General features: G+C 38.5%; 2 protein-coding genes across 5 annotated transcripts; both read left to right on the top strand.

The window, feature by feature from the left end:
• The first annotated feature begins 13,250 nt into the window (after nt 1-13,250).
• On the top strand, nt 13,251-17,063 carry LOC148863918 (putative inactive receptor kinase RLK902). Its single transcript, XM_088977209.1, has 2 exons — nt 13,251-14,795; nt 16,044-17,063. Exons 1-2 carry the CDS (start codon nt 13,439-13,441, stop codon nt 16,715-16,717), a joined length of 2,031 nt encoding a protein of 676 aa, XP_088833335.1. The 5' UTR covers nt 13,251-13,438; the 3' UTR covers nt 16,718-17,063.
• Nucleotides 17,064-26,868: 9,805 nt separating this feature from the next.
• On the top strand, nt 26,869-133,779 carry LOC148863917 (putative serine/threonine protein kinase IREH1). 4 transcript variants are annotated; one of them, XM_088977800.1, is made up of 18 exons: nt 26,869-28,053; nt 40,583-40,653; nt 40,782-40,964; nt 41,077-42,459; nt 55,285-55,457; nt 55,702-55,948; nt 56,227-56,319; nt 56,405-56,545; nt 56,649-56,741; nt 70,142-70,352; nt 70,479-70,564; nt 116,613-116,701; nt 130,191-130,242; nt 130,324-130,380; nt 130,489-130,662; nt 130,802-130,879; nt 133,018-133,209; nt 133,468-133,779. In XM_088977800.1, exons 1-17 carry the CDS (start codon nt 27,285-27,287, stop codon nt 133,099-133,101), a joined length of 3,984 nt encoding a protein of 1,327 aa, XP_088833926.1. In that variant the 5' UTR covers nt 26,869-27,284; the 3' UTR covers nt 133,102-133,209; nt 133,468-133,779. The 4 variants fall into 4 exon arrangements, with proteins under 4 accessions (XP_088833926.1, XP_088833927.1, XP_088833929.1 ...); XM_088977801.1 differs by having other exon boundaries at nt 133,304-133,779; XM_088977803.1 differs by having other exon boundaries at nt 26,875-28,053; nt 70,479-70,600.
• The last annotated feature ends 10,400 nt before the right edge of the window (nt 133,780-144,179 follow it).

The following is a 144,179-nucleotide window of genomic DNA, read 5'->3' as shown; positions in this document are numbered from 1 at the left end:
TTAGGCTGTCATAGAGGTTTCTGCCAAATGAGCTGTTGTGGCAAGGGTAATGTCTCATTAGGCATCTCTGAGTCTGACACGGCCCAGTTCCAAAATCCACCAAAATGCCCCACGACAGATGCATGCCCATGTGATGAGAATAGAGGATAGACTCCGGAGCCCGGAGGGACGTTGTATTGTTTGAAATTGCTACAGTATTCCTTCAGATGGTTAAAATGTAAGAACCACCCCTTCTGCAGACAAAGCTAGTACGCACATTCCAATTTTTTATTAACACGGCAGTGCTCCAGTGAAAGACAAAATATAACTTGTTTATATATAAAAATCAATACACGTTTGGTGATTTTGTCTTTTTACAACATGTCCCGTCTCTGTGTATGTGTGTGCGCTTCTATGTTCTACAACATATACTTGTTGAGAATTGAGATTTGCTGTGTACACAGTTGTTGCATTTAGTGGTGGGCTAACTAAATAACCAATCAGGAACAAACACGTGATGTTTCATATACATTGGCTCCACATGAGTATGAGTCCCAATTTTACAAAACACTGGCGTTCCGCTCGTGATTGGTTACATAACCCGATTTGCGACAGATCGCATATGGATTTTGACAAGTAATTAGGTCAGGGTACGCCCTCTGAGATGTAGGGCTGAAAACGGTAATTCGATTGTCTAAATTTGAATTCGATCCCATGGAGAGTGATCTGAATATTATTCTCTATGATTGGATTGAACATGGATCCAATCCTATTATATTATATATAATGCTCGTAAATAATATTTAAAATGTGTGTTTTATCTATTAGTTAAGTTGATTCGAATGTCGTGTTTTATTGAACTTTTATAGGTTCAAGTTTCATATCAATTTTTTTTAATTAATTTTATTCATAAAATATAATATCAGTTATTTTTAGTTCATTTTATTGATACTTGATAATATTTTGATCATTTTTAGTTTAACTTATTTATAGTATTCAATATTTAATAGCAATTCGAATATAACATAAATCCAATAGATAAAGTTTTTCTTCTTTTTTCTCCTTTTTTTCTTTTTTCTTTTTTATTCTATGTCATTTTTGAAACAATCAATACTTTCCCAATAATCTAAATAATCTCTTCTCCTAAACTACCTCCCCCACTTTCTCCAAAATTATCACCAATTCCTATATGTCTTCTAAATTATCTCTAATTCCTATTTATCTCCAAAATTATCTCTAATTTAGTAGAGAATTTCTCTCCTAAATTATCTCTAATTCTTATTTATCCTCTCCCCTACTTTTTTATCTATATCTATCTAAAGAAAGATTGGATTAAAAAATTTAGAAATCATTTAAATATTCTAACAAAGTTATATAATAACTTTAAAATATTTATTAAAAACACAAAAAATAATTTTATACGAAATTATGTACTAACAATTTAAATTATGTTTTTCCGGATTATCAATTTAAATGTTTTTCAAATATTTAATAATATGTAAAAGCTTTAAATAAATAAATTTAAAATAACTACAAATTTTAAATATTTTATAGATTATTTAAATATTTAAATAACTAAATATTTATCATAACTAGTTTTTAAATAGTTAAAATAATGAAATTATGTAATAAATTAAAAGAACTTTCTTCAAAGTTGAAAAATAATTATAGCAGAATATTGAAATTAATAAAATTTTAATATATTACGAAATTAATAATGAATTTATGTAATAAGAGTATAAATTATGATTTTATGGATAATTAAATTCAATAAATAATTAATATTTTACATATTATTTAAGTATTTAAATAACAAAATATTTAACATATCTAGATTTTATATAGTTAAAATAAATAAATTATGTAGTAAATTACAGAAATTCTGAAAAGTAGAAAAATAATAATAACATGATATTGAAATTAATAATAATTTAATATTTTTGCATAATATTATAAATAAAAATTTTCACTTATATCAAGTAATAATTCGAGAAAATAACTTTAAAAAAAAAGTTAATATTTATTAATAATAATTCTAAACTCTTAATCTATATTTATTATATAATTATATATACTAAAATGAATATTTATTGCATTTTAGTAATTATTTATTATTTTTTGTGATAAATGTATTTTCAATGATTATGTATAAATTTATTTTGTTTTTTTATTTAATACAAACTTTCAATAATTATTGGAGATTAAACTACTATTATTGAAATTCTTAAATTAATTTATTGTATTTTTGTTATAACTTATTGATTAATATTTATTAGAGATTATAGTATTTATTGACTAAGTTAATATATTTTTAGTACATATTTTATTTTTTATTTATTGTGACTATTATATTTTTTATTATCAATATATTTTCAATAATAGTACATTTTTGCTATAAATTTTCAATAATTATTTGAGATTAAACTATTGTTATTTATCAGAGATGAGACTATTAATTTAGTTGAAATTATGAGTGTTCATGAGTTGGTTCGGTTCGGTCATAAGTTATTTGGCCAACCAAATTGACCTGGTTAGGTTGGAGAGTTGGTCAGCTAAAATTGGCTGACCTTTTATGAAAACCGACCCGCTCAAGTTGTATCGGTTTGGCTTGATTTTTTGGTTTGGTCAATCAATTCAAAAGATTTAAACTTAAAATTTTGATTTAATTTTAAAAATTATAGTGCAATTATTAAAATAATATATTTAAAATTTAGATTTATGATGTAAAACATTTTAGACTAAGAAATATGAGAAATTTCTCACTTTTCTATATTAAAAATATAAAATATTAATATATATCCATGGTTAGGTCATTCGATTTTGGTCGGTTTATAAATGGCCAAAGTGAAATTGATCCAATTTGGTGCAGCCGGGGTTCTTTTTTCTTTCCTTGTGGGGGGACCAAGGCTCCCCAAAATCCCCATGTGGGCGCCTCACAAATACTGATACATAGATACTCTTGATTTTTTATTTTTTATTTTCTTTAACTTTATGATGTTTAAACCTATTGAAAGACATAAATGATATCTCGGTATTTGGCATTTCGATGACCCTAAAACCCATATATAGTAAGGTGCCTTATGAATTATGATATACTTTGGACCTTCATTTATTTGAGATCGGCTTCAGTCAGTGCAAGGCCCATTTGAACAGCTTTTTCAGCCTTTCATTAGGAATATCTCTATACCTATGCACCTTTCATGGAGAGATATTCCACTATATTTATTTGATCCATGTTGCATTTATTTTATTCCATTTGGCTCTCTCAAACAGCATGAAACTGGGCATGAGAAGCAGATGCACACAGAAATTCTACTTCCAATTAATCAATTTTGGGTAGTGAGGAGAATCAGGAGAGAATGAAATATGAAATAGCTTTGGGATATTGAAGCTAAAAGAGAAGCAAGTGAAGATTGATTACCTGTAGTGATGAGACTCTGTACCTTTGTCTCATAACGCCACCATTAATGGTGACTTTATGGTTATTCTGTGTGGTCTAAGTGCAAGCACGTGAATGACCTTTTTAGCTATTGTCTTGGTGGCATTCTTGAGCACTTGAGCACTTACACCAGGATGACTTTTGAGAATTCATGTGATATTGATGAGGTGGTCCAGGTTGAACGGTTCTACGACTGTCTAGGCCAGTGGTTATCAAATCAAGTTAATGTGACACCATTTAAATTAGGGCAGCAAGATGGTTTGAATTAAACATGATTAACCCAGACGGTTGGATCTTTCGGCCTGGAAACCATTCAGGCAGCCAGTTCTGTTTCATCCTTGGTTTGTATCTGGGCTAAAAATTATTGATTTGGTCAATGATCTATTAATTTGGGTGATCAAATTATTGGCCTGTTCATTTAATTCAGACAACGGTTTTAGTTATTTTTATTTTTATTATTTTTAAATTGGAATGGGTCATCCATTTGACTGGACAGTCGAACCATTAACCCAAAAACCAAAAATCAGTGGCCAAAGTGATTCTGGTTCCGGGTCAATTTTTGAAACATTGGAATTATGTTGAGCTCGCCCATTGAAAATTTATCAAATTACCGCCCCAAGTTTGCACCCCTAATTCAAAGTAATAGCTAGTTGTTAGATTCTAAGAGTTGATGCCAATTGGTGCACCACAAACCCCATTATTCTCATTTATCAATGAACTCTAGCTCGTCATCATATGCTGAGCAAATGGCCCACTAGCTCATTCATACAGCTAATCCATCACTTGGATTGGATGTGACGAGAATCCAAGTGATCAGTGGAATGGGTACCAAAAATAAAGTGAGTGGAACGGGTGAAGGACTAGAGTTGAAGCATGTGACAAAAAGCTGAAAGTTTGGAGAGAATTTAAGCTTTGGCAATGAGAGACTGAATTAATTGTCCATTCAGATATGGCAATCTGGCTTCCTTTATTAGGTGGGACTGGGTGAGTGGATGTGTTAGAGCCTAGAGGTTGGCTGAATGGGCACCTTAAGGGAGTCATGCAGGATCAACTACTCATGATGGGGGAGCTCTTCCATCCCTAATTCCCTATCATTTCATATGTTTGAACCAACTCAGTCTCCCAAGAAAAGGAGTGCTGTGAACAGCCAAGGGATAGAGGCATTGTCTTATTTTGGATGTTGATGTATCATGTGGACCATAAGATCAGTAGATATCTGTCCATTTATGCCCACATAGAGATTTATTAGTGAATCACTTTGATCTCTTTTCATAGTCATTTCTCTCATGTCTCATCATAGCCATATAAAGGGATAATGTGGGTAATCCAGACCTTCCATTAGACTGGGCCATCAGGAATGCCCTTGCCTTGAGCTTTCCTATTCAGGCCAGATCATGTTTTGGCTCTTCCCACATTGCACAAACATTTGAAGTTTCTCCAGCCACTTGGTGGAGGACCCTCAAGCTGAATGCTACCATAGCAGCAGCAGTGACATGACCATCACCTGGAGCCCTTCTTGTTTGTTTTGTCAACTAGTTGCTTGAAGCTTGAAATGACATCCATCCATCTCTCTTAACTAAGGCTATGCTTGATTTGATGGAAAACAATAGAGAAATAGAAATTTGAGTGAACAAAGTTTGTTTAGGAACTTTCCCTCTACTTTCAACTTATCAAACCAAACACAACCTAAGTGGCTTAGGACTAGCAAGTCCTCCCATACAATACAATGGTTCCCAAGCCAAGAGACCTAAAGTTATGTTTGGTTTGATAGAAGATATGAGAGAAAACAAAAGTCGAGTAAAAGTTATTAAAGAATTTTGTGAAATTTCTTAAAAAATTCATTCAATTTTCCGTTTCTATCTTATTTTCTATCAAACCAAGTATATAAAATTTTTTAGACTTTGGGGAACTTTACTGCCTAATAAAGATTTAACCATATACATTTTAAAGATGAGATGGAAAGCTTTCATTTTCCCGTTTATCTATTTCTAGGGCTGCAAATCAGGTTGTCTGGTTTGAAAATTTTTAACTACATTGGTTTAGGATTAGGGTTTGTGACAGATTCCCAACCCAACATTGACCAAAGTTTCACCCTTATCCATTTCCTTTTGTTTGTGAGCAAGGTTCAAAGTATTGACATGTATTGGCCGACACGTATCGTTTCGGGACCCTTCTGATACCCCTATAGTGGGTGTATCGGGGGTCTGACTAGTTTAGGGGATGGAGGAGTCCTAAATCGGGCCCCCTGAACCGATAAAAAAAAAACTTAAGAAAATAGTATCAATTTGCCTGATATGCCCATATCGATATTTTGAACCTTGCTTGTGGCAGCTATTTTTGTTTTGAGAAACAAAATCATGCATATCACTCTAAAAATCTACTGGCAAAATAATTGGATCAAGATGAAAAAAATGAGATTATTTAGCCATTAAGATTCCAAATGCAATATATATATATATATATGAAGTTGAACATAGGAACTTGCGGAATTTAAGAATTCAAGTCTGAAATTTTGAGCCATTCCAAATAAATCCGGTATCAGGATTTACTCTTTATAGAGCATTTGGCACACCAACTTCATAGCATATATTAGCCATACATTAGAAACATTTTCGGTATTTATATGTTATTATGCATGAGAGATATTTTCAATAGACTGTAGATGTGACTGTGAAGTCAGTGTGAGAAGCGCTTTATTAGAAGCAAATCCCAATACGCAAGGAGTGTGGATCTGAATCTGCTATGAGAAAGTGGAGATCGAATTTACTCCTCTCACACCTGGCGCATCACAGGTGCCTCACACGGAAATGTTTTCAATGCATAATAGATGTGCTTGTGAGGCGTCCATTTGTGAGGAAAAGATCCCAGCTCGAGAAAGTGTTGTATGCCAATGCTGAGTTGCCTATCATCATTGGACAATTGTCCCGTTGGCATACACATCAGGCCCAATGTCCCACAAGTCCAAATATCTAGCTGTTCAACATTGATGGAAACACAATATTGTTCACCACAGGTCCCTAAGAAGCGGGTGTCTTAGATTCTTGTCTTGTCACTTGTGAACATAGCCAAACGGGCTTACCCCATTTATTTGAAACATTAAAATATTCTATTTTCCAACATTTTCTAAGTATATTCCAATAGTTCATATTTCACATCAGGCTTATATTTTGTATGTATTTGCATAGTATATCCATTTATACTCTTTTCAAACTCAGCCTAAATTATTGAATTGCTTTTCATATATGTCTTTGTACTTTAGCCCTAGATTTTGATGTTATTGATGCATTTATATTTATGTGTTTTCTTAATAATTCCCTATACTTATTATTTTCACATATTTAGAGCGTATTTTAAAATTGTCTTTTTAATATTCTTTACTATACCAATATTTTGAAACTCGATTTGGCAAGAACACAACGAATTAATTTTAGGAAATTTTGTTTTCATTTTATATTGAAGAGTTCATTTAAACTATGAATTATTGATAGTCCCATTTTACAGACATCGCTTGTGTGGGTGAAGTAGAAGATGAATATGTTATCAGCTTGGAACTGCACTCAGTACTTGATCTGGTCTTCAGTACTGGGTGATGAATGTGCAGCATCCAAGGAAAGGAGACACATTGCTTGACATCTAAACCAATTACCACCATACAAACTTAAGCTGTAATAGAATCAAGATACGAATGAAACAGGGACTCATTTGGCCTACAAAGATTCTTAGTTTTTTTTTTTTTTCTTAGGTTCTGCCTCGTGGGTCCAGTCGCAATTTAAAGCTGAATTTAGAAAGGCTCTCTCTTCCGAAGCCCTAATATATTAAAAAAATAAATATGCATTCAATTCCTTAACATTGAAGGATTCCAAATAAATATTTGAAGGAGTCATCAGAACTTCCGGTGAATTTTGGTCCTGTTTCTTACCTGGAAGTCGGCTTTAAATTCAAATATAGCCCTATAGCAGGGAGAAGTTATTCTAGTTTCGGTGAGTGTAGCAATTAAGGGCCATATGGAAATTTTGTTAAAATTAGATTCTTGATGAATATTTGTTGAATGGATCACCGAGTATTTAGGGGTGCATTTGAGCCAAGCCTAGTCGAATATTTGGCTATTTGAGTTCGTTTCGTAGGAATAGTGTCAAGTTTGGGTTTGAGTTCAAGATTGATTTGAATTAGAGATTTGAGCTAGAATTTGGCTCGGTTTCGATTATAAGTCAATTTTTTTTTGAAAAATAAAAATGATTTTTTTAATATTTTAGACAAAAATTAAGAATTATAAAAATTATTTACTATGATACATAAAAAATAAAAAATATATATTATATTAACAAAAATATTATTATATATAATAAAATTATTTATTATATGTATGTATGTATGTATATAATAAAAATTATTTATTTACTACTAGGCTTGTGAATCTCAGTAGGCTCGAGCTCGGCTTGATTAGCAATTGAGCCTATATATCGGCTCAAATTCAACTCAAAACTCAGTCTAAACCGAGCTGAGCCAAGCTCGAATAGCTCATGAAAGGCTCAACTCATGGCCATCCCTACCAACTAGGGCTTTTGAGACCTCTTCAATCTGAACCCAGCTATCACCCAACTAAATAAAATAGGTTTGAGTACCTGACCCTCCAATACCTCTATATTTATATGAGAGGTTATTCACAAATGTTTTGATGATACTATATCTACGTGTTGGGTTTCTTAGGGCCCATTTATTTTTATTTTATTTTATTTTTGGATTTTGAGAGGGGGGAAAGTTGGTTAATGGAATTTTGGTTCATATTGATCAAGATATCTATATTCTTTTTTCAGATTTATATGGGGATCATGGAAAATTTATTTTTCCTCCCATCTCTTTTAATAATAGCTTTTTATGGCCTAAAAAATAAAAGAATATAGGTAAATATATATTTACCTGAGTAATACTCGAATAAATGCATTTATCTAAATAAATAACTTTCCAAAAAAATGAAGTCATCTCATCCAACATTCAAAATTTTTTGAAAAGGTGGCATAGCCTTGTTATCCACCATGAGAAAGTGTGGATAAGACGACAGGAATTTTGAAATTTAGGAACTGATTTTACATGCATGAAATGGTTTATGGAAATCATGAAAACAATCATTATCTAGATTAGCTGAAGTTGATAGTTGTTTTTATGGATTGTAGGATACTCGTTTTTACTTTACAACAGCTATAAAGTGGATGTGGCCCACAATCACTTTAATCTCTTATATACATTTATTGCTGTCATAGAATAAAATGATTGGTCTCGCAGCCCGCCCGTAATACAAGTATAAAGTTTAGCTAATCTGTGAACTCAATGGTGCTATGAGTTTTTCATCTCCCAAGCCATCTTTGAAGAGCCATTGATATATTCCTAAGAGATAGATACCTTATTCCCTCAAGATTGAATAAAAGAAGAGAATCCTCTGTATTAGACCAACCACTAGCTATACATTCCTCACGATGAATGGAGCTCTAGATTCAACTAACTCAAAGGATTCTTCATCCAGTGACTCAAGACAAACATAACAGTAGATAAACCACCTGACCTGCTAATCACAAGGGAACAAAGCTTTCATGGTCAATAATAAGGTCATCGACTCTGGTTCTTAAAACCAAAACCAATATCTAGACAAGTGTTTGATCAGAAGTAAGGACATTGGCGTGCTTTTTATTTGATTTAGATAATCTACAGATTGCAATCAACAAATCCCTTAAATTTCACTTACATTGAGAGAGACCCATACTTGATGTCCAAAAGAAGAGTAAGAGTATGATGCAACCACTACAAAAATAGAGTATTCAAGTGGCAATATTACATCACCTGGATAACTCTTCACAGTTGAGCTTGTCTTACATCGCTGGTCTCAAGCCCAGATAAAGGAGGGCTACGTTAGGTTAGCAACCAATCCTGCATCATTTGGATACTAGTTTAGAAAATACAGACAAAGTTGTGTTTTAAACATTGGATTAGAATATGAGATGATTCTTGCCTTCACATCCAAACCATCATCTGATCCATTGGGTTAGGATCCCAAGTCTACACCTTTCACCAGATAGGGGACCCACTCAGTAGGCCACTGGCCACAGATGTCAAATGGGTATGTATTGAAGGAACTCACTCATGAGTAGGAAAAAAAAAAAAAGAAAAACAAAAAGAAATGAGACCCATTCTTTACCCTTTTTTGTTCTCATGTGAACAACCGACAACAAAGAGCAAACCCAAAATCAAGAACAAAGCCTTCCAACCCAAAATCAACTCTCTCTCACACTCAAACGGCCATTTTGGTGAGTCTTTTTCTAAGGGTGGTTGGCCGCGCTAGACTAAAATGAATCATTTCCTCTTTCTCTTCTACCTCTTTCAAAGAAATAAATAGTTCCCCTTTTTCTTACCTAAAACGCTTAAATATATTAGGTACCACATTTGAGCTGCATATGCATACACATTGGTTTAGTTATACTAAGTAAGAACCTCTATTGGATTGGTGGGACCTCTTTTTGATCTCTTCCTAGATCCTAGTTCCTACGGTCAAACGCCACATGTTCATTATTTTTGGAGAGAAAAGTCTACCTATTGGATTATTGTTATTAATCGATCTCAAGCATGTGTTTTCCCCCTTTTGTATTATCTGTAGAAAGACCCTCTTTTGGGGGCCCAACTAACTATTTACGTCGCTAGTCCAGTAGTCCTAAGCCCATAGATCTAGGTTTTTTTTTGTTTCTTTTTCCTTCTAACTTCTCAGTCATTTATTTTCACATTTGACTACCTGAAGACTTGATGTTTTGGGCCTCAAAGTGTAAGCCCATTGAGGAGTGTCATAGTGGGTTCCACCCAATTATTCACCAAGTCGGCCATGGCCCACATTAAACTGTTATTCTGGCTCACGTTTACTTGTCGCCTTACCCGTATCTAGAAAGGGAACCGCGACCATCAGCCTAGGAAGTGAGGAACCGTCCAGTTTATATGGGCCCGAGTGGATTCTTTTGAATGGTAGAAGTAAAATGTGGCAGGGTTTAGGGGTGGATTCGAGCCGAGCCGATAGTATTAGGCTCAAACTCGGCTCGAGACTATTTTATAAGGTTTAAGCTTGGCTCAAGTCAAAAGCTTATAAGTTCATGTTCGGTTTGGTTCTGTTTGTCTTATATTTTATAAAAATATTTATTATATATTTTATAAAAATAAAATATATATATAATTATTTTATATTTAAAAATTAAAAGTTATAATAATTAATAATTATAATATTTATATTATATTATATATATATATATATATATATATTCGAGTCGGCTCACGAGCCAAGCTCTAATAGGTTCGAGTTTGACTCGTTTATTAATTGAACCATTGAATTGGGTTCAAGTTCGAGCTCGACTAGATATATATATATATATATATATATATTCGAATCGGCTCACGAGCCAAGCTCTAATAGGCTCGAGTTTGACTCATTTATTAATTGAACCATTGAATTGGGTTCAAGTTCGAGCTCGACTAGAACTAAGCCGAGACGAGCTTGAGTAGCTCGTAAAAAGCTTAGCTCATTGCCACCCCTAACAATATCTAAAGATATAGATAAGTCTCCACTTTGAAAGGTATCGAAAAAGTATGAACAGGTCCAATACATATTTCTGATTTTCACAACAGAGTTATATATATACAAAATATTAACAATCTACATTCTATGCACTAATGTCCATTCATGAATTAGCATTAGTTCTAATTAGCGCCTATTCAACAGTACTTTGAGCCAATAAATTTTAACACTGGAGCCAATTAATTCTGAACTGTCATTCTCCCTACTTAAATTTCCTCCTTGACTGGCCCACAGGCCTAAAAGTAAATAAATAACCTTTGTGGGCCCACCCACTTTTTTTCACTCCATAATTAGAAAGAACCGTCGAATACGTTATAGGGTTTTAGACCAGGCGGTTAGTGTAAAGGGATTTTAATGAATTGGGATCTATTCCTGACACAGTGCGCCTCATAGGCGGAACAGGATCTTATTCTTCACAAAAGGGCGCCTTACAACCACATCTACCGTGCATTAGTAATATCTCGCGTGAATAATAACTTTATAAATACGGAAGATATTCTCAATACATGATGGGATGTATCTATAAGGTCGGTGTGAAATGCCCAGTGTGAGGGCAGATCCTGTCTCGATTTTATTGTGGGCACAGCCAAAATTCGTGGGCCCTACGAAGCTGTGCATTACGCGTGGCTTTTAAACCTTTGGGATAATAGTATATAAGGAGAATTTTTGAACCCTAATATTAGTAAAATTAATATTTTTAAAAAATATTTAAAAAATAGACTAACTTTTAAAAAATAATATTAATAAAGAGTAGAGTCACAATTCATCTTCTTCCCCTTACAGTCCATTCATCAGCATCGCCCCTTGTCGCCGTTCGCTACCACCGACGCCTATCCCTACCCACCTCCACCTTCGGCAACATTTCGGAGGTGGGCGGCGGCGACGATGCTGGTGGTTATTTCTCTACCCAATGCCGCTACCTCTGCCCATCTCCACCTTCGCCTTCGACAATATTGTCGGAGGTGGGTGAAGACAAAGAAGGCGATGACGGGCACTAGTGGGCGGAGGTGGTGGCGTTGGGTAGAGAAATAACCACCAGTGTCGATGCTGTCGCCTCCGCCTACCTGTAGCAACGTTATCGAAAGCGAAGGCGGAGGTGACGACGAAAGGTGGCACCGGTGAATAGACTCCAAGAGGAAGAAGATGGAAAGTGATTTTCACTTTATTGATATTATTTTTCAAAAATTACCCTATTTTTTTTAATTTTTAAAAAATATTACTTTAACCGAGGCCCAAAAGTTGTGCTATTATCCCTAAATCTTTTACAAATAAAAAAAAAGGAAGAAATATATATACTTCCCGTCTTCCCACATTGGAGAGCTGTGGGCTCCATCGTTTCTGGTGCAAAATCAGAGTACTCGTCTAGAGTCTACAATGGCAAAAGTAAAATTTTGATTTTAATTTTAACAATTTGAAAAAAGAACACGAACATCCTTAAATTACCGAAAATACCCCTACACCAATGCGGATCCACGGGTTAATTTCGGTATCAGACCTGATTTCCATGACAGAGCTGAGCTTTTCAGATAATCCGAGACAACGAATCGACAAAGCTGCAAATCGACGATATTTTTCAGATACCCACCGGCCGTCCCACGCTAACGGCAGATTCCAAACGCCGTTACCGAAGCGCTGCACTCAAAACATTTAACATCTCTTCTTCACTGTTCATGAATACTGAAAGTAATTAACTGATTATTCATTCCGCGGGGCCCATAAGGAATAAAACCGTTGAACCGCCGCTACCTGCCGTTAGGCACAATCAAATTAATTACGTCCATTGGAACAGCCTTTTTCAGCCTTCGATTGAAAATATCTCCGTATTTATATGTTTTATTTCATGATATTCCCGATGCAAGGTTGCAAGAGCTATTGGCACCGTATAAGCACGGGTTTGCCTCGACCGAAGCCGATCTCAGTTTATCGGCCATTGACACGTAATATTTCCGGTTTTTACCACTAAATAATATGATCTCCTACATCAGAATTCAGATTAACCACCTTCAGATTTACATACTCTAGCGTTCGATTAGAATCTTCATAAAAGACAGTTTCGTCTTGTCACATAGTCAGGTAATTAAATAATTAATTAAAAATGGTAGCGAAAAAGAAGATAATTATTTTTTTTGGTAAACTAGGTAGATAATTAATTGAAAACAAACCTAGTAAGTTACCAATTAAAAACGTGATTAATTAGAAAAGTCCAGCTTGCATTCGAAATTGATTAACAAAATTAAAAATTAAATGATTCCTTCGGTTTTTTATTTTCATTTTTAGGCTGAGCGAAAAACAGGAAAGAAAAGTGAAGCAGAGAAGCAGACGATACAGCTAGGGTTTCTTCTGGGTTTTATACATCTCTCGTGACCCTGCTCTCTCTCTCTCTCTCTTTCTCTCTCTCTCACGACGATGTCGAAGTGATGAACAGTGGGTTTGGTTTTGCTAAACCGCTAATGGGGGTTCTTCAGTTAATTACTTTCTTGTTACTGGTTTTCTTTCCTCTCGGAAAATCAGATCTTGCAGCGGAACGGACGGCGCTCATCGCCCTCCGGTCGGCTGTCGGTGGGAGGTCGCTCTTGTGGAACACGACCGACCAAAGTCCTTGTCTGTGGCAAGGCATTACTTGCGAGAACAACCGAGTCACCGTCTTGCGTCTTCCTGGCAACGGACTCATCGGCCAAATCCCCGTAGGAATCTTCGGAAATCTGACGCAACTTCACACGCTTAGCCTTCGGCTTAATGCTCTCACCGGTCCATTGCCGTCCGATCTAGCCGCATGTACGGACCTCCGCAATTTATATTTGCAGGGGAACTTTTTCTCCGGCGAGATTCCGTCGTCCTTGTTCGGACTCAAGAAACTTGTCCGCTTGAACCTTGCTTTGAATAACTTCTCCGGTGGGATCTCTCCGTCCTTCAACAATCTCACCAGGTTGGCGACTCTGTATCTGCAGAGCAATAAGTTAACTGGTCCGATACCGGAGCTGAGCCTAACGATTCTCGCTCAGTTCAACGTCTCGTTCAATCAGTTGAATGGCCCGATTCCATCGAGTCTGCAGAAGTTTAAGGCCGACTCATTCCTTAGCACTTCGCTCTGCGGCTCGCCGCTTTCTCCTTGTCCTAACGAAGCGGTGCCGCCGACAAGCAGAGGTAGCAGCTCCAACAACAGTAACAGTGGTGGGAAGAAGTTGTCTGGAGGAGCTATTGCAGGAATCGCAATCGGGTCGGTGGTGGCTTTCCTCTTGATTCTTCTGATTTTGTTCCTTCTCTGCGGAAAGAAGAGTAGCAGAAAAACGAACGATATTGCAACGATGAAGCAGCTACCTTCAGAAGTTGAAATTCCGCGGGAGAAACATATCAGAGGGGGAGAAAATGCTAACTCGAATAGCTCGGAATATTCTGGGGCAGCAACAGCAGCTGTGTCTGCAGTTACAACATCGAAAACGGCAGCAGATAGTAAGAACAAGAAGCTCATCTTCTTTGGAAATGCCGCTAGGGTTTTCGATCTGGAGGATCTGTTGAGGGCTTCAGCTGAGGTTTTGGGGAAGGGAACGTTTGGAACGGCGTACAAGGCAATTTTGGAAGTTGGAACCACCGTGGCTGTTAAGAGATTGAAGGATGTGACGATTTCGGAAAGGGAATTCAGGGAGAAGATCGAAGCCGTCGGATCGATGAATCACGAAAACCTAGTCCCCCTTAGAGCTTACTATTACAGTAGGGATGAGAAGCTCCTTGTTTATGATTTCATGCCCAATGGAAGCTTATCTGCGCTTTTGCATGGTAATGCTTTCTTCTTTTGCGTGCCTTTTATTTTGCATTAAGATATTCTTTTTAGTGTTGCAAGATGTATAAATTTTCTACTTTTTCTTTTCTTCAGTGATTGTTTTGATGGTAAGATAAGTATGATTGTTGGGTTTTATTTTACTTGATTTTGTTTCTGCTTTTGCTTTGGATGTCTTGGTGATTGATATTTTGTTTCATTTCCATTATAACTGTTAATTTTTCTTCTTGAATTGTTTTAATGGAAATGGAACGACTCCATGCATCTATCTACATTGTGCTTTATCATGTTTTATTATCTGGAAGAAACTTATGGAATTCAGATTTCTCTTTTCTGATATGACTATTGTTTGTGTTGAAATCTCTCTCTCTCTCTCTCTCTCTCTCTCCCCCTCTCTCTCTTTTATCTGTGATTGCATTTGGTATGCCCGTTTCATGGGTCATGGGTGTTTTCTTTGGTTTTATTTAGTTTCCTTTTTGCTGTGTTCTTGCGTGGTGATTGGGATTTTGGGTCGATTTTTACTTGTAATTTAACTTTTTTGCTTGATTTGTTTCATGAGATTTTCACGTCTGTCTACATTGTCTCATGTTTGTAGAAGCTTATGGGTTTCCTTTGTCCCCCAATTATTTTGCACCCGCTGTGATTATAACGCTATATTTTCATTGTTTTTCTGATTTTACCATTTAGCTTCATTTCTAAGAATATTCATCTGATTTTATCATTTAGTTTCATTCCTGAGAACATTCAGCAAAATCATCTATTATTTGATTCTTTGAATACATTATCTTATTTCTGGAAGAAGCTTATGTGTTTCTTCCCCCCTCCCCCCCCCCCCCCCCCCCTATTGTGGGCGTCTTTGAATCTGACTGTTAAAACAGTCATCACTTCTCTCCTTCCAATTATTTGTTCTATTTGGTTCTCCACGGCACTATGACGGCCTTGTACATTGTAGAATTATAACTGCTCAAGTTTATTCTTCTTATTGGTTGTGCTGATTCATGCCATCTGCAATTTAGCTACATTTTTCTTCACTCATCAGAAACCTCCTTGGATCCATTTTTTATTAAGATTAACATTTTATGTCCTAGGCGAAAGCATCATAAGTTTCAGGACGCTGGGTCATGCATGTGAAATTTAAGACTAAAGCTGTAATGAGTACAAAGTAAAGCAGAAACAAAACCTTGTGCCTGACTAGCTTTTGCTTTTTTCCCCTTTTCTCCTTTCCCTCTTTTATCTTTTGACTACAGGAAACAGAGGAGCAGGTAGGACTCCATTGAACTGGGAGACCCGCTCTGGCATTGCCCTTGGAGCTGCTCGTGGTATTGAATATCTCCATTCACAGGGATCCACTGTCTCTCATGGAAACATCAAGTCATCCAACATCCTCCTCACCAAGTCATATGATGCCCGGGTCTCTGATTTTGGTCTTGCCCAGCTTGTTGGCCCCACTGCAACTCCTAATCGCGTTGCAGGTTACCGTGCACCAGAGGTGACAGATGCCCGTAAGGTCTCGCAGAAGGCTGATGTCTACAGCTTTGGAGTGCTGCTCTTGGAGCTCTTGACTGGCAAGCCTCCCACCCACGCCATCTTGAATGAAGAAGGAGTTGACTTGCCCAGGTGGGTGCAGTCAGTTGTCCGAGATGAATGGACATCAGAGGTGTTCGACCTTGAGCTCCTGAGATACCAGACGGTGGAAGAAGAGATGGTTCAGCTCCTTCAGCTTGCAATCGACTGTTGTGCACAATACCCCGACAAGCGCCCCTCAATGGCAGAGGTGACCAGGCGGATTGAAGATCTTCGACAATCCAGTCTAGGCCAATTTCAAGATTCCCAGGCTGATGTAGTTGATGAGGACGGATCATCGAGACGAACCAACTCAATTGACTCGGGCCCAGCACCATCTTCACTTGTGATGGATTGAAGATGAATTATAATCATTCATTTATGCCCATTTTTAGTATGTAATTTAGTGTTCTTTGGTTGTCTGTTTTATCAGGTTATATATGGGCTTCATCTTCTTTCGTTAAGAATCAATCAACTGTTCATTTTTTCCCTTTTTCTCCATTGTAGCTAGGCTTTTTCTTCATTAATTTTTACTTTTTAATCTTATATGCCTATATGGTCAAGCGTTTAAATGTTGTTTTCAGTTTTTCCATTTTTTTTTTTTTTGAAGTGTATTGGTTCTTGTTGCTTGGGAGGGGGAAGTTGGACGGTGGTGGCTGTAATTACTTTTGCTTTTCAAATCAACTTTTTTATTTGTTGGAACACATTCCATTTCCACTTTCCAGTTGCCTTTCTTTTTTCTTAATTTTAATTATATGCCAAGAGTTACGACAATTTCCAGTTGCTTGAAGTCTGGGAACCCTTTTTTTTCCGAAAGAGAAACCTTCCATTACTTCACAAATTTACAGGAGGAGCCATCACCATTTGGAGGGCACATACGCAGGTAGGGGCGTATAAGGTGAATCGATACTGTTTTATTTATTATTATTTTTTTTTCTGAAGCCGGTTCAGGGGGCTCGTTTAGGGCTCCACCCTCTGAACCAGTTAGACCCCGATACACCCACTATAAGGGGCGTATCCGAGGTGTCCCGGAGGGATACGTCTTGTATATTTAGCATTCAAGGGGCGAATAACGATATCCTGTGTTCTCTTTTTCTCATTACGGCGAGATTTGACTTTTGAGACTGGGACGTGATGCAATGTAGGAATAGGATTTTTGACTATGACCATTTATGAGGATTATTTATTTATTATTTTTTTAACAACTTTACGTTGATGTTTATTTCCCTACCTAAACTTTCAAAAGTTACATACACTTCCCCTCCCAAATTTTGAGATCCGCTTCAGTGCTCAATCACAAGGCTGTGTTCACGCCTTTAAGCCTTGGCTTTTTATTGAAAATGTTTCAGTACTTGTATGTATTTTTCCAGGGAGATGTGTGAACAGTGTAAGCATGAGTTCTGAAGTCAATTCCCAAATTTAACTTCCATTGGGATGGAAAATATACATCAACTGGTCTATTATAATTTTTTAAATGCTTAATTATCCTTTGCTCTTTTTGCAACTCATGAGTCATTTTCTTCGTCATTTGTCCACTAATGTAAGGGTACATGCAAGTGTGTAAATAAAGGGTAGCGACTTCTATAGCACTTGGCACACACTAATCCACACCAAAACGAATATAAGTCTGGATTTTATATAATAATAGTATAATGTAAATATTAACCATATATGATATATAATATGATATTAGAATTTAATTTTATGATCAATACCAAACCCAGACAAATATGCGCTTTATATAATATAGAAGATATTAGTAATGTTTATTTGTAAAATTGGAGGCTTCGAGCAATAAACGAGTAGGAAAAGTAAGGTATGCCAGAAATTTTCCATTCTATCCATTTCCCTCTTATTCCCGGTGATGTTCCTCAGTCAAGTATTTAATGGATCACCTTTGTTCGGCGGTGAAACCACCACTAATTAACAGTGCTTAGCTTGTGAAAGTTGGGGATGGGGGGTGTTCTTTGCAACTTTTGAAAGTTTAGGTAGTGAGGTGACACACCCCGGGGATTTTGGAGTTTGCCCTTTTTTTTTATATTGTATGATATGTTATATATAAGTTTTGATTATGACACCGAAAAACTTGTGACCAATATAATTAATTAGATGGTTATTTATCAAATTCACTGGGGGAGCCGGGGAGGAAACTAAGTGGCAATATAGATTTTTCCTTATATATAATATAATATAAATTACAAGAATTTAATGATGAGAAAAGTACTATCTTAAATATAGGACCTAATGAGTAGAACAGGAAAATATTTTTATTTCTAATTGGTTTTAAATTTTATATTCCATTTCCATCATTAATAAAAATATTTTTTATTTATCATACTTATTATTGTTTAATATGTATGTTAAAAATGTTCCTAATTTTTTTTATTTCTATTTTTTTTTTAATTTTATCTGTTTTTTGAATTTATTATTTAATTGTGGCAACATAGATTGACCCATTTGACCCAAAATGATTTAATTTCTTACCATCACCTAGATGAAAACACAATTTTTGTTAGATAGACTTTAAAAGTATAAGCTTTTATTTTATTAGAATTATTAATTTATATATTAAGTATGGATTTAATTAATAAAACTTAATGATGAGAAGAAAAAAAATGACTTAAATATATGATTCAATAAACACGATGCAAGTTAATAACTTAAATGTTGGATTTAATGAGAGAGAATGAAATTCATTGAATATCTTAAAATTACCTCTTTTAAACTCATTTAATACCAATAACTGATTACCCTATTTGCCCTCATTTTTTATCAATAAATTTAAATATAGAGGGGTAAATTTTGTCCTTGAGAAATTTTAGAAATATTCTTGAGGTCATTGGTGCTTTTTAAAGTAGTATAAGTATAATATAATATGTTATATGTATATAAATTATAACATAATATATATATTATTTAAATATATTAAATATGATATATTTATTGAAATAATCCAAAGCCTCTGGCCCATGATCACCACTAGGGGTGTCAATTGGACTGGATTTGGTCCAATCTGATCCAGTCCAATGTGAGCCTATTACAAATGGACCAAGTCCAATCCAATCCAATAACCATTTTGGATGGGTCCAATTCAATCTCTGGACCATCCAATCTGTTCAAATTTGTTTTAGTTTAGATTAATTCCAACTTAAACCTGATCCATGGCCACCTATATTCTTACCATTTTATTAATGGACCAGATATTGGCTCAATCCAACCCAATCCAACGTAAATTCATTACAGATGGACCAAGTCCAATCCAATCTAATAAATACTTTGGACCATTAAATCTGGATTGGTGCAATTCAATGTCTTATTGGTCCATCCAATCTATCCAAATTGATTTTGATTTGGATGGGTCCAATCCAAAACTGGTCCATTGACATCTCTAATCAGCTCTCATGTGCATTAGAGAAGAGAATATAGTGGAGACAAGTATTGACATTATATGGTAAAGGTTTGGCCATGGGGAATATCCGACAAAACAAAATTAAATACCTAGCAAAAAATTCTATTTTAAATCAACTTTGTAAAGTTAAACAAAGATACCCTATTTCTCTCATGATAACCCCAATTGCTGATCTATGGGGTCTAGTTTGGAATTGGTGTATATTTAGTTATGAGTCTGGGCCAGATCTATCTGTACATTGGGGTGCAAGTTAGGTGGGCTTAGATTGGGCTTTTGTCAAGATTTGAATTAATCCAGCCCGAAACTCGAGCCCAAATTAGAGTAAAATGTTAACTTGAGTGATTGAGTGGCCTAATACCAGTAGAAACCCGACCCAGTGGAGTTTACAGTTCAAATCCCTGCGAGACACAACTCACAGCCGTAGTGAAACAACTGTTTAAGTGAGTGGCCACTTTGGCAAAGTAGTGATGTTTTCAGAGGTGAAAGCTATGCAAGGGAGAATTGATGATGAATTGGCTCTGCCTGGTCTTGTGGTCCAAACTCCTGCTTGATAATTGGACTGTCAGATATATTGTGTTTGGTGTACTCCATTGATCCTCTGAGTGCTATTTCTGTTGGGTAGCAAAATTTTGAATTAGAAGGGTTTTAACTTTTATATGAGGCTACATTTTCCAATACACTTTTTTTAGGGTATTTAACATATTCTGGAGTTTCATGCATGGACTGTAGCTAATGTTGCCATCTTCTCTTATACCAGTGTTGCAGAGCTATACTTCCCAAGTCCCAACACCCCAGATTGCTGGGACCAACCTTGGGTAATGGCTCTATCGGGTAGTGCTTTGGATCCTTTCTAGTTATTATCTAATCTATCTATTATCTATATATTAAAGGCTTAAAGCGAAGTCCTAGAAATTCCTATAGACACGTTGCCAAATCGAGCCCAGTTCTGCTTCTCATACTGCTGTATATCACTTGCTATGTAATCAATACATTACGTGTGAGCAGCATAGTGTATGGTTTTATCTTGTTAGACAAATAGCTGTTTTTTTTCTTAGAAAACAAAACCAAACACCCCTCAAGTGTGGAACAAGAACTACAAACAAAGTCGTACACACCATGGCCATGGTACCAATCAAAAGTAGACATGGCATAGAGTATTTCATGCATATGGGCCCACACCTTATGCTTGCGAAAGTATGTAACACTGGTGTGTGCTCACTTATGAAGGTCCAAATACATAGACAAATCTTCAGTTTTGGTGGCAGAGGCTTGGGAAGATGGGAAAAGTGTTGTTGCCAAGTACATCCAATATCCAATGGTACAAATTGAATTGGATTCTGGAGTGTTTATGGACAGTGTTTTAATAAACAAGTAAAAGAAAGCCTTAGCTGACTATGGGCCCGTTTGGGACGGCTTCAGTTTCCATTGAGCTGCTTTCAGAGCTATTAAAACTAGCTTCTCACTGAAGGTTGATTTTATCGGCTGAATGAAATCATATTGAGGTTTTTGGGTTTTTTACCAAACATAGCTTCTAAACTTTCTGTGTGGGGCCTATTTTGCAAAGTTAGAAGTTGCTGCACCATAGCCCTCCCAAATGGGTAGGTGTGTCAATTGGACTGGATTTGGTCTAATCTGATCAGGTCCAATATGAGTCCATTACAAATGAACCAGGTCTAATTCAATCCGATTAATACTTTGCACCATTTTAGACCAGTCCATTCAATATTTGGACTGTCCAATCTGGTTAGATTGGTTTTGATTTAGATTGATTCCAGCCCAAACCTAGTCCATTGACACATGTATTCTTAATGGACCATATATTGGTTCAGTCCAACCCAATCCAATATAAGTCTATTACAGATTGATCAAGACCAATCCAATCCAATAAATACTTTGCACCATTAAGTCTGGACTGGTCCAATCTAGTGTCTTATTGCTCCGTCTAATCCATCCAAATTGATTTTGATTTGGTCAGGGCCCAACAAATAACTGATCCATTGACACCCGGCACTATGAGTTAAAGAGAAAAAAAAATACCTTTGCACTCTCATGAGAAGTGAACTTGATGGCTTACTAGTTAACCAATAGAGGGGTAAAGTTGAACTCATCTTTGTAATGATTTCAGTACTCATCTTTGTAATGATTTCAGTCTCTTTTCTTTGCTTATGGATAGTTTCATAGTTTGAGGATCTCTTTTATTGGAATGGGATGAGCTACAAAAAGCATGTACAATAGACTAGAAAATCCAATCAAGAGTAAGGGTGCAAGTTGTGGCTGGGTTAGGTAAAATTGAGGTAAATCCTTACCCAACCTGAGTTGTTTTACCCCTCAACCTTAAAATTTTGGGTTGGGTTCAGGTTGGGTTAGTCTCAGGTTGGCCCTACTTCTCGATTCCTTCTGTCAAATGCACTTATTTCCTAGACTTTGGGGATTCATGTTACTAACATAGTTATCATGTTTTAGATGAAAAAATATCTAAAAAATTGCCTTCAAACTTAAAGGTTTGATATTCAATGTCAGCATACATGCATACATGCAAACATGTATGAATAGATAAATACATATATGCATAAATACTTAAAGCAAAAAATTACAAATATATAGCCATATATATATATATATATATGGATGCATAGTTACATATATATAAACATTGAATAAACATATACATAAATGCTTATATACACAAATACATATTTATACAATATTTATATATACAAATATGAAGCTAAGTCAGGTTGGTAAAGATGTCAACCCTAACCCAATGCAAAGTTAAATCAGACTCATACTTTTCAATCCTAACCTTAACTCAAACTTCACCCAAATCAATCCTTATATTTTGGGCTGACATGCCTTTATTTGTTAGGTCTGGTTAGTGAATTTTATTTGAAGTCAGACGATTGAAAACCGTTTGCAGTCTTATGTAGCCGTGCACATGGTGGGTACTTTCAGTAGCTTTATGGCCGCCAGATCGAATTCACATCTGCACCTCACAAGGTGGCACCCCACAGTACATCCCGACCTTATATTGGGAATATATTCTGATGATGTCTTATCATCTCCCATACTTATTATTGGGAGATGTTCTCAATACAAGGTCGAATATGCTGTGGAGCATTGTGGGGTGCAGATGTGAACTTGTTCAGATTGAAAAACACACTCATTAGCTTATAATTCTATTCATCCTAAGGCTCAATTTGGAAAAAGTACAAATACGTAGAATGCAAAACCTTGTATTTTGTATATATTTGTACTTTTCATATTTATATTTATATTCCTTCCAAACTGAGTCTTAATTTCTAAAGCTCAATTTAGAAAAAATACAAATATAAATATATACAATACAAATACATAAAAAATAATATAAAATACAAGATTTTATATTCTACAAATTTGTATTTGTACTGAGCCTAACCTAAGAGAAAGTAATCAACAAATTATACAGGTAATCAGGTTAGGCTGATTGCATGCACAAGTAGACGTGTAATATCTATTTTGCTGGCCGCTTGTGTTGTAGCAGGCTGGGCCTGGGTGGGCTGTGTGCCTGCCTAGCCTATAATCCCTCAAAAGGAAAGTTTGACACGGCCCATGGAATGAGCTAAGTGGGACCCTTGCTGTGTTGGGCCGAGCTGTGGATGGCATTACTTTTTTAAGAAAATTTGAAAAAGTTAAAATAAATTAACAAGATAAATAAAAAATAAAAAATTAAAATTTTAATCCATATGAATTTTGGTATACTCAATTGTTTTTATATATATGAAATAATAAAATAAAGTTGAAAATTTTACAACAAAACTGAAATGAAGTAATATAATAAAATTTATATATATGTATATATGTATTATTAAATATATAATTAATATATTAATATATGCGGGTTGTACCTACGGATGGCAATTTCCACCCGTCCCAATGGGGCGGTTTTTTCTTTGATTGAAAAATGTGATTTGGGTCAGGGATGGATTTTGGGATTTTACAACCCGTACAATATGTGCTTTAGCTAAAACCTGGCCCTACCCGACCAGTGTATTAAAATTATTAAAATGCCCCTAATATTTATACTGCTAAAATACCCAACCCTTCCTGACCCTATGCTATGTTCATATATTTCTCTCCTTCTTTCTTTCCTTTGGAAATCATGTCAGTTATTGAAAATTTTGATGTTGTTATGTGGATGATTTAGAATGATATTGCTCATTGGAAATCATTTCAGCTATTGAAAATTTTGTGAATGATTTAGAATGATATTATTCATTGAAAATCATTTCAATTATTGAAATTTTTGATATTTGTTTATGTTAGTTTGGTTGTTTATTGATTTGCATATAACAAGAAACTATTAAATTTAATAACTTTATTGATTTTTGCAGATTTAAAAGCTGTTAAGTTTATTAGATGCGGGTTTTAAGCCCGACCCGCTAACCCAACCTGCCCCACCCTTAAATGTAGGGAGGATAGGGTCGGGAGGGTTTTGCATTTTCATGTGCGAGTAGGGTTTAGATTTTGAAAATCCAACCCGTTGTAGGTTTTGAGTAGGGTACGGGTTAGGAGGTTTAGGGAGGCAAGTAGGGTCTAGAAATTACAAAATCCTCCCTGAACCTACCTTGTTACCATCCCTAATTGTGCCAGACCACAATTCTAACTGTACTAGACTTGCATGCGAGCTGCATCATGTTGTCCTACAGGTCTTAAAACCCACGACATGGCACAGGAATTTGGATCGGGTTTGGCCCAGCCCACTTGCTATAGTGATAAGGCCCGAATCGTGCTCTGTTAAATCGGTCCACTTTACAGCTCTAGCCACAAGTAAAGGTGTCAATGGACTGATTTTGGATTGGACCCTGTCCAGTCCAAAATCAATTTGGACAAATTGGACGGACCAACAAGACATATTGGTTTGGACCAATCCGGTCCAAAATATTTATTAGATTGGATTGGACCTGGTTCATTCGTAACAAATTTATATTGAATTGGGTTGGATTAAGCCAATGTCTGGTCCATTGATATAAGATAAGAATATATGTATCAATGACCGGATTTGGATTGAAACCAATATAAATCAAAATAAATTTGAACAGATTGAACAGTCCAAACATTGAATTTGACCAATTCAAATTAATTCAAAACATTCATTGGATTGGATTGAACCTGATCCATTTATAATAAATTCACATTGAACTGGATCAGATTGGACCAAATACAGTCCAATTGACACCCCTACCCACAAGCATATGAAAGTTATACAACGTCGATTCAATGGACGTGTAGAACGGTAATTCTTGAATAATCAATATTAAGTTGGCATTAACAAACGCAATTTGCTCTTAAATAGTATAAAAATGGTGACGTGTCAAGTTGGTGAAACGTCACCCATGGTGAGATGCACTGTACATCGAAAAAAGACCGCGTTATGTGAAACGTGGGTTTACGGAATGCATGAACCCACCAACCAGAATGGCCACATCGTCGGGGTAAATAAATGATAACGTTAACGGAATTTTAGCCTTCAATGCAAAAGATAAGAAAATCAGAGTTCGCCCCTCACTGAATGAATAAGAAGGGGCCTGCGAATTAGGGATGCCCATGGTTCGGTTGATCGAATCAGGGCATTTTTTGTAAATTGAACCGATGGTATTGGTTTTTCCAATTCTTCAAATCAAAACCGAACCGGTACCACCAGTTAATTGGTCCGTCGGTTTCGATTTTTGACCGGTTCAATTTTTTGGTTTTTTATATTTATAATATATATTATATAAATATTTGTATAATATTATATAATAAATAATAAATGATATATAATATATTATATATATGTGAAAAATATAATATATAGTATATTTATAAATAGATCCTTATAAATATAATATAAGTATATATTTATATATATAATGAATATATATTTATATGTAATACATAGAAAATATGTGACATATATTAAAAATATATATACCGGTTGGTTTGGTTAACCGTCGGTTATTTTGTAGGTTAATTGAAAATCGAACATGTCCTTCAGTTTTTCAAAAATCCTGAATCAAAACCTAATTGATCGGTTTGCTTAACCGCATTTTGTGGTTTGATTTTCTTGGTTCGGTTTTTCGGTTTTTATGGACACTCCTACTGAGAATTAAGGCTGCAATTTAGGCCGGGTTGGCTCGAATAATCGGGTTGGGTTGGGTTGAGATTGATACTCGGATTAGGGTTAAGGTTGAAATTTGTAAACCTGACTTTATTTTGGGGTTGGGTTAGGGTTGACCCCTCGGACAACCCAACCAAACCCGAACACTACTATATAATACATATCATATATAAATATATGTTATATATAATGTATTATACATGATTTATTTAGATGCATGATAATTGTATAACCCCAATCACATACTATCATTTATTTATTTTAAGATAATCAATTCACTTAATTCTAATTGGAGATACTAAAACCTTAACAATATATTTTATGTTTTTTTGAATATTTTATTCTTTATTTTCTTTCTATTGCTTGCCACCCACCCATAGGTTGCTACCTATAAAAAAATCTATTATAAATCATAACTCACAATAAATTATAGTCATTTTGAACATTTTTTTTTTATTTTATACTTAGAGAATCAATAAAAATATCAATAAATAAATACTAATAAAACATAAGATTAATATGTGCAGTGAAAATTGAGTTAAGATTTTAGATTAAGAAATTCTACAAGATTTTTAAGGAATGGAAATGTTGTATTGGATTAGGGCTGAAGGTATTTAATTAGGGTTAGAGTTAGGTTTGGGCTAGGATTGGCCTCAATCTGGCATAACCAGGCTTGACTTGCAACCCTACTGAGAACGGACGCCGGACGCCGGATAATATTTCTTTCACTGCCGGTGGTTTCCGCATCAATGAATGCCGGTACGAAATGGGACGCCGGTTAATGCTGCTGTGCTAGGATCAGCGGAGGAGAATGAAAAAAACGGAAGGAGTGAGTTCGAAATGACAAGCGAACTCTGTTTTTTTTGTCTTTTTATATTAACGGCCAAAATTTCGTTAACGTTACCCTTTACTTGCCCCAACAACGTGGACGTTTCTGGTTAGCAGGTTTACGCATCTTATGAACACATGTGTTAAAAAATAACAGTTAATGCAACTTTTGCATGTTGTATGCTTCGCACTACAGACATGATAAAATTGAGAAAATCAGGAGTTGTATCAAGTCGTTGTTTTCAAGCATTGCACTGGTGCTACTGTCGCTGTAGACTGTACTCAGTCGTACACTCATACTACATTCTTCAGCATTTCAAGGTCCATTTATCTTTTATGTTCTCTGTCTGCTACGATGTTTACTGATTGATAAGTGAGAAATTTTAGGATTTTCAGACACCCTTCCACCTACTTTTTCTTCCCCGCTCCTACTTCATTCTTCTTCTTAACGATCTCCGAGATTAGGTTGATTTGTCTGAGTGCAAGTCAGTGGTCTTCCATGCCTCGTTCAGCAGTCCTAGCAGAGATATCTAAAACAAGACCCAAATAAAAATGGTGTTCAAGGTGAGATTTTTCTCCTCCAAGAAATCAGATACTTCAAGCCCGGATAGGTCGAACAGCCCCAAAACCCTAATTCCAAATTCACCCATTAGATCTGAGAAGAAGAAGGTCAAATCCACAAAGGATGAGCAGCAGTTCGGTGGTAGTGGCGGAAGCTTGGGTATTGCGTGTCGTCAGACTCAGGTCAAAGATGGCAGGGAGCAGCAGCAGCAGCAGCAGCAGCATCAGGAGCAACAGCAACAATTGCAGCAGCAGCAGCAGAAGAAGAAGAAGGAGATCAAGGGTAAAGAAGTTCAAACTCCATTGAACTCGACTACAGTGTTGGTTTCTGGTTTTCCGTCGAAACCGCGGAAAATACTTGAGGTGAAAGAAGGGGCTTCGGCGGTTTCACCAATTCTGGCAACATCGCTTGGGTTGAATCGGATAAAGACGAGATCAGGGCCATTACCTCAGGATAGCTTCTTTGGGTTTCGTGGAAACAAGGGGTCCACTCTTGGTGGTAGAAACTTGTCGAGGCTGGCTGCTGATGGCTGTTCTCCTTCGACTTCTTCAACGGCATCTGGGGGGAGTAACACAGGCAAAAAGGAGGTCCACAATTTTAGTAAAATGGTTCCTCAGAATAATGCTTCTCCTGATAGTTGGGTCGGTAGTGGCAGCAATTATGATAACATTTCGACTGAGGGTGCACAGTCAAGAGACCATAGTCCTAGTGTACCAGTTAGGTCCTGTCTACGGAATGGAGAATCATCGAGTGAAATGGGTATGGATCCGTTGCAGCTATTTATTGCTCTAATGTCGTTTGTTGTCAGAGTAAATATTTTGTCGTTTTTTTTTACTGTATTGGCGATGTACATTTCCTGCTTATGAAACAAAAACACAAGAAGCAATGAAGATTGTATCTGATCATAATGTTTGCTGTCAGGTGATTGCCATTGTTTTCTTTATTCATAAAATCTTATTCTTTGAGTCGAGGCACCCGCAATAACTTGATTTTGTCATTCAGGAAAGGAAATTCAACTGGATGGTGGGTTAACCATTTTCTCAATCAGAAAAAGTGAGATATATTGCTTTCGATGATAAACATAAAAATCTGGTATGGTTAATTTGCTAATGAACCTTTTGGTCTAGCAAGAATTTGAGTGGCAAAATTCATCAAAATATAATGGGACCTGCCCCACTTTCTCGGATGAGGTTTGATTGTGATCATTTACCCTTTTTTCTGTTGTTCCCTACTTCCAGTTCATGTAGTTCTTGTGATGGGAACATGATCTCTCTCATTGATCATCAGAAAAAGGAAGAGATACTCCCTCTGGAGAGATGTTCCTTACAGAGATTTGGGCACTGGATAGCTCAATCAGTGTTTCTCACAATGAGTTGATCTTATATGAACAGTTTCTTGAGCTTTCTTGTCGATTTCCATTTTCAAACACTTACTTTCTGGTTATTATTCTAGTTTGTTAAGATGCAGAGTTTCTGACAGGTAAAATTTGCTGTAGGACTAGTAACACTTGCCAATGCACAAGGTACTCGGATTCTGTCATGGTTTCTTGTTCTTGGTATCGATTGGGGCAAGCTGTTCAACCCTGAGATCAGAGCACATACTTTGTTTGAGTAGTCATCTCCTATTGCTATAAATTCAGCTGGTGATGATTGAATATCGCCTTGAAACCCAATGCATTTTTTTTTGATAAAAACCCAATACCTTTTAGAAATCTGTCTTTGAAGCGAAGTAATAAGCTTGGCTATCAGCTAATTCCTTTCCCAACCAGACCTGAGAAAAGAAATATGATTGTTCAAATACTCCTTTTCGTGGTATTATCTGTGCAAAGACAAAATTCTTGAAACAATAGCAGTCTAACTTAAATTTATAGATTGATAAGAGATTAAGAACAAGGTTGAACTTAATAGCACTGGAGACAGGAGGGAACCAAAGCTTCTTCATGCATAGAATTGCTGGGGGTATCCAACATTAATCCCTCACAATGATGTTACTAGATAAGCTTTTGAAAGAGTTTTCTGTGCTATACAAGTGAATATTAGATGGTTATTTTGGTCATGGTTTAAAATGTTTACACAATATATTTCCATTTCACTGGGTATTGACATGAATATTAGAGAAATATATGTCAACATATTCCCTAGTGTGTTAGAACCTTTCATGTTGTTCTCAACAAGTTTTGCTTTGTTAATTAATATCAATTTAAGATATTTTGGATAAATCTTTTATCAATATAAGGTTTTCAATTTATATGTACATAGATATTATCACTTAATTTGTTTCAACATGATTTTTGCTTTTCATATCTATTATATTTTGTATAGTTATCAAAACTTTTGTATTAAAGAAAATATAATCAACAAAAGGTACCTTATAATCATTTGTAAACTCTTAATTTTTTTTTTCTAATTTCTAAGTGGAGGAAGAGACCATTTTAAAATGGTGTGAAATTTTAAAGGCATCTTTTTTATCACTTTACAATGATGTAATTATTTACAAGATTATTTCATTCTATAATTAAAAAATATTAACAAATATTTTGTGAACAGAACAGAATGGTGAAACAGGATTTGTGTAGCCAAACCCATACAGTTCAGACAAGGCTTAGCTGGTGATGATTTATATTTACAACAAATCTTGTAAAGAGATTGGGCTGAATGGGTCCTAGTATCTTTTCTTGTAATATTTTTTCTATTTTCCTGTTAGCTAATAGGCCTCTCTTAATGGGCCAGTTATTTCTTTTTGTTTGATCTCTTTATGTTACTGCCTAGCTGGCCGTCCACTTAAGGGCATACTTGTAATTATTTTAACATTAATTTTTAGTAAAAAGGATTAGAGAAGGGAGGGAAGGATTATTCGAACCTTTCTTCTTCTTCTTCCTCTTGTCTCCATCTTCTTCTCTTGTATTGCTGCTCTTACTTTTCTTCCTCATTTTTCTCTCTAATTTTGAAGTTTACACCTATTGTCGAGGGTTGATTTACATCTTGGTATCAGAGCAGGTTTCTTTCTTCCTTCTTTTCTTCTTCCTCTTTTCCCATACACCCTTCGATTAAGAGAGTGTATGGAGAGATAGGTTCTCTATAGCTCAGAGGATCTCTGGCCTAGTTGGTATAGGGTTTGGAGAGTTTAAATTTGGCTGGATATTGCCAAGAAGTGATGCTGTTCTGTTGCTGCCCAAAACCCTAGCCGACTAGAGATTTTCGAAGGTACAGGTAAAAGTGAAATTTTGGGTGTGGCGCTCTGTGCTTGGGAGGTGTTTTCTGACTCCTAGAAGAGGGTAGTTCAGGTTTGGAAGAGATTGGGAAGCTCTGGTAGGAGTGACAGCATCTTCTCTCTTCCTCCCCAACAGTCGGACGCAGTAAAACCCTAGTTTTCAAGCATCTGGGTTCTGGTTTGACTTCAAGTAAGTTTATATAGATCAAATTTCTGGTTCTTTGATTTTCGTTTGATTAATGGAGCCATACGGAAGTGAGTTCAAGCAAGTGCCGGTTTCCGGCCTCGGCTCGGTAGATTTCGTTTTGACTGGTGTGACCACAATCAAGCTAGATGGGACAAATTATCTTGCTTGGGCACAATCTATAAGAATTTATGTTTGTAGTGGAGGAAAACTCAGGTATCTCATGGGTAGTAAAGTGAAACCCGAAGAGATAGACAGTGAATTTGAGAAATGGATGCAAGAGAACTATACAATCATTGGATGGTTGGTCAATTCTATGCAACCTCATATAAGTCAGCATTATCTCTGGATGTCCTCGGCCAGGGAGATATGGGACAGTGTTACTGAGACCTATTCACAGAAGTTGAATGTAGCCAGAGTTTACAAGTTGAAAAGTGACGTGAAGAACCTAAGATAGGGGGAGAAGAGTGTAGCAATCTACTATTCTATACTGAAATCCCTATAGCAAGAAATTGATGTTATGGAGACAGTTGTATGGGAGAGTAAAAATGATGTTGAAATGTATAGGATGTTGGTGGAGAGAAATAGGGTGTTTGAATTTCTTACTGGACTCAACCCTAAGTTTGGCATCATTAGGCAAAATATCCTGGCCAAAGATGAGGTTACTCTTTCCCAGGCATACGCTATGATAAGTAGTGAGGAGAGTAGGTGGCAGGTTCAGTTGCAGAGTCCACATACAAAATTTGCACATGCTGGAATAAAGCCAAAGGGTCCTACTGAGAAAAAGGAGCCGATATGTGATATTGCAAGAAACCGATGCATACAAAGGACACTTGCTAGAAGCTTCATCCTGAGTTTCTACCTGGAAAGTTTAAGAATAACAACAGTTCTAAGAAGGGCAATCAGATAGGAAAGCCTAAGACAACTAATGTTGCTACAGTACCTGGAGGAGAAAATAAGGAGAGTGAAGAAAAATCAACCATTGAGCAGTTGGTAGCAATAAAGGCGGATTTTGAAAAGTATGGGAGGCTGCTAAATCAGTTGGAGGCTACTGTTTCTTCATTTCACTCTTCCGGCAACACATCATCATCATCAGCATTTGCTCACTCAGGCATTTGTGCTTCTGCAAATCATGCTTCAGTTTCAGGTAATCATAAAATCCCTTGAATTATTGTTTCCGGTGCATCAGACCATATGACCAGCTTGCCTAATCTCTTCTACTCATACCACCTTCTCTCTAGTAAAGAAAAAATATCCCTTGCTGATGGGTTTCTTGCTCCTATTTCTGATAAAGGGGATATAAAGACCTCTGACACCCTTTATTTATCCTCTATCCATCATGTCCCTAAACTTAATAGAAATCTTTTATCCGTTAGCAGTTTAACTAAATCCATGAATTGTAGCATAACCTTTTTTCCCACTCATTGTGTTTTTCAGGACCTGCAATCTCAGAGGACGATTGGGAGTGGTCATAAGGCGAACATAATATACTTGCTGGACACACCGGATAGAGCTCTTGGACCACTTCATGGAGTTGCCTTAGAGTCAGTCTTGTCAGAGTCTATTGACAAAGTCATGTCACTTTCGGTTTGGTCATTTGTCTTTTTTTGCTTTGAGTAATTTGTTTCCAAATATGTTTAAGGGAGTGTCTTTATCGAGTCTTCATTGTGAGTCGTGTGAACTGACAAAGCATTGTAGACAATCTTATTCAGTAAGTAATAAAAGATCTATTTCTCCTTTTCATATTGTTTACTCGGACGTGTGGGGGCCGTATCATTTGCCAACTATGGGGGTTACAGGTACTTCATCATTTTTATTGATGACTATTCTCGTTACACTTGGATTTATGTCATGAAAAATCCAAGGATGAAGTACCAACTATTGTGCAAAAATTTCATGAACTCATCCTCACCTAGTTTAACACCCGGATCAAAATATTCCGTTCTGATAATGCTAATGAGTATTTTGAGAAAACCCTCTTCGCCTATATTGAAACTTTTGGGGTTATTCATCGAAGTTCTTGTTCCTACACTCCACAACATAATGGAGTGGCAGGAAGGAAGAACCGACATATGGTTGATGTTGCCAGATCCCTCCTGTTTGCATCCCATGTTCCTATAAAATTTTGGGGAGATGTTGTTTTTACTGTTACCTTTTTGATCAATTGTATGTCCTCCCAGGTTCTTAACTTCAAAACTCCCTTTAGCCTTCTCTTCCTAGATGAGAATCTTTTTTCTCTTCCTCTCCGTGTTTTTGGGTGCACTTGCTATGTGCATGTTTACAACCATCAAAAGCACAAATTTGAACCTAAGGCTCGTAAATGTGTTTTTCTGGGATATGCCTCAACACAGAAGAGATATTGTTGTTTTGATCAAGTTAGTGCACCCGCTTTGTATCTCGGGATGTCACATTTGCTGAGTCAACTCTTTTCTTTAGTATTTCTCTAGAGGGGGAGAAATCTGTAGAACCCTTTGCTATGTCTCCAGCTGTTCCTCTTTCCATTCCTCTTGAGTCCTCTCATGAGGTATCCACTTCTCCCACTGGACCTACCTCTAATATTCCTGTTCCTCCTGTTCTCCAAAGGTGGTACCAAAGGCATAGATTCAAACATGGGCAAGTTGTTTCTACTCCTACAGAAGAGCCCCTTGCTCCTCCCATCATTACTGAGGTAACAGGTCAGCCTTCCTTTGACCCATCTACATCTTCCCAGACCTTGACCTTCCTATTGCTCTTTGCAAGGGCAAGCGGAAGTGTACAGCCCATTGCATCTCCAAACACCTGTCTTATAGCCTTCTATCTCCTTCCTACTACTCTTTTTTTGCTTATGTTTTTTCCCATGTGATACCCAGGTCTATACTGGAAGCCTTATCTAAACCTGAATGGAGGGATGCTTTGCATAAGAACCATACCTGGGATATTGTTGATTTGCCTGAAGGGAAGGAACCAATGGGTTGTAAATGGGTGTTTATCATTAAATATCACTCTAATGGATCTATTGAGAGGTAAAGGCTAGGCTGGTTGCACTCAGATGTATGGTATTGACTATCTTGAGACATTTGCTCCTGTAGCTAAGATGACCTTAGTCCGGGTTTTGTTATCTCTAGCTGCTACTTTAGATTGACCCCTACACCAGTTTGATGTTAAAAATGCCTTCTTGAATGGAGACCTACATGAAGAGGTCTATATGTCTTTGCCTCTAGGGGTGCATGGGAAGGAAATGCAAGGCAAGGTGTGTAAACTGCAGAAATCTATTTATGGTCTCAAACAGTCTCCTCGGGTTTGGTTTGAGAGGTTCAAGGCTGCTATTGTCTCCTTTGGTTACACACAAACTCAATCTGATCATACTCTATTCTTGAAGAGAAATGGCTCTCTGGTGACCTTTTTGATAGTTTATGTTGATGATATTGTGGTTACAGGTAATGACACCTAAGAGGTCAATAAACTCAAAAGATTTCTTAAATCTGAATTTGAGATCAAGGATTTGGGAGATCATTAGTATTTTTTGGGCATTGAAGTTGCTAGATCTAAGGATGGTATCTTCATTTCTCAGCGTAAATATGTCCTTTACCTCCTTGCTGAGACTGGTAAACTTGGAGCTAAACCAATCTTCACTCCTATTGATCCTAATCATAAGCTTTTTGCTACAGATGGTGAACTTTTATCTGATAAGGGAGTGTTTCGGAGATTGCTTAGGAAGTTGTTATATCTTTGCATGACTCGGCTAGAGATTTCCTATGCAGCAAGTGTTATTAGTCAATCTATGCATTCTCCCAGAGATACTCATTTAGTTGCTGTAGAAAGGGTTCTGTGTTATTTGAAAGGTACTCCAGGGAAAGGTATTCTATTTGCCAAACATGGACACATGAAGCTGGAAGCTTTCACTAATGCTGATTGGGCAGGATGTATTGATGATTTGAGATCCACCTCGGGTTATTGTGCTCTGGTCGCTAGGAACATTGTTTCATGGAGGAATAAGAAACAGTCTGTAGTTGTTAGATCCTCAGCTGAAGTAGAATACAAGGCAATGGCACATGGTGTGTCAGAATTACTGTGGCTACGATCCCTTTTAGAAGAATTGAGGTCGACTATGAGAAGCCGATAATGCTCTACTATGACAACCAAGCAGCTATCAATATTGCACATAATCCTGTTCAACATGACAGAGCTAAGTACATTGAGGTTGATAGGCATTTTATAAGGGAAAGAGTTTCCTCAGGAGAAGTTTGTTTGCCATTCATCACATCAGAAGAACAATTGGTTGATATCTTGACCAAGGGAGTTCTGAGAGGGAAAATGACACACTATATAAGCAAGTTGGGCATGATTGGCATTTATGCTCAGCTTGAGGGGGAGTGTAAAGAGACTGGGCCGAATGGGTCTTAGTATATTCTCTTGTAATATTTTTTCTATTTTCCTGTTAGATAATGGGCCTACTATTTCTTTTTGTTTGATCTCTTTATGTTACTGCCTAGCTGGCCGTCCACTTAAGGGCATACTTGTAATTATTTTAACATTAAATTTTAGTAAAAAGGATTAGAGAAGGGAGGGAAGGATTATTCGAACCTTTATTCTTCTTCCTCCTCTTTTCTCCATCTTCTTCTCCTGTACTGCTGCTCTTACTTTTCTTCCTCATTTTTCTCTCTAATTTTGAAGTTTACACCTATTTTTGAGGACTGATTTACATCTAATCTATATAGCATTTCTGATGTTTCTGACTTATTTCTTATTTGTAATTGGTTGACATTTCCATCAAAACCAATATTTTAAACCTTGATCTTGACAATAGTGTGCTGTTACTGTTTCAACAAATCTGAGAATCTGGGGGGAGTGATATCTCATCTGCACAATGTCATTCTCTCACGATTATGTTACTAGAATAAGCCTTGAAAGAGTTACTAACCGACTGAGCATTTGATGGTTATCTTGGCAACAATGTGCTATTATAATTATAATTACTACTAATACTACCACCACTACTACTATTACTTTTTGAGCAAAAGGTAAAGTAGCATTATATTCATCATATAAAACATCATTTACAAAACATGCACATGAGTCACTATACAAATCCTTGAACTGGGAATCGCACGGACGCCCAAATCTTGCGGAATAAAGGGGCGAATTTCAAAAAAAAATTTCTCTCCCTTCAACTAGGAATCACATTCCTTATTTATAAAATCATATTTTCAAGGATCATTCTTGAACCATAAACTGAATCAGATCTGAACCAAAAGGAGTAGGAGAGGATTATACATGATATGGAGAAATAGTATCCCCCAACGAAGGTATTCACGCCCAAGGAAAGATCCAAAGACTGCTCCCACTGAAGATGGCGCAGTGCAAGATGGAGCAGAATCAGCAGTGTTCCTCTCCAAGAACTCTATCATTTGCAAGAAACAACAGGATGACACATGAGCACAGCTTCTTATTAATTCTTTTTCAAAGAACTGATGTCAAGATCGAATCTTGACTTCTCCCACAACTGGAGATCGAACTAGAAAACAGGGCGGCAAGAACAAGGAGGCGGCAAGAAAGAATTCTGCAGGGTTGCTTAATTCTTTCTTCTGTGATTTCAGCTCTGAAGAGGATCTGATTATCTGTCTTCTAAAGGTTGCCGCCCCTTCATTCTTTTGTTAACCTAAAAGATCAGAGCTGCTTATTCAAATCATATTTGGATCAGCCCTCTCTTTAGGTGATAAGGATAAACCCTTATCTTATCTGTAGATTAGGTTGGTTTTCTCATAATCTCATTAGGAGGTTTCTAGATCTGAATCACATTCAGATTTGGACTCTCTGAGTGGATAGGGTCTGTCTGCTAATCCATATCAGAATTCGCCCCATAATCAACTAATTAAATAGCTCAGTTCGAAATGGGCTTTAGGCCCATTAAGCTTATGTGCTCACTTAACCTTCCCAACTATTGCTCAGTTGGGCTTCCTTGTATGGCGTGGGACTCAAGCATTGATCTACACATCAGCCACATGGGTTCGGCCCAACCTTTGTTATAAGGCCTGGCCGAATATACTGTTATGGATAGTGCACCCCCTGAAACCCATCAAATGGGTTCTATGGTCCCAACACTTACCCTAAGTGGTCCCTGGGCCAAGCCACCTTGTAACACCCAGGGACTGTGGGCAGATGCAAGATTAGCCCATCAGGTATTATCCTCAATGGTCTTACACTTAACCTCTCAGCCCATAATGATCATACACTGCCCAACAAGAGAGGACCTCTCCCTCGGCTACAAGGAACAGTGTTGCACTCTCTGCTTATATGGATTCTGGGAATTAAAACCTTCTTGCAAACATTTTAGAAACTATACTATATATACTTTTATATCTCATATAAAATATATTTTGCAAAACAAATCTCAATGATTGAAATCGGCTGCTGGCAGTCTTGGTTTCCATCAGTGAGAGTGCATCCCCGATCATTACCTTTGTCCGACAAAGGGGCTGATCCTGTCACTACGATCACCCACTCAGATGAATTCTTAGACTGTCCCAACATACTTAGGTTTTGACCCCCGCTAAGGATCTCACTGATTGGTATATCAAAGACAGCCCAATCCGACACCTAGTGTAGTATCATAATCGAGTCTAGGGGTCGGGTGTAACTTTCCAGTTTTTCCCATCAATCTCCAAGGTCCAGGGCAATACTGGAAATCTGCCAGTTCATAGATTCAATTAATCCTACACTGTATGTGCCTAGGGTCTCACCCTGGTAGCTGAGACAGGCCACCCCAACCGACTTGGTGGCACCACAGTGTTAGCCTTATCAGGATAGGTCTCCCCAGATCGACTCACTGACTGTGAACATTCTAAACTAACATGAGTCTTAAGTGTCTAGTTTAAGGGTATTACACAGAAACATACCAAGGGAACATGAATTAAATATGCACTTTTATAAACTCATAAAGTACATCATTTTGATTGAAGCTAAGGGCATACAAAACTGTCTAACAATCTTGGCAACAATGTGCTATTATAATTATAATTATAATTACTACTACTACTACTACTACTACTACTACTACCATCACCACTACTACTATTACTTTTTGAGCAAAAGGTAAAGTAGCATTATATTCATCATATAAAACACCATTTACAAAACATGCACATGAGTCGCTATACAAATCCTTGAATTACTTTTCTCTGAAATACTCAGAAAAAGTTATCACAAGCAAACACCTGAAAGGTCACATCACAAACAAATACTTCCCTGTCATTTATCTTATTTCCCCCGAGTCTTTGCTTGGATTTGGGTGGGAAAAATTCATGTTGTAAATGTAAAGCAAAGCCACTACTTTCTGCTTCTGATTTTTGCATTTTGGCTCCTAAAACAGGATCAAGTGGAAGAGCAATGAACTTCTTGCCATGTTTTCTGTTGTTTTAGCAGATTTTTAATCAATGGGGTAGGGGGTGTAATTCTTCTAAAACCTCTTGATATTTCACATCTGTCCCATCTTTCCACTTCCCTGTTAAAAGATCCCAAGGACTATGATATCTAAACGTCAAAAGAGATCAATGATATCGTCTGGAATCATGGAATAGATCTTGAAGAGAGATGTAACAAATGACACTATATAATCAAAGCTCTAAGAGAACATACAACTGAAGTGGAGTACATACAACATACAACTCTCACTTAGCAGCTTAAAAGGAAAAAGAAGACACCTTAGTTTAACTGATAAAAAAAGAGCCTTTAGTTTGACCAAATCAGCCCCTGTATACTTTGGGAGGGGCTGAGCTTCAATACAAAACATCCCTACTTACATTATACCTGGCCAGAAAATTGGATAGCTTATTGGCCAATATCCTTTTTCTAGCAGAATAAGAATATAAGATGTTCCCTCTAGACTCCAAACCATCTTCCTTGATACAATTTAAATAGCACCATGGCCTATTACCGTATCTCCACCTTACCACTGCTTGTGAATCATTTACCCCTCCATTGTGCTTTACTCTAAAGAGGCCTTCAATCCCACGTTCCTCAAAAGAGTAAGCATTTCCTCTCTTGTGAAATCACCAACACTAGCTGGGGTGGAATATACCTGCAGTATCTCTCCCTCATGACTCTTGACAAGCCTCTTACGCCTGAGAGTCCTGGGCTTTCTGACAAACAGCCATCAAAGTTAAGTTTCATTGCTCTTTGAACTGGTGGGGACCAGACCTGTTCGTTGCTTCTTGAGATGAGGCAGCTACTGAAACCTCTATACTCATCTCTAGTGTTAATCTGATATGCCACCTTAATTGTAATATCATCCATTAGGGCCTTGGGGAGTTTCTTTTCTATTGAAACACCCTAGCATTCTTCTTGAGGGCTTGATTTCAAAAACTGAAGAATTTCACATTGGGAGGGAAGAGTTCTATGATATGGTCATCAGTGCATCAGGGAAAAAGCATAATGGGAGTAACTTTATCTTACAATTACCAATCTTTATTCCTAGGCCTGAAGGGATAGCAACTTCTTTGTGACACTTGAGGAGGGAAAGCACCTGGTGCATTTCTGAGCCTTTGAGACCCTTAAGGATACTTAAGCCCAAGACACCCTTTGTTTCATTTGTTTCTGAGATTAGCCAGTCTCCACTGCTACTCTTTGTTTGCATCAAGGCTATTTATTCGTACATCATAGATTTACGAGTATGATGAACTTCTTTATATTTCTTGTCATCTCTCATCATATGCAAATTCCTGTCCTGATATTGCCATTTATTGAATGAAAAGAAATTGCCATTTGGATCTACTTTACTTCTTCTTTATTTTTATTTTTATTTTATTGTCAGCTATTACTTATAATATGAACATATGATATGTACAATTAAGGTTCAAAGTATTGATATGGTACTGTATCGTATCTTTGAGTATCCGATACACCTGTTTACAGGTTCATGAACCCAACTTTTTTATTGATTAAATAATATAAAAATCTGTATAAAAATGAAATTTGGAAAGAACTAAAAAAAATAACACGTGTGGCCAAAAATTATCGATAGGAATGGCAATGAGGCGGGGATTAGATTCCCCGTTCCTGACCCCAACCTTGAATCCCGTCGGGGATAAATGTTGTCCTCCATCCCCGATCCCCGGTGGGGATGGGTTCCCCGTGGGGACCTGAATCCCTGAAAATTTTAGTTAATAGTATTTTTTGAAAAATAAATTTATTTAAAATAAATAAAAAAATAAAATATAAGTAATATTTAAAATATTTTTGATATATATAAATAATATCATATATATATATATATATATATATATATATATATGTGTGTGTGTGTGTGGGGGGGGGGGGGGCAGGGCAGGGACCTCACTCCCAATCCCAACCCTGATTGGGGATCCCTATTAATCCCCACCCCCGAGCCCATCAGGTTGGGGCATTTGAGCGTATCAATATGTGTACAATAAGATGTTTCAATAGCTACTGCTACAACCCCTTACACCTGTGCATCTAATTGTTCCTAACCTTTTTTCCCCCGAGGAGGGGGTCTAGATGTGTGTTGGGTTTTGTAGTTTTGGTTTCTTTTCTGGTCTTGGTTTGGTTTTGGTATGAGATATTGGCTGCATTTTTTGGTATATGGAAAGGGGCTGCTAGCTGCAACATCATGTTTTTGCTTCGACTTATTTTCTTCTTTCTTTAATTCTTTAACCCTTTTTTCATTTTTCTCTTTTCTCTGTCTTCTTTCTCCTTTCATCTTGAGTTAGGTTTTTATTATTGTTAAATAAGTTTTTTTGACCTTTTATGTGATGATTGTTACTGGTTTTGTTTTCTTTTCCTTCTTAAAAACTGTCTTTTTTTGTAACTGTACCTTATCATATCCATGCACATGAACTTCTTGACATACTTAAGTAATTTGATAAGGTCTCCACTTAATTCCTAAATACTCTCTTCCAGGGCGATATGATTCGTCATGGGAACAAAATGGTGCTTTAAGAAGTTCAGACATGTGTACTCCAGATGCACAGGTAGTCAAGGTTCCTTTTCTTGGTATTTCTATGAGTTTGCTAAACATTTTTGACTGGATTACTTTATTTTATTTAGATATTTTTTCTGAAATAACATGGTGATTGGTTGTTTGTTTTTTCTTTTGTAGACTTCAAATGATTGTGACATGCCAAAGGAGTCTGAATCTCCACGTTTTCAAGCACTACTTCGGGTTACAAGTGCTCCTAGGAAAAAGTTTCCTGGTGATATAAAAAGCTTCTCCCATGAATTGAACTCTAAAGGTGTACGGCCTTTTCCATTTTGGAAGCCCCGGGGCTTAAATAACTTGGAGGTAGTTTTATAACCTAGTTGCTGACGGGAAAGTATAATACCTTTTTCTCTTGTTAATTCATGGTGCTTTTGCTGTTCCTTTTTGTTTCTAACACTCTCATTGTTCCATACAGGAGGTTTTGGTTGTAATACGGGCAAAATTTGACAAAGCAAAGGAAGAAGTGGACTCTGATCTGGCTATTTTTGCAGGAGATCTTGTTGGAATTCTAGAAAAAAATGTAGAAACCCATCCCGAGTGGCAGGAAATCATTGAAGATTTGTTGGTTTTGGCACGGTGTTGTGCTGTAATGTCACCTGGTGAGTTTTGGCTTCGGTGTGAAGGCATAGTTCAGGATTTAGATGATCAACGCCAAGAACTTCCCATGGGCATGCTGAAGCAGTTGCACACTCGGATGCTTTTCATTCTTACCAGGTGTACACGATTGTTGCAGTTTCATAAGGAAAGTGGATTTGCAGAGGATGAACAACTTCTTGGTCTTCATCAATGTAGAATGATACATTCTGCTGATAAACGAGTTTCATCAGGCACAGGAAGGGATGGGAAGACTTTTAGTGCTGCAAGGGGCTCAAAGGCAGCATTTAATAGGAAATTTTATAGTCAAGAGCAACATGGCTTGGATTGGAAGAGAGAACATGCAATACAACCCATAACTTTGCTCTCACCCCCTGATGTAGAAACTAAAAAGAATATTCAATCACTTTCAAGCAGGGAATGTATAGCTTCTTCAAAGAAACTCCCTTCTCTTGTAGCAAAATATCAGAAGGATTCTGTCCCAATGAAGGATGGACAGTATGGCATCAAGATTGATTCCTTGAACATGTCAAGCAACAGGAAAGAAAATTATGATACAGATCTGGCTGCTATTAGGCCTTCTGAACTTCCTTCTAGCAAGGATTTTACTGCATATCCTTCTGTTCTTTCCAAGCACCAGAAAAAGGTTTCTTGGGGCTACTGGGGAGATCAACAGAATATTGCTGATGAAAGTTCTATAATTTGTCGCATTTGTGAGGAGGAGGTTCCAACATCTCATGTGGAAGACCATTCAAGAATCTGTGCTATTGCAGATAGATGTGACCAGAAAGGTTTAAGTGTTAATGAGCGTCTTATCAGGATTGCTGAAACTCTTGAGTCCTTTTCACAAAAGGATTTGCACAATGCACTTGGAAGCCCAGATGTTGCAAAAGTTTCAAACTCAAGTATCACTGAAGAATCTGATACTCCATCTCCAAAACTCAGTGATTGGCCCCGTAGGGGCTCTGGGGACATGCTTGATTGCTTCACAGAAGCTGATGATTCTTTTGTGATGGATAACCTAAAGGGTCTATCATTTATGTCATGTAAAACTCGTTTTGGTCTAAAATCTGATCAAGGATTGGCAACATCATCTGTGGGTAGCATGACTCCTCAATCTCCAATATTGATGCCAATAATTAGCCAGATAGACTTGCTATTAGCTGAAAAGGGTGCATACTCTGAACTTGAAGATCTTCCACAGGTATCTTGTCTATTTTCATTTAATTAGTCACCTTACCTTTTCTTTTGCAAGAGACTTGCTTAAGGAGCAAAATTTTATTGCACCAAGTGCAGCGTTACATTGACACATGACCTTTGTCTTTAGATGTCAAGTGGCTTCTCAGTTTCTGGCATATCATGAAGTCACGATACAAGAATGTGACCATAAAAATGTGACCATAAATAAATATCAATTTTCTAAGTAATTTAGAAATACAGTGACAATCAGACAAAATTAAAGAGAAGGTTGGAAATCAATGTGTTGGTAAAGAAACCAAAAAATTCACAAACAACAAAGAACAAATTAGTTGAAGAAAGACCTAAAACCACACAAATTCTTTAGATTCCCTAACCTACCTGTTGATGTCCTGGATTGGCTTTTAAGACTAAAATCTATCAATTTAATACCATAAAGTACCCTTACAATGATAGTACAAAGTGAAAAGGTAGAAGCAACCCTCTTTTCACCTAACCAAAGACCTGATCATATCTCAGTCATGCCTTGACCAAATTGATGAAACTTTAGTCAATGATACTACACCCTTGTGATTCAACTTGTAAGGTCCACTGGTCAAAGGTTTGTGTAGTCCAGCAAGGGGAAAAATAAAATAAAGAAAGAAAGAGAGAAGAAAAGAGAGAAGGAAAGAAGGAAGAGAAGAGGAGGAAGAAGGGAAGAAGTATTCTATTCCAAAAGTTGTAGCTGGCGGCACCTAAGTTGGATTTATACTTAGGGTGACAACTTATAACGAATAGAGAGGGGAAGTGACAGAAATACCCCTACGCTAGTAACATAACATATTACAACACTCCCCCTTCAAGTTGGAGCATATGTGTCAGTCAATCCCAACTTGTCAGTTGTCACACAACTCATTATGTTGCAGATTGTGAATACCCTTTGTAAGGACGTTTGCTAGTTGTTCCTTGGAATTGATGTAAGGAATACAAACTTCTCCCTTTTCAAGTTTTTCTCGTATGAAATGCTTGCCAACTTCAATATGCTTGGTCTTGTCATGAAGAGTTGGGTTGGCCACAATATTAATGGCCACCTTGTTGTCAAAGTAAAGGGACATTGGACCATTAACAGAGAAGCCCAATTCACCAATCAAAATTTTTACCCAAAGAATTTAAGCAACTCCATGAGCAATAGCCCTATACTCAGCCTCAACACTAGGTCTGACCACTAAACTTTGCTTTTTGCTCCTCTTAAGTGACTAAATTTCCACTAACAAAGGTACAATATCCACTAGTTGATTTCCTATCATCAACTGCACTGGCCCAATCTGCATCTGGATAAACTTCCACTTTCATATGACCATATTTCTTGAATAAAATGCTAGTTCCTGGCATAGTTGTCAAGGCGTTGCCTAGGCGACTAGGCACCTTGGCTGGGCACCTCGCCCAAACGCCTTGACAGTTAGCGGCTAGGCGCCCGCTTAGGTGACAAAAATGACAAGGCAGGCGCCTTTTATAATATCATTTATATTGTTGTATCTTATTAATGTATGTGTTAAAAGATTTTATTATATGCTATATATTAATTATACTTCGTTTTAATGTTTTACTATTGAACTTTAAAAGATCAAAGGGTTTTGAGGAGAGAAAAAAGAAAGAAAGAAAGAAAAAAAGAAAGAGGAAAGAAACAATAGAATTATAAAGAGGTTCTTTTTTTCTATTCTCTTTCTCTCTAATTAAATAAAACAAAAACTCCATCCTTGTTTTTCTATTTTACTTTCCATGTTGAATATTTATCATATAAAGTTAATAACCTTCTTTAGCTGCTAATGGATATGAAATTGCTCTGTTAAATACTTATTATAGTAGTATTGTTTTTGAAAATAATGAAATTAATATATGCAAAAGATTTTTATCTATTTAGATGTGATGATTTGCCACATTTTTAGAGGTAATTTAATGTTCTTCCTAAAGAGAATTGCTATTTTTTCAATTAATATACGTGCTGAATGCTATATAAAACTAAGGAACTATCCAAAAGTTAGTTTTTTATATTATAAAATTTTTATGGCCTGGGTGATTAGGCGACTAAGTGCCCCAGTGTTGCCCAGAATCGCCTAGATGCCTTGAAAACTATGGTCCTAGATACTTCTTCAGATATTTGAGAACCCTCTTTGCTGCCTCGAAATGGGAAGTTCTTGGAGTATGCATAAACTGATTGAGGACACCAACAACATAAACTATATGTCTATATCTACCTAAGTCATTAATAGATAGAGAAGTCTTCCTATCAACCTTTGAAACTTCTTGACATCTGTCATAGGTTCTCTAGTACAATCACCAAGTCTATGGTTTTCAGCAATACGAGAATTTGCAGGCTTTGCTCCTAATTTTCCTGTGTCTTGTAAGAGGTTTAGGATATACTTTCTTTGAGAAATGAAAATGCCCTTTTGAGAGTGAACAACCTCAATTCCAAAGAAATTATGTAGCTGTCCTAGATCCTTCACTTCAAACTACATAACTAGGGATTCTTTGGCCTTTTGAATCTTAGAGTCCCAAATCCTTGTAATTACTATGTCATTTACATACACAATCAACATCACAACGTTTTTTTTTTTTATTGGTTCCTTTTGACAAATAGAGTATGGTCAGACTGGCACTGTTTGAACCCAATTTGTTGAAGAGCCAAGTGAAATCTGCTGAACTAGGCCCTAGGGGATTGCTTCAAACCATATAGGTTTTTTTTTTTTTTTTTTTTTTTAGTTTGCAAGATTTCCCTTCACACCCTTGTGCTACAAACCCAAGAGGTTGAATCATATATACTTTTTCTAGGTCATCGTTCAAAAAAGCATTTTTAATATCTAGTTGGTGAAGTTCTCAGTCAAAGTTAATAGCCAAGGATAACATGATCCGAATAGTGTTCATTTTAGCAACTGGGGCAAATGTTTTTTCGTGTAGAGCACAAATTTTTTCCTTCATTGCATTTATCCATTTAGGTATAGATAAGGCTTCTATAACACTTTTGGTAATTGAAACACAATTAATGGTAGTCAGAAAAGCACGAAATGAGGGTGAGATGTTTTCATAGGACAAAAAATGGGCAATAGGGTGCTTAGTAGTACACGATCTAACACCCTTTTTATGAGCAATTGGGACATCAAGATCATTAGTAGAATCATCTATAACAATAGGTTTAGTAACATAGTCTATGAAAAAAAAAGGTTTAGTAACATCAAGGGGAACAAGGATACTTGGATCCGCCTCCATGGAGCTAGATGTACAATTTTTGGCTGCTTGCACCCTTTGAACTTAGCTGTCCCTTATGACGGCTCAAGAAAACACGGAATGGAGCATAGTTTTTAAGGCACCAAGGTGAGGCTAGGCGACAAGGGGGTGGCCTTGTTGCCTAGTCACCTAGGCGATGGATTTTTTAAAGTAAAAACATGTATCCTATGGTAGTTTCCTAGGTTTCATAATCATATTTCCCTAATAAATATCCATTATTTTCATAAGAAAAGTATAAACTTCATGTTAAAGTATAGAAAATCAACATATTCCAACATATTCATGAGATGAAAAAGAAAGAAAAGAAAATAAAAAAAAATATAGGGGCTGAACCCCTATTTCTGATTAGTATATAAACACACAAAATTAGTAAATAAAAATAAGAAAATGCGTTGATCGGAAAACATTTTATGTTCTTTCTTGCTTATTGGTTCAGGTTTTGAAGTCTTTGAGAGTTCAATACAGCATTTAGCAATGTTTGTGTTGATTAAACCCTAATAGATAAGAAAATAATAAAAAGAAATTAGTATATAAACACACAAAATGAAATTAGTATATAAACATTTTTAAAAAGAAATTTAAAAATGTTTATTTTATAATTATAACATAAAAAAATTAAGAATATAAAAGTTTTTTGTAACACGCTATAGAAAACTACTTGGCGATTAGGTGAGGCGAGCCTCCAAGGGCGCCATGTTGCCTAGGCGTCGCCTTGACAACTATGGAATGGAGAAGAGTTAGGAATAAAAAGGAGAGAAACTTGAGGAGCTTGCCTCTCCTCCACACTATTCTCCCCTTGAGGAGAGGCCTGTAAGAAAGGTTCAGACTCAAAAAAGAACACATCCATCGTTACAAAGTACTTAAATGTGACACGATTAAAGCATTTTTCGCCCTTCTAGGAGGATGGATGACCCAAAACAATACATGGAATAGACTTGGGGTCTAACTTACCCTGGATTGGAGACAAATCATTAACAAAGCATTTACAACCAAGCACACGTAAAGGAATAGAAAATAGAGGAGATTGAAGAAAGAGGAGCTGATGTGGGGCCTTGCATTGTAAGAGATGTGTTGACATACAATTGATAACATAAGCCTCAACCATCACAACATCAACTCGTAATCGTTTAGGAACATTCATGTGTAACATCATATTACAAGCAACTTCAAGAAGATGTCTGTTCTTCCTTTTGGCAACACCATTTTGTTGTAGTGTTCTGGCACAAGAGCTTTTATGAAGAGATTCGTGAGATGTAAAAAATTCAGCTAAGTTATTATGAAAGTATTCTTTTGCATTATCAGATTTGAAAATTTGAACTTCAACATGGCACTGAGTAAAAAACATGTGGCGAAAATCTTTCACAATTATGGGTTCCTTCTTCTCTAGAATGCATAGGATATATGAAAGTGTATTTGGAGTAATCATCGATGAAGTTGATAAAGTACTTGTATCCGCCCTCAATGGGTATTTTCACTGGGCCCCAAACATCAGAAAACACAATATGGAAAAGTAAAATGGATCTTTTATACTTGGAGGAAAATTTGTTCTACAATGCTTGCTTAATTGACATGTTTGACATTGCAATCCAATGACACATAAAGACTTAAATAGTTCAGGAAACGTAACTTTGAAAGACTCAAAAGACAAGCGACCAAGGGGATTATGCCATAACCACACTTGACTTTTAGTAGATTGACTCACTGACTGACTCATAAGACTCATAGGAGTTGATGTCGTAGGACTAGCCTTATTCTCCAAAATGTAGAGGCCATCAATCATATCTCCTTTACCAATCGTCCTCCTCGGGGCCAAACCCTGAAAAACACAAGAACACAAAAAAAGGTTACACAATAGTTTAGGGATTGGGCAATACTATTAATGGACAACATATTAATAGGAAGTTTGAGAACATGAAGAGCATGGGGCAAAACAAGTCCATCTGGAAGGGATACGGATCCTTGACCAACAATAGTGGAGAAGGACTCGTCAGCTAGTTTCACTTTGTTCCTACCGGAGAGGAGGGTGTAGGTATGAAATAAATTTGACTTACCAATCATATGATTTGATGTCCCTGAGTCAATGATCCAAGGGGAATCTGGAACAAAGGTAGACACATGAAATGCAAAAGCACTTTTACCTGTTGTAGAAGCAAAGGAGGTAGAGGGGGTAGGAGCCGACCTATCCTACTATACAGTTCCAGGTGATCTCTAAAGGAGTTAATGATGCCTTCCTTAGGGTCAGAACCAACATAATGCTCTTGGGAAGTACCCGTAGTCAAATTATTTGATTGAGAATCTTGTGTAACCAGATTTGCAGAGGTAAATTTCTCCTGAGTAGGCTTTTTTGATATATCTTGATTTTTTTTGCCCACTTGGGCTTCCCAACTAACTCCCAATAGGTCTTTTGGGTGTGTCTAGGCCTTTGGTAATGAAAGCACCACAATTTATCCTTGTCATCATTTATCCTTGATTATTCTTTTTTCATTCCAGTGTTGCCCATCTTGCAGCTAGGGCAATTGGCTGCTTCCCCTTAGAAACATTCATTAGATTTCTTCTACTCTCTTCAGATTGAACTAAGGCATATACCTCCTGTATTGAGGGAATTACACTGCTTCCTAATATCTGCATCTGAAGTGGTTCATAAACTGGATTCAGTCCCAACAAGAAAGCAACACTCTTTTTTTTTTTTTGATAAATAAAGCAACACTCATTGTTGGCAGACAAGTTTTTTGTAGGCTTTAGCATCCTCATCATTCTTCCATTTAATGGTCTGATAATGGTCCTGCTCCTTCCAAGCTTCCATACAGAGGTAAGGGCTGAATAATACGTAGATAGGCTACAGTCTCCTTGCTTACAAGTATATTTTGCTTGGAGCTGATAAATCTTAGCATAATGCCTCTGTTCTAAGTAGGTTGCCTTGGCTTGTTCCTAAATCTCACAAGCTGTATCAGCCCTTAATGAAGTTTTTCTTTACATGAAGCAACATGAAACCCAAAAGCCATGACATAATCATGCTGTTTTTTTGGTCCCATCTATCATGTTCAGCTGTTTCAGATTTTGTTTTTTTTTTTTTTTTTTGATAAGTAAAGAGTCATATTCCATTAATTCAAAGATTGGTTACATGAAAATCCCCTTAGAGAGGCGCGAGGTGCTGCTGCCTCTCCATACAAAAAACACAAAAACTACATAAAAAAGTGCATGACTCTTAAAAAAGACACAAATTACAGTTGCACCCAGAACAATGCTTCCCTGTTTGTCCCTTCTTTTGCCAAGACATTATCAAATGCATTAAATGATCCAGTTCACCACTGTCTTAGAGTCCCCTTCAACCAGAAGCTGCTCCACACCCATTTCTTTTGCAAGAATTATTGCTTGTATTGCAGCTAACAGCTCTGCCCGAATTGAGTTACCAACACCTAAAGGGCCAGAGTATAGTAAGACAGCCTCTCCAGCCTCATTCTTTAGATGTTGGTTCTTTAACTTTCCCATTTATGTAACCAACTTTCCCCTAGCCATGACATATAGTTTAATTCCTTTGGACCATTCCAGATAATTTAGTCCATCAAAGGGGGTTATAGTCATAGAAAAATTCATGCTGTCCGTCCCTCCATTAAGGTTTCCTTGAGAGGAAGTAATACCAGAGGTTGCTGAATCTTCCGTAGTCATTAGACCCAATGTTTCACTGCTGATTTCTCCAAGAAAAGACTGAGAAAAAGAAGTTCTGTACTTAGCACTGTTATTAGTACAAATAATGGTTTAATGACTTTAATCAACTACACAAACAGTGAACAACACACCAACAAGGAGGACAGCAGTACTTCCACTAACTGTGACTTAAAAGGCTTCAAAAAACAAGTTCAGCAGAACCGTAGGTCTGTAAACCCTAGCCGAATAGACATCAGCATATAGAAAGGAGACAGTCAGCCCCTACAACTCCAAACTGTGACATTCACAGCTATCACACACTTAGATATGAATGCAACAGTACATACCTGGAGTACAGTAGTGATTCCACAACCCACAGTCCATAAAAGATTGGTGCAGACCCTAAAGAATGCTGCTCATTGCATTTGGCTGTCCATGAAGGATAGACCTAAAAGCTAGGTCAGTTCAAAGGAGTTTTTTCTTCTTCTTCCAATAAAAAAAACAGCTTTAGATGATGAACATGACCTGAGAAGGTTAAGCCCAGATCAGTGCTCTGATACCATGTAGTCCAGCAAGGGGAAAAATAAAATAATGAAAGAGAGAAGAAAAGAGAGAAGGAAAGAAGAAGAGAAGAGGAGGAAGAAGGGAAGAAGTGTTCTATTCCAAAAGTTGTATCTGGCAGCATCTAAGTTGGTATATACTTAGGGTGACAGCTTATAACAAAATAGAGAGGGGAAATAACATAAATACCCCTACGCTAGTAACATAACATATTACAACTGTTTGACTTTGACCATTGACCAAAGTCTATGGTCTTGAAACCGCAAAAGAAGTTTCAAGCAAACATACTTCTACTCATCTGATTTGGCTTAGAAGCAGTGAGTGTCTAGTTGCATGTGAGTGCTAACTTGTGATAAAATTTGGCTTAGATCCACCAAATAACTTAGGTGACCAAAGTCATTTTGTCTTAGATCCACCAAATTTGGTTTAGAACATTCCAGCTACCTTGCTTAAAAAAGTACAGAAAGTGCCAAATTTAACAAAGGTGCATGCCTGGGCCTAGGCAAGGTGCAAGCCTTGAAATGCACCTTGTTTGTGTGCCTAGGAACGCTTGAGGCACTCCTTTTCGATCACTAGTTGAACCATTGCCTTTCTCACATGTATGGGAATAGGAGTAAGAGCAATAGAAGTTTGCTGATCAAAATAAAATAAAATAAAGGAAACATACATAGGAGACAATCTGCTATGTGAAAGGTGAGATGAGATATCATGGGTAGTAGAATTAGATACTAGCAATGGGAAGACCAAGATCTAAAGAAGGAGGAGCAATACCTTGTTCAGTTGGAGGAGCAGTAGTGTCTATTTCTGGATCAACAATCTTAGAGGTAATATGAAGAGGCCATGATGAGATGGGAGGCAAGCACTCCCTCCTTCTTTGGTGAAAAAGACTCAAGGTCACTCTCCCCCCCCCCCCCCCCCCCCCCCCCCCACTGGAAATAAAAAGGAATAGATTCAAAGAAAGTAATATCCATGGACACATGCCTCTTCCTAGAAGTTGGATCATAGCAGCAGTTCCTTTTTTGATTTTGTGCATATCTCAAGATGTATTTTACATTCTTATGATCAAATTTTGACTTGAGGGTACCAAGGATATGAACAAAGAATGTGCATATAAACACATGAAGATGTGCAGGAAAGAGATCATCATTGGAATATAACAAATCGAAGGGAGTCTTATACTTCAAAACTCAAGAAGGGGCACAATTAATTACAAATGCAGCCATACGGATTGCATCCCCACAGTACTGAATAGGAACATGAGAATTGAACATAATACCCCTTGAAACTTCCTAAATGTGCTGATTTTTCCTGTTTGCTACCCCATTTTTCTATGGAGTGTAAGCACAAAAACTTTGGTAAATAGTTCCATGGTTTAAGAGATAAGAAGCAACGTTCTTTTCAAAGTATGTTTTTTGATCGGAAATGGTAACTTTCATTAGACAGATTAAGAGAATACATTGTCGCCACCCAGTTAAGGGTGTTTACCCCAAGAAAAATGCTTTCTGATTACAGAACAGCCGAAGACAAGTTCTCCCTGAAAGTTCCTTGCTTTGTAAGGGTGTCAGCTAGTCCATTTGCTGACTTCCTTGTCCACTTGAACAAAGCCCAACCTCCCTTTCTAAGCAATTTATTTCCCTCATGAATTGTCGATGTACCCAAGCCCCCAAGTTATGTGACTGCAACCACCCAATTAATAGTTTAGAGTCCCCTTCTACCTCAATCTGGTGTAGGCCTCATTGTTTTGCCAGCCTTAAACCTTGTAGCAAGGCCATAATCTCTGCTCTCAAAGAGTCTCCATCACCTATCGGACCTGAATACAGTGCAACCAGTCTGCCCTCTCTGTCTCTGAAGGCTCCTCCCACCCCAGAGGGACCCGGGTTGCCTAAGGAGCTCCCATCGAAGTTCAACTTCACCAATTGATGTGCAGGAGGGATCCATTGCTCCTTTATCACAGACCTCGATGAAAAGAGTTTGCCACAGTGTACCATCCTCTAAACAAATCATCAATTGAATAACCAATGAATGACCTTGGTAGATATGCAATCAATGATTTGCTCCTTAAATCTTTTAGAACCCTGGAAGATCCTATTGTTTCTTTCTTCCCAGATTGGCCACAAAACAGCTGCTCTTATTCCTCTCCACATTGCTCTCCCCTTCTTCTTTGGAGGTCTAAAGAAGTTTGGATCAAGGAGACTTACTACATCTGAAGGAGGGGTCCACCTGCATCCAAAGAGAGAGGAAAACCAATTCCAAACAAAGGATGCGAAAGGATAGGATATAAATAAGTGTGTAATGGTCTCACCATAGGCCAAGTAGAGGCTACACACGTGGGGTGAAAGGCAGTAGTTTGGCCTTCTTTTTTGCAGCATATCTAGGTGTTGATTTTCTGGAGTACCACCCCCCAGCAAAAGGTCCTTATTTTTGGGGGTACAAGGTTACACCAAACCTCCTTTGTTGGAAAGGTTCCTGCCATGTTAGATGAATGGAGAAGAGCATTGTAGAAAGAAGCACTAGTGAAAAACCCAGAAGGAGAGTCTGACCAAATTCTACTATCCAAGCAAGACTGGTCAAGGAACAGAGTATTAAGAAGTGCAATCTGATCATCAACCATACCCATTTCAGACTCCCTCAACCCCCTCCTCACTCCCAAATCCCAAGAGTTACCATTCAGATAGACAGAGGAAATGGTTTTTTCTTTATTCCATGAAAGGGAGTAGATGGATGGGAATCTGTCTTTGAGGGAGACATCCCCAAACCAGACATCTTCCCAGAAATGAACTTTATTCCCTGCACAAGCATCAAGTCTGATAAACAGAAGAAAGGATGGAAAAATGCCATGGATAGCTTTCCAAGGAGATGACCGGGATGCCCTAGGGTCAAGACCAGCATCCCACCTGTTTTCTGCCACCTCGTGTATACTCACTATCGCTTTGTGCCACAAGTTGTCCTGTTCCAGAGGTAGTCTCCATAACCATATCCCCAACAAGGCTGTATTCCTTAGCGTTATGTTTCCTATACCCAACCCTCCACTCTCTCTACTTCTAGAGACCACCTCCCACTTCACCAAGTGGTCTTTCTTTGTATCCCTTGGTTCCCGTAAGAAATCCCTCATGAATATCTCCATTTTAAAGGCCACACTAGTGGGGATCTTGAAAATCGAAAGGAAGTAAATTGGTAGCAAAGTTGATTTTATTAGGGTAATTCTTCCTCCTAGAAAGATGTAATTTCTCTTCCATCCTGCTAACCTCTGTGAGAATCTTTCCAAGACTGGGTACCAGAAGCTTTCTGACTTTGGGTTCCCTCCTAGAGGTAGTCCTAGATAGTAACGGCCAATCACCAGGTTCACATCCCAACACTCTAGCAAGGACTCCTACCTCTTTTTTCGATTTATTTACCCCTACCATACAACTCTTTCCCCACTTAATTTGAGATTAGAGGCCTTTTCAAACTGATTTACCAACCTCTTCAAATTGATTAACTCCTCTTGTTTCCCCCCACAAAAAAACAATAATGTCGTCTGCAAACTGAAGATGATTAACCACCACTGCATCCCTCCTAATTCTCCAACCTCTGATCAAGTTAGTAGAATCATCCCTAGCAATTAGAACACTTAAGACATCAGCCACTAGGGTGAATAGGAAGAGGGAAAGGGGATGCCCTTGTCTAAGATCCCTCTTAGCCAGGAAAAAGTCCCTAGCTACCCCATTAACCAAAATGGAATAATGATAAGAGGAGATACATCCCTTTATCCATTTACACTACCTCGCCCCAAAGCCTCTATGCCTCAAAACTTCTAGAGAAACTCCTAGTCCACCAAATCATAGGCTTTCTCAAGATCAAGCTTACAGACCAGGCCTTTCTCCTTTTTCCAGCCCTTTTCAAAGTGTTCCTTAGCATTATCTAAGTGAAATACTTAGATTTATTTGGAAAACTGGGTACTTGTATGATGAAATTGTATAACTAACAAACGTACTTCATTATGAGAGTGCATAAGATACAACCAAGAATAATGAATGAAGTCATCAACAAAATGCAAGAAATATTGATAACCGCTCATGCAAGGAATTTGATATGGTCCCCACACATCAATATGCTCAATATCAAAAGGAAAACTGCTTCTTGTATTACTTGGAAAAAATGAGTTTCTACCTAATACCCTCCTCACCAAATACAGGTGCAAGGGACCCATTTTCTATAGACACCTTATTCCTACCTGAACACAACTGATAAGAATGAAATAAGGAGGAGATGCTAATCATATAATTAGATGCTCCAGAATTAGCAATCCAAAGGTATTAGAATTATTTGTAACGGAAGCTAAATTGGTAGTGCTACCTAAATGAGCAGCTGCACTAGGAGGAGTGGCTGAAGAAGAAGAGGCAAGATCACCACTGGCCATGCTTCTCTCAATCTGAGTCAAATACCTGCTATCATCTCTCTATCTCTGCCTCAACAGCATTCAATGTCTCCATAGTTGGTGGTCTTAGCAAGACCACCACTCCTCCAATGCCTGAAATTCCAAGATTGCCTAGACTACAGCAATCAAAATTTAATTTTAAGAGATTTCTTGGCGTGGTGGAGAACTGGAGATCATTCCATTCTTGGGAGATTTCTTCCTGAAGATGAAGTGCTCAGTATATGCCAATCCCTTATGATATATTCATCTGTGATGTCTTTGACTAAGGGCAAGTCTATGTTTCTCTTTCTTCCCTTTCTTCTATTGTATTTTATATTTCCAACAATCTTTAATAAAATTTTTATGTGTTACCAATTGCCAATCAAACAAAAATAATTTCTACAATGGGAAGTAAAAAAACTATTATGGGACAGAGAAAAACTTCAAAGATCAATGTAATGATTGTGGAACAAAGCATGTTAAAAAATCTAAGGATTAAGTGGGGTTCTTTTCTTTCTTTAGTTGTCTATAAAGATCAATGCAATGGAGCTCTTCTCATTTTTGGATTCCCTGATAAAGTAATACAGCAGAACTTTGCTGTGAGAAGTCTGATCTCTTCTCTTTTCTTTGGATATGATTTCTAGCCTTCTTCTATTGCATATTTCCATTGGTTTTCTTCATATCTTTTCTCTAGTTTGCTGTAGGTTGGTGTAGGGTAAAAATGAAAACTGAACTGCCTCATTGCACTATATAAGAAATGACTAATATGTTTTGAGTATGGTTCTTGTTATGTAAAACTGCAAAGTTGGTGAAGAAACAGTAAGCATGCAAGGTTGGTTATGCAAAATGTAATCCAAAATAATACCTAGAAGTTGTGCAACCCGAAATTGTCTGAATGTTGTATTGGTATGCACGTGATTGAATTTCATTATAAATGGTCTTAGAGTTACTGAAAATTGTATGATGCAGATGAATGAACTTGCGGATATTGCTCGGTGTGTGGCAAATACACCCATAGATGATGATCAATCCACACAGTATCTGATCTCCTGTCTTGAAGACTTAAAAATTGTAGTTGAACATAGAAAGTTGGATGCGCTTACGGTGGAAACATTTGGAACACGGATAGAGAAACTGCTTAGGTAAGGCTTTAGCTGCATAACTTGCTTGAGATTTAGGTGGATAAAACTTGCCGTGATAAAACTATTTTTGAATTTTTATTTGCATGCACATTAATTTAATACCAGGGTAGTAGAATATTTTCTGCTGTTTTTGGTTGAGACTTGTTTCAGAAGATCTTTTTTTAGCATTTTATATTATTATGGCATTTGGCTTTCTCTTACTGCAAAGCCTTTTTTTCTTCTAATGGCACTTGCAATGCTTTAGGGAGAAATACTTGCAGCTTTGTGAGTTAGTTGATGATGAGAAGATTGATATAACAAGTACAACCATAGATGAAGATTCCCCTTTAGAAGATGATGCTATTCACAGCTTGAGAACGAGTCCTATTCACTCTACCAAGGACCGTACCTCTATAGATGACTTTGAAATAATAAAACCAATAAGCCGTGGGGCATTTGGCCGAGTTTTCTTGGCAAAGAAGAGAACAACTGGTGATCTTTTTGCTATAAAGGTATCTATAAAGAATTTGGAATTTTTGTAGTTGGGTATTCTTTTTGCTGATTTTGCTTTCTTAAAAATTAATATTTTCTTGTTGACTTCATTCATTTATTCTTTTTATTAGTAACAATTTCTTATTCAATTATTGTATGTGATTATTTTGTTGCATTCTCTTCTTTACCCTTTGTAATGGTCTTCTTACATGTTGGATGTGCACTGTCATTTATTAACAGTATGGAGATTTTAAATATTGATCAGTATGTACATTTATAACATTTCCACTTCCTACAGGTTCTTAAAAAGGCAGATATGATCCGTAAGAATGCTGTTGAGAGTATTTTGGCAGAGCGTGACATCTTAATTTCGGTTCGCAATCCTTTTGTGGTGAGCAGGTCTAGCAAGCAAAGCTTTGTTCTTATTGTAATATCTAATTATCCTCATTCTAACTGGAGCTTGTTTCTTTTTTTAGGTTCGTTTTTTCTATTCTTTTACATGTCGTGAGAATCTATATCTTGTGATGGAGTACTTGAATGGGGGAGATCTGTATTCATTATTGAGAAATTTAGGATGCTTGGATGAAGATGTTGCTCGGATATATATAGCTGAAGTTGTAAGTTGAAATTCACCCTTTCAGGATCTATTTGTCTTTTGCTTTTTGTTGCAGTTTATATTCCAGTGCTGCTTTTTAGCTTTTGAAAGTAATTATTTTGCAGGTGCTTGCTTTGGAATATTTACATTCATTACGTGTGGTTCATCGTGATTTGAAGCCTGATAATCTGTTGATTGCACATGATGGTCATATCAAGGTTAATTTGCTTCCCCATCCCATGCCTTTTGTTTCTTTCCTAATGAGGGTGGTCGGTAGAGCATCCTATTAACTTCCTATAACTGGCTAATGGCCTTAATACCTTGTCCAGATGATAGCAAGGTCTTGGGTCTTCTATATATGAAAAGGTATTTTTTTATTGGTAACCTCATTTTTTATTGACATGGATAAAAGTGTCGAGTTGGGCCGATTTCTAGTTATTGGGCCCAGTTGTTTTGTTCTTATTTTAAGTTGTTAAGTTAGGAAGTTGCTGAGCTTTAGGCCCATTAGCTTATGTTTTTTAAGTTGTGACTGTTCAGCTACTTTAGTAGCTGTCCTACTAAGGGCATTCTTGTAACCTTTCATTCTTTTAAGTTTAGTATAAAATATAATGAGAGGTTGGCGGCCAGAACTAATTCAGTTCTGGTTAACATCCTATTCTTTCTTTCCTCTCTTTTCTTCTCTATTGCTGAAGCTCTTCATTTTCTTCTCTTCACAAGGAATTCATCCTGATTTACAAACAGTGATTTCTACTTGGTATTAGAGCAAGGCCGAAGGTTCCTTGAGATGTTTTCTCATGCAACCCTAGATCGACTGACTGCCTGTTGATTTAAGAGGCTGATCAAAGATCTTAGGTAAGCCCAGTTTTTGGATTTTTTGGTGAATTTGTTTTGCCCTGTAGCTGGTTTAGGGTTTCTCTTCAAAATCAGGAAAAACTGGAGAAAGGGGGAGAGTCCTGTTTCTATTGGACTCTTCAATTTTGACACCTAGGAAGTGGCACTTTAATTTTTTAGGGTTCCTTCTGTAGGGGCGGTTCAAGTCCTGCCTGATTTGGAGGTTTCTGGAGAGAGCGGCTGCCTCTTCTCTCTCTTCTCCCGTCCCGCAGAAAAGGAGTCTTTTATGGGAGGACCATCTAGGGCACCAGAAAGGTGTCGTTGGTTCCAAAAGTGTTTTATTTGATCTTTTTGCATATTACAATAATTTTCTCTACAACTTTTGAGAAGTATGGAAGGTCACGGAGTTGAAAACAAGCCTAGGAGTGAAATTGGACCAACGGGAGGAGGTGCTGGAGACCTTTTCGGGGCTGGGACCATTACTATAGTTAAGTTGAATGGTTCGAATTACTTAGAATGGTCACAATTTGCAAAGATGGCCATTGGTGCTCATGGGAAGTTAGGGTATATCACTGGTGAAGAAGTGAAACCCGAAACTAACAGCTCCCGGTGGGTACAAGAGAACTATATGGTGATGACTTGGCTATGTAATTCCATGCTGCCGCATATAACTAAAAACCTTTTATGGGAAAATACAACTAAGGAAATATGGGATGGGGTTGTAGAAACCTATTCATAGAGGGAGAATGTTGCTAGGACTTATCAATTGAGAAATCAGATAGACCTATTGCAGTTTACTTTTGAGCTCTTAAAACCCTGTGGTAGGAGATTGACCATTTAGAGACACTTACTTGGAAACCACTAAGGATGCAGCTACCTACCAAAAACACCTAGAGAAGTATAGGGTGTTTGAATTTCTTGTTGGCCTTAATTAATCCCGGGTATGATATTGCAAGACAACACATTCTTTCCAGGGACAGTGTTACCCTCTCCCGGGCATATGCCTTTGTGTCAGGGGAGGAGAGCAGGAGAAATGTGATGATGAAAAATTCTGGGTTTGATTAGTCAGCCATGGTTTGCACTGTGAGACCTAAACAAGGTAGACACCGGGGTGGCAGTGAAATCAAGATGGAAGACAAAAAAGATTTGATCTATGACTACTGTAAGAAGCTTAAACACACAAGAGATACTTGCTAGAAGCTTCATCCACATCTAGTGCCGAATAAACTCAAAAATAAGAAGGGAAATGCTCACATGGCAGTCACTGGTTACATTTCGGCCCCTCCTACTATAGCTGCTCTGGAGTTTGTTGCAACTGCTGTAGTAAGGGCCGAACTTGAGAGGTATCGGCAGTTTTTGAACCAGTGGAATATAGCCAGTTCTAGTTCAACAATAGGCGGACAACAAGGTACAGGTGGTTCTGGTGGAGTTCATTCTACTTCCTTTGCTCATGTAGGTAGTTCACATGCCACTGCAAATTATGTTTCTATTTTAGGTAAGGAGGGACCTTCTTGGGTTATAGATTCTGGAGCCTTAGAGCACATGACCCATACCTCCATCATTTTTTCCTCTTACCAGCTCTGTTCTGGTAGAGACAGGGTCTCCATAGTTGATGGATCTCATGTTTCCATTGCTGGGAAGGGGTCTGTCAAGATTAGATTCCATTTCCCTTTCCTCTGTCCTTCATGTTCCCAGATTGAGCACTAATTTGTTATCTGTTAGTAGTTTGATTAAGAACCTGAACTGTTCAGTAATTTTTCCTCTTGATCATTGTATCTTGCAGGATTTGGATTCAAAGAGCACGATTGGGAATGGTTGTGAAGTGAATGGAATCTACCTCCTGGATGTTCTTCCTCCTCATTAGAGTCATCATGCTAGCAGGGATAGTGAGTTAGGGTCTGTGGGTCAAATTATGCTTTGGCATAATCGTTTGGGTCATTTGCCTTTTTCTTCTTTGAGTCTTTTGTTTCCAAAGCTATTTGAGTCTGTTAGTTTGTCAAGCTCGGAGTGTGAAGGTTGTCAACTTGGAAAGCATTGCAGCCATTCCTTTAAAGCTAGTAATAAAATGTGTTCTTCTTTTGATGTTGTTCATTTTGGTGTGTGAGGACCTTATCATGCTCCTTCTATGGGTGGTTATTGATATTTTCTCTTACTTGTGGATGGTTTCTCTCGATATTATTGGGTTTACTTGAAGAGATCCCGAGATGAGGTACCATCCTTGGTAAAGCAATTTCATCAGCTGGTGCTAACACAGTTTGGAATACGAATAAAGGTGTTTAGATCAGAAAATACCATGAAATATTTTGAAAAACACCTTGCTTCATATCTATTAGAATATGGTGTTGTCCATCAGAGCAGTTGTTCCTACAGTCCATAGTTGAATGGTGTTGCAGAAAGGAAGAACAAACACATTGTTGAGATTGCAAGGAGCATGACGATCACATCTAAAGTTCCAATTTGGTTTTGGGGTGATGCAGTTCTCGCAGCAGTATATTTGATTTTACAGGGTGCCCTCTCGTATACTTGGATTCAACACCCCATTCAATATTCTTTTTCCTGAGGGGAAGATGTTTCATATTCCTCTCAGGGTGTTTGGGTGTGTTTGCTTTGCAGATATCCTTTGTCCTCACCGCTTGAAGTTTGACCTGAAGGCAAAGAAGTGTGTCTTCCTTGGATATGTAGAAAATCAGAAAGGGTACTGTTGCTATGATCCAATCTTTGGGAGTCGGTATGTTACTATGGATGTCACTTTTTTTGAGTCCACATACTTCTTCTCGAAGAATCCTTCTCAGTGGGAGTGTTTTGGGGAAGTGAGTGACCCTCTCCCAGCTCCAGTCCCTATGTCCACTCCTGTGCCTGATCCTCCTGTGTCACCTACCTTACCACCTCCCTTGTGTCCTGCTTCTCAGCGTTACTCACGATAGAGACTTCACAGGGAGGTTGATTCCATTGCAACAGAACTCACATCACTTCCTGTCGGTTCCTTGGGGACTCTAGATTCAGTTGACACGGATTCAGGTATTCCTCTTGATCCCTCTATTGTTTCAGTTCCCATTGATTCTATTAATCTCGTTACAGATAACTTGGACCTTCCTATTGCCCTCAGAAAAGGGAAGAGAAAGTGTACTGCTCATTGTATTTCATAGTACTTATCCTATAGTGGACTTTCTCTTTCCTATCGTGCTTTTCTTTCCTCTCTTGACTCTGTGTCTATGCCCAAGGGTGTCAGTGAGGCTCTCTCCAGACCTGAGTGGAAGGCAACTATGTAGGAAGAGATGAAAGCTTTAATTACGAATCAGACATGGGAAATTGTGGACCTACCAAAGGGCGAGGAGACTGTTGGATGCAGATGGGTTTACATAGTGAAATATAAGGCAGATGGAAGTATAGAAAGGTACAAGGCCAGACTTGTTGCAAAAGGGTACACACAGACCTATGGCATTGATTACTTAGAGCCATTTCCACCAGTTGCAAAGATGACCTCTGTTTGGATACTTCTTTTTCTTGCTGCCACATACTCTTGGCCCTTGTTTCAACTTGATGTGAAGAATGCTTTCCTAAATGGGGATCTGCAAGAGGAAGTGTATATAGATCTTCCTGCTGGCTTCTACAGTGATGCTGAAAAGGGAAAGATATGCAGGCTTAAGAAGTCACTTTATGGCTTGAAACAATCTCCCAGAGCATGGTTTGACAGGTTTAGGAAGGACTTGGTTGCTTTTGGCTACACTCAGACTCGATGCAATCATACCTTGTTTGTGAAGCGAAGGGGATCCTTGGGTGTCAGCCCTAATTGTTTATGTGGATGATATTGTTGTCACAGGGAATGACCTAAGTGAGATTGATTGTTTGAAGAAGAATCTACACAAAGAATTTGAAATTAAGGATCTTGGAGAACTTTAGATACTTCTTAGGCATTGAAGTTACAAGATCAAAACATGGAATTTTATCTCTCAGAGGAAGTATGTCTTGGATCTTCTTCAAGAAATAGGGAAGCTTGGAACAAAGGCAATCGGTACTCCCACGATTCTAGGAAACTAACTTATGTATGTTTCCTAAATTGATGGACCTAAAATTATGGAGAATCAATCAAAGAGTCAATCTTCTACTTTCCAACACTCCCCCTCAAGCTGATGAATATGCATCTTTCATTCCTAGCTTGGAGATAAGTCCTTGGAATGCTACACTACAAAGCCCTTTTGTCAGCATATCTGCCAGTTGACCATTCGTTGAGACGTATGGAGTGCAAATTAATCCGTTATCCAGCTTTTCCTTTATGAAATGCCTATCTATCTCAATGTGCCTTGTCCTGTCATGTTGGATGGGATTGTGAGCAATGCTAATAGCTGATTTGTTGTTGCAGAATAATCTCATTGGACCTTCCCATCTGATCTTTAGGTCTTCCAAAATTATCTTGAGCCATAGTAATTCACATACTCCCTGAGCCATTGCCCTGAATTCTGCCTCCGCACTTGATCTAGCTACCACATTCTGCTTCTTACTCCTCCATATCACAAGATTTCCTCCAAGGAATGTACAATAACTTGTAGTGGACCGCCTATCCACGGGAGAGCCTGCATAATCTGCATTGGGGTATGCCTCTAGGGCTAATCCAGTATTTCTTTTAAACAAGATTCCTTTGCCAGGATTAGCCTTTAGATAATGTAGTATCCTATAGACCGCCTGTAGGTGAACCTCTTTCAGGTTGTGCATAAACTAGCGAACCACACTCACAACATATGCTATGTTTGGCCTTGTGTGGGCATGATATATAAGTTTTCCTACTAATCTTTGGTACATTTCCCTATTCACGGCTGGATCTTCATTTGCTTCTCCCAATTTGTGATTTGGCTCAATCGGTGTGGAGGATGGTTTGCATGCTAACTTTCCTGTCTCTCTTAAAAGATCTGTTACATATTTCTGTTGTGAGATAAAGATGCCTTCTTTGGAATGAGCTACTTCAATCCCTAGAAAATACTTCAATCTCCCAAGTTCTTTTATTTCGAATTCTCTGACCAGGCATCTTCTCAAGGCTTCCTTCTCCTTTTCATCATTTCCTGTCACAATTATGTCATCGACATATACCAGAAGACCCGTGACTCCCCCTGCATCCGAATGCTTTATAAAGAGTGTATGATCTTCCTGACTTTGTTTGTATCCGATGGCAATCATAACTTTAGTAAATCTTCCAAACCACACTCTAGGTGATTGCTTGAGACCATATAGTGCTTTTTTCAATCTGCAAACTTTATTTCCTTTTAGATTTCCTTTGAAGCCTGGAGGAATATCCATGTATATCTCCTCCTCTAAATTATTGTGAAGAAAAGCATTCTTTACATCAAATTGCTCCAAGTACCAGTCGAAGTTAGTTGCTAGTGACAACAAAATTCTTACCGTATTCATCTTAGCCACTGGAGCGAATGTCTCCTGATAGTCAACAACATAGGTTTGTGTATATTCCTTTGCCATGAGTCTTGCCTTGTATCTTTCTAGAGAGCCATCTGACTTGTACTTTACTGTGAAAACCCACTTGCAGCCCACGGGTTTCTTTCCTGGTGGTAGGTCAAAAATTTCCCATGTTTGATTCTTATCTAGAGCCTGCATCTCTTCTCTGATAGCATCTTTCCATTTCTCATTAGATAATGCCTCAGATAAAGTATTAGGAGTATGAATGGTGTTTAGACTAACTAGGTATGTGATGGTGAGAATTTTTTAAGGGACACAAATTTTGATAAGGGATATAAGGGATGTTTAGTGCATTCTCTTGTGCCTTTTCTAAGGGCAATAGGAAGATCTTGGTTATATGCTAATTCAAAAGAAATTTCTGGAACTGTATTTACCTCATTCTCAGAATTAGGAGTTGAATCTTGAACCTGCACAAGATTAGGATCTTGGTCTCTTCTTGTTGAATATACCTGCAATCTCATAGAGTCACAAAGTTCATCATTCTCTGTCATGGGTCTGGTATGAATGGGTGAAGAAGTTGGTTTGGTTTGAGGTGGCTCGATAGGTGCAGATACAGATTGAACTGGTATAGATGCTGAGTTTGGGTGTTGAGAAACTGTAGGTAGACCAAGCGGGAACAAATCTCTGTCCTTATCTTCAATGAATGACAAGGACTCCCCCTGAAGATAAGGTTGAGTGAAATATGGTGTTTTTTCTTCAAAAGTGACATCAATAGAGACAAAGAATTTTTTGGTAGGTGGGTGGTAACACTTATAACCCTTTTGGGTGGACGAATAACCCACAAAGATACACTTGACGGCTCTTGGATCTAACTTCCCTCTATTATGGCTATGGACATGGACAAAAGCAGTGCATCCAAAGATTCTTGGGGTGAGATTATTTGTTGTACGTAGATCGGGATAAAATTGAGAAAGTGTTCCATTGGTGTTTTAAATCCCAACACCCTCGAAGGTAATCGATTTATAATGTATGCGGCTGTAAGCACAACTTCCCCCCAATAGGTTTTTGGAACATGCTGGTGGAAAAGTAAGGCTCGGGTTGTAGCTAGTAGATGACCATTCTTCCTTTCTGCTACTCCGTTTTGTTATGGAGTATTAATGCAGGAGGATTCATGGATAATCCCTTCTTTTTGAAAATATGGGGATAAAGTTTGGTTGAAATAATCCCGTGCATTATCTGATCTAAATCTTTTGATTCTGACCCCAAACTGATTTTGAATCATGTTATGGAAATTTGGGAGTACACTACTTACATCTGATTTAGATTTAAGAAGAAAGATCCAAGAAACCCTAGTGCAATCATCAATAAAAGAGACGAATCATCGTGAGCCAGACACATTTGGAACTGTGGAGGGTCCCCATATATCACTATGGATAAAAAAGAATGCGACTGAACTTCTCTTGTTATTGATTGGGAAGGACACATGCTTGTGTTTTGCAAATTCACACACATCACAATGAAAATATTCAACACTCAATCCTTTAAACAAGGAGGGAAACATAGTTTTCAGAATTCCAAAAGATGGATGTCCTAGTCTAAAGTGATGAAGCCAAATGGTGTCTTTGTTGGATGATGAAAGGAATGATGGAGATAACTCATCCTAGACAATATTTGATTTGCATGATTCTTCAAGATAGTAGAGTCCATTCTTCTCCTTAGCAAGTCCAATCCTCTTCCCCAAATCCTGGTCCTGAAATACATAGTAAGAAGGATAGAAAAGCACATTACAATTCATGTCATGGTGAGTTTTTGGATGGATACCAGGTTAGTGGACAATTTGGGATCATGAAGGACATTTTTTAGTGTAAGTGATGGATTAATATGGATATCCCCAAGGATAGCTACGGTAGTAAGGGAACCGTCTGCAATGGCTATTTTTCGATTGCTTGGGCAGGGAGTATAAGTGCTAAAATGTAGTGAGGAGTGAGTCATGTGATCTGTGGCTCCTGAGTCAATAACCCATAAATCCCTAATAGGTTCATTTGAAACATTTAGTCCATGAGGAATAGAAAACTTACCTGAGATTGCAAGAGAGCCTGCACCACTAGGTTTCTCCAACGATCCCAGAAGCCCCCTTAACTTTTCGATCTCCTCCTTATTGAACTCGGTCTTGTCTGGAGGCTTTTCTTGGCTCAGCTGATTCGTGGTGAAGTTAGCTTGATTTCGACTCTTCTGTTGTCCTCCTCGGTAGCCCCATTTCCTGTTCGATGGTTTACCATTCAGCTTCCAATACTTCTCTTTGGTGTGCGTTGGTTTCTTGCAATAGGTACACCAAAGAGACTCCTTGTTGTCCTGTGCAGAGGACAAATCTGTCTTCATTCCTTCCAGTATTTTCGGTTGTTCCATTCTTGTAGCCATTGCTGAACCTTCTAGTACTTGGGGTTCAAGCATAACTCCCCTACAGCTTTCTTCAGCACGAATCAGAGAAATAGTCTCATTTAGAGATGGCACCTCTTCTTTGCCGAGAATTTGGACCCTAACTTGATCAAATTCTGCGTTGAGTCCTGTAAGAAAGTCATAAACGCGATATTTTTCAATAAAACTCTTTAGGATTGCTGCATCTGCTGCACATTTAGTCTCAATGCACCGATAATGATCGAGTTCTTGCCACAGGTTCTGCAGTAAATTTGCATACTCGGTAACTGTCTTGCTGCCTCGTTTAGTCGCTCCAGTCTTGACTTTAATTTCGTACACTTGTGCTGCATCACGTGCCTTTAAATATGTTTGTCAGACGGAATCCCAGATCTCTTTAGCCGTGAATAAAAACATACACATGTCGCTGATTTCAGGGTTCATTGAATTCCATAATCATGACATGATCATGGAGTCAGCTTCGTCCCATGCATCAAATCTTGGATCTCCTTCCTTCGGTCCCGTCCCCAAGAGATGGCTAAGCTTTCCTTTTCCCTTTAAATATGTTCGAACAAACTGAGACCACTCCAAATAATTTTTCCCGTTCAACCTATATGCTGCCTGAATGTTTTGCAGGTCACCAGATGCTTGATGGGAGGAGACTTCTTCCGATTGTGCAGTGGTATTTGATACAGTGGCTTTTGACATATTGGGCGGGCTTCAAGAAAGAGAGAAAAACAGACAATGAAGGTCTGGAAAATTTAGTAAGGGTTGGCGATGAAGGCCTAAAGAATCCTTCAACCAATGTCCAAACAAAGGTAACTGTAATGCTCCGCCAAACTGGAGTGGATCGAAACCTCTCAAAATCAAAACTGATCCAAAGCAAACCAAAGGGATTCAGTAAATCTGCTCTTGGCAACACCAGATCTAAGATTTCAGACTGATCCGATGTCTCTACAAAGAGATCCAAGAAAAAGGATGAATCCGATGGCGCAGCAGTCCAGAAAAAGAAAAAAAAATGTAGAATTCCGATCTGTAGCCGATCTCGAAGAAGAATCAAGGACACTCAAGAACCTCCCAAATACTGTTAGAGTGTTCTTGAAGCAGCAGCAGCAGAAATGACCGAAGAGATTCTACTATGTGTAGATTAGGTCATGACCAACTCTGGTACCATGACAGAATTTGAGAGAAAAAATGAATTGATTGTATTGTCTTGGAAGGAGCATATACACAGCTTTATATAGAATTACAGAGCTAACTTACAGGGCGATAAAATAGGAAACTAACTTTTTCTAGAAAACTATTTTCTATATCAGTGGGATTCTCCAATTAATATCCCATGATTCTAGGATATCCCACAATTCTAGGAAACTAACTTATGTATGTTTCCTAAATTGATGGACCTAAAATTATGGAGAACCAATCAGAGAGTCAATCTTCTACTTTCCAACAATTTACTCCCAACTTTAGGGGGAGTGTTGAGTTGGGCCGATTTCTAGTTATTGGGCCCAGTTGTTTTGTTCTTATTTTAAGTTGTTAAGTTAGGAAGTTGCTGGGCTTTAGGCCCATTAGCTTATTTTTTTAAGTTGTGACTGTTTAGCTACTTTAGTAGCCACCCTACTAAGTTCATTCTTGTAATCTTTCATTCTTTTAAGTTAAGTATAAAATATAATGAGGGGTTGGCGGCCAGAACTAATTCATTTCTGGTTAACATCCCTCTCTTTCTTTCCTCTCTTTTCTTCTCTACTGCTGAAACTCTTCATTTTCTTCTTCTTTCTCTTCACAAGGAGTTCATCCTGATTTACAAACAGTGATTTCTACTAAAAGAATAGATACATACCAAGGTGTACGCTATGCCTCAAATCCGTTAAGCCATTACTAGGTGCTTAACCCCATACAAACCAGCTGTACTGTCAAAGTGCTATTACCCCAAAAAATAATTCTTCCTTAGTTACTCTTTATTGGCCATAGTCTGCCAAGCTAATATCTGATCTTGGGATCCCATTACAAAAAACACCTGGTTCATAATAATATGGTTGATTTCCCTCCAAATCTCCATTGGTAGAGGATGGGTTCAGTATCTTCAAATAATGGACGAGTTTTGCTCTCCCACTTCTTCTCCCTCATCCCTGAGGAAATGTCTACCATCATCTTCCCTCCTTTCACACCCTATCTCCATCCAGCACTGCTTACCTCCTTGATATCACCAAGCTTTGACATGCCTCGGCTGAGTGACTCTTCAGCCACCCCCAATTCCATAACTTATACTTTTTTTTTGTGATTTATGTGTATGCAGTAACCTTAAAAACCATTTTCTTGAGAATATCTTTAAGGCTCTAGAAAAACATGAAATTATGATCAAAGGCTCCCAGTATTGTGGAGATTGGGACAATTGCCACAAGCCCAGGTCCGACTCTTAACCCGTCCCCCAATCTCACCAATCTTGATCCACTTGGGAAACCCTTAACCTCATTTGAGTGGATCTCCTAGTCCTACTAGACTTATCGGGGTCTTAACACCTCAATCCTCTAGTGCTATGATAACCTGTAACCCTTTCAAATTTGAAACCATTCTCCTTACATGATTTGTTTATCTCCTTGGAATTGGTGAAATCTCTCGGAGGTCCAACTTCCAATGTGTACATCCATCCATATATTTGAATTAATGCCTTTAAGGAATGTAGCTACTTGGACGGATTTGATTTCTGGGTATTCCCAGAATGAACGGTATGAAGAGGCTCAGAGGTGTCCATGGAAATGGAGAATATGGAGGAGGCAAAGCCAAATGTGCAGACCTTAGCTAGTGTCCTCCCAGCATGTGTTTGGGGTGCTAGAGATGGGTAAGAAGATCAAAGAATATGCTAGAGAGAACGGGTTCTTGAGAAATGTGTTTGTCAAGCTGTCCATGGGAGATGGAAAGAGGGACTAGCACTTTTCCATGAAATGCTGATAGAGGGGGTTGTACTAGATGACATCACATTCATAGGTGTTCTTCAGGCATGCAACCACAATGGCCTGGTTTTTGAAGGCTGACGACTCTTTGAATTGATGCAGAAAGATTTCTCCATCTCTGCAAAACTAGAACATTATGGGTGTATGGTTGATCTCCTGGGTCGAGCTGGAGAGTTAAGTGAAGCCTATTCTCTCATAAAGAGCATGCATATGAAGCCTGACTCGGTGGCTTGGGGATCTCTTTTAGGGGTGTGCAGTTTTTGTGAAGGAGGGGATCTAAATTGGATTAGGAATCTGGAACTTGCAATACAACTTTTTGAGCAAATATCAAATCTAAAAGTGAATTTTGAGAAAAGTTGTATAGTGGGAATCAATATGGGGGAAGGGGAGATACTTGAGTATACAAACATTCTGGAATGTGCAATATCTAATTGGCCTCTGAATTATCTAGGTCTGCCCTTAGGGGATAATACTCAAAAGGGAAGTTTTTGGATTCAGGTCGTGGAGAGATTTGAAAAGAGACTCGCCTCTTGGAAGAAAAATTACTTATCTCTTGGAGAAAGAATCACCTTGATTACGTCTACACTAGCTAACTTGCCTGTTTATTTTTTATTGGTTTTTAAGATTCCAACAGGGGTGGCTAGCAAGCTGGAAAAAGTAATGAGAGGCTTTCTTTGGGAACTAGGGGAGGAAAAAAAAGACCATAGGGTCAGGTGGGAGGTATTGAGTAGAAGTAAGATTTTTGGAGGTTTTGGCATTGGGAATATTAGGACTAAAAACTTGGCTCTATTAGGAAAGTGGTTGTGGAGGTTCCCTCTAGAAAAAGAAAAGCTATGGGCTAAGGTAGTAGCTAGTATTCATGGTCTTGCAGATAATGAATGGGATTTTGGGATTCTGGCTAGGACTACAAGAGCTCCACCTTGAAAAGCAATCCAAGCTGTTCTGCCTTTGTTTTCACCCTGGATCAGGTATGGCTTACACTCAGGCAATCTCATCAAGTTTTGGGAACAGGTTTGGGTTGGAGATTCCCCTTTGAAAGACCAATTTCCAGCTCTATTTGCTATCTCCAGTTGATTCAGGTTTTGGACAAAGACCTCAGGAATACCATCTGAGCCTTCAAACTTAAGCCAAACCACTCCAAATACCTCTAACAACTAGGTGAGATCAATCAGAGATGATCAGAAACTCAAAACCCCATACACACTACTGACCCTAGTAGCATATGAGTCTAGACAAAGAGAGAAAGGAGAGAAACCTGGCTTTGGTACCAAGTCGGTAGTCAGATCAGCGATATTTTGATTATTTTATGATAAATAACAAGAGAGAAGATCGTAGTTAGCAGTGTGCTGTCTCATTATGTTATATTGCCTCTTAAAATAATAATGTTACAATTACAAATATGCCCTTAATAAGTAAGGGCATGTTTGAAACCCAATTATCATCCCATTGATGCCTTTGACTCAACCTCTGTGATATTGATGTCCATGTCTGAAACCCAACTGACAGGACATCTGTGCCAAAAGATCTCCTCCGCTATCCCTTCCCCATTCAGTACCACTTTATTGTCTTGACCAAGAACCTGGACCGGGGCACTATCCCTCTTCTCAACCCCCAAGCCAACAATTTTCATAATTTAAATTGTTTCTTGAAACTTATTATAGGAAGTACCACCTAGATCTTAGTTGATTTATTCCCAATAGCAACATCTTGTCGGTAGTTTACAAGTTCTGCCATTTATTCTACTTCCTACTATGTTTCTTATTTGTCTTCTAGGTTGTTATTATATATTTTCATTATATTGTGATGATGAAATGCCTTATAGCATGCGTTTGTGTTAAGAAAAGTTAAGTACTTAGCATTTTTATTTTTCCAATGCAGTATCTCCCTTTCTCTCCTTTCCCTTGGTAAACCTTTTTTCATAATACTGGTAGTTTTGGTTTCATATCACTGCCCATCGAAATGCTAGTTCTAGTGAAATATTATCTTCAATTTTACACTATTCTGACTTCATTTCTGAACAGTTGACAGACTTTGGGCTCTCAAAAGTTGGTCTTATCAACAGCACTGATGATTTATCTGGTCCAGCCATTAGTGGAACATCTTTATTTGGAGAAGAGGAGCCTCAGCTATCTGCATCTGGACACTTGCATAACCGGGAAAGGCGGCAGAAACGTTCTGCTGTTGGCACACCTGATTATTTGGCACCAGAGATACTCCTAGGAACTGGACATGGTTAGCATAGATTTTCCTGTTTGTAGCGCACAACTTTCTTGTTTGCTAACAGATTTGTCCTGTTCTAGGATAATTTACTTCCCACATCATAGACTTCACCATCATGTGATGTCCTTGTATCTTCAGGTGCAACTGCAGATTGGTGGTCTGTGGGTGTTATTCTTTTTGAACTGATTGTTGGTATTCCGCCCTTTAATGCAGAACATCCACAAGTAATCATCTTTCTTATGCATTTGTGATTCTAAAAAGTAATGTCTCTTGTTCAGATTATTTTAACCTTTTCAATTTATTTGCTTTTACCCTTTGGCTATTTAATGCTGGTCCTTAAATGGTATGCCATAGTTGCTCCAGTTTATGGTTATATAAGTTTTTGTTATCAGAAATTGCATAAGAAACAATTTCATTCAGTATTTTTGACAATCAGTTGCACTAGATAACTCCAATAACGGTCTACACTGGAAACGGAGAAGCAAGATTCTGCAGAATAGATGGGATAATGCAGATGACGATATTGATGATTGCTTAAGAATTATTTTACTATTCTCATGATTTTCCTGGTCAAATAACTAAAATAATGAGTAGAGTTAATATATCGTTTCTATTTATTTTTATATCTTCTCCTTTTTTCTCTTTATTATTATGCTCAAGTTACCTCGACCTATAGGGCCTGAATAGATTGTCAATACTACCCCTTCATGATTCCCAAAAACACCCCCTACTCCTGCTATTTCAAGGTTGCCCAAGTTACAACCATCAAAATCCAGTTTAATGCCGTTTAATGATGGAGGAGGCCATATGCCAGCTGTTGAAGTTTTGGAAGACAATGAGCTTGCAATCTGTTGCTAGCCTCTTAACAGCAAGACCATACTACCCCTTCTATTGTTGAGAAAGATTCAGAGAGGTTTTGCTTTGACCCAGAAGAAAAACAGTCCTTGAGAGTGTGGAGCTGTTTAGAATAGATGCAGAAATCAAAAGAAATCGAAAAGAACAGCAGAAAATACTTCTTCTATGGAGTAGAAGGTGAAGAAGGAGATGGTGGCAATAAGGGTTTAGAGTATGAGAGTTTCGAACCTTACTCTCTCTCTAACACCCTAACACTATTTTATTAAGTTAAATTTGAATAATTACAAGGAGGCCCTTAGTTGGGTAAGAAATTACAAAGAACATAACATAGAAAGGATGGGCCCAGAATAAGGCCCATTACAGAAAGGAGCATATATAGTAAGAAAGGATAAACAGCCTATGGGCCATTCAATCCATCTTCTCTACACTCCCCCTCAAGCTGAGCATAGATGTCAGTCATGCCAAGCTTGCCAGTATCATGCTGAAGTTTTGCCTTGGGAATGCCCTTGGTGAGAAAATCTGCTAACTATCCTTCAGATGTGATGAAAGGAAGACATACTTCACCCGAAGAGACCCTTTCTTGAATAAAGTGTCTATCGACTTCAATATGCTTAGTTCTATCGTGTTGCACTGGGTTGTGAGCAATGTTGATCGGCCTGATTATCACAATACAACATCATTGGCTTGTCATGCTCAACCTCTAGTTCCTCCATCAATGATTTTAGCCACAATAGTTCAGAAACTCCATGTGCCATGGCCCTGTATTATGCTTCTGCTGAAGATCGAGCAACAACCAATTGTTTCTTTCTTCTCCAAGAAACAACATTACCAACCACCAAGCTGCAATACCTAGAAGTAGATCTTCTGTCATCAATGTTTCCAGCCTAGTCAGCATCAGTATAGGCTTCAAGTTTCATATGACCATGCTTGGCAAACAGAATTCCCTTTCCTGTGGAGCCCTTCAAATAACACATGATTCACTCTGCTGCTGCCATGAATGTCTCGGGGAGCATGCATGAATTGGCTAATGCAACTGACAACATATGCAATATCTGGTCGAGTCATGTATAGGTACAGAAGTTTCCCAAGAAGTCTCTAGAAGACTCCTTTGTCTTCTAACAATGTTCCATCTGAAGCAGAGAGTTTATGACTCATATCAATAGGAGTAGCAACTGGTCTAGCACCCATCTTCCCAGTTTCAGAGAGCAAGTCAAGAACATACTTCCTTTGGGAGATAAGAATCCCATCCTTGGATCTAGCAACTTCTATGCCAAGGAAGTATCTCAATTCCCCCAAATCTTTAATCTCAAGCTCTGTATGGAGGAAATATTTGAGATCATGAATTCCTGAAACATCATTACCAGTCACAGTGAGGTATACTGCCAGAGGTCCACTCCTCTTCACAAAAAGAGTATGATCAGACTGTGTCTGTACATAGCCAAAATTAACAAATGCTGTTCTAAATCTCTCAAACCATGCTCTAGGGGACTATTTTAGTCCATAAAGAGATTTTTTCAGCCTGCATACCTTTCTTTTCATGTCTGTTCCATACATCATTGGAGGAAGAGACATATAAACCCCCTCATGTAATTCACCATTCAGAAATGCATTCTTCACATCCAATTGATAAAGGGGCCAGTTAGATTGAGCAGCTAGAGATAGAAGAACCCTCACAGATGTCATCTTCGCAACAGGTGCAAAGGTCTCTAGATAATCAATCCCATATGTCTGTGTATAGCCTTTTGCAACCAGCCTGGCCTTGTACCTCTCAATGGTGCCATAAGCCTGATATTTGATGGTAAAGACCCACTTGAAACCAACTGGATCCTTCCCTTCAGGCAAATCAACCACTTCCCAAGTGTCATTCTTGTGTAGGGCATCAATTTCAGATCTCATAGCATCCCTCCATTCTAGAATATTAAGAGCTTCTGACACAGACCTGGGAATGGGGTTAGAGGCAACAAAAGAGAGATAGACAAAGTATGAAGGGGAAAGCAGACTATAAGAAAGGTGTTTGGAAATGCAATGTGCAATACACTTTTGTTTTCCTTTCCTAACAGTAATGAGAATATCAAGGTTAGGGAAAGATGGCTCCAAGGGGGCTGAAACAGTACCTGTTGTCTCATCTGTGACTGAAAGTGCATGAGGCTCATCTGTTGTAAGGGAAATAACCTGCTCATTTCTGGATCTTTGCCTTTGATACACCTTGGGATCGAGGATAGGACGAGGAGGTAAAGGAGGAAGAGAAAGAGGAAGCGGACTCATCAAAAGACTCATCAAAAGACTGATCCTTGATTCATTTGAAGGAACGACTGATCCTTCCTTGATTCATTTAAAGGAGAAGCAGACTCATCAAAAGACTCAACTGGGACAGGAAGAGGAAGAGCAAACACCTGTGACAAATCCTCCCCCTGTGGACAATGTCCTTCTAGAGAGGAACCATAAAAGGGAGAAAGCTCATCAAAGGTGACATCCATTGAGACATACCGAGTGTCAGTCTTTGGATCAAAACAACAATAACCCTTCTGTGTGGGGGAATAACCAAGGAAGATACACTTGTGGGCTTTTGGTTCAAATTTATGCCTTTGGACACTTAGAACATGTACATAACAGGTGCAGCCAAAGACACGAAGAGGAATAGAAAAAAGGTCATTGTCCGGATGAAGGAGATTGAAGGGAGACTTAAACCCTAAAACCCTAGATGGCATACAGTTTATAAGGTAGGTAGCAGTGAGAACAACATCACCCCAAAACCTTATAGGAACATGTGAGGCAAACAAAATACTTCTTGCAACTTCAACAATATGCCTATTTTTTTCTTTCAGCAACTCCATTCTGTTTTGGGGTCCTAACACATGAACTTTGATGAATAACCCCCATGTCAGAGAGATAGCAGGATAAGTTCTTCTCAAAATATTCTTTTGCATTGTCAGATCTGAAAATTTTAATCCTAGTATCAAACTGACTGTTCTGGGGTCCTAACACATGAACTTTGATGAATAACCCCCATGTCAGAGAGATAGCAGGATAAGTTCTCAAAATATTCTTTTGCATTGTCAGATCTGAAAATTTTAATCCTAGTATCAAACTGGGTTAGAACAAATTCATGGAATTGTCTTACAAGTCTTGGAACTTCATCACGGGATTTCATCAGGAATATCCAAGTGAACAGAGAAAAGTCATCAATAAACAAGATAAAGTATTTGTAGCCACCCATAGAGGCTAAGTGGTAAGGCCCCCACACATCAGAGTGCACAATATTAAAAGGAAAAGAAGATATTTTATTGCTCAAAGGATAATTGTTTCTACAATGCTTTGACAACTCACAAGATTCACAATGAAGACTGGACAAACTAATTCCCTTGAACAGTTCAGGGAATAAATGACTTAAAGTAGAAAAAGAAAGATGACCCAAACGAAAATGATACAACATAATTCGACTAATAGATTCTGAAGAAACAACCCAAAAGCAACATTCCCAGGATGATTCGGGCATTGTCCCGGAGTATCAAGCAGGTATATTCCATTCGCCTCATGGCCACTCTCAATCACCTTCTGAGACTCCAGATCCTGAAAAGCACAGTAGGAAGGAAAGAATGTTATACAACAGTTTAATGACTTGGTTAGACTACTTACAGATAACAAATTTGTATTTAGTCTAGGTACATGAAGGGAAGAAGGTAGGAATAAGGAATCTATAGCCTTGATGGTTCCCTTGCCAGAAATAGGGGCAAGAGAACCATCGGCTAAGGTGATTTTATCACGTCTAGGAAGCAAATCATATGAAACAAACAAGATAGAAATGTTGGTCATATGATCAGAAGCACCTGAATCAATAATCCAAGAGATCTTAAGATTACCTGAAGTGGTTGCATGATTGGCAGAAGCCCTTATACCTGAATGAGCAAATGCAGAATAAGCTGAATTTCCTGAAGGGTTGGAAGCAGAAGTCACACCCTCTAGATGACTGATCATCTTCCCAAACTTTTCATATTCTGCTTTCATGGCTGCCAACTATGCACAAGCAAATATCTTTTCAGTATAGTACTTGTCACTATCTGGACTAGTAGCCACATTTGCACTCCCTGTCCTTTTACTATCATGCCTTTTCTAAAACCGAATGGGAACAAGATCATGATGTAGTTTCCAACACTTGTCTTTGGTGTGCTTTGGCTTCTTGCAGTACTCACATACAACCTCTTTCTTCCCAGAGCCACTAGAAGTCCCTACAACTCCTTTGGGTTTAACCCCCATATTCGCAAATTGATCACTAATACCAGCCCCTTGAACTTGGACAATCCTTCTGCTCTCTTCACTGCTCACCAATGCATATGCTTGTGACAATGAGACACTCTCCTTGGATAAAATATTCTGTTTTGTGATATCATATTCTGGGTTTAGTCCGGTTAAGAACTCAAACACCCTGTTTCTTTCAACTAGTTTCCTGTAGGTCTCTGCATCATTGGTGGTGTCCCAAGTTATAGCTTCTATTAGGTCAATTTCTTGCCACAGAGACTTAAGGGTTGAGATTGAGAAGTATACAGCTAAAGGTTTCTCCCCCTGCCTTAAATTCTTCACATCACTTATCAATTTATAGGCTCTAGCCACATTTAGTTTTTGGGAATAGGTTTCTGCAACACTGTCCCAGATTTCCTTTGCTGAATTCATCCATAGATGGTGTTGGCTAATCTGTGGCTGCATTGAGTTCACAAGTCACCCAATAATAGTGTAATTCTCTTGCATCCACTTCTCATAGGATGGATCATCCTCTGGGGGAGCCTTCTTGCTCCCGGAGATAAAGCCCCACTTTCCTCTACTACATATATAAATCTTTACCGATTGTGACCATGCCAGATAATTAGTTCCATTCAGCTTGGCTGTGGTCATAGTCAATAAAGAATCAACTGGAGTCTCCTGAACTTGTCCAAATTCAGCAACGTTCTTGTTTTCAATCTTTGAGGAGTCCATCATATAAACACATCAAATAGGATTTCAGTCGACTTCTGCAAGTGTACCGAATGAGGATGGAGCAAGGACTGTGTTAAACCAGCCTCAAAACAGCAATACACAAAGCCAAACCACACCCGGAAGTTGTGAGAACCAAGTCTGAAGCAACACCTTGTTGTCTACACAAGACACTAAACAGCTTGGTTCGGCCTTCAAGAAGTAACCAGAAAACCTCCAAGCACTGTGCACCCAGTCGAAGCTCCTTTTCTAATCAGAAATTCTAGGTACTCACCAAAAAGTACCCCAAAAAGAGCAAAGACCAGTCCGTATTGATGAAGAGGCCTTTTTACAAACATAGTGTGGGCAGCAGAGAAGACCCCACTATCAAAGGTGAGAAACACCTCAGGAACAGTCTGTACAGGGCCCAAAAAACAACCAAATAGAAGCAACAACTCGCAGCACTGAATCCAAAGATGTTTCGGTAGTTTGATAGTCCAGAAAAGGAATGAAAACAACCCAGAAATCTCTGGGTTAAACTAGATTAAAAACAACCGAATAGCTGTACAGTTTTCAAAGAAACTTCGGACACTTCAACAGTCCAAAAAACAGAAAAATAACCCAGAAATAACTGAGCACAACTTACAATCTCTGACTTAAGCTCCAAATCAGAAACCAAACTGTTCTTTTTCTCTGATTCTTCCTGGTCAGCGAACCACTCTCCAAGAGATTTGAGTCTTGGGCACCCTCCAATGACCTCCAAGAATCAGGCGACACAAGCTGAAGCTTCCAGCCCTAGAACACTCTCATGTAGTCGGCTGGACTACACCCACATGAGAGCCGAAGCCAAGTTCAGGCCTGCTCTGATACTGAAGATGATCAAGACTGCTATCAGTCTTGGAATTTCAGGTTCGAACAGAAGAGAAGGTGAAGAAGAAAGAGGAGAAAGATTAGTGAGAGAGCAGTAGAACACAGGTTTGAAAGGAAGGACAAATTCTAATTAATCTGCCGCCGCGACTTCAACTTAATATTTATATGTTATGCTAGTTACATGAAAGGACACATCTGCCCTTGGTGTTTACATCATAACACTTAACAATATAAAACTGAAAAGTAAATAACAACTAGAATAACAGAACTTGAATAACAGAAAGACATAACAAATAGACTAGGTACATTCTACCCTACGAACAGAGTGGCCCCACAACTGTGGGGCCCACATCAGTTTCTCTACACTCCCCCTCAAGTTGGGAGTAAATGTTTATCATTCCCAACTTGGATAGATCCGCTCCTAGCTTCTTTCTTGATATGGCTTTAGTGAGGATATCTGCCAGTTGCATACTGGAAGTGATGTAAGGGAGGCATACTTCTTGAGATGAGACATTCTCTCGTACAAAATGCCGGTCAACTTCAATGTGTTTGGTTCTGTCATGCTGCACTGGATTATGTGCTATATTAATGGCTGCTTGATTATCACAATACAGCATCAGAGGCTTCTCATACTCAATACCCAACTCCTCAAGTAGAGATCTTAGCCATAGGATTTCAGCCACTCCATTGGCCATGGACCTGTATTCTGCTTCAGCACTAGACCGGGAGACAACACTTTGTTTCTTACTTCTCCAGGATACAAGGTTTCCTCCCAGAAGGGCACAATATCCTGAGGTAGACCGTCTGTCATCAACACTCCCAGCCCAATCGGCATCCGTATAGACCTCCACCTTCATGTGGTTATTGTTCTTGAACAGTATACCTCTACCCGGGCATCTCTTCAAGTATGCTAGTATTCTTTCTGCTGCTAGAAGGTGCGTGGTTCTAGGAGAATGCATGTATTGACTGACAACACTAACTGCATAACTGATATCTGGCTGAGTGAGGCACAGATATAGGAGCTTTCCCACTAACTGCTGGAACATAACTTTGTCTTCAAGCAGCTCTCCACTCTCTGCACTAATCCTGTGGTTCTGTTGAATGGGTGTATCTGCAGGTTTGACACCCAGCTTTCCAGTTTCAGCCAACAGATCTAAAACATATTTCCTCTGTGAGACAAAGATCCCCTGTTTAGATCTAGCAACCTCAATACCCAAAAAATACCGTAGTGGACCCAGATCTTTCACCTCAAACTCTTGATGAAGGAGCTGTTTGAGGGACTCAATCTCATGGCTGTCATTTCCTGTCACCACAATATCATCAACATATACTGCAAGTAGTGTCAGTGAAGACTCCACCCTCTTGATGAATAGTGTATGATATGACTGGGCCTGTACATAATCGAACTTCCCAAGAGTTAGTCTGAATCTGTTGAACCAATCTCTAGGTGACTGCTTCAAACCATACAATGCCTTATTGAGCCGGCAGACCTTCTTACCTGTCTCTGTATCATAGTATCCAGGAGGCAACTGCATGTAAACCTCTTCCTGCAAATCCCCATTCAGGAAGGCATTTTTAACATCCATTTGGTACAAAGGCCAAGTGTGGCTTGCTCCAAGAGATAATAGAACCCTAATGGTGGTCATCTTGGCTACCGGGGCAAACGTCTCCAAGTAATCTATGCCATAAGTCTGAGTGAACCCTTTTGCAACTAGTCGAGCTTTGTACCTCTCAATGGAACCATCCACATTGTGCTTTACAGTAAATACCCATCTGTATCTAACTGGTTTCTTTCCTTTGGGGAAGTCAACTAGCTCCCAGGTATTATTTTTCAACAGAGCATCCATTTCAACTTGCATTGCACCTCTCCACTCTGGGACTGATAGGGCCTCTTGCACTGTTCTTGGAATAGGGACATTGGAAATGGAACTAAGGTAGGACCTGTAGGTAGGAGATAGGCGATCATAGGATAAAAAATGGGAAATACAGTGGGCTGTAGATGTGGTACAATGTCGTTTCCCTTTACGGACTGCAATTGGAAGATCAAGGTCATCTGTAGGAGGTGAAATGGCAACAATAGAAGAAGTCTCTGTGGGTCCTGGGACTGTAATGCCTGGACCTGGAGCCGCAGATGAGATTGGAGCTGGCCTGGACTGCTGATGATCGGGATCAACCTGCCTGCACCGCCTGTGATAGACTCTCAACTCCTGATCCCTCTGACCACCCTCACCATTGTAGCTCCCCCTCAACTTCTGATCCCTCTGGCCACCCTCACCATTGCAGCTCCCATCACCCAATGGAATAGGTAAAGGAACTACCCCACTCTCACTGCTCTCCCCCTGAAGACAAGGACTTAAACCCCTACTCTCACTGCTCTCCCCCTGAGGAAGAACCCGAGGATAATAGGGTGTCTCCTCAAAGAAAGTGACATCCATGGAGACGAACTTCCTCCCTGAGACAGGATCATAGCAGCAATACCCCTTTTGAGTTCGTGCATAACCAAGGAAAATGCATTTGGAGGCCTTGGGTTCAAACTTGGAGTGATGGGGTCTAGAAGTTGAACAAAGCAGGTACAACCGAATGTCTTAAGGGGAATAGAAAACAACTCCTCATGTGGGTATAGAAGGGAAAAAGGAGATCACAAATCAAGAATCCGGGAAGGAATCCGATTAATAAGATAGACTGCCGTGAGGATAGCATCACCCCAGAAGCGAATAGGGACATTGGAGGTAAACATAAGACTTCTAGCCACCTCCAAGATGTGCATATTCTTCCTTTCTGCAACCCCATTCTGTTGAGGTGTATGAGGGCAAGAGCTCTGATGGATAACCCCATGAGTAAGAAGGTAAGATGCCAATGACTTAGCAAAGTACTCTTTTGCATTATCAGATCTAAGAACTTTAATCTTGGCATCAAATTGGGTTAGGATCATTTGGTGAAAGTTTTGGGTCAAGGCAGGAACTTCATCTCGTGAACGCATAAGATAAACCCAAGAAAACTGGGTATGGTCATCAACAAATAACAAAAAATATCTGTACCCACCCATAGAAGGAATGTGATATGGCCCCCAAACATCCGTATGCACAAGATCAAAAGGACGATTACTCCTTTTATTACTCAATGAATAAGAGTTTCTACAATGTTTAGCAAACTCACAACTTTCACATTGCAATTGGGACAACTCACGGACTCAAACAAAGTAGGAAACAAACTCTTTAAGGATCGAAAAGACAAATGACCCAATCGGTTATGCCAAAGCATAACCGAACTCACACTCTGGGAAACAAGTGACCTCTTACCCACTGACTCTTCCCGACGAGAACTCTCCTCGAGCAGATAGATCCCATTCGTCTCACGGCCTGTCCCAATCACTTTTTTCGTCTCCAGATCCTGAAAAACACACCGATCAGGGAAGAAAGTTACTGAGCAGTTCATGTGTTTGGTAATACTACTGACTAAAAGGAGGTTAGTATCAAGCTTAGGAACATGTAAGACAGTAGACAAGGAGGTCGTACCCTTCCCAGAAATAGGGACCAGGGAGCCATCAGCAATAGATACTCTATTCCTACCAGATGACAAATGGTAAGAGGTAAATAGTGAAGGCAAGCTAGTCATGTGATCGGATGCACCTGAATCTATTACCCAACAAGGTTCAGTAGTACCTGGAGTTGAGGCATGGTAGGCTGAAGCTAGAGTACTTGAATTTTCTGTTGTAATCTGACCACCCATCTCAGAAACACTACCATAACTGATGCTCCCAAAGCTGCCTTCTGCTTGATTTTTAAACTCCATCTCGGTCAAGTCTTAAAACAGCACTTGGACTACCAATCACAACCAAAAACAGTATAGGCCTGATTTGTATTCACAGTGTATGTGCACAACTAGGATAACTCTGATATGAAACCAACTAACAAACACAACAATGGCTGTCCGTAGAGCTCTAACCCCTTTAAGAGAGTTCGGAAACCCCCAAATACTCTGAAAAGCAGCTTAGAAGGAGGTCTGATTTGCCTTTGCAGAATTAGGGTTTTAATCAGTCCTTAAAGTGATCAATTCAGTTGCACAATCTAATCAGTACTGTATAGATAGACTTGCAGTAGGGTTAATATGAAACCCTAGAATCCGATCAATGCCAACAATAAACTTGAGGACAGCTCTAGGTAGATCACAAGGTTCAGTCCAGCACTAGGGCTTGCCGCAAGATCACTTTCAAACTCTAGTGCAGAAGGAAACAAGGCTGAGACAGTTTGGTGTAAACCAGTAGGGTTTTAATCACAGTAGAACAGTAGGGTTTGCTGTAAAACCCTAGTGAATCGAAGAGATGAAAACCTAGAATGGTTCAGCCTTCCTTTCCAGATAGGTCCAACCTATCTTTTCTTAGAAAAGTAAATGACTTACAAGAAAAGAATTGTTCGCTGCCTTCTAGGGTTATCCGAACCCTAGTCTTCTCTGATCCTTCCTGACCACCAATACTCTGCAACCATAACAAAACTTCCAACAACTGCTAGCACTTCTGGCGATCTCCAAGAATCAGTCTGCGAACTCCACCTTTTCAGCTTCTAGTCCTAGGAGATTCTCATGTGGTCGGCTGGTATTAGACTCACATAAGAAACCCTAACTTGGCTCTGATACCATGAAGATGATCAAGACTGCTATCAGTTTTGGAATTTCAGGTTCGAACAGAAGAGAAGGTGAAGGAGGAGAAAGATTAGTGAGAGAGCAGTAGAACACAGGTTTGAAAGGAAGGACAGATTCTAATTAATCTGCCGCCGCCACTTCAACTTAATATTTATATGTTATGCTAGTTACATGAAAGGACACATCTACCCTTGGTGTTTACATCATAACACTTAACAATATAAAACTGAAAAGTAAATAACAACTAGAATAACAAAAAAACATAACAAATAGACTAGGTACATTCTACCCTACGGACAGAGTGGCCCCACAGCTGTGGGGCCCACATCAGTTTCTCTATAGATACTAAGAAGAAAAACAGTCCTTGAGAGTGTGAGACTGTTTAGAATAGATGCAGAAATCAAAAGAAATCGAAAAGAGCAGCAGAAAATACTTCTTCTATGGAGTAGAAGGTGAAGGAGATGGTGGCAATAAGGGTTTGGAGTATGAGAGTTTCGAACCTTACTCTCTCTCTAACACCCTAACACTATTTTATTAAGTTAAATTTGAATAATTACAAGGAGGCCCTTAATTGGGCAAGAAATTACAAAGAACATAATGTTGTCAGTTGCGTATGTATTCAGGTTTAGTACCATAAGGGTACTGTTGTAATTTCTCCTTTGTTTACATTGTTCGGCTGTACTAGTATAAATAATAATAGATCATTCTTTCGCCCCCTAAGTTCAGAAGGGGCTTTCAGTCCTCTCGGCTCTCCTCTCCTCTCTCCCTCTCCTCTCCTCTTGTCTCTTCACTTGCTCTTGCTCTTGCTCAACATGGTATCAGAGCAACTCGTCCAGGCCTGAAGGGTGGTGTCAAGCAAACCTGTTGTTCAATGTCGAGCAGATAGACTTTTCATCTTCCAGCCCAGAAGTGGTATTCATTGTCTATTCGACTGTAGAGAGGCTATCATCTGAGGTTCGTAAAGGGAGTTCTGGTTTACAGAGAGGCTATCATCTGAAGTTAAAAGAGTCATTGACTGTTCGGCTACCAGACCTGCCAATTAGGGGCGTGGAGAACTTCACCTGTTTTTTCTATTCTGTTGGAGGGTCATATGACCTCTATACAACTGTAGGTCATACAGACCTGATTGTGTACTGCAACTGCAGTGTTCTTTTCTTGGATTCCTACAAGACTGTAGGTTATACAGACCTGTTCCAGTACTGCAACAGCAGTGTTCAGTCTTTGCTCCCAGTGAAACCGTAGGTCAGAAGGACCTGTTTCTATAATAGCCGTGTACGGAAGTACTCCTTTGGTTGTTTTTTAAAAAAAAACCAGAAATCATGATTAGTGAAGATTCAACCTCATCTGGAGTTTCCTCAATGCTGAATGGAATGGGTGGGGGTGACCTATCCTTTCCTATGGCTGTTGTCCCTCTTGATGGTTTAAATTACCTAGAGTGGTCAAGAGGGATCAAGTTATACATCACTGCAAGGGGGGAGATAGGCTATATTAATGGGAGGATAAAAGAACCATCCTCCGGGAGTGCTGAATATGATAGATGGAATCAGGAGAACAGTATTGTTATGTCCTGGCTCTTGGTTTCCATGCAACCTCAAATCAGGAAGAATTTCATGTGGGTTGAAACTGCGAATGAAATCTGGGAATAAACAAAGTCTACATATTCAGAATTGAGACACTATGCCAAAATTTATCAACTGCAGGCAACATCTTCTACTTGTAGACAGGGGGAGAGGTGTTTATCGGTCTATTACTCTGACTTAACATCTGCCTGGAAGGAGTTGGATCACTACCAGAGTGTGGATTGGAAGTGTGATGAGGATGCTAAGAAGTACAAACAGATTGTCTCCCAGCAAAGGGTGTTTGCATTCTTACACGGTCTGAATCCTATGTATGAATCTATCAGAGTTCAGATTCTCAGCTCTAAGGATCTCCCTTCTGTTCAGGAAGTCTATGCTCTTGTACAATCTGAAGAAAGCAACAGAAATTTGATGAACAACCCTGGTGGGGATGCTGTTGTGTTAGTTGAAAAATGGGGTGTATCTACTGGTGGGGGATCTTCTTCCCGGAAAGGAGATCTCCAGAAAAAAACAGAAGATAAGGAAAAATTGTGGTGCACTCATTGCCAGAAACCCCGACACACCAAAGATACCTGTTGGGATCTTCATGGGAAACCAAAATGGGCTCAAGATCTAACTAAGAAGCAAGGTTCAGAGGTTAATAAGAAGTACGGGCAGCAAAATACAAATAAACATCACATGGCCAACATGGCTACTCGGGAGCATCAGCCCACCATTTCTACTGTGACTCAGACACATCTCACTGGACCTGACCCGAGGGAGGACATTATGAATTCCTTCCGTGACCATTTAGAGCTCTATGGTAGAGCAATTCGTCAAATGGATACTCCTCCCTCAACCTCATTTGCATCTACGTCAGTTAACCCTGCCACTGCTTTCCATGTTGCTTCTCACACCCATGACTCTCCATGGATCATTGATTCTGGAGCATCAAAACATATGACTGGTACGTCCTCTTATTTTCAAACCTATCACCCTCTTTCTGGAAGAGACAAGGTGAGACTAGTCGATGGATCATACTCTTCCATAGTTGGTCAAGGAACTCTCTCTCTTCCTCTTGGCCTTACCCTCTCTGATGTTCTTCATGTTCCAAACTTTCCCATTATTTGTTCTCTGTTAGTAGTGTTACTAATTCCTTGAATTGCTCAGTGACTTTTTTCCCTTCTCATTTTGTGATTCAGGATCTGGCCTCGGGGAGGATGATTGGTAGGGGTCGTATGGCTGATGGACTTTACATGCTAGAGAATAAGGCTGGTCTTCATGTTACAGAGTCTATGAGTTAGTCCTGTAAGAAAAAAGTCTATTTATGGCATTGTCGTCTTGGTCATTTGTCTTTTGAGTCTTTGAAAGTTGTATTCCCAGAACTGTTTAAGTCAATGTTTGTCTCTGACTTTTCTTGTCAAATGTGTCAGTTGAGTAAACATTGTAGAACTCATTTTCTTCAAAGACATAGTAAATCTGAATCTCCATTTCACATTGTTCATTCTGATGTGTGGGGCCCTGTTACTTTACCATCTGAGAGTGGCTACAAGTATTTCATTACCCTCATTGATGATTATTCTAGATTTACGTGGGTATACCCGATGCGAACTAGGGAAGAAGTACAAAAAAACATTCAAGATTTCCAGCGGATGGTCTTCACTCAATTTCAAACTGAAATCCAAATTTTCCAATCAGATAATGCAAAAGAATTTTTTTATAGTGACCTCACGGAATTTTTTGCTTCGCATGGTTCCCTTCACCGTAGCTCTTGTGCCCGCACACCACAACAAAATGGTGTGGCCGAATGGAAGAACCGGCATCTCCTTGAAGTGGCTCGAGGTTTACTACTTCATATGAATGTTCCCAAACGGTTTTGGCTTGAAGCTGTTATTTGTTCCACTTACCTTATAAACCGTATGCCCTCTCGTCGGTTAGATTACAAAGCCCCACATCAACTTCTCTTTCCTAAGGCTCCCCTTCTTTCTATTCCTCCTCGTGTCTTTGGTTGTCAGTGTTTTGTCCAAAATCTGTCTCCCACCCGTGGGAAATTGGAGTCTCGTGCTATACCTTGCATATTTCTTGGTTACTCCTTCACTCAAAAGGGCTACCGTGTTTTTGATCATGTTTCTCATAAATTCTATGTCTCCATGGATGTTTCTTTCTTTGAAGATGAGCCTTTCTATCCTGTTTTTCCTCAGGGGGAGTGTAGACATGAGGAGAAACTAGTTCAGCTTCCCTCTCTCCCTGACCCTCCACCTTTTCGTGTTTTTTCTCGTCGTCGCAAAGGCCAGCTAAATCCAAGAGCTGTAGAGAATCCGGAAGCTGCACCTCCAGTGCCACCAGACTCCTCGAGGGAGGATCATACTCACTCAGGTATTTTAGCTCCCAATGATGTCCTTGAATCTATTGAAAATGATTCCTCTACTGCTAATGATCTTGACCGTCCTATTGCTCATAGGAAGGGTGTTAGATTATGCACCACAAAACATCCCATTTCCAACTTTGTCTCCTATGAGAACATTTCACCCTCATTCCGTGCCTTCCTTACCTCTATTGACAGTGTCTCTACCCCTAAGAATGTGGCAGAAGCTCTTTCAGTTCCTGAATGGACAAATGCCATGAGGGAAGAAGTTAATGCCCTTCATAAAAATGGCACATGGGAACTTGTTGATCTTCCTAAGGGAAAGGTTCCAGTTGGATGTAAATGGGTGTTCACAGTCAAGCATAAGGCTGATGGAACAGTGGAAAGGTATAAAGATCGCTTAGTGGCAAAGGGATTTACTCAAGTGTATGGGCTTGATTATGCAGAAACTTTTGCCCCCGTTGCCAAGATGAATTCCATTAGAGTCATTTTCTCTCTTGCAGCCAATCTGGATTGGGTTTTACACCAACTGGACATCAAGAATGCATTCTTGAATGGTGACCTTGAAGAGGAAGTGTACATGATTCAACCTCCTGGGTTTCTAGCCCAAGGCAATGAACAGAAAGTGTGCAAGTTGAAGAAGTCCTTATACGGTCTGAAACAATCACCAAGAGCTTGGTTCAGTAGATTCCATGTGGTAGTTCAGCAGAAAAGATACAGGCAATGTCAATCAGATCACACACTGTTCATGAAAAAATGAGAAGGTAAAATTGCTGCTCTAATTGTTTATGTTGATGGCATAATTGTTACTGGTGATTGGGAGGATGAAATTCAGAAATTGAAAATTTTCCTTGCAACTCAGTTTGAAGTGAAGGATCTAGGACCTGCCAGATACTTCATTGGAATTGAAGTTGCCCGATCAAAGAAGGGTATCTTCATTTCTCAAAGGAAATACGTCCTAGATTTACTTCAGGACACTGGAAAGATGGGGGTGAAGCCAGTTGACTCTCCCATCGACCCCAACCATAAATTAGGTGACAACTGTGGTGAATCACTCAAGGATGTGAAACAGTTTCAGAGGCTTGTAGGGAGATTGTTATACATTTTTATGACTCGCCCAGACATTGCATATGCTGTTGGTGTCCTTAGTCAATTCATGCATGCTCCTAGGTCTTCTCATCTTGAAGCAGTAGAGAGAATCCTCCGATATTTGAAGAAGTATCCGGGTACTGGTTTGTTGTTTCAAAAGCACGGACATTTGAAAGTTGAAGTTTATACAGATGCAGATTGGGCTGAATCCCAAAGTGATAGAAAGTCTACTAGTGGCTACTGCACCTTTATAGGAGGGAACCTTGTTACATGGAGAAGTAAAAAGCAAAATGTGGTAGCTAGATCCAGTGCTGAAGCTGAATATTGTGCTATGGCCCACGGGGTTGCTGAAGGCATGTGGATAAAGAATTTGTTGGGGGAGTTGGGTTTCCCAGTGACCAAACCTATAACTCTATTTTGTGAACAAAGCAGCTATAAGCATTGCTGCCAATCCGGTGCTACATGATGGAACAAAACACATGGAAGTTGACAAGCATTTTATCAGAGAGAGTTATCACAGGCGAAGTGTGTACCCCCTATGTCACTTCTGAGAACCAGCTTGTAGACATCTTTACAAAGGGTTTAAACCTTTCCAGACATCATGATCTTTGTGACAAGTTGAGCATGATTGATATCTATGCTCCAACTTGAGGGGGAGTGTTGTCAGTTGCGTATGTATTCAGGTTTAGTACCATAAGGGTACTGTTGTAATTTCTCCTTTGTTTACATTGTTCGGCTGTACTAGTATAAATAATAATAGATCATTCTTTCGCCCCCTAAGTTTAGAAGGGGCTTTCAGTCCTCTCGTCTCTCCTCTCCTCTCTCCCTCTCTTCTCTCCTCTTGTCTCTTCACTTGCTCTTGCTCTTGCTCAACACATAACATAGAAAGGATGGGCCCAAAATAAGGCCCATTACATAAAGGAACATAAACAGTAAGAAAGGATAAACAGCCTATGGGCCATTCGGCCCATCTTCTCTATAGACCCAGTAGGCCACTTTAATATCATTGAGAGGGGATCGCCTGCAGCTAAAAAGATTAAGACTCCCAAGTACCATAAGCAAAAGGGCAAGATATTAGCAAGTACAGAGTAGTTTCACCACTTAACCAACATAAAAAACATAGGGGGATAGGCACCAAGTAGGTCTCCTTTTCTGAAGGACATTAAAAGTGTTTGTTGGTTCGGTTGATTTAGTGTTTATGTTAGTCATATTTTTGTCTTAAGTCCTTAGTTATTGGGCCTAAATTTGTTTAATGTTTTATTTGTCTAGGTGTCCCATCACTAATCAGGGGCATTCTAGTCCATTCATGTAACTTATTTTGTAAACATCTATATAAGATTGTAGTGCCGGCTGAAGTAGAGGAGCCGCCATTCTCAAATCTTCTTCTCTTCTTGTTCTTGTTCTTGTTCTTCTTTGGTTGCTGTGTTCCGGCAAACATGGTATTAGAGTACTAATCCGTCTGTCTGCTCTTCTCTATTCCTTTTTTTCCTCTCTCTCTCTCTCCTATATTGGCTGCTGTGAAGAAACCCTAGGGTTGACTGTAGAACACAACAAGTTCTGATCTAGGGTTTCCCTTGGTTGTAGTGCCCATGGGGAGTTTGTTCCAGAAGTCGATGCCCTACTAGACACCTTGCAGCAGGTAGTAGCCATTTGGTTGCTAAGAGAGATCTGTGTGGAACAGATCTAGGTGGAAGGACTGACTGCTAAGAGAGACAGTCCTAGTACAGATCGTAAGGGTGATCATAGTCTACGACAGTAGAAGTCACAGCCCAGCCTAGTCTAGAAGTGTTCAGCACAGTACAGAGGTGGATTGTTCTTGGTTTTAGACTTGTTATGAGGGGTTCTCAGGCTTGTAATAGCTTTGGTAAGTCTGAAATAGTGTTCTTTGTACTGAGTTTTTCAATTGTGATCACTGTAAGAGGAAGGAGATGTCTTCAATATCAGGAGATGTCTTCAATATCAGGAGAAGTGTCTTCTAGGGATAATAGAACTGGTGAGAGGTCTCCTAATCTGCACAACTTGCAGATCACCAATGTATTGTTGGATGAATACAACTTCAGAGAATGGTCTGTTTCAGCCATGCTCTTCATTACTTCCCGGGAACTCATGGGTTATTTAGATGGACAGAAGAAGGAACCTGAAGTGGGTAGTGTGGAGTACACAGTATGGCGTAAGGAAAATACTATTGTTATGTCTTGGCTGCTTGCTTTGATGACTCCAAGAGTGGCCAGGACTGTTCAACATTTTTCCACCGTTGCTAAGATTTGGGAAAAAGTTTATAAAACTTATGGACAGAGAAAGAACAACGCCAGAATTTATAGGCTAAACCAAGACATTGCTGCATTGAGACAAGGGGATATGACAATTGCAACGTATTTTGCAACCCTAGAAGGACTATGGGAAGAACTTGATCATCATCTTATTCTTGATTGGGAGAATGCAAAAGACAAGGAGAGGCATGATAAACAAATTGAAGAGGGTAGAGCTATAAGTTCTTGGCTGGTTTAGACCCAATGTATGAGAGCATAAGGTCTCAAATTTTGGGAAGGGATGAAATGCCAGATTTACATCATGTCTATTATCTAGTAAGGAATGAAGAAATTAGGAAGAAAGAGATGGAAGTTGACACTCAAATACATCCAGTTGAACAGCCTGTTGAACATTCAGCCCTGATTTCTTCAAACCAAAAGGGGAACACGCATTTAGACAAGAGGCATCTTAAGTGCACTCATTGTGGAGGTGAAAGGCATGTAAAAGAGACTTGTTGGGTTCTTTATCCTCATCTGAAACCAGCTGCGTTAAGGAAAGACAAGAAGCACCAGAAGAATCAAACAGCAAGTGGGAACCTTGTCATAGTGGTAATAGCTCGAAGAACACATCTACAGTTGCATCTTCTCCCATGGGACAGACTGCTAATTCCTCCGCATCCGGGTCCTTGGATTTCACTGCTGATGAGGTAGCAGTCCTTAGCCAGGCCTTAACCCGTCTAAGGACTAATTCCCTTGCTTCCACCTCCCTTGCCAGATCAGGTATTGTCTCTGCTTATAGTGCAACTAGTTCTATTGACTTTACTTCTTGTATTATTGATTCCGGTGCAACTGACCACATGACACACATGTCCTCTTTATTTTCTTCTTATCAATTGATGTCTGGCCAAGATAAAATGAGAGTTGCTGACGGTTCTCTCTCCACCATCTATGGGAAGGGGGGGGGGGGTTGACCTAAGCAAGGATCTCTCTCTTAAATATGTTCTACATGTTCCCAATCTTACTTCCAATCTCTTATCTGTTTCAAAGTTCACCAAGAATTTAAACTGTAGCATAACGATTGGGAGCGGTCATGAGTGTGGAGGTCTCTACTATTTTGATGCAGACATCAGTTCGGCCTTACAAACATCTGCTGCCAGTAGTCAGAATAATGCGGAGTCAATAACTAGGTTACACTTGTGGCATGCTAGGCTTAGGTCATTTACCCTTTTCATCATTGCAAGGGCTGTTTCCTAAATTATTCAAGGGTATTTCAAGTCAAAGTTTAGTTTGTGAAGTGTGTTAGTTGTCAAAACAATGTAGAACTCTTTATCCAATTTCTAGTAATGAAATTCAAGCTCCTTTTGATTTGGTCCGTTCTGATGTTTGGGGCCCTTCACCTCTTGTTTTTGTAGATGGCTTTCGTTACTTTATCAGTTTTATTGATCACTACTCATGATGCACATGGATCTACTTGTTAAAAGGACGTGATGAAGTGCCACGGATAACCATGGCATTTTGTAAAATGATTGAAACTCAATTTCACAAGAAAATCAAGCAAGTCCGTTCAGACAATGTTGCTGAATATTTTGAAAGATTCTTGAACCTGTTCATGGTGGATGCTGGCATGCTACATCAGTTATCTTGTGCTAGTACCCCTCAACAGAATGGGGTTGTTGAGCGCAAAAATAGACACTTATTGGAGATTGCTTGAGCTTTACTATTTCAGCACAAGGTTCCCAAGCACTACTCATTTCTTTGTCCTTTGTCCTAACCTTCCAGACTTTCCTCTTCCACCTAGAGTCTTTGGTTGTGTATGTTTTATACATGTAAAGGATCCAAAGAAGACCAAGTTGGATCCTAGGGCTACGAAAGGAATCTTTCTAGGGTACTCTCCTATACAGAAGGGTTACAAGTGTTATGATCCCATCACTAAGAAGAAATACATCACAAAAGATGTGGTATTTTTTGAGTCTCAATCCTATTTTCATTCTTCTTAGAATCCTCTTTAGGGGGAGCCTAGTGGGATGGAAGAGGATTCTTCTTCCCCCTCCTTTTTTGTGCCTCTTTCTGCCTCGGGCCTTCCATCTTCTCCTCCTGATCCTCCTAGTTGTAGCATCTCGGGTGAACCTAGTGAGGCTCCCATTGCACCTGTTACCACTCTTGATGCTGCAGATGTAATTGGGGACTCCAGTAGGCAACAAAAAGATATAAGAATCACCTACAACAGAAGGAAAAGAGACCCTCTAACTCATGGCAGCAACCAATCGGACTCGGATCAATCTGTCTCAGCAACTCCAGGTAATCTTATCACTCATACTTTTGATTTGGATCTCCCTATTGCTCTTCGTAAGTCTACCCGTTCTTGTACTATCCGACACCCCATTGCTGAATTTGTTTCTTACTCACGTTTATCTCCTCGTTATTATTCCTTTGTGTCAGCTCTCTCCTCCGTGCATGTCCCTACTAGGTACTCAGAGGCAGTGTCTGACCCAAGATGGAGAGCGGCTATGAATGAAGAAATGAAAGCCTTAATGAAAGCAATGACTTGGGAATTAGTGGATCTACCAGAAGGGAAGAGCACCGTGGGATGCAAGTGGGTGTTCACTGTAAAGCATAGGGAGGACGGGTCCATTGAAAGATACAAGGCCAGACTTGTGGAAAAGGGGTTTACTCAGAAGGAAGGGATTGACTACAAAGAAACCTTTGCTCCAATCGCGAAGCTCAACACAACCTGGGTTTTATTGTCATTAGCTGCAAACTTCTCATGGGAACTACATCAGTTGGATGTGAAGAATGCTTTCCTAAATAGTGATCTACGTGAAGAGGTATTCATGGATCCTCCACCAGGTTATGGTTTTGATGGGAAAGTGTGTAAACTGAGGAAAGCATTATATGGTCTTAAGCAGTCTCCTCGGGCTTGGTTTGAGAAACTTTGTGGGGCCATGAAGAGAGTGGGATACACTCAAAGTGGTGCAGATCATACCTTGTTCATAAGGAAACAAAATAGCAAACTTATGGCACTCATCGTCTATGTGGATGATATGGTGATTACTGGGGATGATTTGGAAGAGATAAAAAGATTAAAGGAGTTCTTGGCTTCCGAGTTTGAGATCAAAGACTTGGGCCATCTGAGATACTTCCTTGGAATTGAAGTTTCTAGGTCACAAGAGGGCATCTATATATGTCAACGGAAGTATGATTTTGATCTTCTAGAGGAGATAGGTATGATGGGGTGTAGACCAACAGATACTCCAATAGAACAGAACCATGGTCTACAGGAATCAGTAGGAGAGGACTACCTTGATAAAGAGAGATACCAAAAACTGGTAGGGAAGTTGATATATCTGTCTCTCACTCGACCAGATATTGCTTATGCTGTACGTGTTGTCAGCCAGTTCATGCACTCTCCAAAGATTCCTCATATGAGAGTAGTGGAAAGGATTCTTAGGTACTTGAAGACTTGCCAAGGAAAAGGAATTCTGTTCAAAAAACACAATAAAATTGAAATTGAAGTGTATACTGATGCAGATTGGGTCGGTTCTGTTGGAGACAAGAAGTCTATTTCTGGGTATTGCACGTTTGTTGGAGGGAATCTGGTTACATGGTGAAGTAAAAAGCAGAATGTGGTTGCTAGATCAAGTGCAGAGGCTGAGTATCGAGCTATGGCTCATGGTGTTGCTAAACTACTGTGGCTTAGGACCCTTCTTGGTGAGCTCGGGATAAATGTCGAGTGTCCTCTCAGGCTGTAAGGCTGCCATCAACATTGCAAATAATCCAGTGCAACATGATAGGACGAAGCATATTGAGATTGACCGACACTTCGTTAGAGAAAGAATAGTCTCAGGGAAACTCAAAATTCCTTATACTCCTTCCGAGATGCAGATTGCAGATGTGCTAATAGAAGGACTAGCTTCAACGAAATTCTTAGACTTACTTGGCAAGCTAAACATGACTGACATCTATGCTTAGCTTGAGGGGAGTGTTGGTTCGGCTGATTTAGTGTTTATGTTAGTCATATTTGTGTCTTAAGTCCTTAGTTATTGGGCTTAAACTTGTTTAATGTTTTATTTGTCTAGGTGTCCCATCACTAATCAGGGGCATTCTAGTCCATTCATGTAACTTATTTTGTAAAAATCTATATAAGATTGTAGGGCTGGCTGAAGTAGAGGAGCCGCCATTCTCAAATCTTCTTCTCTTCTTCTTCTTCTTCTTCGGCTGTTGTGTTCTAGCAAACAGTGTTAACCCTTTAATGGAAAACCTCCCAACAAAAAGTCATAATCTTGGGTGGAGTAGATCCAAACCATATAGCTCTAACCAGGAAAGCCCTTGAAGAGGACTAGGTGGGATCAATGCAAAGGACGCACAAGAGAAGCTTTCATATGGGGTACAGTGAAGAAGGATCTAAATTAATACAATTTAAGAAGTGGATATGTTCCGATATCCCAAGTATTTCGCTCTCCCTCAATTTCATAGTTGTCAAGGTGTCTAGATGACATGGGATGCCTAGGCATTGCCTAGTGTAACCTGTCAACGATAACCTAGGAGAAAGGAGGGAAAAGAAGAGAAGAGGAGGAAAAGTCAGAACTAAGAAAAATCTCATAAAGGTAGTGGCGACACTCTCTGACCACTTTTATATTAAAAAATAAATATTAGATAGAGGTCCCTAAATGCAAGAAAATTATAGGAAACCCCCTGCACCTAAAACATTCAATAAAAACATCCCAAACACTCAAGTTTTTTTTTTTGATAGGCCCCTCACAACACTCAAGTTGGGTTGTAGATATCATGCATACCCGACTTGTTACATAAATCTTCATGGTGCAAGGTAGTTAGACCTTTTGTAAAAAACATCAGCTACTTTCTCTCTTGATTCAACAAAAGGTATACAAATTTCACCCCTTTCCACTTTCTCATTGATGAAGTATTTGTCATTCTCAATGTGTTTGGTCCGCTCATGGAGAACTGAATCATGTGCAATGTTGATTGCATCATTGTTATCACAGTAAAATGACATAGGATCTAAATTCCACACACCCAATTTAGTAAGAAGACTCTTCAACCACAACAATTCAGCTACTTCTTGGGACATAACTTTGTATTGAGCTACCATAGACTGTTTCTTACTCCTCCAAGAGACCAAATTCTCTCTTACAAAGGTGCAATAACTAGTAGTAATCTCCTATCATTATTAGAACCAGCCCAGTTAGTGAAGAGGAGACCCCTATGTGGGTATCTTTTTAAGTAGGATAGAACCCTCTCGGCTGCCTTAAAGTGAGAGGGTCTAGGTGAGTACGTATACTGACTAAGTAGACTCACAGCAAAAGCAATATCTGATCTTTTCATGGAAAGATATAACAACCTCGCAATAGGTCTTCAATATTGATGAACATCTGAAACTGTCTCACCCTCACAGTTTCCAAGTTTATTACGTGGATCCATAGGAGTATCAATTAGTTTACATCCCAATTTCCCAGTGTCCTTCAATAGGTCAAGGATATAAATCCTTTGGGAGATAAAGGTACCCTTGTTAGATTGAGCAATTTCAATGCCAAGGAAATATTTCAAAGTACCAATACCTTTTACCTCAAACCGTGAAGCCAAAAGTCTTCTCAACTATTGTACTTCTTCCTCCAAATTCCCTGTAATCACGATATCATCCACATACACGACCAAAATAGCAACCAACTTGCCTCTTCTTTTTACAAACAACGTACGATCAGCCTAGCATTTCACACAAAACCATCCTACTGGACAACCTTATTGAACCTCTCAAACCATGCCCTAGAGGTTTGCTTCAAGCCCTATAAGGATTTCTTCAAGCGGAAGACCTTATCTTCACTGCCTTGCACCTGAAATCCACGAGGCTAAAACATATACGCTTCCTCATCGAGGTCACTGTTGTGTTGAGAAGCATCGTCTTTTATTTTTTAGTTTTATCTCTTTAGGTGCTGCAGGGGTATTATTGTACTTTTATTACTTTTTATGTGCCGCCCTAATATACATACAAAAACTGCTGCTGCCGACACACTTTTGGGCTCTCATTCAATTCTTGTTTCTCTCTTGTTTTCCCTTTTTCCTTGATTCTTTTGCTGATAATATGGTATCAGAGCAGGTTTTTAAAGTCTTGAGGACAAATTGAATCTCTTTTTCCCTTTTTTCAGTTTTTGGAATTGGATCTCAAGGATAGGTGATTGGCTTGGTTTGAGACAGTTCAATGACTTCCGTTCCCTTTCTTCATTGTGTGCCAAGGAGACACTATGATTATGGTGACTGAATGGTTTGAGGAGGTTCAGTATCCTTCCAGTCCTCTATGCGGATCATATGATCCTTCTGTACGTGGTGGGTACCCTTGTTAGGTCTGGTATGACCTATTTCTGCTATAACAGCAGTAATCCTCTAATTTTTTGTGTCTGTGTGGTCTAGTTTGGTGGTGAACATCTCTGTCTAGTTTGGGGTGGTTTTTGATCCTTCAAAAAGGGATAGTAGAATTTGGACTTTATCCCCTTCTATGGCATTCTCTTGTGCTTCTTTCTTAAGTCCTTGGTACAACAGACCAACAACTTCATACAAAATTTTCCAGTTAAGGAAATCTGGGGTGAGCTGATCCCTTCAAGGATTGGAGCTTTTTTGTTGGGAAGCCTTCTTGGAAAAATGTAACACATGTGACTTACTCTAGAGAAAAAGGCTTAATTGGTGCTTGTCTCCAAGTTGGTGCACCCTTTGCAAGGCTAATGGGGAAAGCTCCTACCACTTACTAATTTCTTGCCCTTTTACTTCTGATATATGGGACTGGTTTCTCTCTTTATTTGGTTGTAGGTGGATCTTTTTATTTGGTTCCTTAGATGGCCAAAGAAAAGGGGTAGGATTATGTGGAGGTGTGTGAGGGCTGCCATTTGCTGAACTCAATGGAAAAAAAGGAACTCAAGGACCTTTTCTGATAAGGAAAGGAACAAAGAAGGTATCATTGAGGTAATTGTTATGCAGGAGAGAAGAATGGAAGAGGAGAGAAAAGAGAGAGAGAAGAAGAGAGGAGAAAACTAAGAGCAAAAAGATACTGCTGGCGGTGCAACTTTTTTAATATATATACTAGGGCGACAACTAAAATAAAAAAAGAGTAAAAGTACAATAATACCCCTGTGGTACTATACATAGGAAAAATAACAACTGTTAACACTTCCCCTCAAGTTGGGGAATAGATGCCAATCATGCCCAACTTGTCACATAAATCATGATGTCGTAAGTGGTGTAGTCCTTTTGTAAAGATGTCTGCAAGTTGATCCTCAGAATTGACATAGGGAGTACACACTTCCCCTGTGATAACCTTCTCTCTGATAAAATGCTTGTCGACTTCGATGTGTTCACAGGGTTAGCAGCAATGTTTATGGCTGCTTTGTTATCACAAAATAGGGTCATAGGTCTGTCCACTGGAAAACCCAACTCACTCAACAGATTCTTTATCCACATAATTTCACCCACTCCATGAGCCATTGCTCGATATTCAGCTTCAGCGCTGGATCTAGCTACCACACTTTTCTTTTTGCTTCTCCAGGTAACTAGATTTCCTCCTATGAAGGTACGATAGCCACTAGTTGACTTTCTGTCTGTTATAGACTGTATAATTAAAATAGGAAGATGTTACTGATTGTATAATTAAAATAGGAAGTAAATACTAGGGAGATATGATGTTACAGGTTGTATAACTAAAATAGGAAGTAAATACTAGGGAGATATGATTTACCTTGATTATAGGACGGATTTGTAGGAATTTGATTAGTCTTCTTTCCTAACATAGAATTTGTAACTTGTATATATAAATACGAGATTGATAAATAATATAACAAATTCTTCTTCCTCTGTTTACTCTTATTTTACATGGTATCAGAGCATCTAGTCTCTGCTTGCCCTTTTGTTTTAAGTAAACAGTAGGTAGAGGAAAATTTCTGGGTGTTTTGGGTCACCTCCTTGGAGCAGTTAGAGCATCTAGTCTCTACAAAGTCCGGCAGTTAGCAGCCCTATGCGTGTCTCACGCACCGCCTGAAGATTCTGTTAGTCACGCACGCTAGCACGAGGAGGCACATCTGTCATCGGAAAATTTTTTTCGGTCGTTGTCTTTTGGCTCGCCTCGTCCTGTATAGCACATATTTGTGCTTTGTTACGTGCATATCCATTCTGATGTTTTCAACAGGTGTGCTTTGATTGATTTTCGGTGTTCAAAATATTCTGTTTATTTGAATTTTGAGATTATGGCAGACAAGAAATCAGTAGTTATGTTGGATGTTATTCCAGTGATGTCAAAAATAACTGAGCATAAGCTTAATGGCTCTAATTATCTGGATTGGAGTAAAACTGTTCAACTATATTTGTTGAGTATTGCTATGGATAACCATTTGACTGATGACCCTTCTAATGATGACTGTCTTGGTTGAGGGAGGATGCCCGTTTGTTCTTGTAGATACGCAACTCCATTGAAAGTGAGGTGGTTGGTTTAGTCACTCACTGTGGATTTGTTAAGAAATTAATGAACTATCTAGAGTTCTTGTACTCTGGAAAGGGGAATATTTCCCGCATTTATGATGTGTGCAAAGCCTTTTACAGGGCAGACAAAGGCGATTGATCTCTTACAAGCTATTTCATGGACTTCAAGAAAACATATGAAGAACTTAATATGTTGCTTCCGTTTAGTACTGATGTGATTGTTCAACAAGCTGAGCGAGAAAAGATGGCTGTTATGAGTTTTTTAGTTGGCCTACCTTCTGAATTTGAGATTGCTAAATATCAGATTCTTTCTAGTTCAGAGATCTCTTCTCTACAAGATGCTTTCAGTAGGGTCCTTCGTACAGAATGTTCTCCACCTGTTCAGCCTAGCAGTGCCCTTACATCTGAATCAGGGAGACAACAATACATGAGTGGTAGTGGTAGGTCAAGTAACTATGACAGAAATACTAATACTCGTGGATAGGAGTTAGGAGAGATAGTGTCATTACTGTCATAAGCCAGGACATATGAAGCGGGATTGCAGGAAGTTGCAGAATAAGAAAACTCAGTCAATCCATATTGCATCCACCACGGATACTTCTGAGAAGTCTGTTATGATATCTGTAGATGAATATGCCAAATTTGCTCAGTACCAAGAATCATTAAAACCTCAATCTACTCCTGTTACTGCCATTGTCGAGTCAGGTAAACCCAATACATGTCTTGTTTCCTCCTCTTCAAAATGGGTCATTGATTCTGGAGCTATAGATCATATGACAGGTAATTCAAGTCTGTTTTCTACCTTTCAGTCACATAAATCTACATCTCCTGTTACTTTAGCAAATGGGTCAACATCTTGTGTTATTGGGTCTGGCACAATTAGTCCAACACCATCACTTCCTTTGTCATATGTTCTTAGTTTACCTCAGTTATCATTTAATTTAATTTCTGTTAGCAAACTCACTCATACCCTTAATTGTTGTGTCTCATTTTTTCCTGATTATTGTTTATTTTAGGATCTTACGACGAAGAAGATTATTGGTAAGGGACATGAGTCTGGAGGTCTCTACATCCTTGATACACAAGTTCCAAGATCCATAGCTTGTTCTGGAGTTGTAACCCCTTTTGAAGCACATTGTCGATTGGGCCACCCTTCTCTCCATGTGTTAAAGCAAATTTGTCCTCAATTTCAGAATTTGTCGTCATTAAATTGTGAATCTTGTCAGTTTGATAAACACCATCGTCTTAGTTCGAGTCCTAGAGTCAATAAACGAGCTAATGCTCCTTTTGAATTAGTCCATTCAGATGTTTGGGGTCCGTGTCCAATTGAGTCCAAAACAGGGTTTAAGTATTTTGTTACTTTTGTGATGATTACTCTCGTATGACACGGTTATATTTAACGAAAAATCGTTCTGAGGTGTTTTCTCATTTTTCTGCTTTCTGTGCTGAAGTTAAAACTCAATTTAATGTTTTTGTACAAATATTGAGAAGTGATAATGCTAAGGAGTACTTGTCAGAATCCTTTCAAACTTACATGCTTCAGCATGGCATTCTTCATCAAACTTCTTGTGTAGATAAACCATCTCAAAATGGGGTTGTTGAATGGAAAAATAGACACATTCTTGAAACTGCAAGAGCTTTGTTATTTCAAATGAAGGTTCCTAAACCTTTCTGGGCTGATGCAGTTTTCACAGCATGTTTTTTGATTAACCGTATGTCTTCATCTGTTATTCAGGGTAAGACTCCTTATCATGTTCTGTTTCCAAATAAAACACTGTTTCCTATTGAGCCTAGGGTATTTGGGTGTACATGCTTTGTTCGGAATGTTCGTCCATAGGTTACCAAACTAGATCCAAAATCTTTGAAGTGTGTTTTTCTTGGGTATTCTCGTGTTCAAAAAGGGTATAGATGTTATTGTCCTACTCTTCACAGATATCTTGTGTCAGGTGATGTTGATTTCCTAGAAGATACACCTTTCTTTCCATCTACTACTCATTCAAGTCAGGGGAGGATGATGATTTGTTAATCTATACTGTCACATCATCTGGTTCACATCCTATTGAATCTGCTCCTGCCAGGCCTAAGCCACCTACAGTACAGGTTTATTCTCGGCGACCAACCCCTCCGGATCCATGTCCTGCACCAGCTCCTTCGTCGGCAGATCCAATCTCAACTGATCCGGTTCCTTCGTCATCAGAACCGGTCTCTAATGATGATCTTCCTATTGCTCTTCGTAAAGGTAAGCATAAGTGTACTTATCCAGTATCTTCATTTGTGTCTTATAATCATTTGTCGTCCTCTTCTTGTTCTTTTATTGCATCTCTTGATTCTATCTTTGTTCCTAAGACTGTTAAAGAAGCCCTTTCTCACCTTGGATGGCGTAATGCTATGATTGAGGAGATGAATGCTTTAGAGGACAATGGTACTTGGACCTTGGTAAATTTACCTACAAATAAGAAGGCTATTGGGTGTAAATGGGTGTTTACAGTTGAAGTCAATCCTGATGGGTCCATTGCCTGATTGAAAGCCCGTCTTGTTGCTAAAGGATATGCTCAGACTTATGGAGTGGATTATTCAGATACCTTTTCTCCTGTTGCTAAACTTACTTTTGTCAGGTTGTTTATTTCTATGGTAGCTACTTATAATTGGCTCCTTCATCAGTTAGACATCAAGAATGCCTTTTTTCATGAGGATCTTCAAGAAGTTTATATGGAGCAACCGCCTGGCTTTGTTGCTCAGGGGAGTATGGGAAAGTTTGCTATCTTCATAAGTCTCTGTACGAGTTGAAGCAGAGTCATCGCGCCTGGTTTGGAAAGTTTAGTTAGGCAGTCGGGAATTTTGGTATGAAGAAAAGTAAGTCTGATCATTCTGTTTTCTTCAAGCACTCTGCTGCTGGCATCATTTTGTTAGTTGTGTATGTGGATGATATTGTCATTACAAGGAGTGATACTACAGGGATTTTATCCCTTAAATCCTTTCTCCACACTCGGTTTCATACCAAAGATTTGGGAATGTTGAAATACTTCTTGGGTGTTGAGGTAACAACAAGCAAGAAGGGAATATTCTTATCTCAAAGGAAATATGTACTTGACTTGTTGTCTGAGACAGGAAAGTTGGGAGCTAAGCCATGTAGCACTCCAATGATTCCTAACTTACAGCTCACAAAAGATGGTGAATTATTTGAAGATCCTGAGAGATATAGAAGATTGGTTGGAAAGTTGAATTATCTTACTGAAACTCGTCCAAATATTGCGTATTCAGTTGGTGTGGTGAGTCAGTACATGTCCTCTCCAACAGTTAATCACTGGACAGCTGTAGAACAAATTTTGTGTTACTTAAAAGGAGCACCTGGGCGAGGAATTTTGTATGGCAATCATGGTCATACTAGAATGAATGTTTTTCAGATGCTGACTGGGCATGATCCAAGGAAGATCGAAGGTCTACTTTAGGCTATTGTGTATTTGTTGGAGGGAATCTAGTTTCATGGAAAAGCAAGAAGTAGAATGTTGTCTCACGTTCGAGTGCAGAATTAGAATATGGAGCTATGGCCAAGTCTGTGTGTGAAATAATGTGGATATATCAGCTTCTGACTGAAGTAGGTCTTAAAACTTTAGTACCAGCCAAGTTGTGGTGTGATAACCAAGCTGCTCTTCACATTGCATCTAATCCTGTTTTTCATGAACGAACTAAGCATATCAAGATTGATTGCCATTTCGTTCATGAAAAGATTCAGTAAGGTCTGATTTCCACAGGTTATGTGAAAACATTAGAGAGCAATTGGGAGATATCTTCACGAAGCTCTTAATGGGGTTAGGGTTGATTATCTTTGTAACAAGCTGGGCATGATTAATATCTATGCTCCAGCTTGAGGGGGTGTGTTGCAGATTGTATAATTAAAATAGGAAGTAAATACTAGGGAGATATGATGTTACAGACTGTATAACTAAAATAGGAAGTAAATAGTAGGGAGATATGTTTTACCTTGATTGTAGGACAGATTTATAGGAATTTGATTAGTCTTCTTTCCTAACATAGAATTTGTAACTTGTATATATACGTACGAGATTGATAAATAATATAACAAATTCTTCTTCTTCCTCTGTTTACTCTTATTTTACACTGTCATTTAGGGATCCTGCCCAATCTGCATCAGTATACACTTCAACTGTCAAATTTTTGTGCTTTTGAAACAAGCCAGCACCTGGAAACCTTTTAAGGTATCGGAGGATTCTTTCTACTGCTTCAAGATGAGTGGTCATAGGGGCATGCATGAACTGGCTAAGGACACCAACTGCATAAGCAATGTCTGGGCGGATCATAGAAAGATATAACAATCTCCCTATAAGTCTTTGAAACTGTTTCACATCCTTGATAGGTTCACCTTGGCTGTCACCTAATTTATGGTTAGGATCAATAGGGGAATCAACTGGCTTCACTCCCATTTTTCCTGTATCCTGGAGTAAATCTAGGACATATTTCCTTTCAGAAATGAAGATACCCCTTTTTGAGCAGGCAACTTTAATTCCTAGGAAGTATCTTAGAGGACCTAGATCCTTTACTTCAAACCGTGTGGCAAGAAAACTCTTTCAACTTTTGGATTTCATCCTTCCAATCGCTAGTGATAATTATATCATCAACATATACTATCAAAGCAGCAATTTTACCATCTCCTCTTTTCACAAACAATGTATGATCAGATTGACATTGCTTGTATACTTTCTGTTGAACTGCTGCATGGAATATGCTGAACCAGGCTCTCGGTGATTGTTTTAGCCCGTGTAAAGTCTTCTTCAACCTGCACACCTTTTGTTCATTGCCTTGAGCCTGAAAATCAAGGGGTTGTATCATGTAAACTTCCTCTTCAAGGTCACCATTCAAGAATGCAATCTTGATATCAAGCTGATGTAGATCCCAGTCAAGATTAGCAGCAAGAGAGAATAGAACTCTAATGGAGTTCATCTTGGCAACGGGTGCAAAAGTCTTTGCATAATCAACTCCGTACACTTGTGTAAACCCCTTTGCCACCAAATGAGCTTTATACCTCTCCATCGTGCCATCAACCCTATGTTTGATTGTGAACACCCATTTACATCCAACTAGATCATTTCCCTTAGGAAGATCTACAAATTCCCATGTGCCATTTTTATGAAGGGCATTAATTTCTTCCTTCATAACATCTGCCCATTCAGGTACTGAAAGAGCTTCTGCCACATTCTTAGGGATAGGAACACTGTCAATAGATGTGAGAAAGGCTCGAAAAAAGGGTAAAATGTTTTCATAGGAAACAAAATGGGAAATGGGGTGTTTAGTGGTGCACAATCTAACACCTTTCCTGTGAGCAATAGGAAGGTCAAGGTCATTAGCAATAGAGGTATCAATTGCAATGAGGTTAGGGACATCAATGGGAACCAAGATGCCTGAGTGATTATGATCCGCCCCCGAAGAGTTTAATGGCATTGGAGGTACAACTTTTGGATTCTCCACAACTCTTGAATTTGGTTGGCCTTTGTGACGACGGAAGAAGACACAAAAAGGAGGAGGATCGGGAAGAAGAGGGAGCTGAACCAGTTTCTCCTCATTCCTACTCTCCCCCTAAGGAGAAACATGGAAAAAATGCTCACTCTCAAAGAAAGAGACATCCATGGAAACATAGAATTTTCGAGAAACAGGATAAAAACAACGGTATCCCTTCTGAGTGAAGGAGTACCCCAGGAATATGCAAGGAATAGCACTAAGATCCAATTTTCCACGAGTGGGTGACAAATTTTGGATAAAACAACAACAACCAAACACATGAGGAGGAATGAGAAGAAGGGGGGCCTTAGGAAAGAGAGGCTGATGTGGGGCTTTGCACTCTAACCAACAAGAGGGCATACGGTTAATGAGGTAGGTAGCACAAATGACAACCTCAAGCCAAAAGCGTTTTGGGACATTCATATAGAGTAGTAAACCCTGGGCCACTTCAAGGAGGTGACGGTTCTTTCTTTCAGCAACACCATTTTGTTGTGGTGTTCGGGCACAAGAGCTACGGTGAAGTGAACCACGTGAAACAAAAAATTCCGTGAGATCACTATGAAAATACTCTTTGGCATTATCTGACTGAAAAATTTGGATTTCAGTTTGAAATTGGGTGAAGACCATCCGTTGAATATTGGATAGTTTTTGGTACTTCATCCCTGGTCCGCATGGGATATACCCATGCATATCTAGAATAATCATCGATAATGGTAATAAAATACTTGTAGCCACTCTCAGATGGTAAAGTAACAGGCCCCCACACATCAGAATGAACAATGTGAAAAAGAAATTCAGATTTATTACTTTTTTGAAAGAAAATGAGTTCTACACTGCTTACTCAATTGACAAGAGAAATTTGAAAGGGACACTAACTTAAACAATTCTAGAAACACCACTTTCAAAGACTCAAAAGATAAATGATCAAGATGACAATACCATAAATAAACTTGATTCTTACAGGACTGACTCTTAGACTTTGTGACTTGAAGACCAGCCTTATTCTCTAGCATGTAAAGTCCATCGACCATACATCCTCTACCAATCGTCCTCCCTGAGGCTAGATCCTGGATCACACAGAGTAATTAGTAATACTACTAACAGAGAACAAATTAATGGGAAATTTCGGAACATTAGAGAGGGTAAGGCCGAGAGGGAGAGAAATGGTTCTTTGACCAGCTATGGTAGTGTATGATCCATCAGCTAGTCTCACATTGTCTCTTCCAGAAAGAAGGTGATAGGTTTGAAAGTAAGAGGACGTACCAGTCATGTGTTTTGACGCTCCAGAATCAATGATCCAGGGAGTGTCAGGGCTATGAGAAGCAACATGGAAAGCTGTGGCAAAGTTACCTAATGTAGACGCAAATGAAGTTGAGGGAGGAGCATCCATCTGACAAATTGCTTTACCATAGAGCTCTAAATGGTCACAAAAGGAATTTATAATATCCTTCCTTGGGTCAGATCCAGATGGATGTGTTTGAGTCACAGTATGAATGGGGGGCTGATTCTCTTGAGTAGCCATGTTTGCCATAATGTGTTTTCTTGTACCTTGCTGTCCTGACTTTTTATTCATATATGAACCTTGCTTCTTATTTAGATCTTGAGCCCATTTCGGCTTTTCATGAAGATTCCAACATGTGTCTCGGGTGTGTCGGGTTATCTGGCAATGAGTACACCACAATTTGTCCTTGTCATCCATCTTTTTCTGAAGATCCCCCTTAGAAGTATTTCCCCAATCGGTAGTAACATTCCCTTTCGCTGCCAACACAACTGCATCTCCAGAACTGTTCATCAAATTCCTTCTGCTTTCTTCTGATTGTACAAGAGCATAAACTTCCTGAACTGATGGAATATCCTTGCTACCTAGGATTTGGACTCTGATAGAAACATATGTGGGGTTCAAACCATGTAACAAAAGCAAACACTCTCTGTTGGGAGACGAATTTTTTGCACAGTTTTGCATTTTCATCACACTTCCAGTCCACACTCTGATAATGATCTAACTCCTTCCAAACAGAGGTCAAGTTTGAGTAGTACACAGATAGACACCTCTCCCCCTATTTACAAGTAGATGATTCTGCCTGTAGCTGGTAGATTTTTGCATAGTGTCACAATTCCAAATATGTTCATTATGCTTGTTCGCAGGTCTCATTTGCCGTTTCAGTCCACATGAAATTCCTTCTTATTTGAGGATTGTTGGGAAATTTTGAAAGATGAATTAATGGATGTATTTGTGGAGTTCTATCAAGAAGGGAAATTATCGCCTGGAGCAAATGCAACTTTTGTTGCTTTAGTGCCAAAAAAGGAGGCCAAAACCCCAAAGGATTACAGACCGATAAGTCTTGTGGGTAGCTTGTATAAAATCACTACTAAAGTCCTGACTGGTAGGTTGAAGATTGTACTGCCCTATATTATCTCTCAGAACCAAGGAGCTTTTGTAGAGGGGAGACAAATTGTGGATCAAATTTTAGTGGCAAATGAGTGTGTGGCAGCTAAGAGAAAACAAGGTGACAAAGGTTTGATTTGTAAATTGGACATTGAAAAAGCTTATGATATAGTGGATTGGTCATTCCTGTTGAATTTAATGGAAAAGATGGTCTAGATGAAAGATGGAGGATGTGGATTAAAGAATGTATTAGCTCAGCACATTTTTCTATTCTGATGAATGGGGTAGCAAAGGATTTCTTCCAGGCTAAAAGAGGACTAAGACAGGGTGACCCCTTATCTCCATTCTTACTCACCTTTGTGGCTGAGGTTTTGAGTAGACAAATCACCAAAGTTGATCAAGAAAACCAGTTTAAAGATTGGAGAATTGGTAGATTAGAAGTGGTGGTGTCTCATTTGCAATTTTCTGATGACATAATTATTTTCTATGAAAGCTGTGATGAAGCCAGTGTAAGGAATTTGAAAAGATTGGTGGATGAATTTCAGCAGGCCTCCAAATTGAAAGTCAACTGGGGAAAAAGCTGTGTAGCCAGAATCAACATTGAAAGGGGGGGCGGGGGATATCCAAGCCATGGCAAATCTGCTAGGTTGTGAAGTGAAAAATTGGCCTCTGGAATACTTAGGAATGCGCTTGGGTGGGAATCCGAAAGCTGAAAGTTTCTAGAAACTGGTGGTAGAGAGGTTCATGAAGAAGTTGGCAATGTGGAAGAGAAATTATATTTCCTTGGGGGCAGAATCACCTTGATAAAATCAACCCTTGCAAACCTTCCCACTTACTTCCTTTCCACCTTTAAGATACCAGTGAAAATAGCTAGGAAATTGGAGAAGATTATGAGGGACTTTTTGTGGGAGCCAGGTGAAGAAAAGAAATATCATTTAGTGAAATGGGAGCAAGTTTGTTACCCTAAGGACCGGGGTGGATTAGGTATAGGGAACCTAATAAAGAGAAACAAGGCCCTCCTAGGGAAATGGCTATAGAGATTCCCTGGTGAGGAAGAAAGGTTGTGGCACAGGGTCATTAAAAGCTTACATGGTGATGTAGATAGCAGCTAGGATGCAAAATTAGCCCCCAATGCAGCTCCATCCTCTCCTTGGAAGGCAATCTTTGAGGTATATCCAACTTTTTTTCAATTTATCAGGTTTGATGTTGGTTGTGGCAACAAAGTTTTATTCTGGAAAGACCTTTGGGTTGGGGATGTGCCTCTTATGTTCAATTTCCCAGACCTCTACTCTTTATCAAACTATAAAAACAAACCTGTTGCTAGGTTTGGTGTGCTTTCAGAATCAGGGATCTCTTGGGATTTTGGCTTTAGAAGAGGGTTGAGGGAAAATGAGTGTAAGTCTCTAGTGCTGTTGATTTCAACACTTGAGGGGGTCTACTTGGACCAATCTATAGCTGATTGTAGAGTGTGGTCCCCAACTTCTGATGGTTTATTTTCCTATCCATCTTTCTTTGGTTTGCTCACTCATATTAACCCTATGGGGGTGAACTTCCTAGTGAGAAATTTCGACTAAACCGATCCCTCCAAAAGTACAAGCTTTTTGTTGGGAAGTGTTCTTAGGGAAGGTAAACACTTGTGACGTGCTATAGAAAAGGAGGCCAAACAATTGCCTCTCTCCTCATGTGTGTGTCCTTTGTCTGGGATGTGGTGAAACTCTAACCCACTTGCTATTATCCTGCTCTTTTGCTTTTGGTATTTGAAATGTTGTTTGTTCTCTCTTTGGATGCAGATGGGCTCCCCCACAGGATGTGGTAAATCTATTCAGCCCCTTTTTCCTGTATCAACGGAAGAAAAGGAGAAAATGTATATGGAAGGCAGTGAGAGCAGCTAAAGTATGGACTATTTGGGAGGAAAGAAACCTAAGAATCTTTTAGGGAAAAAGCAAAACAATGGAGGAAGTTATTGAAGCCATAAAAATCAGAACTGCACATTGGGTGAAGACCATGGAGATTTTTAGAAACTACTCTACAAATGAGATACTAAGGAATTGGGCTGAAATAGCACAAATAGATGTACCCAAAGTTTTTGTAAGCATGGAATGGAAGCCACCAGCACGGAACAAACTAAAACTAAATTTCGGTGGGAGTTCTCTTGGCAACCCTGGAAGGGCAGGCATAGGGGGTGTGTTTAGAAATTATCTGGGTGTGGTGGTGGCACTCTACTCTGGACCAATAGGTTATGGTGACTCAATATAGGCTGAATCTCTAGCCCTACTTCAAGGTGTAAAGATGGCTGAGCAGATAGGAACAACAGACTTAGAAATTGAAGGAGACTCTCTATTGGTCATCTCTTGGGACAAAAACATCACATCAGCACCTTGGAAGCTCAAGTTTATTTTCAGAGAAATTGACACACTTGCAAGGAAGTTCAACTCTCAGTTTGGTTGGGTTAAAAGGGATGCAAATGGGATAGCAGATGATACCCTAGCAAAACAAGGGGCAAATAGATCTTCATTGTATTGGGCAGAATTGTAACTGTGTTTTCCTTTTAAAAGAGAAATCAGATGTTGAAACTGTGTTTAAAACTTTCTATAACATGGTTCAAACACAATTTCAGACTCAGATTAAAATTTTTCGAAGTGATAATGGAAAAGAATTTTTTAACCATGTGTTTGGGAATTTTTTTTCTGAGAAAGGAATTATACACCAAAGTTCGTGTAATAATACACCTCAACAAAATGGGGTGGCTGAAAGGAAAAACAAACATCTCCTTGAAGTTGCTAGAGCCCTAAGTTTTCAAACTAAGGTTCCTAAGTATCTTTGGGGAGAAGCTGTTTTAACATCCATTTATTTGATTAACAGACTGCCTACACGAATTTTGGATTTTAAAACACCCATACAGGTTTTCATTGGCTGTTTTCCAAACTCTCGGCTAGTGAAAACATTCCCTTAAAAATTTTTGGAAGTGTGGCCTCTGTTCATAACCATGATCCTAAATGTTCAAAAGTTGATCCAAAAGCACATAAATGTATTTTTGTAGGCTATCCCACTAATCAGAGAGGTTACAAATGCTTTGATCTAGTTTTGAAAAGGATGTTTGCAACTATGGATGTCACATTCTTTGAAGGAACTTCTTACTACAGACACTCCCATCTTCAGGGGAAGAGCAACACTAGTGAAGATGGTCTTTTAGTTGGTTCTGATTTAATGTTTGAATTTGTCCATAATGATGTTCCTCACAACCAGTCACCAAAAGAAAGTAAGGTAGAAAATACAAAATCAGTGGAAACAAATGAATTAAATATTGAAAATGAACAACCTTCGGTGATGCCATCTCAAAATAAAAAAGTTGAAACAACAGAGATGTGTGCGAAACAGTATAAAGGCCTTGTATATTAAAGGGAACATCTAGCACTGAAAAGGAGAGGCACTATTCCGCAACATCAACAATAATATGATCTGAGGGTGGATCATGAAATTCATGATAATTCTCCAAAAATACCTGAAAATATTTCTCTAGGTAATTCTATTTCTTCTAGTCAGCTTGATATTCCCATTGCTCTTAGGAAAGGTGTTAGGTCTTGTACAAAACATCCTCTGTCAAATTTTGTATCTTACAAAAATATTTCACCTTCATATTGTGCCTTTATTTCACAAGTGTCTAGTATTTCCATTCCTAACAGTATCTAGGAGGCTCTAAATGTTCCTGAGTGGAAAGAAGTTGTTTTTGAGGAGATGAGAGCTTTGGAAAAGAATGCTACTTGGGAGAAAGTGGATCTGCCGGATGGAAAGACAATTATTGGTTGTAAATGGGTGTTCACTCTGAAGTACAACTCAGATGGATCCTTGGATAGATATAAGGCTCGCCTAGCAGCTAAAGGCTTTACTCAGACGTATGGAGTGGACTACTCTGAGACCTTTTCTCCAGTGGCGAAACTAAATACAGTTCGAGTAGTCTTATCTGTTGCAGCTAACCTTGACTGTCCACTAAATCAGCTGGATGTGAAGAATGCCTTTTTGAATGGAGACTTGGAAGAAGTATATATGGAGCCTCCACCTGGTTTCACTGAGAAGTTTGGAACTAAGGTATGCAAGCTTAAAAAGTCTCTATATGGACTTAAACAGTCTCCCAGAGCCTGGTTTGAAAGATTCACAAGGTTCGTTAGAAGTCAAGGATATAGTCAAGGACAATCTGATCATACTCTTTTCACAAAAAGATCCACCGAAGACATGGTATCGGTTTTGAATGTTGATGACATAATCTTGACTGGAGCTGATATTGAAGAGATGAGCAGATTAAAGCAGAGCTTAGCCAAGGAATTCGAGATTAAAGACTTAGGCCAGCTAAGGTACTTTCTTGGAATGGAAGTGGCTAGATCAAAGAAGGGCATTGTGGTTTTGCAACGAAAATATATTCTAGACCTCTTGAAAGAAATTGGAATGAGTGGATGCAAACCTTCAGACACTCCGATAGAAGTTAAGGCTAAACTTGAAGAAGTTAAAAATGGGGTTCCAGTAGATGCAGGTAGATACCAAAGGCTAGTAGGAAGATTGATTTACTTGTCAGATACACGTCCTGACATTGCCTTCACTGTGAGCATGGTGAGTCAATTTATGCACTCCCCGTATGAAGAACATCTTGAAGTTGTGTATCGCATTCTTAAGTATCTAAAAGGCACACTAGGAAAAGTACTCTTCTTCAAGAAAAATGAGAAGAGAGGGGTTGAAGTGTATACAGATGCGGATTGGGTAGGCTCAATCACTGATAGAATGTCAACTTCGGGGTACTGCACATTTCTTTGGGGCAATTTAGTTACTTGGAGAAGCAAGAAGCAAAGTGTAGTTGCTAGAAGCAGTGCTGAGGCTGAATTCAAATCAATGGCTCAAGGAGTGTGTGAGGTTCTTTGTCTAAAGAGGGTGCTAGCAGATCTTAAGAGACCAGTGAATTTCCTATGAAACTGTATTGTGATAACAAGGCAGCTATCAACATTGTTCATAATCCGGTTCTATATGACAGGACTAAACATGTTGAGATTGACAGACACTTTATAAAGGAGAAACTTGAAGAAGGAATAATTTGCACTCCGTTTGTACCAACCACTCAGCAAGTTGCAGATGTTTTGACTAAGGGCTTGTTGAGACAGCCATTTGAACTTCAAGTTAGCAAGTTGGGCATGATAGATATCTTTGCACCAACGTGAGGGGGAGTGTCGACAAGATATGATTTGTGGAAAATTAAGAAAGATATGATTTGTTGCAAATTTAAAAATAGTTGATTTGATTGATTATAGATTTGAATAAATTTAAGAAAGATTAGATTTGAATAAAGTTAGGAAAGTCATATCCTAGGATTAAGGGAAATATTTAATCAATCCCTAATTGAGAGAGATTCTAGGAGTAATTGAGAGAGATCCTAGGAGTTTGTCTCTCCTATCTTTTCTTATTTAAGTTGTATGCTCAACATGTTTTATCAACATATTATCAATACAGAAGTATTTCTTTTCTCTCCTTCATTTCTTCTTCTCTTCCTCTTTATTTTTTTACAATGGGAAATGGTGGATCTTCCAAAAGGAAAAGAACTAGTAGGATGTAAGTGGGTGTTCTCAATGAAGCACAGGGTAGATGGTATTGTGGAGAGGCACATAGCTAGATTAGTGGCAAAAGGGTTCATATAGGTGTATGGAGTGGACTATGTAGAAACTTTTCCTCTTTATTTCATAAGAGTTCTTTTCTTAGCACCCAACTTAGATTTGGATCTACATTAGTTGGATATCAAGAATGCTTTTTTGAAAGGTGAAGTTCAAGAAGAGAGGAATAATATTATGGAGAAGCACTAGGGTTGCAGTCATTTGTACATTACGAAAAGAAAGAAACACAAGAATTTACAAGGACAAAGAAAGGAGTCAGGAGGCATTAATTGAGTACATTACTTCCATGGTGGCTTATTGGATTAAAACAATGGAGATTTCCTCATCCTTCTTGACAAATGACATCATTAGAAAGTGGAGAGAAGTGGTAGGAACTTCCTATGAAAAGACTCTAGTCTATAGGAGTTGGATGCCACCTGATAGAGGGTTCTTAAAACTCAATTTTGATGGAGAACTTTTAGAAAAGAAGGTAATATGTTAGGCCCAGGGAGGAGAAGACCTAGGCGGAGCAAGTCAGGCCCAACAGGCCTATGCGTCAGTCCAGAACACCCCCACAAATAACACGGGTGACACCACCCATTACATTTGTATACACCCGATGCCACGTATTTAAAAAAGTAACCATAGACTGTTTAAATGCTCAGAATAGGTTACAGGTTGTTAGCTGGCCATTTAATATATAGGCTAATGAATGAATGCATGAAGGGCAACGAATGAAATATGAATCATTGAAATTTCTCTTTCTGTCTCTATCTCCCTCTCTTTCGCTTCTCTCGTCCATTTCAGGAGGGCGAGCTCCCTCGAACCAGCTCACCGGTGACAGATAGTAGCGGGTATTATCAATTGGTATCAGAGCCATCCAGATCCATGGATGCATGAATGACGACGCTTGAAGACCGTCTCGGTCATCTTGAGGAAAATCAGAGGATTTGGAAAGGGGTTCTGGCCCAGTTGAAGATGATTTTAGGCAAGTTGGACAGGATGATCGGTCCTCTAGAAGAGCGTAGTTGTCGAGCTCCTTCCATCAACACTAATTCTGGAGAAGATGGAGGATCGAAGTCGATAAAGAGTGTTGGAAAACCAAAAACGACAACAAGATCATCAACAGTAGTAGAGACTTCAACCCTAGCACCGAGCTCAGTGATGTTAGGTGACAAAATAGGGGAGGTGGTTCAGAAGGGCAGTGTGAAGAGTATAACCCCGACCAAGATCTACCAACATCCCAACCCTAGTCAATTCGTTACCCCATCCATGGAAATCCCCGAAGCTTAATCCCTGGTCCCCCCGTTCTCTTCCTTCTCACTTCCTCCCTTAAATCGAGCATGTTCATACCCAGCCAAGGTTCGTCTCAGTTGCTTAACCTTTGGACATCATGTTCGTTGGCAGCAACCATAACCCGATCCATCCCACCATGCCTCCTGAAACCCATACTGCCCATCCTCTAGTTTTACAGATCCATGTTCTTTCCTCCTTCCATTTCAGTGGATGGGACGCTCCTCGGTATAGCGTCCCTTGGCATCCTTCGATCCTACTAACAGCCCGAATTATTATTTCCAATACAATTCAAGCAAACCTTATCAAATGCAAGGTAAGGATATTGCTTAATGACAAATCAGTGATGATGAATGTACCCTCACTCCCTAGTGGCAACCATGAGTTCTGGTTCATTATTGGAGTTAAGCCCAGTGGTCAAGGAACCTTCGACAACGAAGATCATGTAGGACATGTGCTTGCTTCCACCAAGATGTTACAATGTCGGCAGACTCTTTCAATCATTGACAGTGATGTAAAAATAGTTAAGGTGGACTCAATGATTTGGGTTTTGGTTCCAACAGGACCTCGAGAAACAAGTCAACAACGAAAGGGTGAAATGATAGGTAATGGTGAGAATCCAAGCATCCTTAACATAGTCGTTGTTCACCTTGTCCATTCTAGCATCTCCGGTGGTGCCATATCCTATATCTAGGTGGAAGTTGTTGTGAGTATGCTCAAGCAGTTTGGAGTTGGATTAATTAGTGCTCGTCTTGTGGCTACAATGAAGAGATTTGACATTGTTGACATTGTTGTCATTGTCCTCGCCTTAGCTATGCCCTCACCAAAGAAGACTGATGGGCAGTCCGAGGTGGTTAAAAGGTGCCTCGAAACGTATATGTGTTGCTTCATTGGGGAGGAGTCCAAACAGTGGGCCTACTGGTTGCCGTGGGCTAAATATTGGTATAATACCACGCTCTAGGTTTCAACTAGAACGACTGCCTTTAAGGTGTTGTACGGTTACGAACCTCCTTCCATCCTACCTTATGAGATGGGCACACCACCGGTAGCTGAGGTGGAGGCACAATTACAGGCAAGAGACAGTACACTAAAGCTCCTCAAATTCCACTTACAACCAGCCCAACAATGAAGGAAATTAGCCTATGACAAGAAGCATCGAGAATTAGAATTCTCAGTTGAGGACTAGGTTTATCTACGGCTCCAACCATGTAGACAGACCTCTCAGGTGAAGAAGGCATCCCAGAAACTATCTCCCAGATACTTCGGCCCATTTCAGGTGGTAGAGCAAATTGGGCTTGTGGCCTACCGTCTCCACTTGCTTACCGAGTGCCAGCTGCACCCCGTCTTCCATGTCAGCCTTCTGAAGCCGTGCTCGGCTTCCACCGATGTTATCAGCCCCACCCTTCCATAATTCACGGAGGCTGGGGAAGTGGTGTTCGAGCCACTGGTGATCAAAGATTTGCGTTGGGTTCGCAAGGGCAGTAAGGTCCTTAAGCAGGCTCTAGTAATATGGCGTGGCTTGCCTCAAGAGGATGCCACATTGGAAGAAATAACCAACTTCAGAAGCAGCTCCCCACCTTCGACCTTGAGGACAAGGTCATTCTCGAAGGAGATGGGAATGTTAGGCCCAAGGAGGAGAAGACCTAGGCGGTAGGGGTGAGCATAATTCGGTCAAAACTGAAAAACCGAACTAAAATTTTGGTTTTGATTTAATCGGTTCGGTCTAATCGGTTATTCAGTCAGTTTCGGTTTTGTTTGTTTTTTTTGGATTTCGGGTTTCGATTTCGGTTATCATACTTATATAAATAGGTTAACCGAAGAAAACGATTTACAATTATAATTATATATTTTTAATATTATTTATTTTATAATTTATAAAGAATGAAAGAGTGAAAAACAAGTAAAGGACAAGTAAAATGGAACCTGCTAGTTTTCGAAATAAGAAAAACACAAAAGAATAAAAGTAAATATTAAAATAGCAACTGAACCCACTATCCAGTAGGTCAAAAAGCAGAGACTAACGTAAAAGAGTGAACCCACTACCCAGTAGGTCAAAAAGCAGAAACTCTCACTTGCATGTTTTTTTTTTATCTTAGTAAAATGAGACTCAAGTTAAATAATTTCGGTTTTAACCGAAATATTCGGAAAAAAATTCGGTTTGGTTTATTCGGTTTTCACATATTTCAGTTTCGGTTAGGTTTATCATATTGTTAAATCGGTTTTTAAATTTTGGTTTTTTCGGTTCGGTTTTGAACCGAAAAAACCGAATACTCACCCCTACTAGGCGGAGCAAGTCAGGCCCAACAGGCCTATGCGTCAGTCCAGAACACCTCCACAAATCACGTGGGTGACACCACCCATTACATTTGTATACACCCGATGCCACGTATTAAAAAAAGTAATCATAGACTGTTTAAATGCTCAGAATAGGTTACAGGTTGTTCGCTGGCCATTTACTATATAGGCCAATGAATGAATGCATGAAGGGCAGCGAATGAAATATGAATCTTTGAAATTTCTCTTTCTCTCTCTGTCTTCCTCTCTTTCTCTTCTCTCGTCTTCTTCCTCTCATCCATTCAGGAGGGCGAGCTCCCCCGAACCAGCTCACCGGTGACAGATAGTAGCGGGTCTTATCATAATATTTTTGCTTTGTTTTCCGGTCCGGTTGGATTGGGGGACTCCTTAAAGTTATGGCTGAATGGAAGGTGTGCAGAAAGCAAAAGATATGGAACATGGAAAAGCTGATTCTTCATCATCATCCATGGCTTATCCCAACTGTGGAAAAACTGATTATTGAAGGAAATTCAAAATTGATGGTTGGGTGACTACAAAAGAGAGAGGCTGCTTTGTGGTGCTATAGGAATGAAGCAAAAAGGTTCAGGTGGTTGAATAGAGACATGGAGGTCAAGGGTTTTTGGATCCCAATCGAAGCTAATAGTTTGGTGGATGCTTTAGCAAAGCAAGGGATGGAAAAGGAACAAATGCATTGGGCATAATTGTAATAATGTGATTTCTTATATTAACAACAATAATATAAAAATGTGATTGTTATTGATAAGAATGTGATTGTATGTATATGGACTTCTTCACATTATATTAATAAAAATGTGATTGTTATTGATAAAAGAAAATGTGATTGTTATTGATAAAAGAAAAGGTGATAAAAGGCTGCCAAGAGTTAATTGACCCTCCACCCTAAGAGGCCCTATGAGGAAGCTATCCAACTAGCAGATCTGCTGTTGTCTCTCCTTAATAATATTTTAATAGTGGTGATGACTGCTCTCACTTACTTGTATCTTGTTCATTTTCTAGTGCTATTTGGAGTTGGATTTTCTCTTTGTTTGGGTGCAGGTGGAATCTGTCCACAGATTTAAGTCAGCTATTCAATCCTTCGTTTTTTGTGTGGCCTACAAAAAAAGGAAAAATAATGTGGAGATGTATTAGAGCAGCCACCTTGTAGACAATATGGGAAGAAAGGAATGCAAGGAGGAAAGAAGTACTCAAGCTGTTGAGGACTGTATATTAACTAGGGCCATTCATTGGTTGAGAACTATGGACTTATTTTATACGTTTTCCTTTGATGATTTTTGGAGAAACTGGTTAGTGGTGGCTAACAGCCATACAAGGAAGGACAGGAATTCTGTTGTGTGGATGCCTCCACCTGAAGGATGGGTAAAGCTGAAATTTGATGGAAGCATCCAAGGAAGCCCGGGCCCATCTGGGATAGGAGGGGTGCTGAGAGATAATGAAAGCAAAATATTAACATTGTTTTCAGGGCCCATGGGAATAGGAGACTCCAATAGAGTTGAGTTATTAGCGGCAGTACAAGGTATTCAGATTGCAGAACAGTTGGGAGTCCAGAAATTGGTAGTTGAAGGGGACTCTGAGATTGTTGTGGGATGGCTGACAGGACCAGCTTCAGCTATGTGGCGGCATAGAGATATGCTAAGGAAAGTCAACTGGATCACAAAAGACATGGCTGTTACCTTTCATTGGGTGGGAAGATCAGCAAATGCCTTAGCGGATGGGTTAGCTAAGCAAGGGGCCTCAAGGGAACATTTATTTTGGGCTGCTTTGTAATTTAGTTCTGGTTAATTCTGGTCAATTCTGCTTTAGTTTGATGTAATATTTGTTAGAAGAGGTAACAACTCGTGCCTCCTCTTGGGTCTACTGTATTGCCTCGTATTTCTGTTTTTAATAAATTATATTCATTCATAAAAAAAAATTATTAATAATTGACTGACAGAAAAATGTAAAAATTTATCCAAACCCTACTTCAAATAGGGTAGGTGTAGAATCTTCAAGATGTGTTGCACTTGATTCTTTATACTATTTTTTGCTGTTTTAGTGCACAAGCTTTTAATTGCATCTTTAAGATGGCCGTTTTCTTATTTCCTCTGTTTGCTTTTAGACAATTTTCGACAATATACTCAATCGTAAAATACCTTGGCCCCGGGTTCCTGAAGAAATAAGCCATGAAGCACAAGATTTAATTGATAGGTAAGATGCAATCTGTTCTTCTTGTTGTACTATTTAAATGTGTTATAAGATGCCTTGTACCAAGGTTAACGTGAGTAATTGTGTATGGTTGCTTACAGTCCATATAGAGATACTCCACATAAGATGCACATTGACACTACAATTTGTACAAATCTGAATGAAATGTTTTTATCCTCAACTGTTATTTGTATCCTATTTTGCATCATTAATGTATGTGAACTAACCTGATAAATTCATTCCCTAGTAACAGGCATCTCATAAATTGTTTAACAGGCAAGTTTTAAGATGTTGGTTTCTGTTGAAGATGTCAACCACTTAAATTGTATTGGAAAATTGGAGATTTTGGGTTGAATTATTGTAAAATATTTAGAAATTATGGTTTCTAGTTTTTTATCAGTTAATATTTTTTGAAATGATAAAAGGACGTGCTCTTTTATTTTAAATAATTGTATCAATAGAAAGTGACTAAAAGTATGGTTTTAAAATGATTTCAACATTTCAATATGCTCTCTTCCTTGATGGTTTAAAAAATTATTATGTGACTATACATCATCAAGTAGTATACAAAACCATCTGCTGTTCAGGTTATATGTTTGATCAAATAATAGATGTTTTAGTTTATATATGTATATGTTTCTTATGCCATTATACTTCTCATTTATATTAGAGTTCAAATATTAAAAGATCAATTATATTTAGCTAAATTACATATAATTAAAAATATTGGACAGAGGAAAATAAGATGGAAAGGTTCATCTATAATGGTAAACTTGAAAAAATAATGAAAGAGAAAAGAATCTTATTAAAACAAATTATTTGTATGACATCTATGTTCATATAAATTGAACTTTTAATATTGATATAATTGTCATGAAGTCTCAATAAACAGGTAAAAAGAGGAAAAATGGTTTCTCTTGAATCGATTAGCTTGTAAGGTAAACAAATCACAAAGGTAGAAAGACCTAATTACCTCATACATAAGAACTAGTAGAAAAGAATCTCTTTACACAACCATAACTCTCAACAATAACGAATGAAGTAAAGCTTGTTGAAAATAATATAAAAGATATTGAAGTATTGGAGATTCTTTTTTTTATAAATAAAAAGTATTGGAGAATATTCTCAGTTGTAATTCATTTTCAGTAATATTTCATGTCAGTACCATGGAAATGGAAATATTTAATTGATTTATAAAGAAATATATCAAAACTTGAAACCATGTTCACATTTTAAGATGAAATTTAAAAGTCAGCTTTGTCTTGTTGGTTTTTTGTAATCATAATTCTAAAAGGCTATAGTCTCAATTCTCAGGGTACAAAGCATACACCTCAAGGCGAGGTAAAAGTAAAATGAATCTGCATTAAAGCTATACCATTGTATATGTAACATGATGCTTACACATGGTTTTGTAAGGTCTGCAAATTGAGGCACAAGACATATGAAGGTTTGAGTGTAATTTTGACCTGTAAATGGTATCCAACCTGTAACAAGCAAAGAAAGAAAGAAAGAAAGGGAGAAGAGAAGAGGAATGGAAGAAAAGAGAGGAGAGAAAGGATAGACTCTTCCCCTGGTGGCCAGATCTATTTATATGTTTCTTAAAAAAATGCAAAGGACAGTTCTGACCTAATAAGCATATGATGGCAATATTAAAATAAGGAGAGATCTGTAATATTGTTATATTTAACATTTATCAAAAAATAATATTGTTCTATTTAACACAGTAATAAAAAGACCCTAGTACTCCTGACCACACATTTCTTAACATAACCCATCATAATTCTCATGTATGGAAAACTATATTGCATATATGTTTAATTTGGTTTGTTACTAGTCAGTAGATACGCCCTAGTAGACCTCTGTCTTAACTAAGATAAAAAAGAGAGAATGAACCCTACTTTTCTCCTGTTCATGTGAAAGAAGGGTGTGGAATCCTAAACTTCCTCAGTACCTAACAAAATCAAACAAGGTATTTTTTGCAATAGATTCCAGATTTTAGAACGACCAAATGCTTTTTGTTTATGCTAAGGACTTCTAGAGTCCATTTTTTTCTGGATTGGTTCTTTTTTCGAACTCATATGCTGTAACCTGTTCATTTAGTTTCTTTGAGCTGATTGAATATCATAGTGTTTATAAGATGGTTTCAACCAATGAGTGCATCAATTCAAGAAAATGTTCATTGACTGAAAATCAAATTGTTCTTGAGATGAACATAAGTACATGTGAAATTTGTTATATCATTACTTAATTGCTACTGTTTTGGAGCAGCTACAGTAACCCGAACCAGTGAAGAAGGAAGAAGAAGATGAGGAAGAAGACAAGAGAAAGAGAGAACAGGAGGGTTTAGTCGAAACTGATTAGTATTCCATTCAGTTGACCCCCTAATGTTATTGGGTTATAGTTACACTTACAAAGACTAAACTGTCATCACTTAAGTGTGGGGCAGAGTACTCTAATAAAACAGCCACATAAGCAAAGTACTTAACTGACATGAGATTACTAAACTACCCCTATTCGGCTCACTCTAACACTCCTCCTCAAGCTGGAATATATGTCATATAATCCCAGCTTGTTACATAGATAGTTCACTTTCCCTGAGTTTAGAGATTTTGTAAACAAATCTGCCCATTGATCATTCGAGCCCACATGTTTTGTGTTTATCTCTCTAGCAAGGATCTTCTCCCTCACAAAGTGGAAATCAACCTCTATGTGCTTTGTTTTCTCATGAAATATAGGATTGGATGAGATATGGAGTGCAGTTTGGTTGTCACAATACAGTCTCATAGGTTTATCCATGTGAAACCCAATTTCTTGTAGAAGATTCCTCAACCACACTAACTCACAGGTAATATGTGCCATGGCCCTATACTCAGCTTCAGCACTACTTCTGGCCACAACCGTCTGCTTTTTACTCTTCCACGTCACAAGATTTCCTCCAAGAAATGTGCAATAGCCCGTAGTAGATCTTCTATCATTCACTGAGCTTGCCCAGTCTACATCTGTATACCCCACTACTTCAAGTTTTCCTCCTGGTTTATACAATAGTCCACGGCCTGGAGCTCCTTTAAGATATCTCACAATTCTAAGAATTGCATCCCAGTGAGTATACGAGGATTCTGCATGAATTGGCTCACCACACTGACTGCAAAGGATATGTCGGGTCTCGTGATAGTCAGATAGTTCAGCTTCCCCACTAGTCGTCCATACCTTCTAGGATCTTCAAATACTTCTCATGTATCACTACTCAACTTAACATTTGGTTCCATAGGGGTTTCAGCCGATTTTGCACCTAACAGTCATGTTTCTTCTAATAAATCAAGAACATATTTTCTTTGGCAGTTTTACACCTTGTTTTTACCTGGCAACCTCTATTCCCAAGAAATACTTCAATGTTCCAAGATCTTTTGTTTGGAAATGATTTTGCATAAATACCTTTAATTTGCCAATCCCTAATTTATCACTGTCAGTAATGACAATATCATCCACATAGACCACTAATAGAATCTTCCTAGCTTTTGAGTCAGAGTTGAACACTGAGTGATCTACCTGGCACTGCTTCATTGCAAAACTCTTCACCACTTCACTGAACTTTCCAAACCAAGCATGCGGCGATTGTTTCAACCCATAAATTGCCTTCTTCAATCTGCATACCTTACCATCCTCCCCCTGAGCAACAAATCCAGATGGTTGCTCCATATATACCTCCTCCACAAGATCACCATGGAGAAAGGCATTCTTTATATCAAGCTAAAACAGAGGCCAATCATACATAACTGCCAGGGAAATTAGTACACGAACAGAACCAATCTTAGCCACCGGAGAGAATGTCTCCATGTAGACCACTCCATACAACTGTGAGTAACCTTTAGCAACAAGTCTAGCCTTCAGATGCTCCACACTACCATCTGGCAAGTATTTCACAGTATACACCCATTTACAGCCCACAACATGCTTACCAGGTGGGAGAGTAGTAAGTTCCCACGTTTGAGTATGTTGAAGAGCAGAAAGTTCCTCTTCCATTGCCCGCCGCCAATCAGGTGAATTGAGTGCTTCTTGAACATTGTTAGGTATGGAAATAGAGGATAAAAGGGAAACAAACTGGCAATGGGTAGATAATGAAACAAAATTGGAAATAGGATGGAGGGTAGAACTGCGTTTACCTTTCCGTAAGGCAATGGGTAGGTCAAGGTCTGAATGTTCAACAATAGGAGCCATGAGAGGATCCGCAGATGAGGTAGATGCTGGAGGAGGGGCTGGTGTCGTTCGACGTGTATACACTTGCCGGATTGGTGGACGTTTGGTGGTGATCTGCACGGGATGAGGTGATGAGTCTACTCCAACACAACATCTGGAACTGGATCACTGACAGGAAGAGGAAGAGGAAGTACAGGTGGAGACGAAGGCGTTTCAGGACTTTAGAAGAAGGGGACTGACTCAAAAAAAGTGACATCAGGGCAGACATAGCACTTCCGGGTAATGAGATTATAACACTTGTACCCTTTTTGAGTCCGTGAGTAGCCAAGGAAGACATATTTAATTAAGCGTGCATCTAGCTTGTCTATTCCAGGGCTCAGATTGTGGACAAAGCACACACAACCAAAGACACGAGGAATTAATGGGAATGGAGATAAAGTGGGAAACAAGATAGAGAAGGGGGACCGACCATGAAGGATGAAGGAGGGCATCCGATTAATGAGAAAACATGTTGTGAGTATAGCATCACTCCAAAACCGTTTAGGAACATTCATGTGGTGAAGAATAGACCGAGTAGTTTCAAGAAGATGACGGTTCTTCCGTTCAGCTACCCCATTTTGTTGAAGGGTGAATGCACATGATGTCTGATGAATAATGCCATGTTCTAAATACTGTTGAAATGAAGTAAGAAAGTATTCACGACCATTATTTGAACGGAGAATTTTGATTGGAACACCAAATTGTGTGCGTATTTCAGCATGGAATTTTTGAAAAATGGAAAACAATTCACTTCTTTCTTTCATTAAGTAAATCCATGTCATTCTTGAACAATCATCAATAAAGGAGACAAAATACTTGTACCCATTATAAGACTCTATTTTGACTGGACCCCAAACATCTAAATGAACCAAAGAAAAAGGACTCAACATACGATTCTCAACTCTTGGACTGAAGGACACACAACGATGTTTCCCAAACTGACATGACTCACATTGCAAAATTGACAAATGACTCAATGACGGGACCAAAATCTTGAGAGCCTTGAGAGATGGATGTCCCAGTCGGCAATGCCATTGTAGAGGAGTAAGTGAAGTCTGAAGAGCAATTGAAGATCCACCACCGTCAAGATGGTACAATCCACTAGCTTCATGCCCCCCACCAATCTTCTTCCCCGTCTTGAGATCCTGAAAAACACAAGTGGAAGGAAAGAAGGTAACAGAACAGTTAAGAGCTTTGGTTATTTTACTAACAAGCATAAGATTGAATGGAAACTTAGGGACATATAAGACAGATGATAAGGGCACAGAAACCATGTCAACATTACCAACACCACATATGGGGGATGATGACCCATTGGCAAGTGTAACAGTTTGTGATGTGGAGGTTTTAGAAAGAGAAGAGAACACACCTGGAGTCCCGGTCATATGATCTGAGGCTCTAGAGTCAATAATCCAGGGAGAGGTTTTAGATGACATGCAAGCAATACCTGATTGGGCAAGTGTGGCAGTGGTATGCTGTGAAGTAGTTTGAAGGAACCATTCATACTCATCACGTGGTACGCTCACCATCTCCCTCCCAGAGGTAGATGTAGATGTGGGAGGAGTTTGGTCTGCCGGTTTACTGTCACTGATATCAACCTCACCTGCTACAGCATGATTAGCTCATTTAGAGGAAGGGCCATGTAGATCATAACAGAAATTCACTGTGTCCCTCTCTACCACAATGAGTACATTTCCTTGTAGAGTTATTCTTCCCTCTACCACGGCCTCCTCCTGAGTCACAACCACCCCGACTAATCATGGAACTGCCACGGCCTCCTCGGGGAGCATGACCTCCCCCTCTTGTACTATGTCCAACCCCTCTAGCTGTCACAAGTGCTGATCTATCAGACTGTGTGGAGTTCTCTGTCTGTCCCAAAGAAATTCTACGAAGCTTTGAGAATACTTCCTCAAGTGTAGGAAGAGGAGCCCCCCAATATTTGGGCTCTAACTGGTTCATATTTCGACTTCAGCCCCACTAAAAATCTTGTAACATCTAGGTGCTCCCTTTGTTGTTGCTGAACTTTAATATCTGGAGTAAGGGGGTGATAGACATTGAGTTCATTCCTTATATTCTTCATGCAGGTATAGTACTCTTCTAGTGTTTTGGTTCCTTGCTGTAAATCAAAATACTCCTAATAAAGCTGATACACTCGTTGTGTTATCTTGTCCAGAATATAGCTTCTTAGCATGCTCCCATATATCCTTAGCCGTATCAAGGAACATGAAGTTGGCACTAATTTTGGGTTCCATACTATTCCACAGCCAAGTCATGATTTGAGCATCTTCTTGTTCCCAATCATCAAACCCTGGAGAGTCCTCCGGTGGCTTCTCATCTCATACATGCTTTACTTTCTTCTTTGCCTTGAGAAACACTTCCACTGATTTAGCCCATGGAACATAGTTCTCCCCATTCAGCTTAATTGAGGTCATTTGTACCCCTAGGTAGTCGGAGGAAATTACCACACTAGGTTTCTGATCATTGTAGCCATCTCCTATTGCTGCCATTGTACTCTTTCACAGTTGCCTCTAACCTTATTTCTCAGCTACAAGCTGATTGATGTTGTTCAAAGTTTGATACTTCAGCACCTATTGCAGCCCCTAAACACAACAATGGGAGCACACACTTGTTCTTCTTCACACTACTGCCGACTTCACACACCTACAACCCACATAAGCATCACACGCACCACAACACAACAGTAGGCCCTCTTACAACCACTCGATAAAAAAAATTGTGCATCACAAGCACCACAACACAACAGTAGGCCCTCTTATAACCACTCAATAAAAAAAATTGTGCATCACAAGCACCACAACACAGTCAAACTGCTACACCCAGTTCAGACTTGTTTAACACACTTAAGAGGGCATTACACAATCACAAGGAGCTTGGCAAGGTCACTGCATTCCACCTTACACCACTCGGCCACCTACAGAAGCCCTAACACCACTCAACAACTCACAGCAGCCCTACACCATTCGGCTACTGCACACACAGCCCTTCCTAGGGCAACAATGAACCTAGTTCTCTAGGTTCTAATCAGTACTAACTGATTCTTGAAGGGTTCCTACCTAGAAATACCAGCAACACAAAAGGACTAAATAACCAACCTTCCTTTGAGAGTATCAGCCAACCATTCACTGCTGAAATCACCTTCCTTGATGAAGAAAACTGTGCGCAGCAGAGAGCAACGAGCTGTGATGTCTCAGACCTAGGGCGAACCAGCTCTATCCATTAACTAACCAGAAACGAAGAAGAAGGTGTCACGAACACAGCTGAGATGCTTTACAAGCAGAAGCAGGTCAGAAACCTCGCTCTGATACCATGTTTTGGAGCAGCTACAGTAACCCGAACCAGTGAAGAAGGAAGAAGAAGATGATGAAGAAGACAAGAGAGAGAGAACAAGAGGGTTTAGTCGAAACTGATTAGTATTCCATTCAGTCGAACCCCTAATGTTTATTAGGTTCTAATTATACTTACAAAGACTAAACTTCCCTCACTTAAGTGTGGGGCAGAGTACTCTAATAAAACAGCCACATGAGCAAAGTACTTAACTGACATGAGATTACTAAACTACCCCTATTCGGCTCACTCTAACAGCTACTTATAAGAAAAAGATTGTCTTTGATTTGATTGCTGTATTCAGATAAATTTTTGTTATATAAAACAATTGTAAGGCGCTAAGGCTAGCTATGCTCTATGGAGCAGAGTGTTGGGCAGTCAAGAAACAACATGTTGAAAAAATGAGTGTGGTAGGAATGCATATGTTGAGATGGATGAGTGGAAAAACTAGGAAGGGTAGATTCAGAAATGAAGTTATTCGAAGGAACCTAGGAGTAGCTCCAGTAGGTGATAAAATGAGAGAAAGTAGACCAAGATGGTTTGATCACATGCATAGAAGACCATTGGCTGCACCCATAAGAAGTGATCTGTTGCAAGGACTAGAAGGGCTAGGGGTAGACGAAAAAGGACATGGTTTGAAGTGGTAAGAAATGATTTAAATGCTTATAATTTAACGGGATGGCAAAACAGGATTCATGTAGCCAACCCCATATAGTCGGGATAGGGCTTGGATGATGGTGATGATTTAGATAAACTTTTGTGCTGCATTTGTCTTGCAATGAGAAATATAGTCAAGGAGAATGGGTGTCAGAAAGATATGGGATGGGTTTATACTAATACAATGTTTTGCTTTTCATTTTTTGTTGATAATGTTCATGTCTACAATGTTATTTTGGATTTATTTCATTAACTAAAGGTTAGGTCCGTATCCAGTCCCCACCCCTCCCAAAACCCCAGATGACTAGGATCAACATTCAGTAATGGCCTTTTGGTTCCAAGTGGAGGATGAATTTCAGTTCCATGTGGAGGGATTGGATGAAGGTGTGTGTTACAACTCCTTCATTTTTGGTTTTGGTTTATGCCTTAATGGCATGGCTTGCGGTCATTTCAGGAGTTCAAGGGGTTTAAGCCAAGGCAATCCCTTGTCTCCCCTGCTATTTCTTCGTGTGATGGAAGTTTTGGGGAAATTGACTTTAAGAGCAGTACTGGGTGGTGTTTTTGGAGGGTTTTACGGTGGGAGAGAACAGACTAGAGATTCCCTTGTTACAGTCTGCAGATGACTTGGTATTTTTCTGCAATGCTTCGAAAAAGCTGGCTGGATGGAAAGCGATGTACCTGTCAAAAGGGAGTAAGCTTACTCTAATAAAGAGTGTTCTGTCTTCTTTACCCCTTCATTTATTATCACTTTACCCAATTCCAGCAGGGGTGGTCTCTCAAATTGAGAGATAAATGGAAGAATTCTTATGGAGAGGTTGAAAGGATGGCAAAAAAAATCATTTGGTCAACTGGGGAAAGGTGTGAATCAAAGAAGTATGGGGGATTGGGTATTAGAAGACTTCGAGAACTGAACTTAGCATTGCTTGGCAAGTGGTTCTGGAGGTTTGGACAGCAAGGGAGTTGTCTATGGAAAAGAGTAATTCAAGAAAAGTATGGTATAAGAAATGAGGGGTGGGATCCAGGAGAGGCAAATCAGTCGTTTGGTTGCTCGATTTGGAAAGGTGTTGAAAAGAGTTACAATTTTTTTAAGCAAGGAAATCAAGTTTGAAGTAGGGAGAGGATCCAAGGTTCAATTCTGGATGGATTGCTGGTGTGGAAACAATTTGTTAAAGGATGATTTTCCAGAACTATTTGCAATTGCACTGGATAAGGAGGCAACAGTGGCTGATTATCTGCATTTTGAATATGGGGGTCATGTTTGGAGCCCACAGTTTAGAAGAGCTTTGAATGATTGGGAGATTGAACCTTTTGGAAGACTACTCCAGAAGCTTTACAGCATGCAAATTGATTTTAATTCAGATGACAAAAAGGTGTGGTCAGCAGATAGAAAGGGTCATTTCATAGTAAAATCCTTTTATAATAAATTGACTCAAGAGGGTTTCCCTTGGTATGTAATCTGGAGCAAGTATATCCCTTCAAAGATGGCTTTCTTTGTTTGGCCTGCCTATCTGAACAAGATTCTTACAAAAGACAACCTGGTCAGGAGAGGAATGGCGCTTGACTCACCTGAATGTGTGTTATGTAACAGAGTAGAAGAATCAGGTGACCACCTGTTGCTACATTGCAGTCATACCTACAACATATGTGTTAGACAGTGTATGCCCTTACCTCCAATCAGAATGTACATTATGACATTTAATGTAAATGAATAAAGTACATATTTGATTCATGTTATTATGGTGTGTTTCTGTGTAATACCCTTAAACTTGACACATATGAGACTCGTGTTAGTTTAGAATCTTCATAGCCGTTGGATAGATCTGGGGAGATTTATCTTGCCAAGGCTGACACTGATGTGTCGCCAAGTTGGTTGGGGTGGCTTGTCTCAGCTGCCAGGGTGAGACCTAAGGTACACGTAGTGTGGGTTTTCTTGAAACCCTGAACCGGACCAGAATTCCAGTATTGCCCTGGACCTTGGAGATAGATGGAAAAATTGGAATGTTACACCTGACCTCTAGACTCAATTATGATACTACACTAAGTGTCGGATTGGGTTGTCTTTGATATGCCAATCAGTGAGATCCTTAGAGGGGGGTCAAAACCTGGGTATGTTGGGACAATCCGAGAATTCATTTGAGTGGGTGATCATAGTGACAGGATAAGCCCCTTTGTCGGACAAAGTAAATGATCGGGGATGCACTCTCTCTGATGGAAACCAAAACTGCCAGTAGTCGATTTCAACCATTGAAAATTGTTTTGCAAAATATATTTATATAGATATATACATATATATATTATGGTTTCAAAATGTTTGCAAAAGGTATTAAATCCCAGGATCCATGTGAGTAGAGAATGCAGCATTGTACCTTGCAGTCGAGGGAGAGGTCTTCTCTCGTTGGGTAGTGTTTGATCATTATGGGCTGAGAGGCTAAGTGTAAAACCATTTAGGGTAATACCTGATTGGCTAATCTTGCATCTACCTACAGTCCTTGGGTTTTTATAAGGTGGCTTGACCCAAGGACCATTTAGTGTAAATGTTGGGCCCATTAAGAGCCCATGGTGATGGGCTCAGGGGTTCACTGTCTCCTACAGTGAATTCGGCCAGGCCTTGTAACAGAGGTTGGGCTGAACCCATGTGGCTGATGTGTAGATCAATGTTTGGGTCCCACGCAATACAATGATATCCAGCTGGGCAGCAGTTTGGAGGTTAAGTGAGCACATAAACTTAATAGGCCTAAAGCCCAATTCAAACTGGCTTAATGAGATTAATTAAAGAAGGGCAGTTTTGGGATTTAGATCAGCAGATAGGATAAGGGATTGTCCCTATCCACTCAAAGAGTTCAGATCCAAATAAAGGTTTGGATCAGGAAACTCCTAATTAGATTAGGAGGGCTGATCTTTATCTGTAGATAAGATAAGGGATTATCCTTATCTCTTAAAGAGAGTCTAGATCCAAATACAAGATTTGAATCAGGAAACTCCTAACAGGATTAGGAGAACCTCTTTAAGGCTATAAATAGAGGAGCAGGGCGAACCTCCAATTTATCCTTCAGTCTACTAATTCAAGAGAGAAGATAGCAAATAGTTGGACTGCCTCTATCGTCTGCTCTTGTTCTCTCCTGCTATTGCCGCTATAACCAATTCTATCTCCACTCTAGGAGCGATCAAGAAAGGGTTCTTGATATCATCTTTTGGCAGAAAAGGTGATTTGAAGTCGTGCTCACTCGCCCTCCATCAAATTCCTGCTAAAGAATCAGGTTCTTGCTGAAGAGCCATTCTGCTGATTCTACTTCATCCTGCACCGTGTCATCTTCGGTGGAAGCAGTCTTTGGATTCATCCTTGGGCGTGAATACCTTCATTGGAGGTTACTATTACTTCGTATCAGGTATAACCCTCCACTCCCTTTTGGTTTCAGATCTGGTCTAGTTTAGGTTCAAGATTGATCATTGAAAAAGCAATTTTCTAAAATAGGGAATGTGATTCCCACATGGGAGAGAGAAATTTTTGAAATTTTGCCCAACCTACCTGCAGGGTTCGACCATCCATATGATGGATCTCTCATCCCTTCAATATGGGTGAAAATCTTTAGCATTTTTGCCATCAAGAGTTGCTGCCCTGCATCAGTGGAAGCTTTTGTAAAAGGCTGGTGGACCCATGGTCTGGGTAAGAAAGGTAAAATTCTATGGCAATTGGTCCCAGGATTAGTTTTCTGGTCGATATGGCAGGAAAGAAACTCAAGGCTCTTTTGAAGCAAAGGCTGTCAAGAGGACGAAGTTTGGCAGAAAATGGTTGGGAAACTATTATCCCGGTCATCTACACACCTATCCAGAGACGGTTTCCCCTTAATTCTCTCCTTCAGTATGAAAACCTTTTTGTAATCACAAATGGGACAGTGGTCTAATGTTTTTTGTAATTTCTCACTGTATAGCCTCTGGTTATACATGGATCTTTTTTTCTTTTGTTTATAATGAACTAATACTTTACCTCTTCTCAAAAAAAAAAAAAAATCAGTATTGGCCTTTCTATTTTATTAGTTTGCTTCATTGGCTTTTTTGAAAATTTTCCTGGAATTATTATAGCACAACTTGTGAAAAGCTTATGAAACTTAAAATTCTATCTTTTATTTACATTGTTCTTTTCTTTTCCTTTTTCTATTAAATAATTGGAAATAAGGTGCCCAATCCTAAAGGGAAGGCTAGGCTAACATAAAGGCAAATGACAAAATTTATATGACATAGGACCTTACCATGTATTCTCTAGCACTACCTTCTTTGCTTGCTTTGGATTTTTTAGCCAAGATGTCAATGCTTGGGTTTTTCTTTTATATTCAAAGAAAAAGGGTTTCCACTGCATTTTACAAAATGTGATTGCATTGACCTCTAAAAGAGAGGGTTCTATGGTGCATGTTGTTTTCTGATATTGTAGTATGAATTGATAAAAGTAAAGAAGGATTAAATGCAAAATTAGATTTTTGGATGGATACCTTCAAAACAAGATCTTTAAATAAGTAGGATTAAGCCAGATATATGCAATGCAAACTTAATAATAATAGGGGTGAAAATCAAGGTACCTTAGGATTGAGACCAAGAAATATCTCAATGTGACCTCCTCATTCATTACCTTAGTTTGACTTTAACAAGTTATAGCAATGGAGAAATTGAGGAGGATGTTGCTCATAGTATTAAAGCAGGATTGGCATCTAGGGTCTTATGTAATAAGAGACCCCCAAATAAATAACAATAACAACAGAGAACACCACTTGGGATAAAAGGAAAATTTTATAAAAAACAGTATAAGGCTGCTAATGTACAAGGGGCCACAACTCAAGTAACTTGGAAAGGCATTAATGCCTCTAATTGGTGAAAAAGACCTATGCTGACCATTCTACTCTTACTATCTTAAAACAGAAAGCATAATATATAACAGAAACAGTAACATAATAATAAGGCTCCCTTAAGAATTAGTAAGTTTGAGCCAACTGGTTGAACTGTTTTACCTGGTCAGCTAGCCCATTGAACTGCCAAATTGGTTGCAATAAGCTTCAGCCTTTTTTTTTTTAATTTTGGTTTTATTTTTTATGTTAGCTGCTGGTTACTTGTTCAGTCAGCCAGTACAAGTGTACTGACCTCTCCCAATGACCTGATCGGCCTCCAATTGGGGCTTTGACACTTTGAAATGACTAATCTAGGTGTGCAAATCCTTGTCAATAGATTTTCTAGTTTGGTAATCTTAAGCTAATTTATGTTCCATTTCCAGATTACTGACAGAAGATCCTGGTCAGAGACTTGGAGCTAAAGGCGCATCAGAGGTAATCTTGTTTATTAGATGTTGAATCTATTGTTTTCTTGGGTAGAATCACTAAGCAATAGCATTGGAGATTATGGTCCAGGTGAAGCAACATGTGTTCTTCAAAGACATCAACTGGGACACACTTGCCAGGCAGAAGGTGACACTACATGCAGCTTGTCTTATTTCTCACCACAGTAATGTTCTGGCCATTGACACCATGTATCTGAGATTGACCATGTCATCTGAATTACCATGGTTATTATAGGCTGCATTTGTCCCTGCTTCGGAAAGTGCTCTTGATACAAGCTACTTCACAAGTCGGTACTCCTGGAATGCATCAGATGGTTGTGTTTATGCTGCCAGTGAATTTGAGGATTCTAGTGACAGTGGCAGTATAAGTGGCAGCAGCAGTTGCCTAAGAAACGGTCAGGATGAACAGGTATCTGACCCTTGCAAAAGAAATTTAGAAAAGAATATGATTATTTTATATGCCGTGAGCTCTGGAAAATATTGTTATTTTATTTGGGCTTTTTGTTGGCTTAACTTGTATTTTGGGCCTCATTAACAATGATAAACAGGCAGATGAATGTGGAGGTCTTGCTGAGTTCGAGCCTAGCTCATCAGTGAATTACTCATTTAGTAATTTTTCATTTAAGGTATGTTTTATTGACCTTGTAAAGTCAGTGCTTTGGTTGCTTTGCCTCAGCTCATATCAAAGTAGTCATCTATCAATTGTTTCACATAAACCTGGTATTAAAGTAATAATATATGGAAATTTCTTTAGAAATATTATTAGTAGATGACTGTAAGAGATTAATAGTTAAAAAACATAGAATCTATAAAAAAGGTTAAAAAAATATAGAGCCAAATTGGCTCCTTCAAAAATTTATTAGACATTAGGGTTATTTTATAAAACATTAACACACTGGAGCAACGTTTTGTTGAATAAGAAGGGATGGAGATGATGGCATGATGTAGGACCAGCTCAGTTCTAGTCCTTACAGAATGTTGAATGGTTTTCTTGATCAGAATTTTATGGTTGTTGATGGCTGTACTGGCTTCTTGAAGGAATAAGAGAGAAAATACCTGGAATCACTCACAGGGTGCTTAGAATCACTCTAGGGCATGGGAATCACTCACCATAGTTAGCATAAGCTGAAGAAAACTCAATATATTTCATTTCCTTTGTGTAAAACGACCATACATATTTATAGACTCTAAACGCATAATAATTGTAGGAGTCAAACTGTTAAGACTTGATAATCCTAGTAGGACTCAAATTAAACTGTCATATCCTATTTCAGTTCAAAGAAGACTCAATAACTCTAATCCTACTGTCCAAAAATACAGAAATACATAAAATTTCATAAAATTCCAATTTTGCCTCTTCAGCTCCTGCATCATGGCATCAGGGATGAGCTACTTAGGTAGATAACTAATGAAGTGATGGTGATGGCTAGAGCATGATGGTTATTACTGTTTAAAGGAGTGGAAAGTTAGAAAGAGAAACAACTTGAGAGGAAATCATAGTCTAAACTCTAAAAGAAAATGTGAATGCATGTGATTTTCTGCTTAATGCCTATAATTGTAAATGTTGCAAATTACAATTTCTCAAGGAATTTGAGTAATATGATTTAATAAAGAGAAAGAAAAGGCAACTGCAGCAAGTTTTCAAGCGACTTATGCTGCTTAAACACGGATATGGACATGGACACAAATGGGGAAATGGGGCTATGAGTCTCCATGTCTTAAAATGTAAAATCCTGGATAAACATGTACAATTTTTTATAGTATAATTTGTTAAAACATATCGTTTTGCATATTCTGAAGTATTAATGCGATAGAGTACACTAAGTTCATGCGCTATCTGCCTATCTAGTAATCTAGTCAACTAGGCGTGTACTCCAGGTAGCAAGGAGAAGTGTGCAATCATTCCTTGCTAGCTGGATAACTATACGTGTTTATGAAAGTTTTGAAGCCTTGCCAAATTCAGAGAGTTTATATTAATTTATTAACAACATTTATTTCTGGTAGGAAATTGGATGAACAAAGAAGGTAGAAGACAAGTTTATCATGAATTAATTCAACTAAAAACTTTTCCCTGGCTTGTCAATGACTAAAATCTAAATGTGCAGTTTTTCACTCCACATTTTTTGAGATGAATCTAAATGTAAAGGCCTTGTTTTCTACTGCCATCATGTTTGAAGGTGAAGCTTTATCTCTTAGACTGGTAATTGAATCCCAGGATGATGGGAGTTGTGAGGCATATGTGATAGGGTTCATTATCTCAGTGTTTGAGAGTGAACAATTAGATTTTTCTCATACACAAGAAATAATGTTTTCTCTGTTAAGAAGAAGAAGTGGGTAACTTGTCTAATCAATGTATTAGTGGATGACTGGGAGTTAGTCGTGATTAGTTTACATTTTTAATCCTAGTCATCCAATTTTTTGATCCAAGGACCCTTCAAAAATGACTTTCAGTCAGCAACATGGGCAAACCAATTCTGAAAATTCCAACTGTGAATTCTACATTACTGTGGATTCCATAATATAATGTTGCAACTGCATCACCATGCCAGACAGTTACGTGCTGCTAGCTTGGATTCAGTTCATCTAGCAGATCCTTGTATGATTTTTTATCCATCCTGACCATATTATTTTGAACAGTTTCATAATTCATCATGGTTCCTCAGCATTTTGTGCATGTTCTGGTATTCCTTCTTTTTCATTATTTTCTCATTTTAATCTTCCACAGTTTAATCTTTCCCACTGATTTTTCACATTTGGTGATCAGAATCTCTCTCAGCTTGCATCAATCAACTATGATTTGCTTACCAAGGGTCTCGAGGATGAACCATCAACAAACCATGGTGTATGATTCTTCCAGCTTCTCAATCGAGAAACAGTGGTAGGCTCTAATATTTGATGATGATAGAAGCCTCAGGGATCCCATTGACTTCGATAGTTGTTTGTACAGCCTGTAAATGTAAGATCCTAACCCTAGTTTTATAGTGACTTCTGTTAGTTCAATTCTACTAAATGGGCCATTACCCAATTTTGGTCCTGATCTGTTGTCTCAGGATGAGTGGGCTGGGACCTTAACCTCCAACATTTTTTTGCACAAAGAAGCTGCTTTTGAACTGGAACCCATTTTGTCATGCTTGTCAGTCTGAGATTTTACCATTGCACCAAGCAGTGGCCCTTATTCTACTATGCTAATTTATCATGAAATTTACACTTGCAGAGATAGAAGCTCGAGATTACAATTTCTGGGGTGTGCTCTTTCCTCGTACAGGCTACTGCTTCACATTTCAGGACTCTTGACTTTTAGTCCGAATCATCTGTTTGGTTTGTGAACCTCTTGTACATTAGTTACCTTCCCTTGGGACCGAAACCTAGTGGTTTTCTCCATTATAGCAATGAGAACACATCCCTAGATGTTTACTTATTTGAGAGCTGTGTAATTAGCATCTTATAAGTTTCTTGTTACCCTTGATGAGGCTCATCTGAGGCATTTCTGGAAAATCTTGAGTAGAAAATGGTTGGCATTGGCAAATTTTGTTTTGATTTCGGACATTGCCTTTAGAGTTTCTACTGGATTGTGCTCTGTTATGGAAGGCATTTTTTTGGGGCAAAGCATGAATCTCCATGTCCATTTCTGTTATGTGTCTTAGGAGAACTCACCCCACAACAGTATCCCATACTACCGATGTGGGATACCTCACATTAGCATCCCATACTATCAATATGGGACAAATGGATCTTAACAATTTCAAATCCAACACTACATGTCTATTATTTTGAAACCTTTGCCCCATTAATGTTCAATTGTTCATTAGATTCTGCAATTAATTTTTTGCAATATTGAGTTTGACAACTTCTATAAGATAGAATTGACAAATCAACCCCCCCCCCCGGGTGGATTTTGATGAAAACCTGATTAGTTACCACTATTATGATACCGATTGATTGGTTAAAAGTTTTTTTCAGATATGGTCGAACCCCTGAAAAACTCCATCAGGTGATGTCACTTGAATTGGATGAAGTGAGGTGGGCTACAACAATGTGTTTTTTTTCTTCTACAACAATGTATTGAAGGCCTGAATTTCACAGTTAGACATGTGGTGTTGTTGATTTTTCCTCTGTCTGGTTGGCTGGTTGGAGATTTGGGTTTGAATCCCGCCTTCACCAAGGTTAATACAATTAGATTTGAGGATGGATCACTCCATTCTACAGCCTCATGGTGTAAATGGTATCAGGAAATCTAAGTTAAAATTTGAGATTCAACATAATTGAATCAAATTCAGGTATGTCTGATAAATATTTGATATGCTTTTCTTTTTTGACATATTTTTTCTTGTTCTTAAGCTTAGGGGCTGGTTGGAGTGTAAGGTGTACACATGTCCTGGGTTTTGGGGGAAGAAAGGCTACGTCCGCCCTTGTAATATTTTTTCCTTCCTTTTGATGCTGGCTAATCAATAGAATTTTAATGTGGCTGCGAGGTCGCAGGGAGACGGGATCTGCTCCTCACACTTGGGCGCCTCACATGCACATCCACCGTGCATTGGGAACATCTCCCGTGAATAATAATTTAAAAGTACGGGAGGTGTTTCCAATGTATGGTAGGATGCGCATGTGAGGCACCCTCTGTGAGGAGCAGATCTGGTCTCAGTCGCAGGTAATGCGACCGGAATGGGATCTGCTCCTCACACTTGGATGCCTTACATGCACTTTCACCGTGCATCGGAAATATCTCCCGTGAATAATAACTTATAAATGCGGGAGATATTCCCAATGCATGGTAGAATGTGCGGGTGAGGCACTGTATGTCAGGAGCAGATCCGGTCTTAGTGCGACCAAGAACACTTCAGCAACCTCCAGTGAAATGTAAACACGTCAGTGTTTGCAATAAATTCAACATATCACCTCAGTTGAATGTTTTTTTCAAACACGGACGTGTTTACATTTCACTGGGGGTCGTTGAGTTTTTTGCGACCACGGTCACACGTAATGTTTCTCTCCATCAGGAGTGAAGTTTGGGGTTAAATAAATAAATAAATATTATATTAGGTATTGGACTTAATGACATTATCTGAGATCGATAATGATACATGTATCAATGTTCAAAATATTGATATGCCCGATACATTGGTAGAGGCGTATTGGGTGAATTGATATTGTTTTTCGTTATGTTTTTTTTTTTTTTTGCAACCGGTTCAGGGGGTTTGGTTTAGAGCTCCACCCCTTGAATTGGTCAGACCCCTGATGCACCCACTGTAGGGGCGTATTGGAGGGGTTCCGGAATGATACGTATTGGCCGATATGTATCGATACTTTGAACCTTGACATGTATGGACCCTTTCATTGGATATTTATTAAGGCTGTGTTTGGTTTGAAGGTAAAGGTTGGGAAACCTTGTATAGTTTAACTCTTCTTTTCTTTCCTTGAGTGTGACTAAATATATTCTGCCTATTTACAAAATAAAATGGGTTTAGCTACGATATGGGAAAGACGTGAAATCGGAAAAACTTGTAACTAATTAATTGGGTTTATAAAAGTGGTAACCAATTAGATGGTATTTATCAAAATTCATGTGGGGTTGACCAGTCAAACTTTTCCAGTATCATGACTTTTTGGAAACACATATTTCCAAATAAAATATATTTGAACTACATATATATATATATATATATATATATATATATATATATATATATATATATATATATATACCACTCGGGGGTGAATTGAGTGGTTATTCCAACTGCCACATCAGCAAATCAAAGCCTTAAGGCTATGTTTGGTTTGATGAGAGAGAGAGAGAGAGAGAGAGAGAGAGTTGGGGGAAAGTTTTCTTACTGAATTTAACAAAATTTAGTAACAACTTTCCCAAAACTTTCTGTTCCTCTTTTATTTTCTATCAAACCAAACAGTCTAAAGGAAAGAAGGGGGGAAAATAAAACAAACTTTCCTTTCCAAATTTTAGGGGTGCAACTCTGATATATGGATTGGCTCCAATCAAAATTCAAAATGTCGTTATGTATCGGCCCTGTATCAATATTTAGAACCTTGGCTCCAATTAGCATTTTACATCACTACAGGCTTGAGCATTTTAGTCAGGCCCATTCAAATTTTTAGAAAAGCACAACCAAATCCACCCATACTGAATCATACCAAATGAGATAATTGGAATGTACCTAGGATTATAAAATTCGGACACCACCTATGTTTCTTTTGTTTATTATCTAAAATTCATCATGACTTTTTTTTGCATTTCTTTATAACTCATTATTCAATTTTTTGCATTTCTCTTAAATTCAAAGACCACATCACTGCAGGCTCTCCGTGGTAACCTCAGTGGACTTCAGATGTACCCCTGCTCTATCAACACCCCTTAATCCCCTGTGATGTGTAATAACTATTATGTGATACCAAAAAAACAAAAAAAAAAAAAAAAGAAGAAAAGTTTATCTAAATTGAGCTGGAGTTCAGGTATTAGTTCACAAATCCAAGCCAGATTGAGCAGACAAATCTCTGCTCATCTCAGCTTCTTTAATCCCTAGTGGAGTTAGGAGATGTACAGTCCAGATACTGGATGATGAACTAAAGATAATTATTGGGTTGTGATACTTTGTTTGTACCAAGGACAAGCATTGTCTAAAGCTAGAAGTCAGGGTCAAGACATTTTCATTTGAAATTACCGCATTTCAGGTACATGGTAATGGCTACACTTATGTACTAACGTGGTTATTTATTGGACCACAAGTAATGTTATTTGACAAGACTGGAGTGCTACCTCATTGATTGGGTCATGGTTTTATTGATTAACGGGCCGGTTAGCCTATTCAAACCCTAAAAATTGTTTTTTATTTATTTTTACTGAAGACCCAGAAAAGTTACTGGGTCATCGGATAACCGGTTCAACTGTCCGGTAGGACCCGAATTTGACAAGAGGGGTACAAAGTACAGACATGTCATGTGGAAATTTTCCAAATAAGTATAGAGACGCTCACAAGTCTCTATGTGAAACAATTCACAAAGAATTTGTTCATGTGATGGAGTCAAGGACATGTGTCATGTCACTTTCCATTCCATGTACACAGAGGCATTCATTTAAACGTTGGAGCTTGGAGGGTGGGTATTCATTCATAAATCAGTGTGGGTCACATTATAATGGGATGTGTTAGGTCGAAGTCCATAGAGTGATCTTTCCCTCTCTTAGAATAACAATTTCAAAAGGCCCCAAAGAAAGCATGTAATTTCAAAAGATGTGCTGTAGATTAAGATACAAAGAGGATTTGATTTTGAAAAAAGTATCGATATGCCCCATTACAAATTTACAATAGTTACCAAATGTCCTAATCTCCTTAAATTTAGCGTATCAATGACTGTAAAGTGAAAACATCTGATAGGAGTAGCAAGCGGTTTGGTTGGACCGGTTGTGGGTTGAAGGCCCATTCACTCACTAACCATTCTCACCCATTGATGCAATTTAATTTGCACTTATAAATGCAAATGAGTTAGTACAAAGTGACTAAATATTAGGGTTGAGTAAATGGATAGGTTCTACTCGGAATTGAATGGAATTGACTATGAACTGGTCTTGAACCAACCCTATCCAATCTGTTACAGGGCATGGTCTGGTTTCAAATTCTTAGAACTGACCCCCACCCAAGCTGGTTTCAGGGTCTAGGGTTTACTCTATCCAAGCCGACATTGATTGGCCTTGGTCAAACCAGTCTTGAAACTGAACTTGCCTTGAATTAAACCCCAAAATACTTTTGAGAATGTAAAGATTTGAACCCAAGCATTCATGGTTACAAAGGCCATGAATTCACTTGACCATTAAGTTACTTAAGTGATTTGATTATCTGTTTTCATTTTAATATTTGAATATGTATAGTAATTAATGTTTATAAAATTTAAATTATAATGATAAAGTTTTGAACCATATATTAATATATTATAATTTATAATATTCCATGGATAGACCTTGGAACCACCAAGGACAAAACCAACCCTAGAACTGACCTTTACGGGATATGTTGTGGTTCCAAAAACCTATAACTGACTCCTCTAGGGTAAATTCCAGGTAACCGACCCATGTTCACCCCAAGTAAACATGGTCAGTCGTTTTGCATGTTGTAATAACGTTGGGGTTCACACTAAAATCCATATGTCATTGGGGGATGTTTGGTATTGAATGTTTTGCACCATTTTGTCTAAAAAATCAAGAACTAAGCGTTGGGGTTCACACTAAAATCCATAGGTTAAATGTTTTGGACCATTTTGCCTAAAAAATCAAGAACAAAATCTGTTTTAAATGTTTTTCAACAGCTCAGTGCAACTAGAAACGGCACGTACCAAACAATAGAAAAAAACGTCCCTAAAAATGAAAAACGTCACTTCTAACATTTTTTCTGATAAATGGATCTCACATAAATTGAGAGAAATGTTTATTGGATAAATTCAGCGTATTTCTGTTAAACACCTACCATGTAGAGCTGATTTCATTACTCCAAAAAATGCCATCGATATCAAACAGTCATTATTAGCCATCTGTAATATCTCACAATTCCGCCCTCTTGCTCTTTTTCTTAAGATAAATTAGTGAAAGGGCACATTCCATGCACGTGTGCAATTATGCAAGTAAAGATACAAGGTAAAAATGACAAAACATTTAGATTTTGAATTCATTTACTATAAATTTTTTAATGTCTTAATTAACAAATATCTCGACAATTGCCATTTTTAAATATTAACTCATGTGATATGATATGATACCAGTACAATTAATATGTTGTGATTTAATTTTTATGGTTGCAATGTAAAATCTATTTCATATAAGGAAATTGTCTAAAAGTCACCATGTCAGTAAGTTTTTATTTTCTAAAACTCATATTCCGTTAGTACACCGTTAATGCTTCTTAACAGAGGTATCCATATCAATATAAATAATAACTTTCATGACCAAATTACCCTTTAATGGCAAGTTAGAGAAAAAATAGTCTTTTTCAGTTTTCAATTTTCTTGCTTTTTTGCATTTTTAGTGTTTTATTAGAATTTCCAATGTTTTTTATCATTGCTGTTTTTTACATTTTCTACTTTCTACAATCTATAAATTTTCCTGTTTTTTGTTATTTTTTTTATAATTTTTGTGTTTTTCTATAATTTTTGGTGTTTTTCTACAATTTTTATTTTCTGATTTTGTTTTTCAATTTTTATAGTTTCTATAATTTGAAAATAACTTTTTCTTTTTTTACAATTTCTATAATTTTTTATCTTTTTTTGTAATTTCTATGTTTTTATGTATTTTGTATTTGAAAATATTTTTTGAACTTTTTCCTTTTTTCTCATGTCTAAATATTAAAATAGTGATATATTAACACATGTTAGTATGTTTAACATCAAGTTAGTGACATGGTGAGTTTTAGACATTTTGAAAAGTTGTGGTGAGTTTAAGAGAAATGCTTAAAACTTATTATGAGTTCTAGATAATTTCCCTTTCATATATGAAGGGGGCGATGACACATGTAAGGTTTATGTTGCAATAGATTTACCATAGCATTTGCCCCAATAACATAAATACATGATAGGCCCCAACAGCTTGTGATTTTTTGAAAAGGACAATATTTAGGGGTGTCAACGGTATTCGAAAATCCGATTTCGAATTCCATATTCGACATAATCGAATCGAATTCGGATAATTTGAATATCTAATTGGTTGAATTCGGATATCTTATTCTTACCGAATAGTTAATAGGATTCGAATTTGGATATGACTTGATTCGATTCGATAAATATCCAAATTCGACTGATTATTTAATTCTTATATATGATATATAAATTATTTATATAATTTATATATAATAATTAAGTTATATAAATAATTTATATATTTATATACTTTATACCAATAAATATTTATTTTATATATTTATTAATTATCTAAAATATTTAATTAATCGAATTCGAATTGAATATTCAAATATTTAATTGAATTCGAATTTGGATATTAATTTTCAATATCCGTCGGATATCGAATCAAAATCGGATATCGGATTTTCGAATCGGATTCGAATTCGGATATTGTAGTTCAAATTCAATCCGTTTACACCCCTAACAATATCCTGTACTTTGAGGGTATTCTCACTTTAACACTCGAATTTTGAAACATGCCACTGCATTACCTGAAATCCTGAAAAATTAACGGATGTTACAATGGCTAATAAAATTTTCACACTGCACTTTATTCAAGTGGTTTCTACCATTGGAGTAAAGGAGCGGTTTTGGTTCACATATGTGGATTCAATGGTTTCATTTCGAAGTTTTGTTGGGAAGTCGAGTTAAATGTAGAGACAAGCTAGGTATTTGGAGAGATTAAACACTCTGAACGGGGAGAACACGAGTTGGACATGTAGACATTAAAATTTTCATGGGCTTATAAATGGGCCCTACATCATATTAGGGCTGTTCATAAGAAGGCCCAACCCGACCAAACCGACCAACCCAAACCGACCCAACCCAAGTCGGTCGGGTTATCTTCAGCACCAGTCGGTTTTAGGTTGTAAAACATCATAAACCGACTCGAACTGAACCGACTTAGTAGTAAGTAGTTAGTTCCTACTTCCTAGTTAGTAGTTACAACCTACTTAGTTCCTACTTAAATAAGTTGTCTCTATCCTAATTTACAACCCAACTTATTTTCTAGTCTTCTAGTTAGGAATAACATTAATGGCAAGTATTGTAAGACAACTAGACGAGGAATTTTTTTGGAAAAGTTTAAAGAAAAGAATAAAAAGATCCTAGTTTCTATGGTCTTTTACACCAAATAGGCAACCAATTACAATTAGAATTAGGTATCATTTTTTACTTAGATTAGAAGGTTTCTTGAAATATACAAATTTCAGTCTTCTTTCTCTAATATAGTTTGACTTTCTATTTTCTTGATAACTTATATTCTAAGTTTCTAACTTGGTATGCCCCCATTATTGCAGTTGAGTTTCTGTCAAGCATGGTTGAACTTAGAGCCGAAACCGACCCAAATCGACCCAACCCGAATCAAACTGACCAAACCGGTTTTGCTTAACATTGGGTTGGTTTCGGTTTCAAGTTCAGGTAACCCGACCAGGTCGGGTCGATTGAAAAAACCTCAATAAACCGACCCAACCCGACCCGTGAATAGCCCTACCCCATATAAACTTAAATTTGCTCATGGGCCTTAGTATAGGTCCTTCTATTTGGGCCTTGTCTCATACTCTTGATTATGTACATGGGCCTTAATATTTGGGCTTTGCTTTTGCAAATCCATTAGCATAATAGAAGGGTTTATGTGGGATCCACTTTGAAGCTAAATTCAAATATAAATTACAAAGTCTTAGTGTTTATGGAAATTATCCTAAAAATGGAAATCTAGTTAATGATTGGAGAGAGAATAATTAGTGGAAAATCATTCTCTCCATAAATGACAAATTGCCAACATTCTTCTTTATGAAAGGTAATTATAGCTAATCAAATGTCTAGTCAATCAAGGCACATCTTCCCCATAAAAATTAATCAACGATCGAAGAGAGAATAATGGATGATAAATTATTCTCTCCAAAAATGTTAGTAATTACAATATTTTACTCCCTAATAGGGTAAAAATAACCAATCAAATTTAAATCAAGGGGAGGAAGAGATTAAACCAAAAAAAAATCTATAAATAGGGATCAAATACAAATTTTCAAATTGTAATAAGTGCATCATTAAAAAAAAATTGAAGTTACTATCTCTTTTGCAAGAGTTTCAAACACAAAGAGTTTGTATCCCATTTACTTTATAAAAGCATCAATTTATTTGAATTTGTTTTCATTTTTCTTGTGTTTGAATTTATACACAAAATTTGTATTGGCAGGACCCTGGCTAGGGTGAAGAAGGGCAAGCAAAGAAAAACTGACCAACTTTTGTTAGGTAATTCTTTCTACTTTTTGTGTGGTCGATTGTTTATGTCTCTTGTTATTAGTTTGTTTGGATCATTTTAGCTCATTTGAAATTGTAATTGGTTAAGTTTCTTTCTTATCTGAGAAAAAGTATTAATTTTGAAGAGAAAATACAAACTTAGGAACTTCTAGTTGTAACCAATGTATTGTTCCTATACCTGTTTATGGGCTAGGTAACCCAATGGCCCGACTTGGCCTGGCTTGATCTAAGTTGGGCTTGGACAGGATTTCAGGCCTACAGGCTCGGCCCTAAAACATCAGGCCCACCCCTAAAACATCAGGCCCACCTTCTTTTGGGCTGAGCTCGGGCTTTCTATAAAAGGCTTGGCCCAAGTTCGAGCCCAAGTTGATAATGTATTATATAATAAAAAAATGTTATATTATATATATATATAATTTTTTTTTCTTTATCATTCTTCTCTTTTTTCAAATAATAGTGAGATCTTTCATTATTTTTTAGGTTTTGAGGTATTTTAATATAAATAAAATAGTTTCTAATTAAGAAAAGAAAAAAAATTTCAAATTTCTGATCAGGCTTTGGACTTTATATGAGGGTCGAGCTTGGACTCAAGACCTAGGCCCGATGATCAAGTCATGCTCGGGCTCGGACCTGAGCATATTCTGTTAATATAAAGATAAAGCCCGGCCCGGCCTATTACTAGAAACCAGATGAGTTGTTGTGGAGATATTTTCCATTTCCGAGTGGAATTATTATTACAATAGAGTCAACAAAAAGCATGTTTTTCAAAACTAGACCAGACCAAATGGTCGAACCGAAAAAACTGGGACCGGTCACCTGACCGGTTCCGTTTTCCCCCAAAACCGTTGATTTTAGTCAACAAACCGCTGAACCGACCGGTTAACCGTTCAAAAGGTTTTGAATGTTTTTCAATTCTTTTAATTTATTATTTTTTTGTCAGAACGGGCTGACCATTCAGGTTGAATGGGCTGATTGTTCGGGTCAAACAGTCGGACCATTCGAACCAGTAACCAGACCCTGACCGGTTCGGTTTTAAAAACCATGGCGAAAAGTCTAATTTAATCAAATAATAATGCTCCCTTTAATTTAATAGCCGTTTGAATTTAGGGGTTTATAAGGACAACATTAAATGTAAACAAAAGAATTAGGGGTTCCTCGAAAACTCAAAATGTTTTTGGTACTCTCAGTTAGATAATGGTGTTTCTTTAATGGCATCCTCCATTTATGCACAACCTATTTCTTGTCATGTGTAAGATGCCCAGATTTATGTAGTCGGAAGTAAACGATTTTAGCTGGCATTTTGTATAGTTCGGCTAACTCTTGGATCTAGGGAAACAGGACCTGTTTACTGTTTGTGTCCCTAGAAGTTACCAACTGCCCCATGTATAGAGCATGGTGTTCCACCTTTGGATGAGACCTAAAAAGAATATCAGTTGGTTCAAAAATTAGGATACAGAGATGATTAACCCTCTGATTTTACTGCATCATTTAATTCAACTTATTGGTATACTGAGGGAAAGCTTCTCTCGAACATAAAAGCATCTTTACAAAAAATCACCCAAATTAGATGTTTATATTCCATCTGGTTAAGCTTTTTTTTTCTTTTTTGCACGGCCTTGTTTTAGTGGAGCCTCTTCAATGGTGGGTCCTAAATTCCTGTCCAAACAGTAGGGATTCAAGAACATGAAGCAATGGCCTAAAATATCGGAAGAAAAACCTATAATAACATGGAGCAGTAGGGCCTTAGTTAACGGATAACATTGTCTCTCGTCACTGAAATTTATATTTATTAATGGACATATAATGAAGAAGAAGAATAATGGAGGAATGAAGGAAGAGAAAGAAAAATCACTACTACTCTGGCTCAGTTTCAAGAAAGAAGATAATGAACAGTGTCTTCTTTTGAAGGATAGTTTTAACGTTTCTAAAAATTTTAAGTCATACATGTCATCATATGATATAGGTAACTGAAATGATGCTAATGAGGTGAATTAA

This window comes from Nelumbo lutea, chromosome 3 (genome assembly GCF_056320005.1).
Source record: "Nelumbo lutea isolate HS-2025 chromosome 3, American lotus-T2T, whole genome shotgun sequence".
Lineage (NCBI taxonomy): Eukaryota > Viridiplantae > Streptophyta > Magnoliopsida > Proteales > Nelumbonaceae > Nelumbo > Nelumbo lutea.
This window is presented reverse-complemented; position numbering and strand designations above follow the sequence as displayed.

Coding starts and splice junctions, on each gene's coding strand:
- LOC148863918 (XM_088977209.1), top strand. CDS start 13,439: ATGAACAGTGGGTTTGGTTTTGCTAAACCGCTAATGGGGGTTCTTCAG. Junction 14,796..16,043: donor CTTATCTGCGCTTTTGCATG/GTAATGCTTTCT, acceptor TTTTGACTACAG/GAAACAGAGGAGCAGGTAGG.
- LOC148863917 (XM_088977800.1), top strand. CDS start 27,285: ATGGTGTTCAAGGTGAGATTTTTCTCCTCCAAGAAATCAGATACTTCA. Junction 55,458..55,701: donor CGGATAGAGAAACTGCTTAG/GTAAGGCTTTAG, acceptor GCAATGCTTTAG/GGAGAAATACTTGCAGCTTT. Junction 56,546..56,648: donor GGATATATATAGCTGAAGTT/GTAAGTTGAAAT, acceptor ATTATTTTGCAG/GTGCTTGCTTTGGAATATTT.